The 121896-nt window shown below is 38.3% G+C and overlaps 1 non-coding gene and 3 pseudogenes across 1 annotated transcript; 1 reads left to right on the plus strand and 3 right to left on the minus strand.

Annotated features, from left to right (window-relative positions):
• The first annotated feature begins 39687 nt into the window (after positions 1-39687).
• LOC147825225 (collagen alpha-4(VI) chain-like) lies at positions 39688-68608 on the plus strand (annotated as a pseudogene).
• LOC106009388 (dehydrodolichyl diphosphate synthase complex subunit NUS1 pseudogene) lies at positions 53627-54913 on the minus strand (annotated as a pseudogene).
• An 11827-nt stretch (positions 68609-80435) lies between the features above and the next one.
• LOC147825226 (large ribosomal subunit protein uL16-like) lies at positions 80436-117213 on the minus strand (annotated as a pseudogene).
• Positions 80806-80939, minus strand: LOC147825227 (small nucleolar RNA SNORA70). Its single transcript, XR_015441186.1, has one exon. It is a non-coding gene; the product is annotated as a small nucleolar RNA SNORA70 (small nucleolar RNA).
• Positions 117214-121896: the final 4683 nt, after the last annotated feature.

Here is a 121896-nt window from a genome sequence, read left to right on the forward strand (position 1 = left end):
GGACTAGATGGTCTCTACCTCAAACTGATAGAAGCCATCTATGAAAAACCAACAGCCAATATCATACTAAATGGTCAAAAACTGAAATCCTTCACACTAAAATCAGGAACAAGACAAGGATGTCCACTATCACCACTCTTGTTCAATATAGTTCTGGAAACATTAGCCATGGCAATTAGACAAGAGAAACAAATAAAAGGAATAAAGATAGGAAATGAAGAAGTCAAATTGTCATTATTTGCAGATGACATGATACTCTATATAGAAGACCCCAAGAACTCCACCAAAAGTCTTCTAGACTTAATCACCAAATTCAATCAAGTAGCTTGTTACAAGGTTAACTCAGAAAAATCAATAGCTTTCCTCTACATGAATGACAGACTCACTGAGAGAGAAATAGGGCAAACAATTCCTTTCACAATAGCATCCAAAAAACTGAATTATCTAGGAATCAACCTAACGAAAGAAATCAAAGACCTCTTCTCTGAAAACTCTAGTACTCTGAAAAGAGAGATTGAAGATGATATCAGAAAATGCACAGACATCCCCTGCTCCTGGGTACAAAGGATTAATAGAGTGAAAATGGCCATACTTCCAAAACTGCTATATAGATTTAATGCAATTCCAATTGAGATCCCAGCAGCACACTTCATAGACCTCGAGAAAACAATCCAAAAACTCATTTGAAGCAAGAAGAGACCCAGAATAGCAAAAGCAATTCTAGGTAACAGAGACATGGCAGGGGTATCACAATCCCCAACCTGCAACCCTACTACAAAGCTACTGTGATAAAAACAGCATGGTACTGGCAAAGAAACAGACCTGAGAACCAGTGGAACAGATTAGAAGATGCAGAAACAATGCCAGACACACTCAGCCATCTCATCTTCAATAAAGGAGCCAAACACCCTCACTGGAGGAAAGATAGCCTCTTTAATAAATGGTCCTGGAAAAATTGGGTTTCAACTTGTCAAAGATTAAAACTAGACCTATATCTCTCACCATGCACTAAACTAAAATCAAAATGGATTAAAGGTCTAAATATAAAAACAGAAACGCTGAACCAGTTGGAACAGAGGTTAGGTAGACCTCTTTAAGACATCGGTGTAGGAAAGGATTTTATGAACATAACCTCAGTTGCCCGTGAACTAGCACAAACAATCAACAAGTGGGATCTCTTCTATTAAAAAGCTTCTGCACAGCAAGAGAAACTACCAGCAGTGTTAAGAGACAACCCACAATGTGGGAAAAAATGTTCAGCTGCTTTTCCTCAAACGAAGGTCTACTATCTTGAATCTATAAAGAACTTAAAAAGATCAGACCTCCCAAATTTAAAGATCCAATCCAAAAATGGGCATCTGAAATGAATAGACATTTCTCACACAAAGAAGTAGACATGGCAAATAAACATATGAAAAAATGTTCAACATCACTTGTCATTCGAGAGATGCAAATGAAAACAATGCTGAGATTCCACTTCATTCCAGAAAGAATGGCTGCTATCATGAAATCGACCCATAAGAAATGCTGGCGGGGCTGTGGGGAAAGAGGAACCCTGCTCCACTGCTGGTGGGAGTGTAGACTGGTGCAAGCACTGTGGAAATCAGTATGGCGATACCTCAACGAACTAGAACTAGAAGTCCCATTTGACCCCGCTATTCCACTGCTGGGGATCTTCCCCAAGGAGTTAATAGAATCATACCCCAGTGATATATGTGCTCCCATGTTCATAGCAGCACAGTTTGTAATAGCTAAAACTTGGAAATAGCCCAAATGCCCATCAACTGGAGACTGGATAAAGAAAATGTGGTTTTTTTATAAAATGGAGTACTACTCAGCCATAAAAAATGAGAAATTAGAGACATTTATAGCTAAATGGATGCACATTGAGGCCATACTCTTAAGTGAAATAAATAGGACACACATGTATACATTCTGAATAGTTTCTCTGGTGTGAGAAACTGAAAGTGTAAATAAGGGCTAAAATGTATAATAGGTAATGTGAAATAGGAAGATAAGGAGCAAAGGGGAAGGAAGTAGGAGGGGTCAGGGAAAGGAAAGAAGGGAATGGGATTAATATGAGAAAATGGAAAAATAGGAACAAAATCTTTGTAAATATGGAGGACTGGAGGGGTTGTAGGGAGGGCTGGGCAAGAGTGAAAAATAAGAACCAACAGAGATTATGTAAAGGTGCAGATTTCCAATGATGAATGTCATTATATTGTATAATGTAAAATGTACCAATGATTAGAATGAATAATTGATAATGTAAAATAGGAAGAAAAGGTCCAAAGGGGCAGGGGAAAGGAAAGAGGGGAAAGAAAAAATGCTGAGAAATGGAAAAAATGGAAATAAAGTCTTTGTAAATAGGGAGGGCTGGAGGGGATGAAGGGAGGGCTATGAATGGGGAAAAAATAAGAACCAAGATGCATCATGTAAAGGTGCAAGTTCCCAATGAGAAATGTAATTGTGTTGTATACCTAAAATGTACCAATAAAAGAATTAAAAACAAAAAAGAGTATTGCCTCAATGTGCTTCCATTTAGCCATAAATGTCTCTAATTTCTCATTTTTGATGGATGAGTAGTACTCCATTTTATAAAGAAACCACATTTTCTTGATCCAGTCTCCAATTAATGGGCATTTGGGCTGTTTCCAAGTTTTAGCTATTACAAACTGTGCTGCTATGAACATGGGAGCACATATATCACTGTGGTATGATTCTTTTAATTCTTTGAGGAAGATACCCTGTAGGGGAATAGCTGGATCAAATTGGACTTCCAATCCTAGTTCTTTGAGGTATTTCCATACTGATTTCCACAGTGGTTGCACCAATTGACACCCCCAGCAGTGGAGCAGGGTTCCTCTTTCCCCACAGCCCCGCCAGCATTTGTTATTGGTTGATTTCATGATAGCAGCCATTCTTTCTAGAGTGAGGTGGAATCTGAGCGTTGTTTTCATTTGCATCTCTTGAATGACCAGTGATGTTGAATATTTTTGCATATGTTTATTTGCCATGTCTATTTCTTTGTGTGCGTAATGTCTGTTCATTTCAGATTCCCATTTTTGGATTGGGTCTTCATATTCAGGAGGTCTGATTTTTTAAAGTTCTTTATAGATTCGAGATAGTAGACCTTTGTCTGAGGGACTGCTGGTGAAAATTTTTTCCCACATTGTGGGTTGTTTTATTCACACTGCTGGTGGTTTCTCTTGCTGTGCAGAAGCTTTTTAGTAAAAAGAGATCCCACTTGTTGATTGTTTGTGCTAGTTCACAGGCTACTGAGGTTTTGTTCATACAATCTTTTCCTGCCCCAGTGTCTTGAAGAGTTCTACCTAACCTCTGTTCCAGCTGGTTCAGTGTTTCTGTTTTTATATTTAGATCTTTAATCCATTTCAATTTTAGTTTAGTGCATGATGATAGATATAGGTCTAGTTTTAGTCTTTGGTAAGTTGAAACTCAATTTCTCCAGCACCATTTATTAAAGAGGCTATCTTTTCTGCAGCGAGGGTTTTTGGCTCCTTTGTCAAAGATGAGGTGGCTGAGTGTGTCTGGCATTGTTTCTGCATCTTCTAATCTGTTCCACTGGTTCTCAGGTCTTTTTCTTTGCCACTACCATGCTGTTTTTCTCACAGTAGCTTTGTCGTATAGTTTCAAGTTGCAGGTTGTAATACCGCCTACCATGTCTCTGTTACCTAGAATTGCTTTTGCTATTCTGGGTATCTTCTTGTTCCTAATGAATTTTTGGATTGTTTTCTCAAGGTCTATGAAGCTTGCTACTGGGATTTCAATTGGGACTGCATTGAATCTATATAGCAATTTTGGAAGTATAGTCATTTTCACTATGTTGATCCTTCCTACCCAGGAGCAAGGGATGTGTTTCCTTTTTCTGATATTCCCTTCAATATCTGTTTTCAAAGTGCTATAATTTTCAGAGAAGAGGGCTTTGATTTCTTTTGTTAGGTTGATTCCTAGGTATTGCAGTTTTTCGGATGCTAATCTGAAAGGAATTGTTAGTGCAACCAATATTTAGATGACTATCTGGAAGCTTTACTTAAGACTTCACTCTGCTGATAGTGAAGGAATAGTGTGATTCCAGGGATGCAACCTTTTGTGTTTTAGAATAGAAATCATGTCATTCTGTGGCTCACAAGCATTGCATGTCTCTTGGTCACTAATGACTTAGTTCTACATCTAAGGCTGTTCATTCACTTTGGGAATCTTAGTTAAGCAATGCTCAATCAAATTGTGCGACTCTTTGTTCCTGAATGTCCCTTTTGTATTTTACTTCTGAGTCTTGCTTATGCCAGGTGCCACCCCCTGCCCCCAGAATGCCTTTTCCCCAATCCCATCTTCACTGCTAATTTTAAAATAACTTTTTTCCAATGTCCTGCTCCTTTCTTCCTCATGATGGCTTCCTTGACCGTGTTAGCCTGTAGTGATCTCTTCCTTCACTACATCCTTAAAATTTACATTGTTGCACCATCAGCTTGACAGTAGTTACACATTGCCTTCTGCCCTCCTTCTACACAAAGGACAGAGGATTCCTGGGACAGGTACTATAGCCTCCTTTCCTTTCCTGTGCAGACACTTCTTATTGAGTGTGGCTTCCAGCATGGCTGAAGGATCCATCTCAACACAGACCTATGATTAGCATTTGTTGGTTGAAAGGATTAGATGGGGGCTGAAATTTATTTATTTGTCTTTCTTTGTATCCTTCTTTTTTGTGCCACTGGGGATTGAACCCAGGGCTTTCCTGCTGAGCCACATCTCTAGCCCCCACCTTTTATTTAGCCACAGGTTCTCGCTAAGTTACCAAATTGTCTAGGTGGGACTTGAACTTGTGATCCTCCTGCCTCAGCCTCCCAACCATATACCATTACTCCATGGATGCACAGTTAATGGTGTGGACTGATCTGTTGATAAGTGAAAGAGGGAGGGTCAGAAGACGTGACTCCTTACTGAGGTTAAGCTTTTAGCTAGACATTTGGGGATCAGATTTTAGAGAAGGTAGAGGTGTAACATTTAACACTAAAGAGTTTTAAGTTAGTTAAATTCAATAAATACCTGTCAAGTGCCTCCTACCTATGGGACATTTTGCTATACACCAAGAAAGGTTCAAAGATAAATTAGTCATGGCTATGGCCAACAAAGAATTTATTAATTTGTACAGTAAATAAAGTTTGTACAGGAAGAACTATCATACAAAAGAGAATGATATGGATGTGGAATGGTGCGAATAAAGCATCAATGGGAGCACAGTGACTTGGAGAGGAAGCTGCAAAGTGGCTTTTCTTTGTTTTATCAGTCATCAAAATTTATTGAATGTATGTTGTAATCCACACATGGTTTAGAATGGGGAACACAACAGGCTGGCTCTATATCTTAGGACTGGCTTCTATGGGGACAGAGACATGAAGTACTCAAGGGTAGATGTGAGATCCCCCTTGAGATAAGTATGTGGAGAGCAAAATGATGGGGGATCTGATCCAGGCTTGCAGGCAGGAAGGCTTCCTGGAGGAAGGGCAGATAAACCAAAATTTAGAGTATGAGTAACAGTTAACAGGTGAAGAGAGAGGAGGGAAAGGGGCAAAAGAACAGCAGTTCCATACTAAGGCCCTGTGGATTTGAGCAAGTGTTGAAGGGAGGAGAGGACTTGAGCATCTCAGGGAGCACAAGAAATCAAGACATATTTTGCTCAGACCTCTGAGAGAAGCAAGAGGTGGAAGATGCAGGGTATTCTAGCTTAAGGAGAGTCACAAAGAAAGGTGTAGAGTTAGGAGAACTCAAGGTAGCCAAATGAAGAACTCAAATTTAGCAAGAGTAGAGAAAGAAATAAAAGGTATAGACTAGGATGAAAATCTTAAAAGTCAACTTTGAGTCAGTTTAATGCTATTTTAAGACTTCCCCTCCTGCTAAGTGCTCAAGGACTATTGAAGGTTTTGGGGCAAGATTTGGGAGATTGCTTTGGAAACCCAGTACCTGGGTCAGAAAAAGGAGGGATTGGAAGTAGAGCAAATGATAATAGGAATTGTACACAACTCTGTACTGAATATTTTAATTTCTTGTCTATTTGTTTCCTACGACAGCCTTACAAGGTAGGTACATCTCTTTCACAAATGAGGGAATAGCATCTTAGAGAATTCAAAGAAATTTGCTTATGTAGTAAAGTATGCAAGGTCTGGAATTTGGAATTATCTCACTCCTTCACCATTATATTAGCCAGGAGGAGCCTCAAGTGAGACTGTGTGGTGGCTCCATTGGAGCTTAGAGAACGCTCCATGCTCTGTGTGTCTGAGAGTCAGAGGGGCGGTGTCTGGTTATCACTTATACCCTGCAAAACCCTGCACTGATGTCCTGGACAGAAGCACCTAGCTGGGGGCACTCTCCCCTGCTGTGGCTCTGTAGGAGCTGTTATGTGGGGACAGCACCAACAGCAGCAGGGGTTAAGGGATGCAGCTAGTACTTATGTTGCAGTCCTCTGGTGCGTTGGTTCCTAACCCTCTCTGGCTCCATGTCTGCAGCAGTCAGGATCACTGGAAATAGTCCTCTACTCTGTAATCCTGCCCACATCCAAATGGAGAAAGTTTTTTGTTTTTCTTTTGTGTGTTTCTGTGTAAAGCATCAGGAAGCAGTGGGAAGATGAAGGGATTTGATGGTAGGGAAGTCTGAAGTGAGCTTCCCAGAGCTTCAGGCCCCTCATACACAGATAAATTAATTCCCAAGAGGTGAAGGTTAAATGATGTGAGACATGCCTGAGGCCAAACATAGAAAAGATTTAGTGTGCATTAGTTGTACAGAACAGTGGGTTTCATTTTGGCATATTCATACATGTATATACTATACGTGATCATTTTTGTCCCTCTGTGCCCTCTCCCTTCCCCCAACCCCCTTCTTCGTCTTTGATAGTTTCTTTTCTACTTTCATGTCATATCTTTTTTATTTAAGAAAAAAGTTTAAATTCCATATATTAGAGAATGTGTAATATTTGACATTCTGAATCTGTTGTATTTACCTTGATATGACGATCTTCAGCTCTATCCCAAAAATATTCTTTTATATATCCCAGCCTTGCCTGTTTGACAGCAAATAATTTAATATTCAAGTACTAAGTTGCTCTTTTAATTTGATTCTTATTTTCTCTCTTAATGTTCTCTTCCTTTTAGGCAATAGGTGATTTTATGAAGTGACATGGTTTATGACACTTTTTTCTTTGTAACTTAAGGGCTCGATAGGACTGGCAGGATGACCTGGAGAGCATGGAGAGCCTGGGTTAAGGGGAGATCCTGTGAGTGATAGTTGGTTGATTTCTTGTTTTAATTTCAGGGACTTGAGAACTGTTGCTTGTGGCACAAAGGCAAAAAGTGATTTATTATTCGGTAATGAGACATCTGTTCAGCCCATCCTTACTGCATCACAACAAACAAGAGACTTGAGAGTAAAAGCCATCTTACAGAAAACCTAGGTTCATAAAGAGGTTGAAATTCAAACTTTAGTGTGTGTCTGGGATTACTGAGCAGGTCCAGTCAATGAAAAGGGTCCACCTTGCTTAAGCTTTTCTTTCTTTTTTTAAAATGATTTTTGTAACTTCTCTTCTCTTCTCTCCTCTCCTCTCCTCTCCTCTCCTCTCCTCTCTCTCTCCCTCCCTCCCTCCCTCCCTCCCTCTCTCTCTCTCTCTCTCTCTTTCTTTCTTTCTTTCTTTTCTGCTGTGTATTTGAGGTAAGTAACCTTTTATTTTCTCAGGGGGATCCTGGAACTGATAGTTACACCCAAGGCCCTAAGGGAGAAAAAGGAAGTTGTGGCTATTGGGTAAGATGGACTGTTTGCTTGGGGGACTGGAGGACAGAGGAATGGATGCTACCTAATGGAGAAGACTTGGGCATCCTGGTTGGACCAGCAATGGGAACCTGGGGAGCAAACCTATGGAGCTCCATTGTCCATGAGATAAGAGTCTTGACTGTGAATCTCCATTTACATCCTTGTCCTGCATCCTTATAGCTAAAAGTCCCATCTTCCATAATACCAGTACTACTTTACAAGTTACTTTGCCTCTTTTGTCATTGGTTTCCTCAGTACCCACAATGAAAGCATCAGATGCCTAAGACCTTTCCAGTGTTAAAACTCTCCAATTTTATAATGATGCATTGATTTAAATGATGCTCATGATCATTACACTTCTGGCCTTATTTTCATCACAGCCAGGGCTGATATGAATCAAGTACCAGACATTTTTAAAGATGAGATCCTTGTCTAATTCTGAGGACTGTGATCAAAGACATCACAGAAGGAAAAAGATTTAACTTGACAGCTGCTAATTTCTCAGGATCCATGTTTAGATTTTTATATCCCAGACATTAAAATGCATGATTCTGAGAAATGATTAAAATAACCTGAGTGCCTCAGTCCTCACATTTCATCATTTCTAATTTCCAGGATTGAGGTCTATATTGCAAAATGTTTGCAACTAAAGAGGAGCCTCTGTCTCAGTCTGCAATTTGTATCTTTTGACAAAGCTGTAGGACATCAGCTGGTCTTTCGAGATTTTGCCAGTTAGTGCCCATGTTATATATTTTCTGGCCCTGAGTTAAAATTTAGCTTATAATAAGATCATTATTATGTGGCTATGTGAGAGAACTGTTAGGATTTGCTGCAAAAATATTTCATCCCATCACTAATCACAGTTGTTTTGGACAAACCCATTGAGAATGTTCCCTTTCATGGGTTGAGCTCAGAGAGCCCTGTGAATGGCCATTCAGTTGACTACAACACTGAGGTATGGAGACAGCTGGGAAGCAAGCCTAAATCCATTTGGGATCTAGTTCATCATCTGTACAATGTGAGGAGTAGGAAAATGACCAGTTTCATGAATCAGTGGTTGTTGTGAGGAAAGGTCCTGATCTGTGTATAAACTGAGCTTGGTTCCATGGCTTGCTCAAAGTTTACTTCTGGAAAGGATTTCAGGCCTCTAGGCAAACTGTCCAGGGCTGTGTCTATTACAACAGCACAAGTACAGTGACAGCCTCCTCTTCACAGCTTTCGGAAGTTTCCATCTGGAACTGGAGGCAAGGATTAACCTTTAACATCAGATTCCTGAGTCATGTGTGCAAACTGAAACTGTAATTCTCCGAGGCAGCACCGTGTCATTTTTTTTCTTTTTTTTTTCCCCCATTAAGTTTATTGGTACATTTTTGGTGTAAAATACAGTTACATTCATCATTGGGATCTTGTACCTTTACATGAGTATTTTGGTTCTTATTTTTTTCCCCTTCCCCTGCCCTCCCTTCACCCCCTCCACCCTTCCCTATTTGCAAAGACCTTGTTTCCATTTTTTTCCTCTTCTCATATTTTTTCCTTTCCCTTTTTTCCCTTCCCCTACCCCTCCCAATTCCCCTGCTCTTTTCGACCTTTTCTTCCTGTTACACAATATCAGTTATACATTTTTTAAATTACAATATTAAGATCTAGGAGACATTACCACAGATTTTACAGAATTTAAAAGGTCATAGAAAGCATATTACAAAAATCTTTTTTGAAATAAATTTGACAACTTCTAAGAAGTACCTTGGAAGACAAATTAATGAAACTAACTCTGGAGGAAATATAAAATTTGAATAGCACCTATTAAAGAAAGTATATTCCTAGCTTGAAAACCTACCTATATGACAACAGCAGGCTCATAAACATTTTAACTGATAAATTCTATCAAACAATTAAAGCAGAAAAAAGAAGGAACACTTCTCCCCTCATTTTAGGAACTCAACATTGTGCTAATCCTAAAACTGGATAAAGATAATAGAAGAAAAAAGTATGAACATAGATAGAAATTTGTTTAGCAAAACAAACTATTGGAATTCAGATCTGGCAGGATATAGAAAGTAGTTTTGTTATAGGGATGGCAGTGTTGGTTCAGCATTGGAAGATCCACCCCCAAAAGTCATCATTTTAACAGAGGAAAGGAAAAAGCCATATGATCCTGTCACTAGTTGAGGAAAAAGTATTGGACTAAATTCTACAGCTGTTCATGGAAAAAGCTATCAGGAGCCTAGAAGTAGAACAGAAACTTCTCTACAGATTAAAGGCATGTACTCCATACTTCCAGCGAGAATGCCTTATATGAATGGAGAAGATACAATGCTTTCTCCTTAAGGTGGGGAACAAGGGCAGATATGCTTACTCTTTATCTGTCCATTAAACTTTGAAACCTAGTCCCCACCAAAATAGTCTGGCAATAAAACGACACAATTAGGATATAATTGGCATGGCAGAAGCAAAATCTTTATATATAGATGAAATGATCATCTACAGAGAAAATACTAAGAAATCTCTAGGAGCCCCTAGAACTTGTACTTGAATTTAGCAGGATTAGAAAACACAAGGTATATATAAGAATTCAGGTCTGTGTATACTTGAAATAAATGAAGAATTGGATATTGAAATTTAAAAGTTATGTAGGAGTACAAAGGACCTAGAAAAGTTAAAAACAAAAGCAAAAACAAAAACAGTGTTGGAAGACGTTTAGTACCTAATTTTAAGACTTCTTCTAAAGCTACAGTAATCAAGGCAGTGTTGGTGTAAGGAAAGACATATAGATCATTTGAATAAAACAGAGAATCTAGAAATAGAACAACACATATATGATCCACTGAGTTTTGAAAGATTATTTAACATTAGCGTTTTATAGAATATAAACTCAATTCAAGAGCTGAGGAAGAGATAGTGTTTTCAGCAAACGGCACTAGAACACCTGGTATCCGTATACAAAAAATTAACCTCAACCCTTTTTTTCCATACATGAAAATAACTTGAAGGGATCTATGAACCTAAATAAGAAAGCCTAAAAGTATAAAACTTTAAGAAGAAATTATAAGGGAAAATATTTATGAATTCAGGGTAGGCAAGAACTACCTAGGATACAAAAATCATGATGTATAAAAGAAAAAAATTGATAAATGAGATTCCATCAAAATTTAGAACTTTAAATGACATCATTAAAACGAAAAGTAGTCCTTAAACAGAACATATTTACAATGCATATAATCTATGACCAGAATATATAAAGAATTCTTAGAGCTCATTAATAGACAACCCAATTAAAAAGTAGACATAAGAAGATGATAAATGGCCAGTATAGCACAAGGAATGGTGTGCAACTCTAGAATCAGAAAAATACTAATCAGTACAATAATAAGATTGAATTATACACTCATTAGGGAGATGAAGTTAAAAGCTTTAAAAGTCTTGTCATGACTTTTTCTTTTTGTTGGATTCTTCCCCCTTGGGTTTAATTTGTCACACCCAGTGGGTTCATTCTTCTGGGTTTCCTGAGGTTGTGATCCTCATTGTCTTTTCCTAGGGTACTGTCTAAAAATTTTTGGAGTGCTGGTTTGGTATTCATGAAGTTCCTGAGGTGCTCTTTATCATGAAAGTATCTTATTTCTCCATCAATTTTGAAAGATAGTTTTTCAGGGTACATCAATCTGGGTTGGAGGCTGTTTTCCTTTAGGGCTTGAAATACATCACTCCAAGCTCTTCTTGCCTTGAGGGTTTGCACTGAGAAGCCTGCTGTGATTCTGATGGGCTTCCCTTTGTATGTGATTTGTTTCTTATCTCTCACTGCTTGTAGAATTTTGTTCTTCTGTTGGATTTCTGGAATCCTAACTATTATATGCCTATTTGTATATTTCTTTTGATTAAGGCTAGCTGGAGTCCTATATGCCTCACTCATCTGTATGTCAAGCTCTTTTCCCCTGCTTGGGAAGTTTTCTGCCATCACTTCTGTGAAGAGTTTTTTTTATGTCATCTGCACTCTCTCCTCCTTCTTCATTGACTCCAATCAATCTTATGTTATTCTTCTTTGCATCATCTAGCAACTGCTGGATTGATTTCTCATGTTCCCTTACAATTTTAAAGCAATTTTTTCTTTTCCTCCTCACTAATTGCAATCTTATCTTCTATATGTGAAATTCTATCCTCACATTGGTTCATTCTGCTGTGCAGACTTTCGATGGAGTTTTTAATCTCTTGGAAATCTGTTTGTATCTGTTTTATGGATTCCGTTTGTTTCCTATGTTGGGATTCCATCATGTTCCTCAGATCCTCTTTTTTTTTAAATCTGTGTCCTCTCTAGATTTATTAATCATGTCTTGCACCATGAGCAAAATCTTTGCTGTCATCTGAGTAATTATTTCTGATTTCATTTTTCCCAGATCCTCTTTTGTTGCCAGTTCAGAGAGTCCAGGTGGTTGAGTATCAGATTGTTCCATCTCATTTCCCTTTGGAGTTGCTGTAAGTGATCCAGAAGTCTGTTTTTGAGACTTGTTTACGTGTCTTCTCATTTCCACGGGAGGGGGTGCTTCTGGCGCCCACAGGGCTCACCTTCTCTGCCCTGGGAGCTTGGGATGGCAGCGGGGGAGCTTCCTTCCGGGTGCTGGGTCTGGCTGAGCTTCTCTGCCCTAGGAGCCTGGGATAGAGGCAGTGAGCTTCCTTCCGGGTTCTGGGACCGGCTCACCTTCACTCGCACCGTGTCATATTGAGTCTGTGTTGCCCATGGTTTATGCTTCCATGCTGGGCTCAAATAAGGGTGCTAACTAGCTATCCTTCAGCAGGGTTGATTAACAGAAGCCACTACCATCAGTTTTGGAAGCCGGAAGCTGGGGATGCCCACATTCTGGCCTGCATGCTATTGTAAGATGGACCTCTAGGGGGCAGTCTTTCATTGATATTATTTCTGAGATTACTAAAGCCGCAATTCCTATTTAAAAGTTCCCTGAAGAAGCAGTCTTTTCAAACAAGCTGAGAATACCCCTGATAGTGGGAAACAATCAGGCCAGGCAGAAGTGTGAAATTAATACTTCTGGGGAGAATGAAAAGTAGTTCAATCTTTGGGGAAGGGGGTAGGCAAATACATCTGTTACAACTGCTATTTTTTGTTTCTAATGTTTTTTAATATACAAATGACAGAAAGCCTGATTCGTGGTGTTTGATGACCCAAGTTTAGGCGATGCCCGGCGTGGCATGGCCACAGTGACACTGTTGAGTGACAGTCAGTGTCACAGCCCCTTTCATTACACACTGCTGTCCTCAGCGTGTCAGGCTTGGCAGCTCTGAGCATTTTGTCTTCACCTTTGATAAAGAGCCAGAGGGAGAGGGGCTTTCTTTTTATTAGGGTGCTCCTAGCAGTGTTCTCTTCTTCACTCATTGGCCAAAACTGGGTCTTGGGCTCCCCAGGTGCCTGTGCCCCCTTCAGGAACTCCAGAGAAAACAAACCTCTGAGGAAAGCAAACAGAATCACCAGACTTGTCTCAGATCTGTCGTATAGTTCACTCTGGGAGTTGGATATTTTTTTTACCTCAAATTGATATTTTAGTAGTAAGGAGAAGAGGGGAGGGTCTAATGTGTAGGTCAACATTGTGTCTGCCACAGCTTTAGTTCTACTTGATTCAACCCTATAAATTTACCTAAAAGCTAATCACAGAGATTTAGTGCCAAGGCCAATCATTGCAGAACCTTCAAAACAGCAAAAACTTAAAAAAGCTCAGATGTCTAATAAAAAGAGATTGCTTATATACAGAATGCTACTTCCACACAATGGAGTATTATTGGGGAATGAAACATAAAAAGAGAAGACTTTCTTGGTATAGAAAAATCCATAATGTAATAAAAAGTGAAAAAAAGCAGGTTTGTAAAATATCATATTCAATGTGAGTCTAATTTTTTTTTTTTTGGTACTGGGGATCAAACTCAGGACCTTGAAATTGTGCGGCAGGCCCTGGAACCACTGAGCTAAATCCCTGGCCGTGCTTCTAAATTTTTAGAAAATTCCTGGATGCCAAATCAGCCCGCTGCAGACAGGCAGGTCTGTGCATGCCCTACCGAGGTCCTGAGTCACGCAGAAGACACCTAATCACCCCGCTGCAGACAGGCAGCCACCTGATTCCACATTACCAAGGTGCAGAGGACACCAGACCACCAGACCAAGGTACTGAGTCCCACTGTTGCCGGCCCAGAGGTAGGGGCTTCTGAGCCATCGTCCCACTGCTTCTGGTCCAGAGGAAGGGGCTTTGCAGTCACCACCCCTCCCGCTGCTCCCAGCCCAGAGGAAAGGGCTTTTGGGCCACCTTCTGTCCCGTTGCTCCTGGCCCAGAGGAAGGGGTTTCCCGGCCACCATCCCTCCGGCTGCTCCCAGCCCACACGAAAGGGCTTTTGGGTCACCATCCCTACCGCTGCTCGTGGCCCCTGTCCCACCTCACCCACCTCAGAGGAGGTAATCCGGGCAGGTGCTGACAGCCCCCTGCCCCAGTCAAAATGAGAAAACACATAAATAAGTCTCAAAACCAGACTTCCAGATCACCTACAGCAACCCCAAACGGAAATGAGATGGAACCCTCTGATACTCAACCACCTGGACCCACTGAACTGGCAACAAAAGGGGATCTGGAAAAAATGAAATCAGAAATAATTTCTCAGATAACAGGAGAAATTGTGCCCTTAGTGCAAGACATGATTAATAAATGTAGAGAGGAGCTGAGGAACATGATGGAAGCCCAACATAAGAAACAAATGGAATCCATAAAACAGATGCAAATAGATTTCCAGGACATGAAAAACTCCACTGAAAGTCTACACAACAGAATGAGCCAGTGTGAGGACAGAATTTCAGATATAGAAGATAAGATTGCAATTAGTGACCAGGAAAAGAAAAATTGCTTCAAAATTATAAGGGAACATGAGAAATCAATCCAGCAGCTGCTAGATGATGCAAAGAAGAATAACATAAGACTGATTGGGCTCAATGAAGAAACAGGAGAGAGTGCAGATGATATAAAAAATCTCTTCACAGAAATAATGGCAGAAAACATCCCAAGGAGGGGAAAAGAGCTTGACATACAGATAAGTGAGGCATATAGGACTCCAAATAGCCTTGATAAAAAAAATCTACACATAGGAATATAATTGTTAAGATTCCAGAAACACAACAGAAGAACAAAGTTCTCCAAGCAGTCAGAGAAAAGAAACAAATCACATGCAAAGGGAAGCCCATCAGAATCACAACAGACTTCTCAACACAAACCATCAAGGCAAGAAGAGCTTGGAGTGACATATTCCAAGCCCTAAAAGAAAACAGCCTCCAACCCAGATTGATGTACCCTGTAAAACTATCTTTCAAAATGGATGGAGAAATAAGATACTTTCATGACAAAGAGCACCTTAGGAACTTCGTGAATACCAAACCAGCACTCCAAAGAATTTTACACAATATCCTAGGAACAGACATTGAGGATCACAACCCCAGGAAGCAAAGCAGAATGAACCCATCTGGCATGACAAGAAATTAAATGTAAAGGGGGAGAACACAACAAAAAGAAAAAGTCATGGCAGTGACAAGTCAATACGTTTCAGTTATAACCATCAACATTAATGGTCTCAATTCACCAATCAAAAGAAATAGACTGGCAGAATGGGTCAAGAAGCAAAATCCAACAATATGCTGCCTACAAGAAACACACTTAATTCAAAAGAAAACTCATAGACTGAAAGTTAAAGGGTAGAACACAATCCTGCATGCGACAGGAACCCGAAAAAAAGCAGGAGGAGCTATCCTCTTGGCAGATCAAGTAGATTTCAAACCAACGCTAATTAACAGAGATGAAGAAGGACACTATATCCTTGTAAAGGGAAGAATCCAAGAGGAAGAGATGACAATCATAAATATCTATGCACCAAACATTAGTGCACCAAACTATATAAAACAAATACTAACGGACATGAAAAGCCCTATATGCACTAATACAATTGTAGTGGGGGACCTCAACACCTCACTGTCACAAATAGATAGATCAACTAGACTAAAAATAAGTAATGAAATACTAGAACTCAATCGAACTCTTGAACAAATGAACTTAACAGATGTTTACAGAGTCTTCCACACCACAAAATCAGAATATACATTCTTCACAGCTGCACATGGGTCATTCTAAAAAATAGACCACATACTCACACATAGAACATGTTTAAGTAAGTGCAAAGGAATTGAAGTTATCCCCTGTATATTATCAGACCATAGTGCGATGAAATTGGAGATCCATAGCAAAAGAAACTCAAAAAATTTCATAAACATGTGGAAATTGAACAACACACTTCTGAATAACCAATGGGTCATAGAGGAAATTAAAGAAGAAATCAGACAGTTCCTTCAATTAAATGACAATGACAATACACATATCGGAATCTATGGGACACAATGAAAGCAGTCTTACGAGGGAAATTCATAGCAGTGAATACGCATATTAGGAAAACAGAATGAGCCCAATTAAACAACCTGATGCTGAACCTCAAGCTTCTAGAAAAAGAAGAGCAGGACAACCCCAAAGCTCATACAAGGGAAGAAATTATAAAGATCAGAGGAGAAATCAATGCAATGGAGACTAAGAGAATGATACAAAAAATCAATGAAGCCAAGAGTTGGTTCTTTGAAAGAATCAACAAAATTGATAAACCTTTAGTCAACCTTGTCAGAAAAAGGAAAGAAAAGGCCCAAATCCATGCAATTAGGAATGAAAAGGGTGAAATGACAACACACCCAGCAGAAATCCAGATGATCATCAATACCTACTTCCAGAACCTATACGCCAATAAGATGGACAACACAGAAGAAATGGACAGATTCCTAGATACATATGAATTACCAAAGTTGAATGAAGAAGACCTAAAAATTCTGAACAACCCAATATCAACCAATGAAATTGAAAACGTAATTAAAAACTTATCACCTAAGAAAAGCCCGGGCCCTGATGGCTTCACTGCTGAATTCTACAAGACATTTAGAGAGGAACTGCTGCTACTACTGTTTAAACTCTTCAATGAAATTGAAAGGGAAGCAATACTCCTGAATTCATTCCTGGAAGCAAGCATCACCTTGATCCCCAAAGCAGAGAAAGACCCAACTGAAAAGGAGAACTATAGGCCAATCTCACTAATGAACATAGATGCAAAAATCCTTAATAAGATACTGGCAAACAGAATGCAGAAGATCATCAAGAAGATTATACACCCTGATGAAGTGAGATTCATCCCAGGGATGCAGAGATGGTTCAATACACGAAAATCAATTAATGTAATATACTATATCAATAGAGCCAAGGACAAAAACCATATGATTATCTCCATAGATGCAGAAAAAGCATGTGACAAAATCCAACATGCATTTATGAGAAAAACCCTACAAAAAATTGGAATAGATGGTCTCTACCTCAAACTGATAGAAGCCATCTATGAAAAACCAACAGCCAATATCATACTAAATGGTCAAAAACTGAAATCCTTCACACTAAAATCAGGAACAAGACAAGGATGTCCACTATCACCACTCTTGTTCAATATAGTTCTGGAAACATTAGCCACGGCAATTAGACAAGAGAAAGAAATAAAAGGAATAAAGATAGAAAATGAAGAAGTCAAATTGTCATTATTTGCAGATGACAAGATACTCTATATAGAAGACCCCAAGAACTCCACCAAAAGTCTTCTAGACTTAATCACCAAATTCAGTCAAGTAGCTGGTTACAAGGTCGACGCACAAAAATCAATAGCTTTCCTCTACACAAATGACAGCCTCACTGAGAGAGAAATAGGGCAAATAATTCCTTTCACAATAGCATCCAAAAAACTAAAATACCTAGGAATCAACCTAACAAAAGAAATCAAAGACCTCTTCTCTGAAAACTATGGCACTCTGAAAAGAGAGATTGAAGATGATATCAGAAAATGGAAAGACATCCCCTGCCCCTGGGTGGGAAGGATTAATACAGTGAAAATGACCATACTTCCAAAACTGCTATATAGATTTAATGCAATTCCAATTGAGATCCCAGCAGCATACTTCATGGACCTTGAGAAAACAATCCAAAAATTCATTTGGAGCAAGAAGAGACCCAGAATAGCAAAAGCAATTCTAGGTAACAGAGACATGGCAGGGGGTATCACAATCCCCAACCTGCAACTATACTACAAAGCTACTGTGATAAAAACAACATGGTACTGGCAAAGAAACAGGCTTGAGGACCAGTGGAACAGATTAGAAGATGCAGAAACAATGCCAGACACACTCAGCCATCTCATCTTTGACAAAGGAGCCAAACACCCTCACTGGAGGAAAGATAACCTCTTTAATAAATGGTGCTGGAAAAATTGGGCTTCAACTTGCCAAAGATTCAAACTAGACCTGTATCTTTCACCATGCACTAAACTAAAATCAAAATGGATTAAAGATCTAAATATTAAAACAGAATCTCTGAACCAGTTGGAACAGAGCTTAGGTAGAACCCTTGAAGACATCGGTGTAGGAAAAGATTTTATGAACAAAACCTCAGTTGCCCATGAACTAGCACAAACAATCAACAAATGGGATCTCTTCTTATTAAAAAGCTTCTGCACAGCAAGAGAAACCACCAGCAGTGTGAAGAGACAATCCACAATATGGGAAAAAATCTTCACCTGCTCTTCCTCAGACAAAGGTCTACTATCTCAAATCTATAAAGAACTTAAAAAGATCAGACCTCCCAAATTTAAAGATCCAATCCAAAAATTGGCATCTGAAATGAACAGATATTTCTCAGACAAAGAAGTAGAAATAGCAAATAAATACATGAAAAAATGTTCAACATCACTGGTCGAGAGATGCAAATGAAAACAACGCTGAGATTCCACTTCACTCCAGAAAGAATGGCTGCTATCATGAAATCAACCAATAACAAATGCTAGCGGGGCTGTGGGGAAAGAGGAACCCTGCTCCACTGCTGGTGGGAGTGTAGACTGGTGCAAGCACTGTGGAAATCAGTATGGAGATACCTCAAAGAACTAGCACTGGAAGTCCCATTTGACCCCACTATTCCACTGCTGGGGATTTTCCCCAAAGAATTAAAAGAATCATACCACAGTGATATATGTGCACCCATGTTCATAGCAGTGCAGTTTGTAATAGCTAAAACTTGGAAACAGCCCAAATGCCCATCAACTGGAGACTGGATAAAGAAAATGTGGTTTTTTTATAAAATGGAGTACTACTCAGACATAAAAAATGAGAAATTAGAGACACTTATAGCTAAGTGGATGCACATCGAAGCAATACTCTTAAGTGAAATAAATAGGACACAGATGTGTAAATACCAAATAGTTTCTCTGGTGTGAGAAACTGAAAGTGTAAGTAAGGACTAAATGTATAATAGGTAATGTGAAATAGGAAGAAAAGGGGCAAAGGGGAAGGAAGTGGGAGGGCTAGGGGAAAGGATAGAAGGGAATGGGATTAGTATGAGAAAATGGAAAAATAGGAACAAAATCTTTGTAAATAGGGAGGACTGGAGGGGTTGAAGGGAGGGGTGGGCAAGGGTGAAAAACAAGAACCAAGAGAGACTATGTAAAGATGCAAATTCCCAATGATGAATGTCATTATATTGTATACCTGAAATGTACCAATTATTAGAATGAATAATCGATAATGTACAATAGGAATAAAAGGTCCAAAGGGGTAGGGGTAGTGGGAGGCACAGGGGAAAGGAAAGAAGGGAAAGGAAAAACGTTGAGAAATGGAAAAAATTTAAATAAAGTCTTTGTAAATAGGGAAGGGTGGAGGGGGTGAAGGGAGGGCTAGGAATGGGGAAAAAATAAGAACCAACATGCATTATGTAAAGGTACAATTCCCAATGAGAAATGTAATTGTGTTGTATACCTACAATGTACCAATGAAAGAATTTAATACAAAAAAAGAGAAAATTCCTGTATCACCAGAAATTATGTGTTTTTTTCCTTAACTTTATTTTCTGAATTGTTTAAATAGCTCATGCTGAACATGTATTACTTTTTACCCTAACTTTTCGTTTTGAAAAATTTTAAATCTATAGAAAAAATTGTAGGTGCAAGAATGGCACTAATTTTTACCATGTTTGCTTTATATGTCTTTATACATATGTGTTTTCATGCATGTTTTGCTGAGCCATTTGAAGATCAAAAGCATTATGCTACTTTGCCTCCATATATTCAACACATATATTTTAACAAAAGAACATTATTTTGTACTAGCACATTATAATAAGTATATCCAAGACATATAACACTTATGCAATATTATTTTCTAATACACAGTCCATATTCAAATTTCTCCCTTTGCCTCATGTCCTAATCAGTTTGGGCTATTACAGTAGAAATCAGTAGACTGGGTGAATTCAACATTTTTCCCCTCACAGATCTGGAGGTTGGGAAGGCCAAAGGCACTGACAGATTTGTTGTCTCCTGGGAGCACAATTCCTGGATCACAGCTGACCATCTTCTTGGCTATGTCAGCATGTGGCAGAAAGAGAGCTAGCACTCTCATACAGCCCTCTTTTGTAAGGACACTAATCACATTCCTGAGGGCTCCACTCTCATGACATATTACCTCCCAAAGGCCCTGCCCTAACACCTTCACATTGAGGTTAATATTTCAACATGAGAGACACAAATATTCAGCCCAACACCTTAATCATGTTCTTTATGCCCACTTTTGTTGTTCCAGGATCCAATCAAGGATTATGTAGTGCACTTAGTTGTCTTTCTTCTTTAGTATTTTTAAATTACAACAGTTGCTTAGTTTTGTTTTTTAAAGTTTACATGACTTTGATATCCCAGACCAGTTATTTTGCTAAGCTTCAATCAATTACAATTTGTCTGATTGTTTCTTGATAACTAGAGGCAGGCTAAATATTTTTGGCAGGAGATTCAATGTTATACATTTCTTAGTGACTAACTAGGAGGGACACTTTATCAGTTTGTGTTGTTACTGGTGACATTGTTTGATCACTTGATTAAGATTATGTTCACCAGTCTTCTCTACAGGAAATATACTTTAACTTCTTTCTAATGAATAATTAATCTGGGAAAGGATATTTCAAGGCTGTGTATTTTCTGTTTCACAACTATATTTTATCCAATTGTTCCAAACGCTAAAACTGCTTTATTATACCGGGTGCAAAATGCTATTTACTACTGAAAAAAAATGAGAACATTTTTTAAGAAAGAATTTTATTATATCCAGAACTATAGCAAGAGAGCTTTATCTATAGCTTTTTCCCACATACAACTTTTAAAAATACTTATAAAAATAACATTTACTACAGTAATTTGAGAATATAGAAACATCAAATGTAGAGGAAAAATTATAAATAGTTCCAGTAGACAAGAAAAAATTTAGTTTACTGATCTTTCCTAATATATGATGGCAATTATTCTCCCAGAGAAAATCAGATATGGTCCCAGGAGCTTATTTAAAAATGTTCTAGTGTCATATTTTTTAAATGAGGAATAATTATTTTTCCATATTTGGGATAAATTATCCTTTCATGGAATTTAGCATACTTCAAGAGAACAACATCATAGTCCAAGCTGTTTTCCACTTTATAAGCTTTTAAAAAAAGTTGTGAAACTCTTAAATGACATAAATAGGACACACATGTAAATACCAAATTGATTCTCTGGTGTGAGAAACTGAAAGTGTAAATGAGGACCAAAATGTATAATAGATACTGTGAAATAGGAAGAAAATGTTCGAAGGGAAAGGGAATTAGGGAGGGGAGGCAAGAGAAAGGAAAGAAGGGGAAGAAAAGAAGGAAAAAACAGAAACAAAGCTTATGTAAATAGAGAGGGGTGGAGGGGTTGAATGGAGGGAAGGGGGTTGGGAAAAATAAGAACCAAGATATATCACGTACAAGTAAAAATTCCCAATGGTGAATGTGATCATAATGTATATTTAAAATGTATCAATAAACAATAAAAAAGTTATGTAGATGCATTCATTTTCCCATTCTGACTCTATGGAGATGAGAGCTTGGGGTATTTCCTCATGTGGTTATAAAATCCTCTCTGTTGTCACCTGTACACTGTGTATTGATCTCCCCTTGTGCAAAGACACACCTTTATCTTCTGTTTCTTTCTGCAACTCAGGTCCCTACATGACATGAGTAGAAAGAGAAGTCAGTATTTTCAAATATTAAGCATGGCTTGTTGAAGAATATGTATGTCTGCTGTTCTAGCATGGTGAACCCTGAGTTGCAAAAGAGACAATCTGTAGGGAAAGATGACTATGATAATGACATTTTGAAACATCCAAATTTAATTCCATTTGCTTCTTGAGGAATGCTCAGCTCGGTGAGTTCTTGGGAATAGCCTATGTCTGTTCTGTCCAATATGGTAGCCACTGGCCACTAGGTAGTTATTGAACACCTGGAATATGGCCATTGTTGACTGAGGAGATAAATTTTTATATTACCTCATGTTAGCTCATATAAGTTTAATAGTCCCATATACGTAGTGGCTTCTGTAATGAACAGTGCAAGTATAGAGAATAAGAAGGGTGTGGCATCTCAGCTGACTTTCCCTTTGTATCTTTTAGGGAAGTCCTGGCTTCCATGGACCTCAGGGGGATATGGGAAATGTTGGCTCCCAGGTAGGTGTTGCTGGTGGGTAGCAATTTGCTCCAAATTATCTAGTTACCTTCCCTTTAAAACTTGGTTCATATTTATAAAACTAGGAATCAACTGTTGAAAAGCTGAATAGTATAATGATAATGATTAATAGAGGTACAAATTGTTTTAAAAAAACTAAGAAGCACAGATAATTTGATCCACATATTAATTCTGAGTTTGAGGTTTTGCTCTTTGCAACATGTATAAATAATCAATGGGACAGTCTGTGAGCAATATGAAAAAGAAGGCAGGAAATCCACAAAATTGCTATTATCCTCAATCTTGGAAATATATCTTCTCTATAGAAATGAAAATATTAATTTGGGAGAGAAACTAAATCAGTCATCAAATGAGTCGTTTTAACAACTCAACCTAGAGAGCCAGCTAAAGGCTAAAAGGATCTTGGGATTTTAAAATCAGGTGTCTTGTATTTTCCATGTTCTCGGTGCCTTTGTCCCACAGTGTCATGCTGTTTCAACATTCCCTGTCCTCGTGTGGGATAAGAGTCCTTAACACTAGGGGGCATTTAGCCTATATATCTTAAAGAGAGGGCTGAACTTTTAGGAAACAATTATTATATAATATATGAGTTTGGGTTTTTGCTTCTATTAACCTCTGAGAGGTTGGAGAGACTGGGAAAGGCAGCAGGAGTCTAGTCTTGTGTTTTCCCAGAATAACTGGAAACCCTCCACATGTCCTTGTCTGCTCTGTCTTTGAGCAGACAAGACTAGCCTTGCTTTAGTCCTTCCTTTGGGGCTTTCAAGTGACATCTTGGAGGGCAGGCTGCCTTCAATGGGAGTACTGAGGATGCCTGATGAACTTACTGAGTTTCATTCATTTTGACAGGGTGTGAGAGGAGAGCCCGGTGGACATGGTTATGGAGGAAAGCCTGGGTATCCCGGCTCACAGATTGTACCAAGGAACTTGGTTTTAATGTTATTTGTTTGACATGCTAATTTAGTTTTATAGGAATTTAAGTCAGAATGCTCTTGCATATCTTCCTTCTAGTGTCTCCCAAAATGACTTATGAAGCCCCTATCTGGTAAGCCTAAAGCACAACAGCTAATATTTTTTTACCTCTGTGTCCTAGACCATGCACTATGCACTTGTGTTAAGTCATTTGGTCCTTCAGTGTGTGTGTGTGGGCCTAGTTATTCCAATTTTACAGGGAAGAAATGGAGAGGGGATGGAGAAGGTAGGTAAATTGGCTAAGTTCACCCAGCTGGTAAGAAATGAAGGTGGGATTAGACTCAGGCAATTCAGTTATAAAAAAACTGTTCTTAATTACTCCTTCTGAAGCTGTGTATTTGAATTATCCAAATAGTATTGAATTCATTAAAGTTGTATTCAGTTTGTCAGGGAAAATCACTGAAGTGTTGAAACAAAGTGTCTGCTATGTACAGAGCACTCTGCCAACAGACCTGGGACATTCGGACTATTAGGGATGGACTATTAATGGACTTCAGTCCATTAAGGGGTTGTAAACTGTCCAGGGATAACTGGAAATTTGAACTTCTAATGAGTTCTTTTGGAATCCGAAAAGCATAAAACGAATCTATAATTCTGTAAGGCTTTCTGCATTATTTCCTATATCTTTTCTTTAAAAGCCAAGTTGTTTCCAAGTATCCTCAATGGAGCAGATTTAAAACAACAAATTTCACTTGAATTAATTCACTTTCCATGTTTAAAAATACTAAGAGTGTCAGATGACTATCTGAGAAGGTTTCTGGTGATTTTAGACTTGACAAAAGTACTAAAGAAAGAAGTAGGTAATCAAAGTGTAGTTGGAGATTGTATTACTTTATGGTAGAAAAATAGTATCTGAATTCAGATGGGAAACAAGTTGAAAGGTATATTTTTTTCTATTTTCCTTTTGATCATTGGCTTAATTCAAATTTGAGCCTCCTGCCAATTTTGTGTCCCTGCTTTCCCCTCTACACCGAAGTTACTGTATTTCCAGATGAAGAGGCTGCATGTCATGCTGGGAGCCATGAGCAAGATAATCAATAAAATCTCTCTTTAATTCTCACCTTCCTGCTGGAATGTGGGTGTGATAGTCTGTTTAAATAGATGACTGTCAATATTTTACCCAGGAAAAAGGAAGCCATAATCAACGCTTCTGTTAGGAAACTATTTCTAAGAAAAACTGGAGAAAAATTAAAGTGTCAAAAATCAGTATAATAAAATAGACTGGAGAGAAAATGGGCAATTAGCCAGCAATGTAATCTGTAAGATCAAGTCACTTAAGTGTACCTTTGCTTTGTGACAAAATAAAAACCCCCCACAATGTCTTGTTTTTAGTCCTTGTGTGTATAAGGAAAAGGTTGATATTCAAAAGGAGATCAATATTCTAGATTCCCCACTCATCCCCTTTTAGGGACTTAAAATTAGTTGGGTGAATTAAAATATAAAAGCAATGTTCTCAAACTTTAGTGCTAAACAGATTCAACTGGAGAGATTGCTAAAACACTGATACTGAGGACTCATGTTCTGTGCTGTTGATTCAGTGAGTTTGGAGTGGGTATGCCTTGGTGCTTAACTGTACAGATACCACCTAATTAAAGTTTGAGAAATGAGGTAGTGATGGGTCAGGGTACCTTCACTGTTGTTTCCATAGGCATCCATGATGATTTTGTGGTTATGTGGAATATAATTGCTGTGTAAAAATTGATTGAATTTTAATATCACCTTTGGTGCAGGGACCAAGAGGAAAGCAAGGACTGTCAGGAGCTTCTGGACAAATAGGGTTGTTCGGTGTTCAGGTAAGTTTGAAAGACAAAGGTACAGTTGCTAATTAACAATGATCACTGCATACCCCTGAGTGTTCCCAGATGACCAACATGAAGCTACACTGTTCTGGGATCTGTGAATATCAGGAAGTCTAGGGAAGCGAATTTAATGCAGTAGACATTGATCATCAGATATTCTTCTGGGTATATCAGGGGAATATAGTGACAGTGACCACTGAGATATGGATCTAAACCTCAAAGTTATGTCACACAAGCTTATATTTAGATATGGTGCAAGATCAAATAATAATACCCTTAAAGATGAAAAATGACTAATCTGCTCCTCAGAAAGATGTAAAGAAGCATCTCAATTTTATAGATGCAGAAGCTGAGGCTCAGTGAGATTAAATGACTTGTTATCCAGGGAGTAAGTGGCTGAACTGGTTTCTAGAGTGTATCTTTCTAGTTCCTGTCCTATTCCTTACTCATGGAAGTTCACAGAAGAAGGGTCAGAGAGACTGAGACAGAAGAGCATTTGAGAGAGCTGACAAACTTGAGCAGCAGAATTTGAGCCAGAAAGGAGAATTTCTACTACCCAGAGACTCAAAATAGTAGCTGAAGGATGCCAAATCCATAGTTTTTTTTTTTATTGCTCCCCTGGCTAGGAAAATCCTAGCTGTAACTTGCTGTGTTATTTTAAATCTCACTTAAAAACCTTTTCTATTTGGAGCAAGTAAAAGCCCGGGCTTTTGTCTTTCTGATCTTTTAATCAAAACATGATTCCCTCTGTAGTATACAGATAATTCCACCAATTCTCAGTATATGGTAATTATGACCTCTTGCACAGTATACCTTACTTCCTCATACCAAGCATCCTTTTTTTTTTTTTTTGGTACTGGGAATTGAACTCAGGACCTTGCACTTGTGAGGCAGGCGCGGTGCCACTGAGCTAAATCCCCGGCCTCCAAACATCCTATCTTAGCTACACAGAGCAACTGCAGTGTTGTTGTTTCCTCCTGTGATTGCATGGGTGACTATCCAGCATCATGAGATGGTGTCGTACCACATATTGCTAACCCAGGAAAAGATCAAAATTTGACGTGTGGATTCTACTGGACATGTGTGAGTTTTGCAACATTGTAAATTAAAAAAAAAGTTAAGGTAAACTGTTGTAAATCAGGGATCATCTGTAATGAAAGGGTCAGGTAGATAACTGTGGTCCCCAGGGGTGATTTTTACCATGGTTTTGTTGCAGGGGAGTTCTGGGCCTGCAGGGCCAAATGATTCAAAAGGAAAAGCTGGACCAAGAGGAATGAAGGTAAATGACAGAGAGTACACTCTCTTGATTGCAACTTGAGGAAGCCTATTGGTTTTGTTAATGTGAAGTTTTCCTTATCTGATAATTTCTAGCATTCATTTCTGATATGGTTGGTGATGCTATTGACTACCCTTTACCTTATAGCTGGATAGATGGATACAGATAAGGAGAGGCATGAAGAAAATATACAGAAAGGTAGGTCACATAAATCAGTCAACAAAGACAGATGAACAGTGATTCACATATCCATACATAGAAAAAGCCATAGTAATAACAAAATTCTGTAATTTGTACTGTGTACTTGGTTCTACTTATTTAAATACCAAGATCACTACTATATTTGTAAGTGAACCATATTTAACAAAACCTGAGGAAGGCTTTAGAAAGCCATTAGACTGTGTGCTAATGCTAATAGGACTTGAAATGAGGAATGGAACAATCTCTAAGGAAGATGGCACCAAAATGCATGAATTTATGGGAGAAAATTAATTCAATCTTTCCTGGTTATTATAAAAAGGTGAGCTTGGTGATGCAAGAGAGAGGCCCACAAGGTCAGCAGGGACCAAGAGGGGAGCCTGTAACTCTTGTTTCTCTGTTTTGAACTCTTGATCAAATTTCTTGTTTGTTGATTGTTCTTATTTTGCATAAAAATCTAAGAGTCTTGATGAATTAAACTTGGGGTTACAGATATGACATAATCACTAGAGCTGTTGAGAATATAACTAGTCAAAGATTCTCAAGCTTCTGTATAAATAAAGAATCCAAAGATGTCTTGGGACTTATTTTGACTTTTTACCTGTTGTTGAAGAGAGAAGTATCAATGTGCCTCTTCTGTTTGACATATATTTTGCTAGTATTTGAAGCTTTTGAGAATGCAGAGTTGCTTGGTGAAGCACATTTCCAAGGCAGCAAATAAGTCAACCAATCTGAGTTGTGAACTTTGAAGCATATGGGTTAAATTGTTCAGAATCTAGAAATAATGTTTGAAGACCAAGGATCATAAAATTTTTATTCTACAGATGGTTTCAGAGGCAAGGCTGTGCATTTTCACCTTAGTCATCACTTGGAAGACAAATACAAGTTAGTTATTTTATGACTATTTTCAATTCACCACCTTGCTGAAATTAGCTTTGTTGTAAAGACTAATGTTGACTTTCTTGAAGCTCATATTTCTGAGCTTTCTTTTACCAATAGAAAGGAAAAGCCTTCAGGGTTTTTGGTTTACCTTTCTTTTTGTTTTCCCTCACTCAGCATTGAAATTGCATTTGTTGGCAAGGAGAGAAAAAAACAGGCCTAAGAAACCTAAACGTGGAAAGAAAGAGTGGAATAGGATTACTGTCAAATGGGATATGAGGCAAATGTTTGTTCTGCATATATCCTCTGAAAATTCAGGTGGTGAAATTAACACTTTGACTGTATTAAACTCTCCTGGTTTGAAACAGTACAATGCTTGTGTCTCCTCACCTCTCTCTGGGACAGAGAAAGCTAGGAAGCGATACCTTTCCTGAAGGCAACATTTCAGGACTGTCATAGGGAGCACCCCTAAAACACATAGTCTGGGTCTGTGAAAGTGCAGATGGTGAGGGTCTGCACATCTCCAGCAGGGAGAAGATGGAGCAACTAAACATGAACCGTATTTGCTTTCCCTCTCCTAGGGAATTTATTGTTGGCAATCTTTGTTATCTTTTCTAATCTTTCAAACATTCCTAATTAGGCCATAGGCATTTTCTTGGTGGGCGTCTTCAACTTTTTCATTTTCCCTCTCAGTCAATCTACTTGACTTAGGGACAATCTTCGTTTATTTCTCAAAAAGCACCTAAAAGTTTCTGAATTCATTCCAGTTACAGGTAGCTCACTATCTATATGTATAAATGTGAACATCCCCAGTAATACTATTTTCATAAGTATCATCATCATCACTTCTACCTCTATTATCATTACTTTCAGCAATAAGACCGTCAACCACCACCAGTACTGATCACCTCCACCATCATTACTGCTATCACTGCCACCACTACCACCATCAGCATCATGACAATGTCTACCATCCCCATCACCACCACTACCATCCCCATCATCATCAGTGTTGCTACCACCATCACCATCTCCATAACTACCCTCCTGCTAGCATCATCATTACCACTGCAACTGGCAGCAGTAGCAGCTGAGTATTGACCATCTATTAAATACTTTCTACAGAGAAAGCATGAGCATTGCACTATGAACTTTCCATTCACACTCTCAATCTTCCCAAAAACCCATACATGTGGATGATATTATTATCTCTACTGCACAGATGAGGAAACTAAAGTCTAGAAGGTTGACTAACTCCCCAGGGTCACTCATGCAACTTGGTATTGAAACTGGAATAAAAATTCAAATCTGTCTGGGCAATAGCTTGAGCCCCTAATCATTAACTACATTGCTTCTATCCAAATCTTTTGCTCCAAAGTCTGTCTTTGTCCATGGAGACTTACCTATTCTGGAATTTCTTCATTTTTATTTTGTCCTACAAGGACAAAAACATTATTGCCAGGCCAATGTCAAGAAACTCCTTTTCCCTTCCCTTCCCTTCCCTTCCCTTCCCTTCCCTTCCCTTCCCTTCCCTTCCTTTCTCTCCTCTATTCACTCAAATGAGGTCTTGCTATGTTGCCTAGGCTGCCTTTGAACTTAGAATCCTCCTTTCTCAGACTCCCAAGCATCTGGGATTGTAGGCTTATGTGCCACTACACCCAACTCTTTTGTCTATTTGGGATGCCCTTCTCCATCTCCGTCCCCAGACAGAATTAGTTATCCTATGCTCTGTGTTCCTAAAGCACACTGTTCATATTTCTTCAGTAGCCTCTTTTTGGCTAGGTTGCATAATAACAATTTATTCCTGAATACATGACCACCCTTTCACCCTCAGAGTGTAACCTAGATAGAAGGATTTCATCTTACTAATTTTTGCATTGCTGGAATGGAGCCTGGCAACAGAGTAGGAGCTTAATAAGTGTATTTAAATGAATGCTTGCTACTCCCATAACAAGTTGGTATTTGAACATATAATTAATAGGTCACTAACAGGTTTTGAAACATGGAGGTGATATGAAGTTTATTGAAGAAATCATACATCAGTAGCCACTGTTACTCCTGATGCTTTAGTCTGAAAGTTACTGTCACTATCACCATCATTTATTGCCTCACAAAATAAGAAATCACTGGGATGTTTGGTGGTGTTCAGCTACTTAATGATGTCAGGACTCTGGGCTGGCTATTCTGTTATTGTTACGTTTCCTTTGTGGCTGCAAGATGGCACCATGCTATTTCATTAATTAAAAATATGTCCTAAACATAATAAGTGCTAAGTGAATATCTGTGGAATGATGGAGCTGCGGGAAACTTAGTTATCTTTAGATTGGCCTTATTGAGTTAGAAGTAATGATCATACACATCTGAGTATAAAAATGAAACTACTGAAGCCCCTTCTGGGAAAATTATGTTTTTCTTTTCTAGGGAAAATTTTATGTATCAGGGAAATTCTGGGTAAAATTCAGGTTTGCATGTTTAGAACCACATACCAACTCAGAGCTAAGTTCAGGGGCAGTCTTTCTTCATTGTTAAAATTATGGAACACATAGATTTTGTCCACATTTGTGTGAATTTTTCTTAGCAAGATCTAATGGTCTCACTTTGAATGGCTTTTACTGCTGCTTGACTAGTTGGTTATGTTTTCCTAGTCTCATTCTCACTGAGTTAATTATTTCATGCCCTCTCCTCTTTTCTCAAACCTCCAAGACCTGCTTTCTCTTCTACACTTAACACAGATGATCATGCTTCCTATTTCATTAAGAAAACAGAACTCGTGAGAAGAGGCACTCTACATATGTCACCACCAAATAGGCCTACCTGCTTGCCTCTCTACCCACATATCCTGCCTTCTCTTCTTCTATGGCTGAACATCCGTGGTTCTGTGTAAGATGCAACCCTCATCTCCTAGACTGGATTCCACTCCCTTTTGTTTCCTCATGGCTCTACTGAATGTTACACCTTTCTCTTCTGCACTGTCAAATATTCTTCCCTTTTCATCAGTCATGCCTATCAGCATACAAAGAGGGAAGAATATCTCTCAAGAAAAACAAAAAACAGTTTAACAATAACCCACAACCTTCGGACCAACTTAAACAACTCCAGACATACTCATCTACCTCATCTTTGATAAAGGAGCCAACCACCCTCATTGGAGGAAAGATAGCCTATTTAATAAATGGTGTTGGAAAAACTGGATTTCAACCTGTCAAAGATTAAAACTAGACACATACATATCCCCATGCTCTAAACTAAGATCAAAGTGGATTAAAGATCTAAATATTAAGACAGAAACACTAAACTTGCTGGAAGATAAGTTAGGTAGAACTCTTGAAGACATTGGCATAGGAAAAGACTTTATAAACAAAACCTCAGCACTGGAGCTAGCACAAAGAATCAACAACTGGGATCTCATCTTATTAAAAAGCTTCTGCACTGCAAAATAAACCACCAACAGAGCTAACAGACAACCTACAATATGGGAAAAAATTTTAGCAGCTGTACCTCAGACAAAGGACTCCTATCTAGAATATATAAAGAATTGAAAAAATTCAGACCCCCAAATTCAAAGACCCAATTCAAAAATGGGCATCTGAAATGAACAGACATTTCTCAGACAAAGAAGTAAAAGCAGCAAATAAATATTGAAAAAATGTTCAACATCACTGGTCATTCGAGAGATGCAGATGAAAATAACACTGAGATTCCACCTCACCCCAGAAAGAATGGCTGCTATTAAGAAATCAGCCAATAACAAATGCTGGTGAGGGTGAGGGGAGAAAGGAACACTTCTCCATTGCTGGTGGGAGTGTAGACTGGTGCAACCACTGTGGAAATTAGTATGGAGATACCTCAAAGAACTAGGACTAGAGGTCCCATTTGACCCAGCTATTCCCCTACTGGGTATCTTCCCAAAAGACTTAAAAGAATCATACCACAGTGATATATGTGCACCCATGTTCATAGCAGCACAGTTTGTAATAGCTAAAGCTTGGAAGCAGCCCAAGTGTCCATCAATTGGAAACTGGATAAAAAAGATGTGGTTTTTTTTTAATAGAATGGAGTACTACTCAGCCATACAGAATGAAAAACTAGTCATTTATAGCTAAATGGATGCATATTGAAGCCATACTGTAAGTGAAATAAATAGGACACACATGTGTAAATACTGAATAGTTTCTCTAGTATGAGAAACTGATAGGGTAAACAAGGGTTAAAATGATTAAAATGAATAATTGATAATCTGAAATAGGAAAAAATGTCCAAAGACAAAGGGGCGAAGGGAGGGGAAGGGGAAAGGAAAGGAAGGAAAGGAAAAACCATGAGAAAAGAAAAAAAGTGGAAATGATGTCTATGTAAATAGGGAAGGGTGGAGGGGGTAAAGGGTGCACAGGGAATGGGGGAAAAATAAGAACCAATATATATCATGTACAGGTACAAACACCCAATGATAAATGTAAATGAATTGTATACCTAAAATGTACCAATAAAAGAACTTATTAAAAAAAAAGAAAAATAAAAAACAAAACTCCCTCACTTGAATACTTACTCCCCTTACCTCATTTTCTGTTTGCAAAACTCATTGAAGGAGTCGTCTATACCAGTGGTTCTCAAGTAGAGTTGAGATTACCTGCTAGGGGACATTGACAATGTATGGAGATGTTTTGGTTGTTATGAAGGGGTGTGCAACTGATGTTCATTAAGTAGACATGAGAGATGCTGCATAACATCCTACAACAAACAGGACAGCCCCTCACAGCAGAGGACCATCAGGTCCCAAACATTACACTTTCTCCTAACTGATGACAACTGAGCCTTTAGTCCTTAACTAGGTCGCCTTTAGTCAATGTTAGTCCCATGTTGCTAAACCCAATGGTCAGTTCTTTTCTCTCATCACACCCTATCTCCCAGCAGCATTTGATAGAGATGACCATGGGCTTGTTTTTGACACTTTTTCTCATTCAACTTCCAGTGCATTCCTCCTTTCTTGTTTTTTGCTGGCTGCCTCCTTTGGTGGATCTTCTCAGTGTTTTGACTCTGAAATATTGGCAGACTCAGGGTTCTATTCTCATAATTCTCACCCTCTTCACTCACCCCTCAGGTGCCATTCCTCAGGGAATTCAGCCGCATGTTATCAAATACCATCTGTCCTGTGATCTCCAGTTTCTTTAGGCCAAAATCTTAAACTCCAAGAAAGCCTCTTCTTGGTCATCTAATAGGCGTCTTAAATTTGGAACATCCCCAAACAGATTTTTTTCTTTTCTTTTCTAACATTTTATTATAAAAAATTCAAACATATATAAAAATAGAGAGGTTAGTATAATGACATATGTACCAATCACCTAGTTCAAACAATGAAAACCTGTGAGCATTTTGTTATATTTATACTCTCACTCACTTATTCCTGTCCCATGCTGATTATTTTAAAGCAAATATCAAATATCATATATTTTATGCACAAATATTTCAGGTTATGTCTTTAAAAGATTTTTAAAAATGAATTTTATTGGTACATTTTAGGTATGCAATATGATGACATTCATCATTGGAAATTTGCACCCTTTACATAATTTTTCTACGTTCTTATTTTTGCCCCCTTCCCTTGCCCTCCCTTCAAACCCTCCACCCCTCCCTATTTACAAAAACTTTGTTTCCTTTTTTTCATTTTTTCATACTAATGCCATTCCTTTCTTTCCTTTTCTCTATCCCTCCAACTTCCCCTTCCCCTTTGCCTCCTTTCTTCCTATTTCACATTATCTATTATACCTTTTAGTCCTTATTTACACTTTCTAAGTTTCTCACACTAGAGATACTATTCAGTATTTACACATGTGTATCCTGTTTATTTCACTTAAGAGTATGGCCTTAATATCCATCCATTTAGCTATGAATGTCTCTAATTTCTCATTTTTTATGGCTGATTAGTACTCCACTTTATAAAAAAACCACATCTGCTTTATCCAGTCTCCAATTGATGGGCAACTGGGCTGCTTCCAAGTTTTAGCTATTACAAACTGTGCCGCTATAAACATGGGTGCACATATATCACTGTGGTATGATTCTTTTAATTCTTTGGGGAAGATACCCAGCAGGGAATACCTGAGTCAAATGGGACTTCCAGTCCTAGTACCTTGAGGTATCTCCATACTGATTTGCACAGTGGTTGGACCAGTCTACACTCCCACCAGCAGTGGAGCAGGGTTCCTCTTTCCACACAGCCCTGCCAGCATTTAGTTTTGGTTGATTTCATGATAGCAGCCATTCTTTTTGTGATGAGGTGGAATCTCACTATTGTTTCATTTGCATCTCTCGAATGACCATTGATGTTGAGCATTTTTTCATATGTTTATTTGCTATTTCTACTTCTTTGAGAAATGTCTGTTCATTTCAGATGCCCATTTTTGGGTTGGGTCTTTAAATTTGGGAGGTCTGATTTTTTAAAGTTCTTTATAGATTCTGGATAGTAGAACTTTGTCTGAGGAACTGCAGGTGAAAATTTTTTCCCACATTGTGGGTTGCCTCTTCACATTGTTGGTGGTTTCTCTTGCAATACAGAAGCATTTTAGTAAGAAGAGATCCCACTTGTTAATTTTTTGGGCTAGTTCACAGGCAACTGAGGTTTTGTTCATACTCTTTTCCTGCACCAGTGTCTTCAAGAGTTCTACCTAACCTCTGTTCCAGCTGGTTCAGCATTTCTGTTTTAATATTTAGATCTTTAATCCATTTTGATTTTAGTTTAGTGCATGGTGAGAGATACAGGTCTAGTTTTAATCTTTGACAAGTTGAAACCCAATTTTTCCAGTACCATTTTTTTTATTTTTAATTTTTTGCTTAAAATCTTTTATTAGTATATTTTAGGTATACAATACATTTACATTTATCATTGGGTGCTTGTACCTGTACATGATGGATCTTGGTTCTTATTTTTTCCCCATTACCATTGCGCCCTTCACCCCCTCCACCCTTCCCTATTTACATAGACGTAGTTTCCATTTTTTTCCTTTCTCATAATTTTTCCTTTCCCTTCTTTCCTTTCCCTTCTTTCCTTTCCCCTTTTCCTCCCCTTTCCCTTTGGGCCTTTTCTTCCTATTTCAAATGATCAATTATTCATTTTAATCATTATTTGCACTTTCAGTTTCTCACACATTCTCAAATGCTTTTTCTGCATCTATTGAGATGATCATATGGTTTTTGTCCTTGGCTCTATTGATATAGTGTATTACATTGATTGATTTGCATATGTTGAACCATCCCTGCATCCCTGGGATGAATCCCACTTGGTCAGGAGGTATGATCTTCTTGATGATTTTCTGCACTCTAATTGCCAGTATCTTATTAAGTACTTTTGCATCTATGTTCATTAGTGAGATTAACCTATAGTTCTCTTTTTTGGTTGGGTCTTTCTCTGCTTTGGGGATCAAGGTGATGCTTGCTTCCAGGAATGAATTTGGGAGTATTGCTTTCCTTTCAATTTCATTGAAGAGTTTAAACAGCAGTGGCAGTAGTTCCTCTCTAAATGTCTTGTAGAATTCAGCAGTGATGCCATCAGGACCTGGGCTTTTCTTAGTTGATAAGTTTTTAATTACGTTTCTAATTTCATTGATTGATATTGGGTTGTTTAGAATTTTTAGGTCTTCTTCGTTCAACTTTGGTAATTCATACATATCTAGGAAACTGTCCATTTCTTCTGTGTTTTTTATTGGCGTATAGGTTCTGGAAGTTGGTATTGATGATTCTCTGGATTTCTGCTGGGTCCATTGTAATTTCACCCTTTTCATTCCTAATTGCATGGATTTGGGCCTTTTCTTTCCTTTTTCTGATAAGATTGGCTAAACGTTTGTCAATTTTGTTTCGAAGAACCAACTCTTGGCTTCATTGAGTTTTTGTATCATTCTCTTAGTCTCCATTGCATTGATTTCTGCCCTGATCTTTATAATTTCCTCCCTTGTATGAGCTTTGGCTTTGTCCTGCTCTTATTTTTCTAGAATCTTGAGGTTCAGCATCAGGTTGTTTAATTGGGCTTGCTCTGTTTTCCTAATATGCGTATTCACTGCTATGAATTTCCCACGTAAGACTACTTTCATTGTGTCCCATAGATTCCAATATGTTGTATTGTCATTGTTATTTAATTGTAGGAACTGCCTGATTTCTTCTTTAATTTCCTCTGTGACCTATTGGTTGTTCAGAAGTGTGTTGTTCAATTTCCATGTGTTTTTGAAATTCTTGTGGTTTCTTTTGCTATTGATTTCCAATTTCATCGCACTGTTGTGTGATAATATACAGGGGATAACTTTAATTCCTTTGCACTTACTTAAACATATGAGGGAGTACTTACTTACTTACTTGAGGGATTTCTTGATAGCAGCCATTCTTTCTGGGGTGAGGTGGAATCTCAGGGTTGTTTTCATCTGCATCTCTCAAATAACGAGTGATGTTGAACGGGGTTGTGGGGAGAAAGGAACCTTTCTCCATTGTTGGTGGGAGTGCAGACTGGTGCAACCACTGTGGAAATCAGTATGGAGATACCTCAAAGAACTAGGACTGGAGGTCCCATTTGACCCAGCTATTCTTCTGCTGGGTATCTTCCCAAAAGAATTAAAAGAATCACACCAGAGTGATATATGTGCACCCATGTTCATAGAGGCACAGTTTGCAATAGCTAAAGCTTGGAAGCAGCCCAAGTGCCCATCAACTGGAAACTGGATAAATGTGTTGTTTTTTTTTATAAAATGGAGTACTACTCAGCCATACAGAATAAAAAACTAGAGTCATTTATAGCTAAATGGATGCATATTGAGGCCATACTCTTAAGTGAAATAAATAGGACACACATGTGTAAATACTGAATAGTTTCTCTAGTGTAAGAAACTGATAGTGTAAACAAGAGTTAAAATGATTAAAATGAATAATTGATAATTTATAATATGAAAAAATGTCCAAAGACAAAGGAGTGAAGGGAGGGGAAGGGGAAAGGAAGAGAGGAAAGGAAAAACTATGAGAAAAGAAAAAAAAGGAAATGAAATCTATGTAAATAGGGAAGGGTGGAGGGATGAAGAGTGATCAGGTAATGGGGAAAAAATAAGAACCAAGATACATCATGTACAGGTACAAACACCCAATGATAAATGTAAATGGATTGTATACCTAAAATGTACCAATAAAAGAACTAAAAACAAACAAACAAAAAACCCCAAACAAACAAACAGACAAAAATATTTGAGGGAGTATGTGGTCTGTTTTGGAGAATGACCCGTGTGCAGCTGAAAAGAATGTGTATTCTGATTTCGTGGGGTGGGACACTCTGTAAACATCTGTTAAGTTCATTTGTTCAAGAGTTTGATGGAGTTCTAGTGTTTTGTTGCTTATTTTTTGTCTAGTCAATCTGTCTATTTGTGACAGTGGGGTATTGACATCCCCCACTATTATTGTATTAGTGTTTATTTGATTTTCCATGTCCATTAGTGTTTGTTTTATATAGTTGGGCACACTAGTGTTTGGTGCATAGATATTTATGATTGTCATCTCTTCCTCTTGGATTGTTCCCTTTACAACTAAGTAGTGTCCTTCTTTGTCTTTCTTAATCAGTGTTGGTTTGAAATCCATTTGATCTGAAAAGAGGATAGCTACTCCTGCTTTTTTTTTGGTTCCTGTCACATACAGTATTGTTTTCTACCCTTTAACTTTCAGTCTATGAGTTTCTTTTTGAAGTAAGTGTGTTTCTTTTATGCAGCATGTTGTTGGATTTTGCTTTTTGACCCATTCTGCCAGTTTATTTCTTTTGAGGTTATTCGAGACCATTAACATCAGTGGTTATAACTGGTACATATTGACTTTTCCTTATCATGACTTTTTCTTTTTGTTGGATTCTCCCCCTTTGCATTTAATTTCTTGTCATGCTTGATAGATTCATTCTGCTGGGCTTCTTGGGAGTGTGGTCCTCATGGTCTTTTCCTAGGATATTGTCTAAAATATTTTGGAGTGCTTGTTTGGTATTCATGAAGTTCCTAAAGTGCTCTTTGTCATGAAAGTATCTTATTTCTCCATCAATTTTGAAAGATAGTTTTGCAGGGTATATTATTCTAGGTTGGAGGCCATTTTCCTTTAGGGATTAAAATATGTCACTTCAAGCCCTTCTTGCTTGAGGGTTTGCATTGAGAAGACAGCTGTGATTCTGATGGGCTTTCCTCTGTATGTGATTCTTTCTTTCCTCTAATAGTGTGTAAAATTTTGTTCTTCTGTTGGTTTTCTGGAATCTTAACTATTATATGCCTATGTGTTGATTTTTTTTTTTTTTGATCAAGACTAGTTGGAGTCCTGTATGCTTCACTTATCTGTATGTCAAGTTCTTCTCCCCTGCTTGGGAAGTTTTCTGTCATCACTTCTGTGAACAGTTTTTTTTATGTCATCTGCACTCTCTCCTGTTTCTTCATTGACTCCAGTCAGTCTCATGTTATTCTTCTTTGCATCATCTAGCAGCTGCTGGATTGATTTCTTGTGGTCCCTTAGTATTTTAAAGCAATTGTTCTTTTCCTGCTCACTAATTGCAATCTTATCTTCTGCATCTGAAATTGTGTCCTCACTTCAGTTCATTCTGCCGCATAAACTTTTAATGGAGTTTTTATTCTCCTGGAAATGTGTTTTCATGTGTTTTATGGATTCCATTTGTTTCCTATGTTGGGATTCCATCATGTTCCTTCTCTATTTTTTTTATCTGTGTCCTCTCTAGAGTTATTAATCATGTCTTGTAGTATGGGCACAATCTCTGCTGTTATCTGTGAAATTATTTCTGATTTCATTTTTTTCCATATCCTCTTTTGTTGCCAGTTCAGGGAGTGGATGTGGTTTAGTATCAGATTTTTCCATCTTGTTTCCCTTTGGGATTGCTTTACGTGATCTAGAAGTCTGGTTTTGAGACCTGTTTACATGTCTTCTCATTTCAACTCTGTGTGTGTGTGTGTGTGTGTGTGTGTGTGTTTGTCCTGCTGGCATGAATGTGGCATACCTCCTTGGCACTTGTGTGGGGGCTCTGATCATCTGTGCTAGGGGTGCTGCTAAGGCAGCCTGAAAGGCTCAGCTCCTTGGCATTGGGGGAGTCTCTGCTCCTCGGCCCTCAGGGCTGTGGTTTGGTGTCCACCATGAGGTTTTTTTTTAAAAAAGGTTCAGACTTAGCTTCTGACTGAAGCTTTCCTTCCCAATGACTGACAAAATTATCTGTGCTGTGTAAAAATTGCCTAGAGGTGATAAGGTCCATGTGATAAAGGCCACTGAGGGCACACTTGCTGTCCAACACAGTTCGATTAACTTGCTTACCAAGAGAGACCCTGCACCAGAGAGACCATGGAGTACTTCACCAGACACAGGAGGATACATGTTTGTCATGGTAGCTGGAGAGAGACAAGATTTGGGTGAAATTTAAACACAGCAGAGTGTGGTAACTCAAAGTAAACTAGGAGCACTGTGTAAAGAGATTGACATCGGTCTGGGCTGAGGTGAGAATGCAGGGTTCTCTTTCCTCAGAAACTACAAAGTTAGGATCAATATGGAATGCTTTGTGTAAAACCCTTATCTGAAGCATGCACTTGAGGTGGGAATTGGTGCTGTTTCTCTATGTTAAAATGACTTCAATCCTACAGGCAAGAATGAGGCATTCATTCTTGCTGAATGTAATTTCTAATAGTTAAATTTCTGACAGTCTGTGATTTTAGAAAACAAGTTTCCTCATGTCTTCTTGTTCATTAACATGAGCATTAAAAAAAATCACAAACAACTCCACAGGGAAGATTCTCCCCACTCTGCTCATCAGATATACATTCAATCATGGTCTTCTCTGAAATAATGCCATGGCTTTTAGAGTATGACCTCAAGAAGTGATGAAGGTGGAAAAGTCAAGTCTCTTATAAGAAGCTGGAGAAGTCTTTTGGCACTTAAGTATAATAAAGCCTTGGATTGTGAGTAATTTGTTCTGCAAGACAAACAAACATTTCTAACAAATTTTAACTTCATAAATGTGAGATGTCTTGCAATATGAGTAGTACCTGATGCCAAAGTCACATGATCACAACTGAACCACTGATCTCCCCCCCATATGATTGTGGGTGATCATTTCCCAACAGCAAGACAGCAAGAATTTATGGAGGAGATCTTGTCTGCAGAGGAGGAGGAGAAAAAGCCAGAGGAATCTCTTACTTCAAAGAAGATTAGTGATATGCATAAAATGTGGGAAACAGTGCAAATTTTTGCAGAAAATCAGCACCTGAAGAAGACTGGAGCAGTGTGAGCAGTGAATCTGTTTAATGACAGTGCAATGTCACATTTCCATGAAATCTTCAAAAGGAGGCACAAGCAAGTGTCATTGGATAGATTCCTTGTGGCACAAAAAGAAAAAGATTCTAGAGCTGGGGATTTCGCTCAGTGGTTCCACTACCTGCTTCACAAGAGCAAGGTCCCGAGTTCAATCCCTGGTACCAAAAAACCCCAACAAAAACAAAACAAAACTGAAGGGAATGGAATTAATATGAGAATATGAAAAAATGGAAACAAAGTCTTTGTAAATATGGAGGGATGGAGGGGTTGAAGGGAGAGCAGGGGAAAGGGGAAAAATAAGAACCAAGAGAGATTATGTAAAGGTGCAAATTTCCAAGGATGAATGCCATTATATTGTATAAGTAAAATGTACCAATAAAATTAAATTTAAAAATAGATATTATCAATAGAAAATATATGCAAAAAAACCCCAAAACCAAAAACAGAAAAGAGTCCACTGAGCCAATAGATAGCAGTGATTCCATTAGCGATAGTGGAAGTTGTCCTACACTATAACCCTCTTTTCTCTTATTTCCCTCACACCAGCCACAAAGATTTGCAAAGATAAGTGCAGGTTAGTTTATTTTTCTTTATATTTTGCATCTTATTTATTATTTTGTATTATGTTAAAGTATTGTAATCTTTTTGTATGAATATTTTGGTGTCGTGGAATGAATCATCTGAGTTTCCATTATTTCTTATGGGGAAATTTGCTTTGATATACAAGTGCTTTGGATTACAAGCATGTTTCCAGAACAAATTATGATCATAAACCAACATTTTATCATATATTATAGAGGTGATTATTATTATTATTTTTTCCTTAAATTTTTTTATTATTACATTTTAGGTAACAATACATTTACATTTATCATTGGGTATTTGTACCTGTATATGACGTATCTTGCTTCTTATTTTTCCCCCGTTCCCTGTCCTCCCTTCCCTATTTACAAAGACTTTGTTTCCATTTTTTCCTCTTCTCATAATTTTTCCTTTCTCTTTTTTCTTTTCCCCTTCCCATCCCACTTTCCCTACCCCTTTGGACCTTTTTTTCTTATTTCAAATTATCAATCGTTCATTTTAATCCTTATTTACACTTTCAGTTTCTCACACCAGAGAAACTATTTGGTATTTACACATGTGTGTCCTATTTATTTCACTTAAGAGTATGGCCTAGGCCAGGGATTTAGCTCAGTGGTTCTGCTGCCTGCCTCAAAAGTGGAAGGACCCGAGTTCAATCGCCGGTACTAAAAAAAAAAAAGAATATGGCCTCAATTTGCATCCACTTAGCTCTAAATGTCTCTAGTTTCTCATTCTTTATGGCTGAGTAGTACTCCATTTTATAAAAAAACCACATTTTCTTCATCCAGTCTCCAGTTGATGGGCAATTGGGCTGTTTCCAAATTTTAGCTATTACAAACCATGCTGCTATTAAAAATGGGTGTACATATATCATGGTATGATTCTTTTAATTCTTTTGGGAAGATACCCAGTAGAGGAATTGCTGGGTCAAATAGGACTCACAATCCTAGTTGTTTAAGGTATCTTCATATTGATTTCCACAGTGGTTGCACCAGTCTGCACTCTCACCAATGAAGAAGGGTTCCTTTCTTCCCACAACCCCACCAGCATTTGTTATTGGTTGATTTCTTGATAGCAGCCATTCTTTCTGGGGTGAGGTGGAATCTCATGGTTGTTTTTATCTGCATCTCTCAAATGACCAGTGATGTTGAATATTTTTTCATATATTTATTTGCTGCTTTTACTTGTTTGTGTAAGAAATGTGTGTTTATTTCAGATGCCCAGTTTTGAATTGAGTCTTTATATTTGGGGGGTCTGATCTTTTTGAGTTCTTTATATATTCTAGATAGTAGACCTTTGTCTGAGGTACAGCTGCTAAAATTTTTTTCCCACATTGTAGGTTGTCTCTTGGCTCTTTTGGAGGTTTCTCTTGCAGTGCAGAAGCTTTTTACTAAGACAAGATCCCAGTTGTTGATTCTTTGTGCTAGTTCCTGTGCTACTGAGGATTTGTTCATAAAGTTTTTCCTATGCCAATGTCTTCGAGAGTTCTACCTAACTTCTCTTCCAGCAAGTTTAGTGTGAAACCTTACTTCTGACACTAGGGAGAATGTGGATTTCCTGGCTATCCTGGTGTGCAAGTAAGGGGACATCTTCCTGGGGTGGGCATTGGGTACTTTTCTTCACTTCAAAGTTCTGCTTTTGGTTTTGTCAAGGGAGAATATGGTGACCCCTGGCCACCAAGGAGAGAAGGGAGCAAAGGGAGTCAGAGGGAAGAGAGTAAACACCAATGACCTTAAGCCTATACCATCACAAGTGCACTGGTTAATGGACCTCTTGGCCGGATGCTCACTCCTCTGCAGGCAGCACTTCTGCACTTGCCTTGAGTTACCACACTCCTTGCTCAATCCACTCTTATTCATCTTCTGAATGCAAATGTAGTTTGTTAAGCTGTAGCAATAGAAAATACATTAGTTTTGCAATATCACTCTTTTAAGAACAAGTTTGGGGGCACCTCTGTGTTTGGTAGGTCTAGACATCATTTGGAGGGGCATTGTTTTGGCTGTAGAGCAAACCTTGCTGTTTCTTTAGGATTCTTCCAAGCCCTAACTTTCTTTTAGCTCTTTTAGGACTAGATTCTTAAGAACATGGCTTCCATCTTGGTGAACTTTGTGTCCACTTTGCTTCATGAAGTCTCCCATGAAAAAGCCATTGCTGGGCCAGAGATTTAGCTCAGTGTCACTGTGCCTGCCTCGAAAGCACAAGGTCCTGAGTTTGATCCCCTGTGGGGGGTGGGGGTGGGGTGGGGGAGCCATGGCTTCAGGTTCTGATGATTCAGCATTGAAAGCTACAATCACGAGTAACTATTTTTGAAAGGAGTAACCCTTGTAGATATTAACATCAGGGTAGTGTGTAGCTGATGGAGCAAGGCCTCCTGTGAAAAGGATATGGACTAGAATTCAGTGCAGAAAAGAGGAAGGGAAATAAAATGTATATTTTCCATACACTGTGTAATTGGTTATTTTGATCCATTGGCAATGACAAAGAAAAAGTTTAACCTATGCTTATCATAGCTTGCTGCTGCCTATGGCTGCCCTGATCAGCCAACTTACCTTTCTAGTTTCAAATAAAAAAAAAAGATAAAGCATCAATTAAATCCAGGTACTTCTGTGTCATACCTAGAATATGAGCAGTGAGCCTATAGCCACTCTGCCTTTTCTGAGACACTGAAAACCAAAAGGTGGTATGGGAATTTTTCCTTTTTCCTGGTGTCAGGACCTCAATAAAGACTTATGCATTGTTTTTGTTTTATGATCTTGATCCTCAAATAAATACTGAGTTATCTTTTAAGGCTCTGTCTGGGACTGTGTGTGTGTGAATCACACATGGGCAAAGGTGGGGTTAGGTTTGTGGCTGGAGGGGAATTGGATGGTTCCTGAAAAGACATCCCCAACCCCCAGATGGAATCTCCATCTCTCTCTCTCTACAGATGCACAAATCATAAACAAAATGGTCAATCCCAGACTCATTGTCCTTAGGTATAACAATGACTTGTTATCTCAAAGTGGGTCTTTTACTTGATCTCAGGGGGAGGCTCATTCCTTTGGTGTCATTTTCAGGGTAGTGCTTGATTTCCTGGATTTGTTGGAACTCCAGGTGACCAAGGCCCACCGGGAAAAATGGTAACATGTATTCTCTCGTTTCTTTTGTTTTCAACCTTTGTATAAAAATGAATGATCTGATAGGAAGCATATCTGAAGAAGAAATGAACATTTGAGACATTCAAGAGGATCTATGGAATAGGCCAAATTTGCTTTAGAGGACATTTGCTTCAAATCCTTCCATAGTACATATATTCAATATGTATTTTCTCCTTGAATATGGAGACCATATTATAATGCATAGAGATTTATGAATATGCCTAAATACATAAAAGATATGTAAAATTCACTGGAGAGTTTGTCCTTACAAACAAGAAGAGCAAAAATATTTATGTAAAAACAAGAAGGAAATCTTAACAAATAATACATTTATATAATCTTAACTGAAATAATGTTTCACACCTACAAATATTTAAAAAAATATTTCCTGGCAAGCTATTTTGTATGAAAGGAAAGACTTTTTTCTCTTTTTATTATTGATTCTTACTTCTTTTACAAAATATTGGGTTTCAATGTGTATCTTTTTTTTTGGTACTGGGGATCGAACTCAGGTCCTTGCACTTGCAAGGCAGGCAGTGGAACCACTGAACTAAATCCCCAGCCCTTATAATATATTTTGATCATGCCCATTCCCCCTACAAAAGGGGAGACATTGAGACTCTAATTCTGCCCTTGTCCTATCCTAGGAGGCTGGGCCATTGTTCCATGATGGATGGTGCTATAGGTCAGCCATGGGTTGAACCTGGGTTGATCCTACTCCTTTGGGTTTACTGGAGAGAGGCTGCAAAGTCAGAGAGTCACAAATTATAGAGAAAAAGGGAGTATTTATGTCCATTTTACAGTTAAGGAAACAGACGGAAAAGATGGTAGCAACCTGCCCAAGGTGACAGATTCCTACCTTGTAGAGTACAAATAACACAGGAGGGCTCTAGGTTCCCGGAGGGGCTGATCCAGGAAACTATAATCTGAAGGATTTGAGAAAGACTTTTTCAGTATTAGGGCAGACAGGCTGGTGATCCATGGCCTGAAGGCAAGGGTGGACTGGGATCAAGTTTATTGTTTTTTTATTTTTATTTTTTTTGAGACAGTTTCATCATGTAGTTCAAACTGGCCTTGAACTCACTATGTAGTGCAGGCTGGCCTTGAACTTGTGATGATCCTTCTGCCTCAGGTATGCTTGGATTATAGTCCAGCTGTGGAATCTACTTTAGAACAGCCTGTGAATATACATGGGGTCTTACATGACCTTCTTCTGAATTTGATTCTGAACTGTTGGTTTCAAAATGACCTGGTCTTCTAAAAGCTTCTTTGTCACATCTATCTAGACTCACCTCTTAGATACTCCACCCTCCCTTAAGGGGTCAGGCAGAGTCCCAGGGTCAAGAGTGCAGGGCAGTCTGTGTAGGGAATTGAACTTTCTCAGAGTCTCTTATTGGGTCCAGAGAAGAATGTGAGAAACATCAGAATCTTGTATTTTAACCCAAATTTCTTTCCTTTCCAGGGCCCCAACGGCCCCAAAGGTTTATTAGATATGATGACAAGTGAAGATTTTAAATTCTAAACTTTACTCTTTTCAGAACATAAAACTTTACACTTTCACAAAACAGATATATGTTAGATTCTTTAGTTTCTCCTCTTATAAATTGTTAATACTTTAAGTTTACAGACTTTATTCTGAAATATTTTAACTGAGTCAAGTAAAAGTAGTAGAATAATATTTTAAATCCAGCATAGAGTGCGAATGTTTTGGGTAACATTAGTTGACATGAAAGTTGATTTTGAGGCTGTTACCTTCCTATAATATACCTTTCTGTAAAGCTTGAGCATTGCTTACAAAGTGTTTATAAGCCAACACATGGTATAGTACAGGTCTCTTTGTGTCTCATGTCACACCTAAAAACAGTCTCCGAAGTTATGATGAGATTCCATCTCCTAGGCACACAAAAAGTATTAGGCAGGGATGGGGGATGTGGAGGCAGCTAAGGGGCAGGAGGTGATGGAAACTGGGCTTGAGGACAGAACAGAACAGAGAGGAAAGGATCAGAGGAGAGAAGCAGATTTACTAGGGGTGGTGTTAGGGGGCCCTGTCTTGGCAATCATTCTAAAGAAATGTTATAGAAATTGCTATTGCAAAGATCCAAGCATTGAAAGCATGTCCCTGCACTCTCTGCTAAGATTCCTGGATTTGAACTTCAAAATCAGGTTTGATTCCATTACTTTCTGAGTTAGATTTTTTTGAAAAAGAGCCCCTTACTTACTATATTGTATATAAGAATTTTACTATATTGTATATAAGAATTTAAAAATGCTTAAAACATCCACTGGATCCAGAAATATATTTATTGGAGAGTTTCATCTGCTCTAGCAATATTTGGATTTCCTATTGTACATTAAAAAGCTTCAGATATGCACTGGTATGTCCACATTTTATTTTATTTTATTTTTGCGATACCAAGGATTGAACTCAGGACCTCGTGCTTGGGAGGCAGGCGCGGTGCCACAGAGCTAAATCCCCAGCCCTCCACATGACATTTTAAAGTCACAAGAGTGAAGAGAAATATGCTTCAAATTGAATTCATATTTCCTTTCCCTATCTTTTCCCATCTTTCTAACAGCCTTGTGAAATTGTTGATTTCATATGAGAAAACTGCCGTTAAGTTGCTTGGGAAAGGCTCAAAAGGAGTTGGAGGTGTGAAGTGGGGATGGATCAAGGATTGGGGCATAAGTCACTTGAGGATTTGACTGAGGCTTCAGTGGTGGCTTGTTTATCACAAAAAGCTCTTAAAATTAACATTTGAGGTTCCCCTTGGGGACATAATCTTTCCCGAAGTGGTCTCAGACATGAAGTGTTTGGAAGGTGTCCATCTTGGTAATGAAAAGCAGCCCACTGTGAAACACTAGGAACCATGAAACAGAATGATATTTGCACACTATGTGTCTGCATCTTGGTGCATACAATAGACAAAAGAGGAACCTTGCTCTTTTTATCTCACCCATTTAAATAGGTGGGATCAATGATGACCCTTTGAAAAGAAATGTATTCTATTTTATTTATCTTTTAAAAATGGAATTATAGGGCTGGGGATTTAGCTCAGTGGTTTCGTCGCCTGCTGCATAAGTGCAAGGACCCTAGTTTGATCCCTGGTACCAAATAAAAAATGGGATTATAAACTATTAAACCTTAAGTAATGTTTGCCACATTCCCTGATTAAAATTTGCTTACTCTCTTTAGTGTCTTCCAGGGCATTTACATCCTAGAGAGCATGCATTGCTCCACTTACCCGCACTAGGGAGAGAACATGGACTTAGCAAATTCCTTTGTTTGGAGGTTTACATTTTCTCTACAGTTACTCTAACCCTTCCATGTTCTGTCCATTCCCATCCAGTTGCTGTCTGGGAGACTCTGGAATCCATTTTCCTAAAAGTCACAAAGAATAATGCTATAAGCTTAACCACAAAGGAAAAGAATTGAGCATATAAAAAGTTAATGCACTGAGAAACCCCATGAAGTTAAAAACAAACAGAAAAATGGGAAAACATATTTGCAATATAAGCAATAGACCTAAGCAGAGACCTTAACTTCTTTATCATATCATATCAAAGTAAAAATTGCTGCCACTCAATCATTTTTATTGGTAGACAGAGACATTTTGTCATGGCCAAACCTGAATAAACAAAACAAACAAATAAATAAAAAACCTCCTAAATTGAAAATGGCCAAAAGACACAAATGGGAGTTTAGAAAAGAAAAACTACATACAAATAATAAACCTATGAAAATGTTCATCCTCACAAGAAGTCAAAGAATACAAATTAAAATAAGGATATACCATTTTTGGTCCTTAACTTTAGACTATTTCTAAAATGTATAAAATGTATAAAAGGGCACATTGCTGATGGGAGTAAGTGTAAAATGGTGCATCTTTTCTGAACATCAGTTGGAGCATATATATGAAAATCCATAACTGTAGAGATTTAATTAAGGCTCTGATTAGACAGATATGTACAGATACTTGCACAGATACGTTCATCACAAAGGGATATTGGCTGAAGAAATCATGGGACATCTGTGTAATTGAATAGATGATGTTGCTCTAAATTTATCGATACACCATATGCTAAGTGAAAATTGATTCAGAAAAGAACATGTCCTATGTTGCAAATTTTATAAAATAAAATGAAAAAGTGATTCATATATTTCTATTTATGTGGATACATATATGATGGATTAAGGATAATTTTAATTTTTCCAATATTTTACATGAAAATATATTGCTTGTGTATATATATTTACATGAAGTGTGCATAGTTTATATTATACTTTACATATGTCATGTGTAGTTTTTTTGTTTTTGTTTTTGTTTGGTTTTTTGAGACAGGGTCTCACTATGTAATCCAGGCTGGCCTTGAACTCACTATGTAGCCCAGGCTAGCCTCAGACTTGTGGTGATCCTCCTGCCTCAGCCTTCCAAATGCTGCGATTACAGCTATGAGCCACCACACCCAACCTGTCACATGTAGTTTTATATGCATATGTACAAATAAAGTATATAGTAAATATAATTTCATAGTAGCTTGATGGATTAGTTAGATTTAATTTCAGTTGTTTGTGACCTAACTCAATATGTCATCAATTGGCTTCATGGAAGCCCCATGGTGTTCAGGGCTATATTTTCTTGCTGTGTTGTTGTGTGTGGGTCGTTTGGCTGGGGGGAGTTTCCTATTCCCCACACCACCTCATGGTCCTAGCAGTTTATCGGGTTTAAACCATCATATCTCTTTCTCAACCAGCAGAGAAAGAAAAGGAAGAAGGAAAGCTTTCCAGTTTCACCTGTTCTTTTTCTTATTCTGTTATTTAGAGCTTAGTAAGATAGCTACCCTGCTGGAAAATGTGGTCTTTGTTCCAGGTAGTCCTTTTCCTAGTCAGGAATTGGGGGTTCTATTACTATAGCAAAAGGGTAGAATGGATATTGAGGGTCAAGTAGAGGCCTCTGCCATATTCAGGCGGGAGCCTACAAGGCCATAATTCACTTTTTAAGAGGAGAAGGTGTTTATATTGAAGCCATTGCCTGTGTAAATTAATAATGTGTTCTTATCCCTCCCAAATAATTTCCCTTCTAGCTTGTTCCACAGGTAAAGACTCCTTACTCACTTAAACCCTACCCTGTTTGGGGGCATTTACAGAACATCTCCAATCTGTGTATCCCTTGTGTCAAGGTGTTTCCTGCTGCCCAGTGCTCCCAATGAAAGTGGTCTTTGCCTTGGATATGATGAGTGATGTCTCCCAGTTCGATTTTGAAAAAATGAGAGACATTTTGCTATTCCTGTTGATGAAGTTGGAAATAAGTGACAGTACCTGCCCAGTGGGGCCTGAGTGGCCATTTTTCCCTATAATGTCAGGACAGATTATCTGGTTCACTTCTCAGTCTACAAGGGGAAGACTGCATTCCTGCAGGCCATCTAGAAAATGCCCCTGAAACCGTCATCTGGCCTCAGGAACCTTGGGCCCACCATGCACTTTGTGGCAAGACACGTATTCAAATGCATGTGTGCAGGCGACCTGCCGAGGAAGGTGGCTGTGTTCCCGCAGGCGGGCAAGGCCTCCGATGCAGTTTTCTGTCAGTATAGCCATGTTGAAGCTCAGTGCCGCGGACATCACCCCTGTGCTCATCACCTTCACCGAGGACCACAACCTTCCTGACACCCTGCTGGTGGTGAGGAGGGGGTGTTGCTGATGAGAAGGGCTCACAGGGTTGGCATGTGGTTCGAGGAAGGACTCTCCAGAAATCACTGTGTGTGCAGAGAGTGAGGGGGCTCAGTGTGGACTCTGGCCAGTGCTACTTCTAGCACCAGGTGACCATTCTTGAGCCCCTGTTCTGGGCCATGTACCTCATAGATATTATTCTACTTAATGATCCCCCGAGCTCTAGTGGGTAGGTGTTATTGTACCTCTCCATTTCAGGGACAAGAACACAGAGGCTTAGAGAGAATAAGTTTGTCATTGAAGGTCAAATGGTGAGTTAGTGGGAGCTCTGTCTTCAGAGCTTGTGCTTGACCACTATGCCAAAGCACTATGCCACGGACTGTAACTACCTTCCTCCCTCCCCCCCCCCTTTTTTTGAGTACTAGGGATTGAACCTAGGGCCTTTTCACTGAGCTATGTGTCTAGCCCTTTTAAATTTTTTATTTTGAGACAGAGTCTTGCTAAGTTAAGACAGGGTCTCATTAAGTTGTGCAGGCTGGGCTTGAGCTGCTGTGATCCTCCTGGTTTAGGCTTGCAGAATGTGGGGAGTACAGTCATGTGCCACCACTCCTGGTTCCTGGGATGTAATACATGTGCCCACGTCACAAAATGGGGAAAGTACAATGATATTAAGCACATAGACAGATAGATTATTATATCAGCTTATCCTCTGTGACCAAGATGTAGTTTAAGACATAGAGCACATTCAGCATTCCATAGATTTTTCTCAGGTCCCTTCACAAACCATGTAGTCCTGGAGAGCTGCTGTCCTAAATTCTATCACTGTAAAATAATTTTTCTTGTTCTGGACCTTCATATAAATCGAATCATACAGCATGTACTCTTTTTGTGTTGTGATGTCTTCCAGTCCAGTCAACACAGTTTCTGTTCTCCTTATTCATCCATATTGTGAGTATGAATAACTTGTTCTTTGTATTCCTATACAGTATTTCAGCATGTTTGTATTCCATAACTTATTAATTTATCTGTTTTCTGAAAATTTCTAGCTGAAACCCATGCAATACATTCTTATGGAATATCTGGGATGATTTGTCAAAATGAAGGGTGACTTTCTTCTTAAGAGATTTCAGGCTGCTTATGAATGCTATGTTGGATTCTGTGACATTGCCAATATTTGGTCAATTTTGATGGAAAAAAAATAGAAGTGTTGCATGGTTCAAGTTAATAGCTAATGAACTCATCTGTGCCAGACCATTTAATTTTCTCTTAAGATTGACTGTATGCAGAAAGGATAGATGAAAGATTTTGTTGACATAGCTGTGACTCTGCTTCTAAGAGTCAATAGATAAACTTGTGACAACTTGCAAACTATTGAAAAGGATGGACAAACTATCTTGGTTTGAGAAGCCAAGTGAAAATGCATACAGTGAGTTCCATGTTCACTGTTTTGTTTTGTTTTGTTTTTTTTTTTAGTTTTAAAAGAATTTATTAAACCTGATACAGTGGGATACATTTTTTAAATAAAAGTACAAAAAATTCTGGAAGGATTGTCAGCAAAAATGTAATCAATGAGGTTATTTTCTTTTATTTATGCTTCTCTGAATCCTCTAACATTTTTGTATAATTTTTTAAAAACCTCATGAAAATTCTTCTTGTGTTCCTCTTTTCCACCAGTTTTATCACTCTACAGCCAGTTATATAGGGTCTTGGGCAATTGCTGACACTAATCTTATTTCCTGGATTTTATTTCAAACTATCCTTAAACTTCTAAGTAATTTTGTTAAAGACATTTCCCAGAGTTAAAATGCGACCTTTGACAAACTTGATTTTAGATGAAAACCATGCCCAAAAAGCCAACTGTTTTACAACTATGTCTTCAGGTTAGACAGTGAATAGGCAGTGTAAGACAAACTACAGCTCTTATCTTTCAATTTCCTGTTTTGACAAGAACTATCAAATTCCTTTTTAAAGGAGTACACATACTTTTAATTTGGCAATTCCATATTCAGTGAAAATAGCTCAGATTTTTAGTTGCTGTGGGATTTTGAAAATCCTGGCAATTGTGAAGCTGAATTTTTATTATCTAACAAAAGGCAAATAACACTGTAAGATTTCAAATGTTTAAGTTGTTAAAAATGGGAATACATTTCAACCAAGAGCATACAATCTTAAAAAACTAGTACTGTTATCTAGTCATAGGAGTTTCTCATTACATTTCTGCAGTCCCTAAATGTTCAGAATAAATGTAACATTCACATACTACAGACCATGAAAAGAGTACATTCTTTTATTGGTTTTTGTTCATACATTTTAAGTTTCAACTTTCAATAATAAAATTTAATAAATTTGATTCCATAATCATAAAAATTTGCTGTACAATTATTTTACATGTTGCCAAAGTCTACAGTCATACAAAACATCACAAGGATTGAACTGATTCTATGCATGGCTCCATCACACAGGAGGGAGCAGATTAATATACATTCAAAGACTAAATTATTGATATGCACAGTATATTTGGCAATGTTCATTAATATTAAACATCTGCTCAGAGACAGGAATTCTTCAGCCTTTGTCACAATAGACCATACTTCACTATTCACATTAAAACCAGCCTTTCCACTTTACAGCACTAACCCATCAGTTTTAAGAAGCAAACCACAACTTGAATTGGGAATTGAATTCAAATCTTCCCTTCTTGCTCTGCTCCAGCCATGTAGAGGGCTCGATTTGGTGATTTTTCCATTGTGGGGAATGTTAAGAAGAAACAATTTAAAGACAATGCCTTTGATACACATAAAGACATATGCTTTTCTTTACAATGATCAATTCTGAGCTCTGATGATGGAGAGGTTGTGAGGATTTTGACAAGAATTTTGGAACAAGCAATGCTGTTCCAATTGTAGACTGCACTAGCAGGTGCACCATGTGAGAAAGTTCTGGAAAGGATCTACCTAAATGTGTCCCAAGTCTCTTCTTAAACTGCAGCAGATTGAGAAATGGACTACAGCTTTATTTTGATAAACATACAGTACTGTGAAAGAAGAGAAGAGTAAAAAATTCAAATACTCAAATCTTGTGGAGATCTGGGCTACAACCCAATAGGTAATATATTTAACTAATTCCATTTTAACAAATATTAACTCCCTTCTTCAATTGGGACCATTAAATTTATTAAAGCTGTGCATACTGCAAAATATTTATAAATGACATTTATATCATCTATCATACAAAAGGCTTAAGTAAAATAATATTCAGTAGGACGTGAATCACAGCACATGACAACAGAAATAGAAAATTTCTAATAGTTTAGATATGTTGTAGCTTCACACAAAACTTGGAAATAAATTAAGATTTTAAAAAATACAAAGAACTATGAAGTGCAAAGTAATGTCAATAGACCAAAATTTAGTTTAATCATTGTTATTTCAAGTGTAGTTTTAAAATCATAAATGGGGTTTTAAAATCCAAAGTCAAAACATTTATTCTTCACTGCTTTAGAATCTGACAAGCAATTCCAAACCATGCCTTCCAAATCCAGTCTTGTCTGCTACTTTTCAGACTTCTCCGTTTGTAGGCTACTCCACTCTCAGTGTGCGGTTCTGGATGACGAGAGGCTTGGGGTCAGGACAGTGATCTGAAAACAGTCCGTCCAGTATGAAGAATGTGTCTGTCCCAGGGTCAGCAGTGAGGGAAAATATACTAAACACCTACCAAGAAGTGACTGATTCATTTTTAAAGTAACAGAACCAGAGCTGTTCTCTGTCACAAAAGAGACTGTGTAAGATGAATTTAAATTATTTTTGTAGATTTTGGTAATATTTTGTTTCCCACACAAGCCTCAATCTTCCTTACTTTTCTATGCAAAATCTCAACAGGGTTTGATGAATAAACCCCAGGTGTTATTCCAAAGAGAAACAAGTTGATTTTGAGAGAAAGTGCTGTTCTGACTTCTTTTAAATGCTCAGAACAATTAATGGAAATATTCTACGGACTTTGGGTGTTATATAACATACAACTCACCAAACAAAAAAAGAAATTAAAACCTTCCTTTTTTAAGGAAAATTTTAACCTTTACTTTTAATGTTACAACTTACTCATTTTGGGTTTTGACTGCCTAATTCAATATTTAAATTTTTACAACTTTGCATTTCAGTATAGGAAGAGCTCTTTTTCAAATGTTCTTCATAACACAAAGACCCCAGAGAGACATTCTCAAGTTGCATTGTTTGACTACAGTGAAGTTCGAAATGATCATGGACGGATGTGTGAACCTGGGTGTTCCCAACCCCACTCCTTGGAAACGCCCTCAAATGAGAAGACTTCCATTTATTAAGTTCTTATACTATTCTTAAAAATTAAAGTTTGGTCACTAGGAAAGACTGAACAAAATCATTCCATTTTCCCCAAACAACAACCAAAAGAGCTTTGATTCATCCCTCTACTCCCTACAAAAACAGGGAAGTAGCAGGGCCTGAAGACTTCAGATCTGAAATCTCAGCTCCTAGAAGACGGCTGCTCTTCGCTCGAGGTTGTAGGTTTATGTACTCTGTTCGCCAATACTTCCCCCACTGATAAGTTTACTTCCTTCCACACACACGCCCTCCCCCACACACGCATATACACACTCACAATCTCAAGTAAGACACTTTGTTGTGTTTGCTGGTAAATTATGAGGAATACGAACGCCGTGTAGACAGGGTTTGCAGGTGTCTGTAAACATCAGCGTCCCCCAGGTCCTCTTCTCCCAAAGCTCGGAAGTAGCAAGCAGGGCTCACTACTTCCCCACGCGCTGCTCGCGGAGGGCAGAGAAAAAGTCCTCATAGCTGATATTTAGGTGGGAAGGCAAAGACACAATCTCAGTCAGTCTGATTTGCTAGGGAAGAAAGCCTAATGTGCTGTCCACAGGACCAAACATATTAAATCAGGATCGGGGAAATGATTGGAACTAATCAAACTGTCCAACACGTCCACGTCCAGGTCCCCGGGCCTCTGCTGCTGCCGGGCCACCAGCTGGCAGAAGTCCTGAGCGGCTGGTACGATGTCCGCTTTCCCATCCCTGGGGACAGCACCTTCGCTGCCAACTGGCAATTTAAAACTTGATCATCTTTGTCATTACTATTTGCAAACTTTGATGAGTATTTGGAACAATCTAGACCCAGAAGGTACTGCTGTCGTTTTAAAATTTCATCCATCAATCTGGAATTATTTCTTTTGAAAATACCTTGGTGGTCGTACACGCTGATGTACGAGATGCCCACCGCCATGGCCCACACCACCAAGCTCACCACATCCGACAGGCTGCGCTCGGCCAGCACCGGCAGCTTCTGCAGCGCGCGGCCGTCCGAGCGCCAGCGCAGCTGGGCCAGGCCGGCGGAGCTCGCGCAGGCCCTAACGGGGTGACGCCGGGCCTTCCCGGGAGCCGGCGGCTCGCGCTGCACGAAGCCTAGCGGCCCTAGGACCAGCGCGGCGGCAGCACTGCAGCAGCGTCTCCAGTCCAAAATCCGGGCGCCGAAGCGGGCGAGCTGCCCGGAGGACAGCGCGCGGTGCAGACCATGTTCACTGTTGTATCTATCACTCTTGCCTAGCAGAATTCTGGATAGGGGCAGGTTGGCGGGGGACATTCTCTGTCACTTCTTGAAGGGATAATAAAGGTAGATCTAAACTAACAATAATTTAAATTAAAATTGTAGTTTTTCCTTTGGCTCTTTCATAAATACCGAGGTGCGTTTGGATTAGTCTGTTCACTTGTCTGTATCTCATTTTGCTTAACTAAAAAATGGAGACAGGTTTGCAAGACAGGTTCTCTCAGCTCCCTTCCAGGTATAGTTGTTAAGGCACTGATTTCTCAGGAGAGCATCTCCCTAACGTTTGGAGAGTGGTACTGACATGGTGCAGTGACCTCTTCTTTCATACTCATCAGCACTGCTCTCTGAGGGAGGTTCTGGGCAGGCCGTGCATGGGCCACGTAGAGAGGTGGTCCTTTGCCATTTTGGTCTTGCTCCTCTAGTTGCTCTAGGTTCTGAGTGAAAGGATGTAATGGTGTGTAAGAAGAAGTTGCCAGGTTGAATATATGATCATTCCAATCACCTCTTCTGTACATTTTTTTGGACATACTCTTTCCCCAGGAAGCTAGAAGCCAACTCTGTTTTAAAATTTTAATAGTTTACAGAGGTTGTTAAATGATTCTTGCCAGCTCAGATGTAATTAATGGCTCCATTTCTGGTGGCATTGGTAAAGAGAGAAACTATAAAAATGACGGCCCCATTCTCAGGGCCTTTCAAAGCATCCTCTTTTCTTCACACTGGGCACGTTGCAGCCCTTATCTTTCCTTACATTGTGCCTTATGTTGAGAGGTATCCAGCTTAGAGTGGAAATATCTTTTGGTTTTTTTCTGAATTCTCTGCCTGAAGGCTGTCTTTGCCTAAGTGTGGGGCTTCTGTCTTTCACCTCTATTTTATTTTTTGGAACAACACCCACATGCTTCTACTGGGAAAATGATGTGGTTCAATTTGAAATGATGATACAAGCAGATGTGCTAACTTCTTAGTCCATTTAAGCATGTCTGGTAGCTGTGATACTTTTGAAAAGATTTTCTAAGCCATCCATTGACTTGTCTCAATCCTAAATAAAACCACATTCTAGCATTTGGACTAACTGTGCCTAATCCCATTGTTAAGAACTATCTCATTGTGTTGTGTCTCAAGATATAAAATTTAATTAGATCATTTTTTTAAAAAGTGAAAAGCACATGTTCCCTTGAAACAATGTCTAGGAAAATGCTCACATTTATTGATCCAGGCACTGTTCTAAGCTCTTGTTGATTCATTTAATTTTCGCCACAATCTGGTGAGATAAGTAGTACCAAGAGCCTATTTTTCAGACAATGAAACTGAGGCAAAGAACAATTCAGTAATTGCTCAAAGTCTGTAATTCCCATTAGCAATGAGATTTTGAAACCAAAAGTCAAAAAGAGAAAAAAGAATGAGAGACTTTAGAAGTTTTATATTCTGTTTATCAATGCCTTCTTATCTTTATAGTAACATTCTGAGATAAGTTTATGAACTAGCCCTATTTTTAGTGCTATGTATTTCTCTTAAGAAATATAAAGAATAAAATGCTGGCTGTCATGGGAGTTCAAAAGGAAAAAAAAATCAACTTTTGAAGGTGAAAACATTAAGAAGGCCGAAGAAATTTTGAGAGTAATGTTTTACTTTGGTATAATTTCAGAATTCAGAAAAGTTGCAGAAAGACATTCTGTTTTGAAGAAGGATAACCTAGTGGTGATATCTATGGTTGTTATGTTCTCTGTTAATAGATTCTTAATATTCTAAGGCCCAAACAGTAACTCAGGAAGGAATTAGGCGATGACACTTCAAACCCTGGCATTATCCCTTATGTAATCCGAGCACATGATTTGGCCCCAGAGCCTCAACTTATTCCCCATAAAATGGGGGTAAACTCATGTATTTTCTGTGAGAATTATGATATAGTGCTTACAGGGATATCTGACACTTTATGTATGCATGCCTTCAATGTAGGTTTTTATATTACCATCCTTAAGAGTGCCCTCCACTCAACAACTTTTTATTAAACCAAATAGTTTCCTATGTAAGCACCTATGCAGTTCCAGCCACCATGCTGCTTCCTTTCCATGCTTATCATCTTAACCCCTTTCTATTCAAACTGTAGTCTAAGAACCAGCAATAGCAGCATCACCCAGGATGTGAGAAATGTTAAATTTCAATCTTTGCTCATGCTTTGCTCAGTCGGAGCTTGTATTTATACATGATGTTTGGATGGTTTGCATGAATGTTAAGGTTTGAGGAATGCTGGTCTAGTTTTCATTATTGTCCTATGCAAGTTAATAATGATAATCTGCATTTCTCAGATTTGGTAAGTGAGGGTGAGAGAGGAAAGTGACGTGTTCTAAGCTACACAGTCCTGGAATTTGCTTCTGGTGTGACTAGTTCCCAAGTCCCACCATCCCACCTGACACCTTCAACACAGTGCTGGGCCCTAATGTTTAACAGGGGAACCCAGAAAGCGTTGGCTGCTTCCTGGCAGTCTTTGATGGCACCAGGCCAACTGGCAGGGCCAAAATGTACTCAGACTACTGCAGTCAGTCACAGGTTATGTGGCTACCCTCTCCTTTTTCCTTCCCCCTAGTTTTTCCAGTTTTCTCTCCTTGTCTTCTAAGTCTTTTCTCAGTTTGATGCCAGACAGTTTTTGACTTGCATTCTTTAGGGGCTAGTTAGCCTTTCCTCTGTCCAAAGCAAATCTCCCATCCCAGCACTATCTTCCGACCTCTCCAATTCCGTATTTCCAAGCCAAGAGCCTCCCCTAGCTCAGTCCCAGGAATGAACATGGGCCCATGGTCTCTGGCAGCTTAATAAAATAATTGAACATTGAATTAAACCCTGGAGTTCTCTCCAGGTCAAGGTTTATGAAAGTTCTTTAATAATGGGGGCTGAGGTTTGAGGGTTGAGCTTGGATCCCTTGAGAAAATGTCTTTCTGTCTATAAAACAACAACAAAAAATGTCAACGCAAATCCCTGTGTCATGTCCTTTCTCTTCCATGCACTTCTGTATTTAGGATGCAAACAGTCCCAAAAAACTGTGACTGGACATTTAAGAATGAAGTTGCTGAGGAAATTGCCTAAGGTGTTGATTCAAATGATAGTAAAGCTTTGAGCCTCCAGTAGGTCTCATAGTTTGTGTTTAAACTACTCTACTTTTGGGATTTCTGTCTCTGATGCCAATGGGAGTTTGCAATTGGAATCACAGAGGCAGTTTTCCTCTTCCCTCATGTTGGGATCTCTCCCACATTACTTCTCTGCTCAAGCTTTCTCAGGAAGTGTTTTGTCTACTTCACTGGTGACAAGGACTGTGCTGGCAAGTCCAAAGTCACAGTAATTAATTGGTACAGATGTATCTATACTGAATCACAGTAGCCCAATCCCTGTGGACTTCCATTTCATTTTCATCTACAAAATTCCCACAGTTTTGTTTGAAGGTCAGTACAAATGTTAAGCATGGTCATAAAATTATTGTTCCTGAGAAAAGTTAAAAATTCAAGTTTTATAGCTATTCAAAATTCATTGGAATTTGGTAGGATCCCACAAGCAGAACAACAGGGAGCAGTGTTATGGGCTCTAAGCCACTCAGAGAGGAAAAGGTAATATACTGACTTGGACAAGAGGCAAATACAAAAGATGTAACCTAGGAAGAGGGTGTTTCAGGGCAGGAAAAGAACTCAGTGGAATTGACTCCTACCCTAAAACTGCCACTGAGAAAACCGAATCCAGAGTCTTCACCATGATGACATCTCCAGCTATGGCACTTTGAGGAATAGGACCCATGTTCCTGACAGCTAATCCATTAGGGTTGCCTGGAACTTTCTCATGAACCATCTCTAAGACAGAGGAGTGTGCATTTGTACAGATGGTGTAGGGGGGATTGTTAAAATTTGTTTGAAGTCTTTGATACTACTTTAAAAGTCCATTCAAGTTTTGCATTGTATAATATACCCTACCCATGTTGCCTGTGATTTTAAAATAATGTACACTAACTTAACATGTTCTATAACTCTTGGGGCAAAACTGATGCTTTCAGGGTTATTTCAGCCTCCTCAGTTCTCCTGGCACATTGCCATGAATCCTGATTTTGGAAGTCTTCCAAATTGCCTCCTGTGATTTCCAGTAAAGCTAACAATATGTCACTTTCCTTTCTAAACTGTTTAATCCTTGATGATTAATTAGGTCCATTTGGGGTGGTCAGTACTCAGATCTGATGATCATGTGGAGCAGATCTGAATGCTGAATGTTGGCAGCTCTGCATTCTGTGCCAAATTCCTCCACTGGCCTTCAGGTTTCAGATATGCTTTGCAGCTGCACATTGGGATAGGTGTTCTCTAAAGTGTGGGGAGTGGGAAGGATGGGGCAGAATTTCAAAGATAACCACTGTTCACCTCTGGGCCTTTGTACATATAGCTCCCTCACACTGGAATGCTTTTCCCTGCTTCTTTGCCAGTTATGTCTCTTACCTATTCTCTCAAAAGTGTAAAGACATCATTATCTTCATCAGGCCCTCTCCATCCATTCCCTTGAAATGTATCTCCTCTTCCTGTTTTCCTAAAATGTATTATTGGAACTCATTCTTTCTTGAAAATCCTTTGTTTATCTCTCTACACAAGGTTCAATCTCTTTGAAAGTGTAGCACGTCATCTTTGAATCGCCACATGGCTTGTTAAGAGTTTCAGTGGAAGCTGTTTAATCAGGTTTGGTTAATTTCAATTCCTTTCTTTCCTCCTTCAGTGCTGGGGATCCAACCTAGGGCCTTGCACATGCTAGGCAAGTGCTCTACCACTGAATTACACCCTTAGTCCCTGAGTTTGATCTTTAAGTCAGCAAAGAGCATAATTTCAGGTTGCATTTGCCTTTTGAGGACTAAGAAAGGGTGTTTTTTGTCTTTCTTCTCAGGATATTAGCAATGTTTCTGTGGGGTTTTTTTTGTGTTACATTAGTATAAAGAAGTGTTCAACTCTTTATATTTCTTTTTCTTCTAGGATATCTCCTAAATGAGCTCATTCAGAAAGACAGTTTGGTATATAATTCAACATCAAACAGAAACAGTAAAGATCTCTGTAATATATAGTATGGAAAGTGCTTTTCCAGAGTGACCCTTGACTGTCACTCTCCCTGAGGACTATCATAACATCTCCATCCCTCGGCACCTTGCTGCCTAGCAGAGAGCCCAGCATTTGCTTGTTCCTGTTATAGGATGAAGGAGGAGGTGCAGACCCTCAGTGGAGTTCTATCCTACATGTTTTGACAGAGCAGAGAACTAGATGGGACTAACTAGGCCAAGACATCCACCTCTTTGCCAACCACACCTCAAATCCTAAAAGAATCTCAAAGCATTTCTAGTTTTGTCATGAAATTCTACAAATCATGTCAGTCAGGGCAGTTAACTATAAAACTATTCATCCTCAAGTCTTAACACCATGAAGGAGTTTTTCTACCATCTGCACAAGTAGATGTGGCATGTGTGTGTGTGTGTGTGTGTGTGTTGTGTGTGTTTGTGTGTGTGTAGGCAGAGTGGAGAGAGAGGGCATGTTTTGCTGCCTACAGCCATTTCCAGACCTGGGATCTTCTTATCAGTAACCTAGTAATTTTACTCTAGTGCCTCAAAATATTTTTCTGGATCCTCTAAATCGGGCCGGCAGATGAGGGTAAAGGGAGCAGCAGATTAAAATACATGGACTGGAAAAGACAAACATTACTTTCATCTACATTCCATTGGCCAGACCACAGTCCTGTGGGCCCGCTAACTGCAAGGAAGGCTGGGAAACATACTCTAGCTGTGGCCTAAGGAAGAGAAACAAATGGGTTCATTGATCACTTAACCAGGTGTTATTAATATTTTGTTATTAATATTTTGCTTTTAAGCCCCGTTAGTGGTTTTTAAATTAATCATAATTGGAAAGGCTAAATGAAGGAGATAAGTTATTTTCAATTTCTATGAAGCCTTCCCTAATTCCTTCTCTCTTTTTACCTTCTGGTTGCAATATGTCCCAGCTCTGAAACCAGGTCATCCAGGTTAGAGCTAGGACAATAAATGACTGTGCATAGCTGTCTGTACATATGCCAAATTATTTATATATAAATATTCATATAATGATATATTATTTAGAATATCATAGTCTTATCTGACTTGGAAGAAAACATGAACATGGCCTGAAATTTCATCTAGCTAATGTATGTATATGTTTGGATTAGATGAATGGAACCAGCAGATTTCACTTGTTTCTGTGGGAGACCAAGAGCCAGCAGGGTATGGAGCACATGGCACACTGCACTTCCTGCTATGGTGAGCCAGACAGCATTCTGACCAAACTGATGCTGCCTTCAGACCAACATGAATTAACTGGTGGCCACAGGCCAGATCTGTTCTGTAGATGGGTGTTTGCTTGGCGTGTACAGAGTTTTAAAGTCTGGCAATTTCTTACTACATCTGGATTCCCAGTTTTTCTTAGGAAATCAGAATTGTCTTGAGAAGCACAAACATTGCATTCCTGTGTAGCCACAGCTAGCAGGGCTGAGTTGTGCCCAACCACAATATCCCACATCCCACACTCACTTGTTCCAGGGAGAACTTTCTGCTGAAACCCAATGCATGCTTACATGTGCAGAGTTCCCATCCATACCCATTTTGCCCAGGGACAGACTAGGTAAACTCAAAAGGGAATTTCATTGTTCTCTCTGCTTTATCTGCACAAACACTGGCACTGCCTTGAGAGACTTGTCTGTGATAAACTGGTGAATTCAAATGCAGTAACTGCCATTTGTAGTGTATGTCACAGTGGATGAACTGCTTTCACAGCCAGCATCTCATCTGACACTTGATCTCAGTTTTCTTTCCTGTAGAAATGTAGACCCAGCTGGGATTTGTTGAGCACTTATTATGCATCCCTCTTACATATATATTAACTCATTTTTCATTGAAATATCACAAACATAAGGTAGGTGCTTTTACTATCATCATTAGCTCCATCTGACAGATGAGAAAATTTAGGCTCTTAGAACTAAGTCATTTGCCCAGGGTCACATGTTGAATGAAGGATAGACCTGGGCTGAACTAGGCAAGCAGGCTCATTTTTAGATTCCACAGGTAAAAATTATGTGGTGTTTGTCTTTCTGTTCCTGGGTTATTCTACTTACCATCATGTCCTTGAGATTAATTTGTGTTGTCAAAAATGTCAGTTTCCTGCCTTTTTATGGCCTAATAGTATTCCATTATATGTGCATTACATTTCTTAATGCATTCATCACATGCTTCTTTATTAGCGTATGAAGTGACAAGATCTAACAGAAGATGATGAGTAGAAATAATATTGAACATTTGTAACATGACATGGAATACCAGTGATTTCTACTGGTGCCTGAGTCATAATGTCATAGTGGTTTGTTGTCTTTGTACGTAATGAAAGAAAATACTAAATTTTATTTCAATAGAGGTAGTGAAAATAAAGATATAATTTTTCTTTTTCCTGGTTTACAGATCCCCCTTGGAGGACTAGGGCCCTCAGGATAAGAATTCTGCTGCCCACCAGTTCTAAGCGAAGGGTTTGTCTCCTGTGAGCATCCTTAGTGACACTGTCCTGAAAGCCTGGGTACATTTCAGTTACAGATTCTGAGCTCCATCCCAGCCCTACCAAACTAGAATCTTGGTGTGGCTAGAGCCTGAGAATCTACATTAAAAAAGAAAAGGCCTATATACCACTGTGAAGGTGAGCTGCTTGGGATGGCTCTGATCACATTATTAGTTGGTCATTTATAAATGCCAATATTAGATTTTAAAAATCCATATAAAAGGTAGTCTCACATGGTTGTTAAATTTACTCCCAGATCTAGCAATCAGTATTTTGTGTGCTACCCCAAACTTCATTATTACTGTTGATTTATTTACCTAATAAGAAACTTATCTCTAATTCTTTTTTGGAGAGGGAAAATACAGACGACACTAGAGATAAGGGAGCTATATGGCATAGTGGTGAAAACAATGTACAGTTAGTTTCAATTCTGTCTTTTCAAAAGTGGGCACATTTACTTGCTGTGTCCATCAGCTTAGCATGTTAACCCAGCGATGCAAGAATGGTCAGCAGTAGGTATTCTTACCGAGGGCCTAGAACTGTGTTTTGCATGGAAAAGAAAGGAATATGTGGTGGTGGTTTAACCCTGTCCTCTCTCTGCATTTCCTTCCTAGACAAGTGCCGGCCAGCCCTGGAATGTGGGCTGGTTGTGACTGGGCCCCAGATGGTGGACATGGACTTGGTGTTCCTGGTGGACAGTTCCTGTGGTGTCAGTGCTGAAGTATTCCTTGGAGCTTTATTTAGGTCTAGTAGATGCTGTGCTTGATGACCTGGAGGTGGTTGCAAAGCTGAACATATCCTACCATGGAATACATGTGGCCCTATTGACACACACAACTCCAGGCTTCTGGCCTGGCTCTGGTCAATCCCCTGTGCTTGAGAGCTTCCATCTGATGTCCTGTGGCCTCCAGACACAGATGCAGAAGCAGGTCCTTGAGGCTGCAGGCTGCCTGCTGCGGGGAGCTCCTGCCCTGTGTCACGCCCTAGAGTGGACACTAGAGAAGATGCTCCTGGTAGCTCCGCTGCCACGGAGGGCACAGGTCCGCTTCTCCATTGTGGGCAGTGACACAAGCAGCTGGGACAGGGAGAAACTAAGGACTCTGTCCCAGAAGGCCAAGTGGAAAGGTATCACTTTGTTTGTGCTGGCCTTGGGGTCAGGTGTGGGAGCCCAGGAGCTGGCTGAACTGGCCCTTGTGGCCAGTGCCCCTCTGAGCAGCACTTGCTACACCTAGAGTGGATTTTGGAGCCAGAGATAGTTTATGCCCGGGCATTTACATGGGCCTTCCTGAGCCTCCTAAAAAATGAGAAGCCCCAAGTACTAGGATACCCTAGGTGGGATGGAGGAGAGGAACTGACAAAGCCTGCCATTTGGGCAGGTAGACGACCACTGTATCTTCACCCTTGGCAAGTTTGTGCAGCCTAGTGGCCCTGGGGAGTCCCAGGCCCTGACATTGTGTCATACTGGGTGCTGGCACCTTCTTCTCACCTTTTCATCTCGTAGCTGAGATGCTTCAGGCTTATACATAACTTCTCAATTTTCTCATTTATCAAAAAGAGAATACACTGCTGAATTCTGCAAGACATTTAAAGAAGAACTATCGCCATTACTCTTTAAACTCATCAAGGAAATTGAAAGGGAAGCAAGCCCCCCAAATTCATTCCTGGAAGCAAGTGTTATTTTGATTCCAAAACCAGAGAAAGACCCAACCCAAAACCAGAATTATAGACCAATCTCCCTAATGAACATAGATGCAAAAATCCTCATCAAGATACTGGCAAACAGAATACAGAGGGTCATCAAGAAGATCATACATCTTGACCAAGTCAGATTTATCCCAGGGATGAAAGGATGCTTCAACGTTTGAAAATCAATAAATGTAATACACTATATTAACAGAGTCAAGGACAAAAACCATATGATCCTCTCAATAGATGGAGAAAAGGCATTTGACAAAATCCAGCACCCATTCATGACAAAAATGCAACAAAAAATTGGAATAGAAGGTCTTTATCTCAACCTGATTAAGGCTATTTAAGAAAAGCCAATAGCCAACATTGTACTAAATGGTCAAAAACTGAAAACTTTCATGCTAAAATCAGGAACAAGACAAGGATGCCCACTATCACCACTCCTGCTCAATATTGTTCTGGAAATATTAGCCATAGCAATTAGACAAGAGAAAGAAATAAAAGGAATAAAGATAGGAAAGGAAGAAGTTAAATTGTCACTATTTGCTGATGATATGATACTTTACATAGAAGGCCCAAATAATTCAGTCAAAAGTCTTCTAGACTTAATTGACAGATTCAGTAGAGTAGCTGGATACAAGGTTAACACTCAAAAAACAATAGCCTTTTTATACACAAATAGCAGACTCATTGAGAGAGAAATTAGGGAAACAATTCCTTTTATAATAGCATCCAAAAAAAAAAAAAAAAAGAAATATCTAGGAATCAACCTAAAAAAAGAAGCAAAAGACTACTACACTGAAAACTACAGCACCTTGAAAAAGGAGATCGAAGAGGATATAAGAAAATGGAAAGATATCCCTTGTTCCTGGGTAGGAAGAACCAATATAGTGAAAATGGCCATACTTCCAAAACTACTATATAGATTTAATGCAATGCTGATTGAAATTCCAACAATATACTTCACAGAACTAGAGAAAATAATCCAAAAATTCATTTGGAACAAGAGGAGACCTAGAATAGCAAAAGCAATTCTAGGCAACAGAGACATGGCAGGGGGTATCACAATCCCCAACTTGAAACTATAGTATAAAAGCTACTGTGATAAAAACAGCATGGTACTGGAAAAGAAACAGACCCGAGGATCAGTGGAATAGATTAGAAGATGCAGAAACAAATCTAAACATACTCAGCCATCTCATCTTTGACAAAGGAGCCAACCACCATCATTGGAGGAAAGATAGCCTATTTAATAAATGGTGTTGGAAAAACTGGATTTCAACCTGTCAAAGATTAAAACTAGACCCATACATATCACCATGCACTAAACTAAGATCAAAGTGGATTGAAGATCTAAATATTAAGAGAGAAACACTAAACTTGCTGGAAGATAAGTTAGGTAGAACTCTTGAAGACATTGGCATAGGAAAAGACTTTATGAACAAAACCTTAGTAGCACAGGAACTAGCACAAAGAATCAACAATGGGGATCTTATTGTATTAAAAAGCTTCTGCAGTGCAAGAGAAACCACCAACAGAGCTAAGAGACAAACTACAATGTGGGAAAAAAATTTTTAGCAGCTGTACCTCAAAGGCCTACTATCTAGAATATATAAAGAATTAAAAAAAATCAGAACCCCCAAATTCAAAGACCCAGTTCAAAAATGGGCATCTGAAATGAACAAATATTTCTCAGACAAAGAAGTAAAAGCAGCAAATAAATATATGAAAAAATGTTTAACATCACTGGTCATTCGAGAGATGCAGATGAAAACAACACTGAGATTCTACCTCACCCCAGAAAGAATGGCTGCTATCAAGAAATCAACCAATAATAAATGCTAGGGGTGTGTGTGGAGAGAAAGGAACCCTCCTTCATTGTTGGTGGGAGTGGAAACTTGTGCAACCACTGTGGAAATCAGTATGGAGACACCTCAAAGAACTAGGGCTAGAGGTCCCATTTGACCCAGCTATTCCCCTACTGGGTATCTTCCCAAAAGAATTAAAAGAATCATACCACAGTGATATATGTGCACCCATGTTTATAGCGGCACAGTTTGTAATAGCTAAAGCTTGGAAGCAGCCCAGGTGCCCATCAACTGGAAACTGGATAAAGAAGATGTTTTTTTTTTGTTTTTTTTTTTATAAAATGGAGTACTACTCAGCCATAAAGAACAAGAATCTAGAGACATTTATATCTAAATGGATGTATATTGAGGCCATACTCTTAAGTGAAATAAATAGGACACACATGTGTAAATACTAAATAGTTTCTCTAGTGTGAGAAACTGAAAGTGTAAATAAGGATTAAAATAATTAAAATGAATAATTGATAATTTGAAATAGGAAAAGGTCCAAAGGTGTACGGGTGGTAGGAGGGGAAGGGGAAAGGGAAGAAGGGAAAGCAAAAATTATGAGAAAAGGAAAAAAAAGGAAACTAAATCTATGTAAATAGGGAAGGGTGGAGGGGTGAAGGGTGCACAGGTAATGGGGAAAAAATAAGAACTAAGGTACGTCATGTACAGGTACAAGTACCCAATGATAAATGTAAATGTATTGTATACCTAAAATGTACCAATAAAAGAATTAAAAAAAAAGAGAGAGAATGGAAGTCTTTTCTCTACTTATGTAGCCATATGTGCATGGAGGGGCTTTGAAATCACCACTACTGCACAAATACAAGGCATAGTTATCATTATTACTATTCATCCCTGTTTTCTGTGGTCTATGACAGTGTTTCTCAGATTTTAACTTGCATGTAACTCTCTCAGGGATCTTGTTAAAATATCAATTCTGGTTCAGTGGGTCTGGATTGGGGACCTGAGAGCCTGCATTTCTTACAAGGTCAAGAGTGGTGCTGATGCTGTTAGTTCCACATTTTAAGTATGAGAGTATATGACATTTATTTAAAATTAGAGATTGATGTAGCAATATGAGGTTATCAGATGCCTTTAGGGACTTGCCATGAAGTAAGGGAGATAGGACAAAATCCAGGGTCTCTTTTCTGGGGTTGGTTTGATTAATCTAATAGTGAAGATTAAGGGACAAAGGCAGGACAGGGTGCTCTGGCCAGAATGCTCCCTTACCTCCCCTGATTAGCACCCTCCTTCTAATTAGAGCTAATGGAACAAAATTTACAGGTGGCCAGTACCAAACTGTATTCCTCTCATGATAATGAAGACTGAAAAATGGAGCGGGGAGGGTACTGTGCTGGCCACATTGGCAAGTGTCTGTCTTGGACTGCATCCTCCAGTGCGTAATTAGGAACAGTTGATATGTAGGGTTCACTGTAACGTGGGACCTCCTTCCTCTTCTACCTGGGAGATTCGAGTTTCCCAATTTATAAGTGGGTGTGGCATCTTTAGGGACATCTTCAAAACTAAGGGAATAAAGTGAGTCTGACGGACATCTTAGGAGTACTGACTTGGCATTTGTGTCTCCTTGGCTTGAAAGGTTCTAAGATCAATGAATTAGTTCTTGTCTTTGCTCTGCCACTAGAGAGTTGTGTGATCTTAGAAAAGTTGATGAACCCTTCTGAACCTTAGATTCCTCATCTTTGGAGGGAATAGCAGAGAGAACATTAATGATGGCTTATAGCTTAACGATTCTTTGAGGGAGAAGCAGACAGAATCACTTTTCTATCTATTTGCATTTCACTTTTTATGTTTAATTAGATTGCATTTTGTGTTTTGTTATATTCTTTTATGCTATGATATTATTTTATATTATTATATGATAGGATACATTTTGTTATTTTGTTTGCTGGTTTTTAATTTAGTCTTATTTGCATTTATTTTATATTTATTTTATGCTTCATTTGAATCTTATATGTCCTTGATTTTATGTCTTCATGTTTTTTTTTGTTCTTAATGTTCTCTTTGTCTTTATTTCTTATATATATTTTATTTGGTATCATTGTATTTTTTTTTTTTTGGTACCAGGGATCGAACTCGGGACCTTGTGCTTGCAAAGCAAGTGGTGGAACCACTGAGGTAAATCCCCGGCTCGGTTTCACTTTATTCTTTATGATTTACTTGATTTTATGTCTTTTCTTTTGTATTAGGGATTAGACTCATGGGTGTGCTTATATTGTGATGGTATGCTTTTAACTCTTTTGGGAAGATACCTAGAGGGGGAATGGCTGGGTCAAGTGAAATGTTCCTTAGTTGTAGTAGCCACTTTTCAAATGTTCAATAGCCCCGTGGTCAGGCTGGTGAGCACCGATTTTCCATCATTTCCAACATTTCTGTCATTGTAGAATATTCAGCTGGACAGTGCTGCTCTGGATGTAAAATCTAGGAAGCACAGCCCCTGCCCCACAGGATCCCAGACCAAGGGCAAGGATGAGGCTTCTGAAGACAAAGCTGCAAACATCATGGGAAATGTGACTGGTCTGTTGCAACAAGCCTTTGGTCTGTCAGTTGGGGATGGCAGAGGTGGGGCCAGCTGGTTGCTGAGCCCCAAGTCTACATGTTGAGTCTAGAGCATACAGCCCAAAGTTCACTGTTACAGTGCTTTTTTTATTGCCTCTTTTTGGGAGAAACACTTGCTCTTCCTTCTCTTGGGCCCTTGCTGCTTGTTGTCTTACACCTTCCAGAGGAGGGATCATTTGGTGGGTAAATTCAAATGTGCCTGCTCAAGGTGTAGGACAATTCTGTAGTCCATTCCTGGGTAAATTCAAATGTGCCTGCTCAAGGTGTAGGACAATTCTATAGTCCATTCTTAACTCCATTAAGAGTGTATCACATCTCCATGGGGCCAGCACATCTCATTGTGCCCCTTAGAAATCTAGTTGGTGTTGATTATCCTATGTAAGAGGAGGCTAGTAGGTCACTTCTCAGAAACAGCCCAGGCAGTTTGACTCTTGCTTTCTGAAGACAGCATCTTCACTGTTCAGGAGCATTTGTAAGGCTCAGGAGGACCTGTCTGGAGAATGCCAGAATCCTGTGCTTCAGGACTGACTTGGGACAAGAACACTTGTCAGTGACACAAAGTATACTTGAAGAAATCTGTTCTCCCTGGAAGGCAGGGGTTACATACTGAGGAAATCAGGGTCTGATCTAAAATGAAAGAGATCTCAGATCTTGATTTGTTGAGATTTGTTGCTTCTCAATGCCATTTTTCATTTTCAAGAACATCATGGTTTTCTTTTAATAGATGCCTTAACTTCTTGGGCAAGAGTCAAGGTACTGTGAATAATAAGTTGGATTTATGGATGTCATTAGAAGGCAGGACAGGTTACAGATTAGGATGGTTTAGAAAAATGAGGAAAAGAAGCAAGTGAAGAGTTCTCAGTATCAGAAAATTTTATCCAGTCACTCATTTGTACCTTGTCTGTGGTATAAGTGCCATAGGCCAGGTACTGTGAAAATATGTTACCTTATTGTACCTTTCACATGTGTTACATGACACTTTACACATTTGTGATGTAGGATTTATAAAAATATTGCTTTTATGTCTGAGGAAATTGAAGCTCAGAGAGATTTAATGTTTTGGTCCAGGTCACACAGTCAGTTGATGGGAAGGTGAGGATTCATTCCCAGCCCTGAGACTCTACACCATTGCTCTTTCCCTATCATGTGTGAGCAGGAAATATAGCTCTCTTTGCATTTGTTTTGTTGCAGGTCCCAGGATTATGTTCTGAGGTGGTACTTCAACTGGTAAAAGAGGGGCTGCCTTCGTTTCTGGTATGGTGGCTGGGGTGGCAACGTCAACCGGTTTGAGACCAAGGAGGAATGTGAGGCTTGGTGTGTCCCAAGCTAAACAGAGCCTTGTTAATGTTAGCCCTCTTTCAACAGATGATGAAATTTTCATTACTTTTGTGGAGGCTGGGCCACACAGCTCATAAGTGACAAGGCTCACTCCACAGGCTAGGACAGCATATTCCTAAGCCCCCTGAAATTTTTCATGCCAGTGAGGGCTTGAGTTAGATAATCTGTGACTTGAGAAGAATTGAATTCTATTAGTTTCTTTCCTGAAAGTCATTTAGAATTGAACTTGTACCTTTATTTTAAAAATTGGGTGCTGTGTAGCAAAAGAAAAACCAGTATAAGTAGTGAGTAAAACATAATTCAAAGATGAGTTGAAAAATTTTTTTTAACTATCAGAGAATAGGAAAGTTATTAAAGAATGAGCCAGAAAAAAGAATGTCTAATGTAAAATCCATTCTTGCCGCTTAACATAAGTAAACAAATAAAGACATTCGTTATGAACTCTGGTGTGAGACTATGTGTGAATCCTGCTATACCTTGTGATTCAACACTTCATGGAGAGGAGACAGCAACAACTTTTCTGTGGGATCAGTCCTTTGGCATCAATAATAGTGACTTCTGTTCTTTGAAGGATATTGACTCAACAGTTAAGGCTGATGCTGTCAAAGATGATGCTATCAGTGAGCTGGCAGTTTTAAATTCACCATGGATAAAATATTTTACAGTATAAGCAGTGAAGATACTATAATTGTGGGGTTTTAAAAACAAGATTTTTAATTAGTGTTTTTGTAAGATCTTCCTCTGTTTCAAGGTTGGTGTCTCCTGGCCTCTGACCTGTGCTCAGTTTCCTTGCAGAATTAAAAACTGCAGGGTGGGGACTGCCCAGTATTGAGACTCCTTGGCTCACTCAGGCCTCTTATAAGAATCATGCATTAGTCAGCTCAGGCTTCCATACAGAATACTACAGACCAAGTGGCTTATAAACATTTATTTTGCACAGTTCTGGAGGCTAGAAATACAGATCAAAGTGCTGGCCTGTTTGGTTCACAAGGAGGGCTGTCTTCCTGGTTTGCAAATGGCCACCTTGCTGTGTCCTCACATGGCCTTTCCTTGGTACTGAATGTAGAGAGAGGAGTACATGACAAGAGGAGAGGGGAGTAGAGAGGAGAGGATAGAAAAGGAGAAAAGAGGAGAGGAGGGAAAGGGAGGGGAGAGGACAGGAGAGGTGGAGAGAGAGGAGAGGAGAGGAGAAAAGCAGGGCAGGAGGGAGAGTGAGCAAACTTTCTAGGGTCTCTGATAATCACACCAATCCTATTGGATTAGGACCCTGCCCTTATAACTTCATTTAACTGTAATTACCTTCTAAAAGCCATATAGCCAAATAGCCAGATTGGGGATTTGGGTTTCCACATGTGGATTCTGAGGATACACAAGCATTCATAACAGGTGACAAACAGGTGCTGATTCCTCCACCTGCCCCAGGACGGAGCAGAGCTTCCTCTCTGGAAAGTTCCTGGTTTAGTAAATGATTTCCACAATCTGTTTTGTTCCTCTGCATAGTCTGGTGATTCTGCATGTGAGATGCGGACCAGCTTTATACTCAATATATTCAAAGGAACATCAACACTTTTATGAAAAATATTTAAATCTGATCACAGAAGGATGACTGACTCTGTGCCTGGCAGCAAATCTGCACAGCACAGAGATACATGCTGAAGTAAAGAGCATCTCTAATTTTTTCTCCCAAAGGTAGCGGTTTTGGCATAATCCAGGTTGTTTTTTAAATGCCTGGATATACCTCTTTCTGTTTCCTTCCTTAACAGAGGACATGTCCCTGATTTTGGATGCAGCATTTTCACCACAGGAAGGAAATGGCAGATGTCTGATCTGACTTTGTAGAGCCATTCACTGTGCCAGCATGTGTTGCCAGGACAAATGGGCCTCACTTATCTATCCAGAGCATGGTATTTGATTAGAGCTGTGATCATTTTCCACATGTGCCTCCTACTTTGCCCTTCCCACATTTAGAAGCTGGCAACATCAAGGCTGAGATTCAACAAGAGGGTGATTGGGAGGGGACTTTCAAGTGTGTGGTTCTCAGACTCCCAACATTTAGGAGTCCAACTGCGTTCTCCCTGTATTTCCAAGGTGGTGGTGTAGCACTTACATGAAGTTCTCTGACTCCTGCAAAAACTTCACTCCTAAATCCTGAGGTAGAATCAATTTACCCAAAGGACGGCAGGAATTTTTTGTTGCTTTAGGTACTCTTTATCTTCTCTCCTGTATATGTTAAAGTATAGGTGTTAGTCACATTTCTTATTGCTGAACAAAATATCTGACACCCAAAGTTAAAGGAGGAAAGTTTTATTTGGTGCACAGTTTGTAGAGATTTCAGTCCATAGTTGGCAGCCTCCAAGGCAGGGAGGCAAGGCAGAAAGGCATCGCAGAGGAGAAATAGTTCCATAGCAGGGAGAAGGCAGCAAAGCAGCGAAGTAGCAAGCAGCAAGCAGCAAACAGCAAGAAGTGACAACAGTGGCCTTCTTTCTGTCCCTTATATTCTATTCAGGCTACCTGCCCTTAGGATGGTTAGCAATCACACCTAGGGTGGGGCACCTTTAATCCTGGCATTGACCATGAATCAATCCCAGCATCACATGCTCTAGATCCAGCAACCTCTGAAAAGCTCCACCTATAACTGCATGAGGATTTGGGGGGACATCTATATACAAGCCATAACAAGCTGATCTTCTATATTTCCCCACTCCCACCACTAGCTCAGATGTTAGCACTATTTTCATTTCAGGGATGATGAAACTTTTCCAGGGAAGTGTTATGGCTTGACTAAGACAGAACAGAAACTGGCTTAGATTCCTTTTGATCCTGAGGTCAAGGCTCCATTTGCTGTAGCCTATTCATTCTAAACTATTAGCTGCCACCTGAAAATTGTGAAGGTTAGAGCCATGTGGGTATAGGACCCATAGGGGTAGTGTGGGCTTGATATTTTGACCTTGCTGGCTACCTCAGTCTTCCCACTATATGGTTTTGGTCTAGACAGATGACACTATAGGCCCACAGGGAGCACTGAAGGTAAAGGGCTTTTCAGAGTTCTCCAAGGTGGGCTAAAGTGGTCAGACCAGTGTCCTCTGCCTTTGTTAGCTACTAGATGTGGGCAGCATGGGAAGAGCATGCCTATAGGTGAGGCAGGTCTGTAGCCATGGCTGACCCCAAAAGGGGCCTTGCTGAAGGCTCCCTGCTAGTCACTTCTACCAGCTGAGGCCATAGGACCTTGAAAGTGGATCTGGGTGGCCCCTACCATATTCATCACAGAGCCTCTTCTTGGAATGTCCTTTTGCATTCTCTTCAAATCTCACATAGTTTTTCAAATCCAGCAGGACACACTAAAAATCATTTGTGTTGCACACCAGTCTTCAGGGGTCTGGCCTTCACATCCATCTCTAGCCTCACGGATGAAAGCAGATGTTCTGTCCTTTCAACTTTTCACTTGTTCAGGACTACATAAGCCACTGTTGGCTTCCTGGAAATGCCATTCCAGTCATACATACTATTGATACTTCTGTGGGGGAACTTCTCTATTTCATTCATTTTAAACATATTTAAAGGTACATACTGTATATCAGATCCATTATCTGTGTCAACACTCAGCTCTGCTCTCTTCACCTCTGTGAAAACCTCCTTGAGTGGCCCCCTTCAAGAGTAACTAGTTATTCCTTCCTATGGGCTTTCTTGTATAGTCTTCCTTTTTGCCCTATCCCCACCATATTCACACCATTTTTCCTTAGTCTCCTCACTGGACTGTGAGATTTTTCACCTGGGAATGCCCTGCCCACCACACAGCCCATCACATTCCTTTTAAGATCTGATCCATATTGTCACTGTTAGTCATGAAATTTGGATGCAGAATGTCCTTTAAAGGCCCATGTGTTAAAGATGTGGGCAACAGTTGGGCCACTCCTGGCACAGAGGTAGGGGCTTCTGGGCCGCCTTCTGTCCTACCTTTCCTGGGCCAGAGAAAGGGGTTTTCTGGACTGCCATCTGTCCTGCCACTCCAAGCCCAGAGGAAGGGGCTACTGAGATGCTGTCCCACAGCTCCTAGCTCAGAGGAGGTAAGCCGTGTGGGCACCAACAACACCTCCCGTCCCGGGTCAAAATGAGAAGACACATAAATAAGTCTCAAAACCAGACTTCCAGATCACCTACAGCAACCCCAAAAGGAAATGAGATGGAACACTCTGATACTCAAACACCTGGACCCCCTGAGCTGGCAATAAAAGAAGATCTGGTAAAAATGAAATCAGAAATAATTTCTCAGATAACAGGAGAAATTGTGCTCCTAGTGCAAGACATGATTAATAAATCTAGAGAGGAGCTCAGGAACATGATGGAATCCCAACATAAGAAACAAATGGAATCCATAAAACAGATGCAAATAGATTTCCAGGAAATCAAAAACTCCATTGAAAACTCCATTGTCTACACAGCAGAATGAGCCAAGGTGAGGACAGAATTGCAGATATAGAAGATAAGATTGCTATTAGTGACCAGGAAAAGAAAAATTGCTTCAAAATTGTAAGGGAACATGAGAAATCAGTCCAGCAGCTGCTGGATGATGCAAGGAAGAATAACATAAGACTGATTGGAGTCAAAGAAGAAACAGGAGAGAGTGCAGATGACATAAAAAAACTCTTCACAGAAGTAATGGCAGAAAACTTCCCAAGCAGGGGAAAAGAACTTGACATACAGATAAGTGAGACATATAGGACTCCAACTAGCCTTGATCAAAAAAAAAAAAAAGCTACACATAGACATATAATTGTTAAGATTCCAGAAACCCAACCAAAGAACAAAAGTCTATATGTAGTTAGAGAAATGAAACAAATCACATACAAAGGAAAGCCCATCAGAATCACAGCAGACTTCTCAACACAAACCTTTAAGGCAAGAAGAGTGATGTATTTCAAGCCCTAAAGGAAAACAGCCTCCATCCCAGGTTGATATACCCTGCAAAACTATCTTTCAAAATGGATGGAGAAATAAGATACTTTCATGACAAAGAGCACCTTAGGAACTTCATAAATACCAAACTAGCACTCCAAAAGATTTTAGACAATATCCTAGGAAATGACAATGAGGATCACAACCCCAGGAAGCACAGCATGAATCCATTAGGTGGGAAAAGAAATTAAATGTAAAGGGGGAGAACCCAACAAAAAGAAAAAGTCATGGCAATGACAAGACAATATGTTTCAGTTATAACCATCTATGGTAATGGTCGCAACTCACCAATCAAAAGAAATAGACTGGCAGAATGGGTCAAGAAGCAAAATGCAACAATATGCTGCATACAAGAAACACCCTTAATTCAAAAACAAACTCATAGGATGAAAGTTAAAGGGTGGAAAACAATATTCCATGTGATGGGAACCCCCCAAAAAGCAGGAGTAGCTATACTCTTGGCTGATCAAGTAGATTTCAAACTAACACTGATTTAGAGAGACAAAGAAAGACACTACATCCTTGTAAAGGGAAGAATCTAAGAGGAAGAGATGACAATCATAAATATCTATGCACCAAACACTAGTGCGCCCAACCATATAAAACAAATACTAATGGACATAAAAAGCCATATATGCACTAATACAATTGTAGTGGGGGAGCTCAATACCCTACTGTCACAAATAGATAGATCAACTAGACAAAAAATAAGTAATGAAATACTAGAACTCAATCGAATTCTTGGACAAAACAATCGAACTCTTGAACTTAACAGATGTTTACACAGTGTTCCACCCCACAAAATTAGAATACACATTCTTCTCAGCTGCACATTGGTCATTCTCTAAAATAGACCACATACTCACACATAGAACATGTTTAAGTAAGTGCAAAGGAATTGAAGTTATCCCCTGTATATTATCAGACCACAGTGCGATGAAATTGGAGATCCATAGCAAAAGAAACTGGAAAAATTTCATAAACATGTGGAAATTGAACAACACACTTTGGAATAACCAATAGGTCACAGAGGAAATTAGAGAAGAAATCAGAAATTTCCTTCAATTAAATGACAATGACAATAGAACATACTGGAATCTATGGGACAAAATGAAAGTAGTTTTATGAGGGAAATTCACAGCAGTGAATACTCATATTAGGAAAACAGAACGAGCCCAATTAAACAACCTGATGCTGAACCTCAAGATTCTAGAAAAATAAGAGCAGGACAAAGCCAAAGCTCATACAAGGGAGGAAATTATAAAGATCAGAGGAGAAATCAATGCAATGTAGACTAAGAGAATGATAGAAAAACTGAATGAAGCCAAGAGTTGGTTCTTCAAAAGAATCAATAAAATTGACAAACCTTTAGCCAATCTTGTCAGAAAAAGGAAAGAAAAGGCCCAAATCCATGCACTTAGGAATGAAAAGGGTGAAATTACAACGGACCCAGCAGAAATCCAGAGGATCATCAATACCTACTTCCAGAACCTATACGCCAATAAGATAGACAACACAGAAGAAATGGACAGATTCCTAGATACATATGAATTACCAAAGTTGAACGAAGAAGACCTAAAAATTCTGAACAACCAAATATCAACCAATGAAATTGAAAATATAATTAAAAACTTATCAACTAGGAAAAGCCCAGATCCTGATGGCTTCACTGCTGAATTCTACAAGACATTTACAGAGGAATTGCTGCCACTACTGTTTAAACTCTTCAATGAAATTGAAAGGGAAGCAATACTCCTGAATTCACTCCTGGAAGCAAGCATCACCTTGATCCCCAAAGCAGAGAAAGACCCAACAGAAAAAGAGAACTATAGGCCAATCTCACTAATGAACATAGATCCAAAAATCCTTAATAAGATGCTGGCAAACAGAATGCAGAAGATCATCAAGAAGATCATACACCCTAATCAAGTGGGATTAATCCCAGGGATGCAGGGATGGTTCAACATATGCAAATGAATCAATGTAATACATTATATCAATAGAGCCAAGGACAAAAACCATATGATTATCTCCATAGATGCAGAAAAAGCATTTGACAAAATCCAACATGCATTTATGATAAAAACCCTTCAAAAAATTGGAATAGATGGTCTCTACCTCAAACTGATAAAAGCCATCTAGGAAAAACCAACAGTCAGTATCATACTAAATGGTCAAAAGCTGAAATCCTTCACACTAAAATTAGGAACAAGACAAGGATGTGCACTATCACCACTCTTGTTCAATATAGTTTTGGAAACATTAGCCATGACAATTAGACAAGAGAAAGAAAGAAAAGGAATAAAGATAGGAAATGAAGAAGTCAAACTGTCATTATTTGCCAATGACATGATACTCTATATAGAAGACCCCAAGAACTCCACCAAAAGTCTTCTAGACTTAATCACCAAATTCAGTCAAGTAGCTGGATACAAGGTCAACACACAAAAGTCAATAGCTTTCCTCTACATGAAGAATAGACTCACTGAGAGAGAAATAGGGCAAATAATTCCTTTCACAATAGCATCCAAAAAACTGAAATACCTAGGAATCAACCTAATGAAAGAAATCAGACTTCTTCTCTGAAAACTCTAGCACTCTGAAAAGAGAGATTGAAGATGATATCAGAAAATGAACAGACATCCCCTGCTCCTGGGTAGGAAGAATTAATGTAGTGAAAATGGCCATCCTTCCAAATCTGCTATATATATTCAATGCAATTCCAATTGAGATCCCAGCAGCATACTTCATGGACCTTGAGAAAATAATCCAAAAATTCATTTGGAACAAGAAGAGACCCGGAATAGCAAAAGCAATTCTAGGTAACAGAGACATGGCAGGGGGTATCACAACCCTCAACTTGAAACTATGCTACAAAGCTACTGTGATAAAAACAGTATGGTACTGGCAAAGAAACAGGCTTGAGGGCTAGTGGAACAGATTAGAAGATGCAGAAACAACGCCAGACACACTCAGCCATCTCATCTTTGATAAAGGAGCCAAACACCCTCACTGGAGGAAAGATAGCCTCTTTAATAAATGGTGCTGGAAAAATTGGGCTTCAACTTTCCAAAGATTAAAACTAGACCTATATTTCTCACCATGCACTAAACAAAAATCGAAATGGATTAAAGATCTAAATATTAAAACAGATACACTGAACTGGCTGTAACAGAGGTTAGGTAGAACTCTTGAAGACATTGGTGTAGGAAAAGATTTTATGAACAAAACCTTAGTTGCCCCTGAACTAGCACAAACAATCAACAAGTGGGATCTCTTCTTATTAAAAGTCTTCTGCACAGCAAGAGAAACCACCAGCAGTGTGAAGAGACAATCCACAATGTGGGAAAAAATCTTCACCTGCTCTTCCTCAGACAAAGGTCTACTATCTCGAATCTACAAAGAACTGAACAAGATCAGACCTTCCAAATTTAAAGACCGAATCCAAAAATGAGTATCTGAATTGAACAGAGATTTCTTAAAGAAGTAGAAATAGCAAGTAAATACATGAAAAAGTGTTCAACATCACTCATCATTCGAGAGATGCAAATGAAAACAATGCTGAGATTCCACCTCACTCCAGAAAGAATGGCTGCTATCATGAAATCGACCCATAAGAAATGCCGGCGGGGCTGTGGGGAAAGAGGAACTCTGCTCCACTGCTGGTAGGAGTGTAGACAGGTACAACCACTGTGGAAATCAGTATGGAGATACCTCAAAGAACTAGGACTGGAAGTCCCATTTGACCAAGTTATACCCCTGGTGTATTACTCAGCCATAAAAAATGAAAAATTAGAGACATTTATAGTTAAATGGATGCACATTGAGGTGATACTCTTAAGTGAAATAAATAGGACACACATGTGTAAAAACCGAATAGTTTCTCTAGTGTGAGAAATTGAAACTGTAAATAAGGACTAAGAGATATAACAGATAATGTGAAATAGGAAGAAAAGGGGCAAAGGGGAAGGAAAAGTGGGAGGGGTAGGGGAAAGGAAAGAAGGGAATGGAGTTAATATGAGAAAATGGAAAACTGGAAACAAAGTGTTTGAAAATAGGGAAAGATGGAGTTGTTGAAGGGTGGGCAGGGGAAGGGTGAAAAATAAGAACCAAGAGAAATTATGTAAAGTTGCAAATTTCCAATGATGAATGTCATTATATTATACACCTAAAATGCACCAATGATTAGAATGAATAATTGATTATGCGAAATAGGAAGAAAAGTTCCAAAGGGGTAAGGGTAGTGGGAGGGGCAGGGGAAAGGAAAGAAGGGAAAGGAAAAATTATGAGAGAGGGAAAAAATAGAAACAAAGTCTTTATAAATAGGGAAGGGTTGAGGGGGTGAAGGGAGGGACCATCCTGTGGTGATTCCAGGAGATGGTGGAACTTTTGAGAGGCAGAATCTAGTAAATGGAAGTCAGGTCATCAGGAGTGTGTCCTTGGGGTGGAGGGGTATTGGGACTCTGGCCTCTCTTTACCTCCCAGCTGGCACAAGGTAAGCAGCTTCTTCTGCTGTGTGCCCCCACTGTGACAGCTGCCCCACCATATATGGCCCATATAAGCAGTGGGCCAACTGACTGAAAGTGGGCCAAGGACTGAAACTTCTGAAATTGTGAGCCAAAACAAACCTTTCCTTCATCAGTTGCTTTATAACAGGTATCTTTCCAGTTTTCAAAGACTCTTAGACATGTCCCCTACCATCCTTGACATTTGCTTTCCTTCCCTATGTTTGTTCTAGAAAATCTCTTTGCTTCATAAATCCTGCATTTATTTTTATTCTTGCACTTGGTTTGGACACTGAGGTATCTGTCCCCCCAGCCAAGCAGAAAGGACAAAGGTTACATATGTTTTAAAATTCTCCTTTGGATCTGTTATCATTCATTATCATCTTGCATTGCTTGGGGATATTAATTTTTCTGATGAAGGAATTAAAACCCAGAAATGTCAATTGACATTTAGTCTCATGCAAGGAAACAGTTGGTAGTCTACAATTAGAATTAAAATATGTTTTGAACTGATTGGCATGTGTTTGGTTCACTCTGCAAAGTTTAAGAGTTTTAATCATTATGTGAATGGAATGTTTTTCACTTTTAAATGTACAGAAGACTTTATGGGTCCTAGGAAACTGGAAGGTTTAGATTGCAAGGCTCAGAACATGGTTCCCAACTGTGTATTGAAGTGTTCAAAGATAGGGTTTTTCCTGAGCTCTCCTGAGTGACGGTCATGCTGACTGGGTATTATTCAGGGTATCCTTTTTCTTTGTTTGATTTTTGCCATTTTGTAATCCCTTTGGTAGATTATTCCTTCAATTTTTGAATAACTTCAAAAGTCTGGTTTTGTTTTTGTTTTGAGACAGGGTCTTGCTATGTAGTTCAGGCGGACCTAGAACTCACTGTGTAGCCCAGCTTGGCCTGGAACTTGCAGTGATCCACCTCCCTCTGCCTCCCAAGTCCTGGGATTACAGCCATGTGCCACTATGCCCAGTTTAAAGGTCTGTTTTTTTGTTTTTTTTTTCAGGGGGAGCAGAGATAAGATTTACTGATGAACTTGTTGGGGGGAGGAGTGGCACAGTGGAAGCCTTTAGGAGTGCAAGGCCCACCACTTATCCAGGGGGACCACGGTTCAGAATGTATTTCATCCTGTAGCCATCAGGGATGAGGTGCTTCTGGGCCACCATGTCTTCAAATTCATCTGCACTGAACTTGGTGAAGTCCCACTTCTTGGAGATGTGAATCCTCTGATGGCCAGGGAACTTGAACTTGATCATGCACTGGGCCTTGATCACATGTTCCTTGTTCTGCAGCTTGGTGCAGATGGACATGATGGCCTGTCCAATGTGAACCCTCTTCACCATGCCCTGGGGCTTCCTGAAGGCACCTTGAGTGCCTGTCTGGAGCCTGGATTGGGGATGGGATGATAGGAGGTCAGATAAAAAACATCCACCTGGAAGCAATGTCTTCAAGATCCCTTAAGGCAGCCCATACAAGCAACAGGCCACATACACTACCAAGGAGGTTGCTGTTCGCAGCCACTGTACACTGGGCACCTACCAGCAGAGGAACCCAGATTGCTTAACTGATGCAGTTAAAAGTCTATTTTTAATACTGCTGTGAATTCACTGTTGGCATTATGTTATAGACATAACAAGACTGGGGTGCCAGAATCCAGGATCTGGTTCACGCCCTGAATTCTCTGTTGACTTCTCATAAAATGCTCCATTTTTCTGGTTTTTATTTTTTCTGGCTCAAGAGATTGGAGATGAGACAATATTCCTTGTTTGTTTATATTCTCTCTAAATCTCTTCTCATACCCAAATGAAATTGTTCTTTCTTTAGCTCATTTCTTAGGCAGGTAAAAAAAGCAAGCTCAGCTGTGAACAAAAGAATCACACAGCTGAACTCAATCCCAAATTACCAACACAAAGAATAAAAGGTTAAATAAATGGCTATTTTAAAACACTAAGTTTTGGGGTGATCATTATTTGGCACAAGTTGTGGGTAGGCTCTCTGTGTGCCCAGAGTCAACTATCCATCTGTTGGACAGTGGTCTGGCCCAGAGTCACTTCCTGGTAATAAGAAAATAAGTAAAAAGTATATATTTGTATGCATCTAATAACAGAGGATGAAAAGGTATAAAATATTAATGTAATAAGGCTAGAGAAAACATTTTGAGGCAAAAGAATTAGAAATGAAGACCATCATTCAGCTATGCATTTGTATTTGGAGAAGGAAAAAATTCTAGGAGAACAGCAGTGTTCCAGGGAGAGCCTGCTCCATCCACCTCAAACTTGCAGGGATCATGCAACTGCTGGGTGTAGTGCAGAGCAAAGAAGACTGAGAAAGAAACCTTTGCTACTGCAAGCCAATGAGATGAGGAAGTTGTTACTGTAGTTACTGAGCCTGTCCCCAGTGATGCAGACATAGACCTACGGGGACTCCCAAACAGGGCTCTTAAAAATGAAAATTAGGGAACATTCTGGCATTTTCTAGTAGTAACTTGGACCTGTAAGTTCATTTCCAAGCACATACCCAGGCAACTCACATGTGTGATCCCCAGGAAATGGATCCATTTCTGTACAATGTTCACAGCAGCATTTATTTACTTACTTTTTTGAATTTTTTTTGTATTCAATTCTTTTATTGGTACATTGTAGGTACACAACACAATTACATTTCTCATTGAGAATTGGACCTTTACATAATGCATCTTGGTTCTTATTTTTTCCCCATTCCTAGCCCTCCCTTCACCCCCTCCACCCTTCCCTATTTACAAAGACTTTATTTCCATTTTTTCTATTTCTCATCATTTTTCCTTTCCCTTCTTTCCTTTCCCCTGCCCCTCCCACTACCCCTACCCCTTTGGACCTTTTCTTCCTATTTTACATTATCGATTATTCATTCTAATCATTGGTACATTTTAGGTATACAATATAATGACATTCATCATTGGAAATTTGCACCTTTACATAGTCTCTCTTGGCTCTTATTTTTCACCCTTGCCCAGCCCTCCCTTCAACCCCTCCAGTCCTCCCTATTTACAAAGATTTTGCTCCTATTTTTCCATTTTCTCATATTAATCCCATTCCCCTCTATCCTTTCCCCTAGCCCTCCCAGTTCCTTCCCCTTTGCCCCTTTTCTTCCTATTTCACATTACCTATTATACATTTTAGTCCTTATTTACACTTTCAGTTTCTCACACCAGAGAAACTATTCAGTATTTACACATGTGTCCTATTTATTTCACTTAAGAGTATCACCTCAATGTGCATCCACTTAGCTATAAATGTCTCTAATTTCTCATTTTTTATGGCTGAGTAGGACTCCATTTTATAAAAAAACCACATTTTCTTCATCCAGTCTCCAGTTGATGAGCATTTGGGCTGTTTCCAAGTTTTAGCTATTACAAACTGTGCTGCTATGAACATGGATGCACATATATCACTGTGGTATGATTCTTTTAATTCTTTGGGGAAGATCCCCAGCCGTGGAATAGCGGGGTCAAATGGGACTTCCAGTCCTAGTTCTCTGAGGTATCTCCATACTGATTTCCACAGTGCTTGCACCAGTCTACATTCCCACGAGCAGTGGAGCAGGGTTCCTCTTTCCCCACAGCCCCGCCAGCATTTGTTATTGGTTGATTTCATGATAGCAGCCATTCTTTCTGGAGTGAAGTGGAATCTCAGCGTTGTTTTCATTTGCATCTCTCGAATGACCAGTGATGTTGAACATTTTTTCATGTATTTATTTGATATTTCTACTTCTTTATCTGAGAAATGTCTGTTCATTTCAGATGCCCATTTTTGGATTGGGTCTTTAAATTTGGGAGGTCTGATCTTTTTAAGTTCTTTATAGATTCGAGACAGTAGACCTTTGTCTGAGGAAGAGCAGGTGAAGACTTTTTCCCACATTGTGGATTGTCTCTTCACACTGCTGGTGGTTTCTCTTGCTGTGCAGAAGCCTTTTAATAAGAAGAGATCCCACTTGTTGATTGTTTGTGCTAGTTCACGGGCAACTAAGGTTTTGTTCATAAAATCTTTTCCTACACCGATGTCTTCAAGGGTTCTACCTAAGCTCTGTTCCAACTGGTTCAGAGTTTGTATTTTAATATTTAGATCTTTAATCCATTTTGATTTTAGTTTAGTGCATGGTGAGAGATACAGGTCTAGTTTTAATCTTTGGCAAGTTGAAGCCCAGTTTTTCCAGCACCATTTATTAAAGAGGTTATCTTTCCTCCAGTGAGGGTGTTTGTCTCCTTTATTGAAGATGAGATGGCTGAGTGTGTCTGGCATTGTTTCTGCATCTTCTAATCTGTTCCACTGGTCCTCAGGTCTGTTTCTTTGCCAGTACCATGCTGTTTTTATCACAGTAGCTTTGTAGTAGAGTTGCAGGTTGGGGATTGTGATACCCCCTGCCATGTCTCTGTTACCTAGAATTGCTTTTGCTATTCTGGGTCTCTTCTTGTTCCAAATGAATTTTTGGATTGTTTTCTCAAGGTCCATGAAGTATGCTGCTGGGATCTCAATTGGAATTGCATTAAATCTATATAGCAGTTTTGGAAGTATGGCCATTTTCACTCTATTAATCCTTTGTACCCAGGAGCAGGGGATATCTGTCCATTTTCTATCATCTTCAATATCTCTTTTCAGAGTGCCATAGTTTTCAGAGAAGAGGTCTTTGATTTCTTTTGTTAGGATGATTCCTAGGTATTTCAGTTTTTTGGATGCTATAAGCCAAGTATTGTAAAGAACACAAGAGAATTAAGAAAAAAATTTCATTAAAAAAGTACCTCCAATAATATCGATATCAGCTGGAAATGAGCAGCTTCTTAGTGTGGCATTAATATAGGGCCCCAGCAACAGTCCAGCAGGTGACATTGATGAGAAAATTCTTCCTGTTCTCTAATGCCAAATTTTAGATAATGTTTTATGCTAAAACTTTAGCAAAATTATAATAATTTACAAGTTTTAGATAAAATTTAGTAAAAATTCATTTATTTTTAGCTCTGTTAAATTCATGCTAAGATGGGAATAAGTTAGGACTCAGATTTGACTATATACATGGTTTGATAAAAAATATAGTGAATATTTAAAGTAAAAATTTACTACAATAAAAGATACATTGCCATTTACCTCACTTCAAAATACTCTTCCTCATTTCAGACATCAAGTTTTGCTGCTTTCCGAAGCAACTCTGGAGTCCTCTTTTGGAATTTCTTTAATTGAACTGTCATAGCTGCTTTAATGTTCTGAATTGATTTAAAACCTTTATCTTTCATGGTCATCTTGACCTTGGGGAAGAGCCAAAGTCACATGGTGCCAGATGTAGTGAATAGTAGATGAGGTAAGGTTTTTATTTTATAGAAACTGTCATAAATGCTGGAGCAATGAGGGGTGATCATAAAATATGGTGAATGTTTACATTAAAACATGTATTAGAGTAAAGGACACATTATCATTAATTTCTCTCAAAATACTCAAAGTACTGCCTTATTTCTCAAGCACATTTATCCTATTGTTTCTGGCAATGTATGTTTTTACTATAAAAAGTTTTTTTTAAAAAAGTAAACATTCACTGGATTATTTGATCATCCTTGTATTTAAGAATCAGATAGCTGCATTCAACTAATGTACATTATGATTATTATGGCCATCCCTACTATCAGCATCCTTCAACAGTGTGATTCATTTGTTATAATCAGTGTACCTACATTGATGTATTGTCATTCAAAGTCCATAATTACATTAAGGTTCATTTTTGGTGTTACACATTCTGTGAGTTTTAATAAAGACATAATGACATCTATTCACTGTAAAAGTATCATGCTGAATAGTATCATTGCCTTGAAAATCCTGTGTTCTCTACCTATTCATTCATCCCTGCTCTCTTAACCGCTGGTAATTACCGTTCTTTTTATTGTCTCTATAGTTTTGCCTTTTCCAGAATGTAGTATGGAATGTAGGCTTTCCAGGTTGGTTTCTTTCACTTGGTAATAAAGGTTTCCTATGTCTTTCAAATTTTGTTAGTTCATTTCTTTTTAGTTCTGGATAATTCCATTATCAGGATATACCGCTTCTTCCTTTCTCCCTCTGTCCTCTGTCCTCTCTCCTCTCCCCTTTCCTCTCTCCCCTTCCCCCTCCTCTTTCTACCAGCATTTCTTTATCCATTCATCTGCTGAAAGACATCTTGGTTGTGTCCACATTTTGCCAATTATCAATAAGCCATTAAAAAGATATGTATTTAGCTCAGTGGTTCTGGCGCCTGCCTCGCAAGCGCAAGGTCCCAAGTTCAATCCCCAGTACCAAAAAAAAAAAAAAAAAAGATATGTATGAAAGTTTCTGTGGACATAAGTTTTCAATTTATTTTAATAAATACCACAGAGTTCAGTGCTGGTACAAATAGCCAATAAGTAAATGGAGAAATGCTCAATGTCATGGGCCATTAGAGAAGTACAAATTAAAATAACATTGAGATTCTATCTTATCTGGGAAAGGTGGCCATCATGAAGAAAGCAAATATTAACAAATGCTGGATAGGCTGCAGGGGAAAAAGGAACTCTTCTACATTGTGGGTGAAAATGTAAACTAATATGTTTGTGTTGGAAATCAGTATGGAGATTCTCAAAAAACTAAAACTAGGAATTCCATTCAATCCAGCTATCCCTCATCTAGGGATTTTACCAAAAGAGTTAAAGACATTATATTACAATGATACATGCATACCTATGTTTATAGCAGCACAATAATAGCTAAATCTTGGAAGCAGCCTGTATGTCCATCAACAGATGAACAAATAAAATAAATGTAGTATTTATACACAATGGAGTACTATTCCATAAAGAATGATAAACTTGAGTCATTTGTAGGAAAATGGATCCACCTTGAGACCATAATGATAAGTGAAATAAACTAGACACACAAGCTTAAATATCACATGGTTTGTCTTCTATGAGAAACCAAAATTATAAATAAACAACAAAATAAAAGGTAGATAATAGGAATAGGGAGATAGATCTTTCTCAAATGGAAAGGGGATTAAGAGATGGAGGGAGGGAGACAGGAGGAGAGGAAAAGGGGATGAAAAAAGGAATTAAGATGTGTCATGTACACGTACCAACTCCACATAAGGAATGCAAACATGTACTGCAAACATGTATTAATAAAAAAGAAAATTTAATTTTGTTAGAAACTTCCAATTGTCTCCCAAAAGCCGCACTTCCTTTTTGAATTTACATCAGCAATGAATGAGAGTTGCTGGTATTCCACATCCTTGCTAATATTTGTTATTTTAGATTTTTACCATTTTAATAATTGTGTAATAGTATCACACTGTTTTAATTTGCAATTCCCTGATGACTTATAGTGTTGAGTATTTTTTCATGTGCTTATTGCTGTCTATATGCTGTCCTTTGGTGAAATGTCTTATTGTTTTCTTATTAAGAATTGAAAGAGTCCTTTATCAGATATGTCTCTTGCAAACATTTTTTCCCCCAGACTGTGGCTTGTCTTCTCATTCTCTTAATAAAGTCTTTTGCAGAGCAGAAATGTTTAATTTTATGGAAGTTCAGCTTATCAATTATTTCTTTCATGGATCTTGTATTTTGCCTTTATCTAAAACATCACTACCAAATCCAAGATCCTCTGGATTTTCTTCTATGTTACTTCTAGAACATATGTTATTTCTAGAACATCATTGGAAAATCCAAGATCATTTAGATTTTCATCTGTTATTTCTAGTACATATTTTCTTCTATGTTATTTCTAGTTTTGCATTTTACATTTATGTCTGTGATCCATTTTGAGGTAATTTTTTTGTTAAAGTTACAAGATCTATTGTTTAAGATTATTATTACTAATTTTGTATATGGATATTCACTTGTTCTAACACTTTAAAAAACCTCTTTTCTCATTATTTTGCCTATATTCCTTGTCAAATATCAGTTACCTACATTTGTGTGGGTCTATTTCTGGGCTCTCCTGTTTGATGAATCTACTTTCCTATTCTTTTACCTATTCTGTGCTGTCTTGATTACTTAGCTATATTGAAGATATTGAAGTTGGATAGTGTCTGTCTATCTTCATTATTCTCTTTCAAAATTGTATTGGCTATTCTGAGTCTTTTGCTTTTCCATATAAACTTTAGAATCCGTTTGTTGAGGTTAAAAAAAAGCTTATTGATACTCATTGGGTTTGCATTGAATCTGCCAAATTGAGAAGAATTAAAAATTTAACAACATTGAATCTTCCTGTTCATGAACATGGAATATCTCTCCACTTATTTAGTTTTTTGACTTCATTATCAGAGTTTTGTAGTTTTCATTATATAGATTTTATGTTCCTAGATTTGTAGCTCTATAGTTATTTTTATAGGTTGCAAATGTAAATAGTGTTGCATTTTAAATTTCAAATTCTAATTGCTCATTGTTACAGGAAAGTGATTGAATTTTATACAGTTTTGTTACTGTAAGTGCTATATTTATGATAATGTGATTAGAATAAAATATTTTTGATATTCATTATTTTTATTATCTTTTTATCAGTACATGTTTGCAGTACATAATATTTACATTCCTTGTGAGAAATTGGTACATTTACATAGCCCATATTAATTACTTTTTTATCCTCTTTTCCTTCCATTCCTCCCTTCTCCATCCATCTCTTGAGTCCCTTCTTTTTTATTTTTGGTATATATTTGCAATACATAATGTTTACATTTCCTGTGTGGAGTTGATACATGTATGTAACAAATCCTAATTCTGTTTTTCATCATCTTCCCCTTTCCCTCCCTCCTTCCATTGTTTGATCCATTTCCTCTTTTAGAAATATCTACTTCCCTACTTCCTATCATTTATTGTTTATCTTGCTATTTATTTATAATTTGGGTTTCTCATGTAAGAGAAACCACACAATATTTAACTTGTGTGTCTGATTTCACTCAACATTATGATCTCAAGGTGCATCCATTTTTCTATAAATGACCCAAGTTTATCTTTCCTTATTGGTACTCCATTGTGTATAAATACTACATTTTCTTTATCCATTCATCTGTTGATGGACATATAGGCTGCTTCTAAGATTTAGCTATTATGAATTGTGCTGCTATAAATATGGGTACACATGTATCACTGTAATATGTCTTTAACTCTTTCAGAAAGATACCTAGCAAGGAATAGCTAAATTGTTTGGAATTTTTAGTCTCAGTTTTTTGAGGAAACATTATATGGATTTCCAACATGATTGTACTAATTTACATTCCTGTCAACAGTGTGGAATGGTTCCTCTCCACAACCTATCTAGCATTTATTACTATTTGCTTTCTTGATGATGGCCATTCTTTCTGGGAATCTGAGTGTTGTTTTAATTTTCATTTTTCTAATGGCAAGTGATGCTGAGCATTTCTTCATATATTTATTGGCCTTTTATATTTCTTCTGTGAAATGTCTATTCATTTCATTTGCCCATTATTTGACTTGGTCTTTTGGGCGATGTACTTTTTTTTTAGTTCTTTATGTATTCTAGATATTAATCTTCTCCTTCAGAAATAGCTGGCAAATTATTTTCCAATTCTGTAGGATGTTTCTTCACTATTTTAGTTGTTTGCTTTGCAGTGCTGAAGCTTTTTAATTTGATACAATCCTATTTGTTGTTTCTCATTCTATTTCCTGTGCAATTGAGGTTTTGTTCAGAAAGTCTTGCCTACTATATTTATGACTTCAAGAGTTTTGCCTATTTTGTCTTCTGGCAGGTTAAATATTTCTGTTTTAACACCTAGATTTTTGATCTCTTGATTTTAGTTTAGTACATGTGGAAAGATATAGTTCTACATTTAATCTTCTGCATGTGCAGCCAGTTTTTCTTCTATTAAAGAGACTATCTTTGCTGTATATTTTGCACCCCTTTGTTAAAGATCAAATAGTTGAATGTTGGGGTTGTTTCTGCACCCTCTCTTCTGTTCCATTGCTCATCATTTCTGTTTCTGTGCCAGTACCATGCTGTTTTTATCACTGTAGCTTTGTAATATAACTTCAAATCTGGGATTGTGATGGCTCCCTCTTTGCTCTTTTTACCTAGGATTGCTTTTGGTATTCCAGGTCTCTTCTGGCTCCAAATGAATTATAGGATTATTTTCTCCAGTTCTGTGAAGAATGCTGTTGGAATTTTGATTTGGATTGCATTAAGTCTGTATATCATTTTTGGAAATGTGGCCATTTTGACTACATTTATTCTGCCTATTCAGGAACAGGGGATATCTTTCCATTTTCTGATGTCTTCTTCAATTTCCTTTTTCTGAGTGATGTAGTCTTCATTTTAGAGGACTTCCATCCCATAGGTAGGTTAATTCCTAAATATTTAACTTTTTTGGTGCCATTGTGAATGGTGTTTTTTCCTAATTTATTTTTCATTGGGTTCATTATTAGTGTACAGGAATACTATTGATTTTTGTATATTGATTTTGCATCCTGAAACATTACTCAGTTAGTTTATTAATTTTAAGAGTCTTTTAGTGAAATTTTTGGGTCTTCTATGTAGAGGATCATGTTATCTGCAAATAAGGATAATTTGACTTATTTCTTTCCTCTCCATATCCCTTTTATTTCTTTTTCATGCCTAAATGCTCTTGCTAATGTTTCAAGTAGATGTTGAAGAGGAGTGATGATAGTGGATGATAGAACATTCTTGTCTTGTTCCTGATGTTAGAGGGAACACTTTCAGTTTTTTCCCTTCTAATAAGAAGTTGGCAATAGGTTTGTTATAAATACCTTTTGTCAGATTGAGCTAAGACCCTTCTATACCTATTTTCTTCACTGTTTTTATCATGAAGAATGGTGAATTTTGTTAAAGGCTTTTGCTGTGTCTATTGGGACGTTTATATAATCTGTCCTTGCTTCTGATTATATAATCTATTATACTTATTTATTTGCATATGTTAAACTATCCTTGAATCCCTGGGATGAAGCCTATGTACTCATTATGTACGATCTTTTTGATGGTTAATTGCATTCTGTTTCTAGTATCCTGTTGAGGATTTTTGCATCTATGTTCATTCCAGAGATTGGTCTATAGCTCTCTTTTTTAGTTTCTTTGTTTAGTTTTGGAATCAGAGTAATGCTACCTTCCACGAATGACTTTCTGAGTATTTCTTCCCATTCAATTTCATTCAAGAGCTTGAGGTAATGGGGTTAGAACTTCTTTGAAGTTTTTGTAGAGAACCCATCTAGACCTGGCTTTTTCTCAGTTGGTAGGTTTTTTTTTAAATTACTGCCTCTATTTTATTGCTTGTTATTGGATTATTCAGGTTTTTTAATCTTCTTGGTTCAATTTTGGTAATTCATATATATCTAGGAATCTATTCATTTCTTCTGAATTGTCCAATTTATTGGTGTACACATTTGCAAAGTAGTTGTTAATAATGATTTTGATTTCAGCAGTGTCCATGTGATTTTACCTTTTTTACTTTTTAAATTTTTTTTTGCTTAAATTCTTTTATTGGTACATTTTAGGTATACAACACATTTATATTTATCATTGGGTGCTTGTACCTGTATATGATTATCTTGGTTCTTATTTTTTCGCCATTACCTGTGCACCCTTCACCCCCTCCACCCTTCCCTATTTACAAAGACTTTGTTTAAATTGTTTTTCTTTTCTCATAAGTTTTCTTTTCCCTTCTTTCCTTTCCCTCCCACTTCCCCTACCCTTTTGGACCTTTTCTTCCTATTTCAAATAATCAATTATTCATTTTAATCATTTTAATCCTTATTTGCACTTTCAGTTTCTCATACTAGAGAAACTATTTGGTATTTACACATATGTGCCTTATTTATTTCACTTAAGAGTATGTCCTCAATATGCATCCATTTAGCTATAAATGTCTCTGGTTTCTCATTCTTTATGGCTGAGTAGTACTCCATTTTATAAAAAAACCACATCTTCTTTATCCAATTTCCAGTTGATGGGCACTTGGGCTGTTTCCAAGCTTTAGCTATTACAAACTGTACCACTATACACATGGGTACATATATATTGCTATGGTATGATTCTTTTAACTCTTTTGGGAAGATACTGAGTAGGGGAATAGCTGAGTCAAATGGGACTTCTAGCCCTAGTTCTTTGAGGTATCTCTATACTGATTTCCTCAGTGGTTGCACCAGTATGCACTCCCACCAACAATGGAGAAGTGTTCCTTTCTCCCCACATCCCCGCCAGCATTTGTTATTGGTTGATTTCTTGATAGCAGCCATTCTTTCTGGGGTGAGGTGAAATCTCAGTGTTGTTTTCATCTGCATCTCTTGAATGACCAGTGATGTTAAACATTTTTTCATATATTTATTTGCTGCGTTTATTTCTTTGTCTGAGAAATGTCTGTTCATTCAGATGCTCATTTTTAAATTGGGTGTTTGAATTTGGGGGGGTCTGATTTTTTTCAGTTCTTTATATATATTCTAGATAATAGTCCTTTGTCTAAGGTACAGGTGCTAAAATTTTTTTTCCCACATTGTAGGCTGTCTGTTAGCTCTGTTTATAGTTTCTCTTGTGGTGCAGAAGCTTTTTAATATGATGAGGTCTGGTTGTTGATTCTTTGTGCTAGTTCCTGTGCTACTAAGGTTTTGTTCATAAAGTCTTTTTCTATGCCAATGTCTTCAAGAATTCTACCTAACTTATCTTCCAGCGAGTTTAGTGCTTCTGTTTTAATATTTAGATCTTTAATCCACTTTGATCTTAGTTTAGTGCATGGTGATAAGTATGGGTCTAGTTTTAATCTTTGGTAAGTTGAAATCCAGTTTTTCCAACACCATTTATTAAATATTCTATCTTTCCTCCAATGAGGATGGTTGGCACCTTTGTCAAAGATGAGGTGGCTGAGTATGTCTGGAGTTGTTTCTGCATCTTCTAATCTATTCCACTGATCCTCGGGTCTGTTTCTTTTCCAGTACCATGCTGTTTTTATCACAGTAGCTTTGTAGTATAGTTTCAAGTTGAGAATTGTGATACCTCCTGCCATGTCTCTGTTGCTTGGAATTGCTTTTGCTGTTCTAGGTCTCTTCTGGTTCCAAATGAATTTTTAAATTGTTTTCTCTAGCTGTGAAGTATATTGTTGGAATTTCAATCAACATTGCATTAAATCTATATAGTAATTTTGGAAGTATGGCCATTTTCACTATATTGGCTCCTCCTACCCAGGAGCAAGGGATATCTTTCCAATTTCTTATATCCTCTTCAATCTCTTTTTTCAGAGTGCTGTAGTTTTTACTGTAGAGGTCTTTTGTTTCCTTTGTTAGATTGATTCTTAGATATTTCATTTTTTTGGATGCTATTGTAAAAGGAATTGTTTCCCAAATTTTGCTCTCAGTGAATCCATTATTTGTGTTCAAGAAGGCTATTGATTTTTGAGTGTTGACCTTGTATCCAGCTACTCTACTGAATCTGTCAATTAAGTCTAGAAGTCTTTTGGCGGAATTTTTTGGGTCTTCTATGTAAAGTATCATATCATCAGCAAACAATGACAGTTTAACTTCTTCCTTTCCTATCTTTATTCCTTTTATTTCTTTCTCTTTTCTAATTGCTGTGGCTAATGTTTCCAGAACTATATTGAACAGGAGTGGTGATAGTGGGCATCCTTGTCTTGTTCCTGATTTTAGCATGAAGGTTTTCAGTTTTTGACCATTTAGTATGATGTTGGCTGTTGGTTTTTCATAGATAGCCTTAATCAGGTTGAGATAAAGACCTTCTATGGCAATTTTCTGTAGGGTTTTTATGATGAATGGGTGTTGGATTTTGTCAAATGCTTTTTCTGCATCAATTGGGATGCTCATATGGTTTTTGTCCTTGGCTCTATTAGTGCAGTGTATTACATTTATTGATTTATGTATGTTGAACCATCCTTTCATCCCTGTGATAAATCCTACTTGGTCATGGTGTATGATCTTCTTGATGATCTTCTGTATTCTGTTTGCCAGTATCTTGTTGAGGATTTTTCATCTATGTTCATTAGGGCGATTGGCCTGTAGTTCTGTTTTTGGGTTGGGTCTTTCTTCCAGGAATGAATTTGGAAGCCTTACTTCCCTTTCAATTTCCTTGATGAATTTAAAGAGTAATGGCAATAGTTCTTTAAACGTCTTGTAGAATTCAGCTGTGAAGCCAACAGGACCTGGGCTTTTCTTTGGTGGTAAATTTTTTATTACATTTTCAATTTCACTCATTGTAATTGGAGTGTTTAGAATTTCTATATCTTCTTCATTTAACTTTGGCAATTTGTATGTATCTAGGAATCTGTCCATTTCTTCTGTGTTTTCCATTTTCTTAGAGTACAGATTCTTGAAGTAGGTATTGATGATCCTCTGGATTTCTGCTGGGTCTGTTTTGACTTCACTTTTTTTGTTCTTAATTGAATGGATTTGAGTCTTTTCTTTCTGTATTTTGACAAGGTTGGCTAAAGGTTTATCGATTTTATTTATTCTTTCAACAAACCAACTCTTTGATTCATTAATTTTTTTCTGTCATTCTCTTAGTCTCCACTCCACTGATTTCTGCTCTGCTCTTCATAATTTCCTCTCTTGTACAAGCTTTGGGTTTCTTATGCTAGTCTTTTTCTAGGAGCTTGAGATTCTGCATTAAGTTATTTATTTCAGTTCTCTTTGTTTTCCTAATATAGGCATTCTCTGCTATGAATTTCCCTAGCAGAACTGCTTTCATTTTGTACCATAGATTCCTGTATGTTGTCCTGGCATTATCATTTACTTGTAGAAACTGTCTAATTTCTTCTTTAATTTCCTCTGTTGCCCATTGGTTGCTCAGGAGGGTGTTATTCAATTTCCATGTGTTTGTGGGAGTTTTGCAGTTTCTTGTGTTATTGATATCCAATTTTATTGAACTATGGTCTGATAATATACAGGGGGTAACTTCAATTTTTTTACATTCACTTAAACATGTCCTATGAGCTAGAATGTCATCTAGTTTGGAGAATGTCTTGTGTGCAGCTGAAAAGGATGTGTATTCTGATTTTGTGGGGTGGAACACTCTGTAAACAACCATTAAGTCCATTTGTTCAATAGCTTGGTTCAGTTCTAGAATTTTGTTGTTAATTTTTTGTCTAGATGATCTGTCTATTGGTGATAGTGGGTTATTGAGTTCCCCCACTACAATTGTATTAGTACTTGTTTGGTTTTTCATGTCCCTCAACATTTGTTTTCTATATTTGGGGGCATTTGTATTTGGTGCATATATATTTAGGATTGTCATCTCTTCCTCTTGGACTGTTCCCTTCACAAGGATGTAGTGACCATCTTTGTCTCTCTTAATTAGTTTTGGTTTGAAATCTACTTTGTCTGAAAATAAGATTTCTACCCCTGCTTTTTTTTTGGTTCCTGTCATGTGGGGAAGTGTTTTCCATCCTTTTACTTTCAGTCCATGAATTTCTTTTTGGGTTAGGTGTGTTTCTTGTATACAGTGTATTGTTGGATTTTGCTTCTTAATCCATTCTGCAAGTCTATTTCTTTTGATTGGTGAATTGAGTCCATTAACATTGATGGTTATAATTGATAGATATTGACTCATCCTTGTCATGATGTTTTACTCTTATTGGCTCTTTTATTTCTTATTTTCCCCCTTTTCCTTTACTTTCTTACCTTGCTTGGTGGCTTCCCTCTGTTGGGCCTCATGGAGTTGTGACCTTCATGGTCTTTTTCTAGGTTATTGTTTAGAATTGTTTGGAATGCTGGTTTGGTGTTCATGAAATTTCTAAGGTGTTCTTTGTCATGGAAGTATCTAATTTCCCCATTGATTTTGAAAGATAATTTTGTAGGATTCAACAGTCTAGGTTAGAAGTTATTTTCTTTTTTTAAAATTTTTTTACAGTTTTATTTTATTTTATTTTTTTCATTAAGTTTATTGGTACATTTTAGGTATAAAATACAGTTACATTCATCATTGGGATCTTGTGTCTTTACATGAGTATCTTGGTTCTTATTTTTTCACCTTTCCCTGCCCTTGGTTCACCCCCTCCACCTTTCCCTATTTGCAAAGACTTTGTTTTGATTTTTTTCCTTTTCTCATATTTTTTTTCTTTTCCCTACTTTCCTTTCCTCTACGCCTCCCACTTTCCCTACTCCTTTAGACCTTTTCTCCCTATTACACAATATCAATTATACATTTTTAAAATTACAATATCAACATCTAGAAGATATTACCACAGATTTTACAGCATTTAAAAGGATTTAGAGAGTATATCACAAAAATCTTTTTTGAAATAAATTTGACAACTTCTAAGAAGTACCTTTGAAGACAAGTTAATGAAACTAACTCTGGAGGAATTATAAAATTTGAATAGCACCTATTAAAGAAAGTACATTCCTAGCTTGAAAACCTACCTATATAACAACAGCAGTCTCATATACATTTTAACTAATAAATTATATCAAATATTTAAAGCAGAAAAAAAGGAACACTTCCGCCTTCATTTTAGGAAATCAACATTCTGTTAAAACTAAAACTGGATAAAGATAATAGAAGAGAAAAGTATGAAGATAGATAAAAATTTGTTTAACAAAACAAACTATTAGAAGTCAGATATAGCAGTATGTAGAAAGTGGTTTTATTATAGGGATGGGAGTGTAGGTTCAGCATTGGAAGATCCACCCCCAAAAGTCATTGTTTTAACAGAGGAAAGGAAAAAGCCATATGATACTGTCAGTAGTTGGAGGGAAAGTATTGGGCTAAATTCTACAGCTTTTCATGGTAAAAGATTTCAGGAGACTAGAAGTAGAACAGAACCTTCTCAACAGATAAGCCATGTACTCTATACTTCCAGCAAAAATGCCTTATATGATTGGAGAAGATAAAATGCTTTCTCCCTAAGGTGGGGAACAAGGGCAGATATGCTTACTCTTAATCTGTCCATTAAACTTTGAAACATAGGCCCAAACAAAATAGTCTGGCAATAAAATGATGCAATTAGGATAGGATTAGCAAGGTAGAAGTAAAATCTTTATATGTAGATGAAATGATCATCTACAGAGAAAATACTAAGAAATCTCTAGGAGCCCCTAGAACTTGCATGTGAATTTATCAGGATTAGAAAACACAAGGTATATATAAAATTTCAGGTCTATGTATACTTGCTATAAATGAAGAATTGGATATTGAAATTTAAAAGTTATGTAGGAGTACAAAGGACCTAGAAAAGTAAAAATAAAAGTTAAAAACAGTGTTGGAAGACGTTTAGTACCTAATTTTAAGACTTCCTCTAATGCTACAGGAATCAAGGCAGTGTTGGTATAGGGAAAGACATATAGATCATTGGAATAAAGCAAAGAATCTAGAAATAGAACCACACATATGTGGTCTCCTGAGTTTTGAAAGATTATTTAACATTATCATTTTATAGAACATAAACTCAATTCAAGAGCAGAGGAAAAGATAGTGTTTTCAGCTAATGACAGTAGAACACCTGGTATCTGCATGTAAAAAATTAACCTCAACCCTTTATTTCCATACATGAAAATAACTTGAAAGGGTCCATGAACCCAAATATGAAAGACTAAAAGTATAAAACTTTAAGAAGAAATTATAAGGGAAAATGTTTATGAATTTAGTGTAGGCAAGAATTTCCTAGGATATAAAAAACATGATGTATAAAAGAAAAAAAATTGATAGATGAGATTCTATGAAAATTTAGAACTTTAAATGACATTGTTAAGAAAATGAAAAGTAGTCCTTAAACAGGCCATATTTATAATCCATATAACCTATTACCAGAATATATAAAGAACTCTTACAGCTTATTAATAGACAACCCAATTAAAAAGTAGACACAAGAAGATGATAAAGAGCCAGTACAGAACAAGGAAAGGCATGCAACACTAGAATCAGAAAAATACTAATCAGTACAATAAAAAGATTGAATTATACAGTCATTAGGGAGACAAAGTTAAAAGTTTTAAAAGAGCAAATGTCAGCTTAGGTGTGATCCAGTTAGAACTTTCTAATACTGCTAATGTGAATGTAAAATGATAAAACCATTTTGGAAAACAATATAGAAATTTCTTGTATACTGTTAAGAACCAACAGTTCTGTTCTTAAGTTTTTAATTAAGAGGAATGAAAACACATGTTCACAATAGATTTGTACATACAAGTTGACTATCCCTTATCTGAAATTCTTGGGCCCAGAGTGTTTCAGATTTTTATTTGAAATCCACTTGATCTGCAAAGAGGATACCTACTCCTGCTTTTTTTTTTTTTGGTTCCTGTCACATGGAGTATTGTTTTCCACCCTTTAACTTTCAGTCTATGAGTTTCTTTTGAATTGAATGTGTTTCTTGTATGCAGCATATTGTTGGATCTTGCTTCTTGATCCATTCTGCCAGTCTATTTCTTTTGATTGGTGAATTGAGACCATTAACATTGATGGTTATAACTGATACATATTGACTTATCATTGTCATGACTTTTTCTGTTTGCTGGATTCTCCCCCTTTGCATTTAATTTCTTGTTGCACCCAATGGATTCATTCTGCTGTGCTTCCTGGGGTTGTGATCCTCATTGTCTTTTCCTAGGGTATTCTCTAAAATTTTTTGGAGTGCTGATTTGGTATTCATGAAGTTCCTAGGGTGCTCTGTTTCATGAAAGTATCTTATTTCTCCATCAATTTTGAAAGATAGTTTTGCAGAGTATATCAATCTGGGTTGTATGCTGTTTTCCTTTAGGGCTTGAAATACATCACTCCAAGCTCTTCTTGCCTTGAGGGTTTGCACTGAGAAGTCTGCTGTGATTCTGATGGGCTTTCCTTTGTAATGCAATTTATTTCTTTTCTCTAAGTGAATATAGAATTTTGTTCTTCTGTTGGGTTCCTTGAATCTTAACAATTATATGCCTATGTGTAGATTTTTTTTTTTGATCACAGCTAGTTGGAGTCCTTTATGCCTAACTTATCTGTATGTCAAGTTCTTTTCCCCTGCTTGGGAAGTTTTCTGCCATTGCTTCTGTGAACAGTTTTTTTAATGTCATCTGGACTCTCCCCTGTTTCTTCATTGACTCCATAAAAATCTGTCTCATGTTATTCTTCTTTGCATGGTGTAGCAGCTGCTGGATTGATTTCTCATGGTCCCTTACAATTTTAAAGCAATTTTTCTTTTCCTGATCACTAATTGCAATCTTATCTTCTATATCTGAAATTCTATCCATACATTGGTTCTTTCTGCTGCATAGACTTTCAATGGAGTTTTTAATCTCCTGGAAATCTGTTTGCATCTGTTTTATGAATTCCATTTGTTTCCTATGTTGGGATTCTATTATGTTCCTCAGCTCCTCTATTTTTTTTATCTGTGTCCTCTCTAGATTTATTAATCATGTCTTGCACTATGGTCACAATCTCTACTGTGATCTGAGAAATTATTTCTGATATCATTTTTTTCCAGATCCTGTTTTGTTGTCAGTTCAGGGAGTCCAGGTGATAGTGTATCACAGTGTTCCATCTCGTTTCCCTTTGTTGTTGTTTTAGGTGATCTGGAAGTCTGGTTTTGAAACTTGTTTATGTGTCTTCTCATTTCTGTGGTGGTGGGGTTCTGCTGGCGCCCATGTGGCTCACCTCCTCTGTGCTGGTGGGGGTGGTAAGGCGACCTGGAAGCCTCTGCCTGTGTGCTGGGAGCAGCTCACCTCCTCTGTGTCAGAAGTTAATTTCTTTTAGGGCTTGAAATACTTCACCCCAGGCTTTCCTTGACTTGAAGTTTTGTGTTAAGAAGTCTGCTGTGATTCTGATGGGATTTCCCTTGAGGGTGATTTGTTTCTTTTCTCTAACTTTAGCATTTTGTTCTTCTGTTGGGTTTCTGGGATCTTGACTATTATATTTCTAGGTGTAGATTTTTTTGATCATGGCTAGTTGGAGTTCTAGGTACCTCACTTATCTGTATGTCAAATTCTCTACCTCTGTCTGGGAAATTTTCTACTATTACTTTTGTGAAGAGTTTTTTTATGTTATTTGCATTGCCTCTTGATTTTTCATGGACTCCTATGAGTCTTATGTTATTTTTCTTTGCATCATCTAGCAGCTGCTGGATTGATTTCTCATGGTCCCTTACTATTTTTAAGAAATTTCTGTTTTCATTGTCACTAATTGTAATCCTGTCTTCTATATCTGATAGTCTATCTTCACATGTTCTCAATCTGCTGTGAATACTTTCAATGAAGTTTTTCATCTCCTGGATATCTGTTTGAATCTGTTTCATGGATTCCATTTCTTTCTTATGCTAGGCTATCATGGTTTCCATTTTTTCTTATGCCGGGCATTCATGGCTTCCAGGATGGTTCTGAGCTCATCTATTTTTTAAAATCTGTTTCTATTTTAGAGCCTCTAATCATGTCTTTCACTCTGCTCACCATCTCTGTAGTTATCTAGGAGACTATTTCTGCTTTGAATTTTTCTAGCGCCTCATTCATCTGTTTTGTTACTTCCTGTGCTATCAGTTCAGGGTGTCCAGGTGGTTGATTATCAGGCTTTTCCACCTCGTTTCCCCTAGGATTTGCCTTTTGTGGGGTGGAAGTCTGAGTTTGTGCCTTACTTAAATGCCTTCTCATTTTTGTTTTTGGTATTGTCCTTGGTTTAACTCCTGGGTTGATACTTCAAAGTGGCTTATTGTATTTTTGTTGCCTGTGGTTAGAACCCTTATGGAATGATTGCTTCTCAGAGGTATCATCCAGATATAGTTGTTCTTTAGGTTTTGAGTCTCTAATGGCTCTGAGGCTATCTCATTTTCATTATACTGGAAAGGACAGCTGATTAGATCAATCACAACAGCTTAGCCCAAGTGATATAATCAGCAACACCATAGCATCAAGTACATCTTAGAAAATGACAATTTGTGGTAGTTATTAACCTTTCACCTTTAACAGTGTGAATTAAATCAAAATCGAGGACCAACCCAACATATGTTTATAGTTAATAAACTCTTCAATATAGCAACTTTACCCAAGTATGTTGGTCTGGTGTGCCTTTATTGCAGAGGTTCTCTTCACTTTTCCCTTGGGCTGCAGTTTTCATCAAGGAGCCTGAGAGATGCTCTTCATCTGTTGTTCATTTCTGCAGCTCAGGACAGTGGCTTCTATGCCTCCATGTGCCTCTGAAATGTGGAATCAGGTAGCTGCACAGCAGGAGGCCAGGGAGGGGTAAGTGTTGCAGGTGCCCATGTGGCTAAGCTGCTCTGGTGGACAGGTCAAGTGGTCCTCACTATCTCACTGGTTATAGGTGGACATGGTGAGTTAGATGAAGTGGGGCTCCAGAAGGCCAGGGGCCTCTCAGCCTGTGCACTTAAGCTGCTCTGGTGGGCATCTACTGTGCTCTTAATTGGAAGGTCTTAACATCTCTGTAGGTCTTGGAAGGTGAGAAGCCTCTGAGGTGATATGGGGTGGTGGAGGAGACAGTGTGGAAAGCAGAGGGACTGGGGAGAAGTGAGTACTGGGGCAGGGGTGGGGAAACCGTTGGGATCCTTGAGCTGGAGCCCTGGTTGCCTCAGGAGCACCCTGAATCCCTTTTTATTTTTAAATGCATTGATTTGGGTCTATTCTCTCCTTCTTTCAGTTAGATTGGCCAAAGTTTTTTCTGTTTTGTTTATTGTTTTTGAAGAATCAGCTTTCAGATTCACTAATTCTCATTAATTCATTTTTGGGTGTCTCAATTTCATTGATTTCTGCTCTGATCTTTATAATTTTCTTCCTTATACTAGCTTTGAGTTTGGATTTTTCTAGAATCTTGAGTCATATTATTAGATTAATTTTGGGGCCTTGTTTTATTTTTGTGATGTGGGCATTCATAGCTATAAACTTCCCTTTTAGGACTACTTTCAGTGTGTCCCATAAGTTCTGGAGTGTTGTACTGGCATTATCGTGGAGTTGTAGAAACTGTCTTATTTCTTCCTTGATTTTTTTCTGTAACCCCTTGCTTAGTTAGCAGTATATTGTTTAGTTTCCACACATCTGCATAATTTCTGTGTTTTCTTTTCTTATTGATTTCTAACTTCACTGTGCTATGGTCTGATAATATGCATGGTATAATTTGAAGTATTTTACATTTACTTAAAACTGATTTGTTAACTAGTATTTGCTGCAAAAATCATGTGTATTCTGTTGTTATTGGGTCAAATGCTGTGTAGATATCTATTAAGTCCATTTGCTTGAAAGTTTTGTTCAACTCTGATATTTTTGTTGATTATTTTTGTCTAGTTGATCTATTTGTCATAATGGGATATTGAGGTTCCGTACTGTAATTGTGTTTATGTTTGTCTGCTCTTTTATATATCCAGTAGTGCTTGTTTTATGAAATTGGGTTCACCATTGTTTGGTGTATATATACTAATAATTGTTACCTCTTCCTGTTGAATTGTTTCCTTAATGAATATGAAATGACCTCTTTTGATCAGTTTTGGTTTAAAGTCCACTTTTTCTGAATATAGAAATATATATACCTGCTTTTTTTTCCAGATCCCTGTTGCACGGAACACTGTTTTCCATCCTTTGATTTTTAGTCTATGAGTTTAACTTTGGATTAAATATGTTTCTTGCATACAGCATATCTTTAGATTTTTTTTGTTGATCTATTCTGCCAGTGTGTGTCTTTTGACTGAGGAATTGAGCCTATTCATATTGAAAATTCTTACTGAGAAGTATTGACTTATTCTTGTCATTATATTATTTTCCTGTTGCTGATTCCCTATCTTTGCCTTCTACTTAAGAGCTCCCCCTGCCTGGTGTCTACCTCTACCGAGGATCTACTAGACCTTTGGTAAAGACAGTTTTACTGTCTTTTTCTAGGGTATCCTTGAGAAGTTTTTTGAATGCTGGTTTGGTGGTCATAAATTTCTTTAGGTGCTCTTTATCATGAAAGTTTCTTATTTCTCCATCAATTTGAAAGAGTTTCACAAAATATGTCAGCCTGGGTTGGAAATTGTTCTCTTTTAGAGCTTGAAACACTTCACTACAAGGTCTTCTGGACTTTCAGGTCTATGTTGATAAGTCTGCTGCAATTTTAATGAATTTTCCTTTATAAGTGATTTGTTACTTTTCTGTACCCATTTTTTTTTTTTGGTACCAGGGATCGAGCTCTAGTCCTTGCGCTTGCGCAGCAGGCAGTGAAACCACTGAGCTAAATCCCCGGCCCCTCTCTACCCACTTTCAAGATTCTATTCTTGTGTTGAACTTCCAGGATGTGTTGTGGGGTAATTTTTTTCTGATCATGGCTATTTGGGGTTCCATATGCCTCACTTATCTCTATGTTAAATTCTTTTACCTTATTTGAAAAGTTTTCAGCTATTATTTCAGTGAACAGGTTTTTTTTAATGCCATTTATTTTATCTTCCGATTTTTTTCTAATTCTTATTACTCTTATATAAATCTTCTTTGAATCATCTAACAGCTGATGGATCCATTTTTCATGTTCTCTTGTTTTTAAGATATCTCTCATTAATTAGTCACCAACAACAGCTTTGTATTCTATTTCTGAGACTCTATCCTCACATTGGCCAATTCAGCTGCCCTTACTTTCAATAGAATTTTTGATCTCCTGAATTTCTAATTGGAGCCCCTTTGTGGTCTCTAATTCTTTTCTACGTTGGTCATGCATGTTTTACATCATTTTGTTTAACTCTTCTATCTTTTCATAAGTGTTTCCTTTAGACTGCTGATGATTTTGTTTAATTGGCCCAACATTTTTCTACTCATATTTTCTGTGCCATTTCAAATAATCTGGGTGTGAAGCTTTTGGTTTCTCCATTTCGATGCTGCATGGATCTACACTGGGAGAGTTGGGAGTTTTGGAAGGCATTTTTGGCTTGTCTTCTCATGTTTCTATTTTTTGTTTATTTGTTTTATGTTAAATCTTATTTGATTTTAGTTGAAAATTCTGTTTCTAGTATAGAGACCTCTTTAGTTAATGTCTACTTTTCAGTGGTATCCTCTGGGCATGGATAAGTACTGGCCTTTGCCTCTCTCCCAGGATCCAACCACATCTGTTTACTTGAGATGGGAGGTTGCAGCATATTTGGTCTAGTACTCAGTCTCCTGGAATAGGACACAGTTTTGTTTATGATCCCAAGGCAATCTAGATATTGGCATCTCAATAAGACCAATTATAGCAACAATTATGTCACATTGGCTATAGTAATAAAATCAGCATCTATTATGGCATTAAATACAAACTGAATATTGACAAACCATATGAACCAATAAAGTACCATACTTTTCCATAGAAAAGAGACATATAATTATAGTATGAACACTAAGACAAACCAAATGTTGACCTACGGTAAATATCTGCTAAATGGGACTTTACCTCTATTAACAATGACACAATATGGAACAGCAATAGTGTGACATTAACTGTTCAAAGATTCATAAAGCTTAATGGTTGTACTAGTAAAGGTGGGGGAGTGGGGAAGTGGAGAATGAGAAAAGCTCTTCTGGAGTGGTGGGCTCTCTGATGTGGGTGTGGGGCACCACTCCTCCAGTGCAGCTGGGCTCCCTCTGATGCTGTGACTTTCTGCTGTGTTCAGTCTATGGGCTTTTGAGGTGTCCTTCCTGTACCAGAGGCCCCTCCATCTGTTCCTTCCCAATTATTGTTACTGTCCAAGACAAAGAATGTCCCTGCTCTAGTTGACAGATGGGGAATGCAATCAACACTCTGGTCTCTGTTGGATGTAAGTTATATGTGAGGGGTTTGAGTGTGGTGTTGGACTTAATGTCCTCATTTGTGGGGTCCAGTTGCTTCCTTTTCTTCTTGGCATTGTCTTCATTCAGGATTAGGTCAGTGGTTAGTTCTCACCTCTGCTGTGCAAAAGCCATGGGGAAACAAAAGGTAGGGCTGACTTGGAGTTGGTGGGTGGTCATGCCCTTGCATAAGGGGGTGCTGTGTCCTTGCATCGGGGACCTGATTGCTTGTGTTAGGGAGGGGTGCTGCTCCTCCCATGTAGGTCTCTCGTTTTTGTGAATTTCTGGGATGAAAGGCAGAAGACTTCAGAGTTTTCACTTCTTTCCAAAGGCATTGGCCTCATCCATGATCAGATTGGTCGGTTGGCAGGCTCCTCTGTTGCCCTGTGTTGAGTGGAAACAAAATGCAGCGCTAGCCAGGGTGAGTGGTCATGGCCAGGACATGGAATCTACCACATGTGGCTGCTGGCACTTCCCATCATGTGGCTTCAGGTTGCTGGCACTTCTAAATTTTATATGTATTTTATATGTATTTTGCTCCTTTGTTTATTAGTTTCAGGGGTTTTGTTGTTGTTTCTTTGGGATTTTCTAAAACTGCGTCATTTGCAAACAAAAACAGTTTTATTTCTTTTTCCCAAGTAGTATATATTTTATTTCCTTTCCTTATCTTTTGTATTAATGAGAGCTTCCAGTATGACGTTGAAAGAAGTAATGAGAAAGGACATCCCTACTTTGTTCCTTATCTTAGAAGGAAAGCTTCTAGTTTCTCAAAGTTAAAGTATCATATTATCTCTAGAGTGTTTTTGTGGATTTTTTTTGTACTGGAAATTTAACTCATGGCCTTAACACTGGGCTACATTTCCAGCTGTTTTTAAACATTTAAAAAAATGTTTGAGATCAGGTCTCACTAACTTGTTCAAGTGGGGCTAAAACTTGGTAACCCTCCTGCCTCAGCCTCCCAAGTGTTGGGATTATAGGTGTGTGCTACCATATTGGGCCAAGGATGTTCTTTATCAGATTGAGAGTGTTCATCTCTACTTGCTAAGAGTTTGTATTATTAGTGGGTATTTGTTTTTGTCAAATGGTTTATCTGTTTCTGTTTGTATACTAATGTGACTTTTCTTCTTTAACCTGTTAATATGACATTACACAAATTGATTTTTTAATGTTGAACCAAACTTGTATAACAGGAATAACTCCAGTTGGTCATGGTATATAATTGTTTTTCTGCATTGTTTGATTTGCTTTGCTATTACTTTCTTGACTATTTTTTTGCATTTATGTTTATGAGTGATATTAGCCCATAGTTTTCTTTTCTTGTAATATCTTTATATGTGTTTGATATTAAAGTAATACTGACTTCACAGAATAAGGAAATAGTCTCTGCTTTTATCTTCTGGAAAGAGAGGAGAGAATTGGGATAATTTCTTCTTAAATGTTTGGAAGAACTCAGTGAATGTATGTGGGCACAGTGCTTTCTATGTTGTAAGCTTATTAATTACTGATTTGATTTCTTCTTTTTCAAGTTTTTGCAGACTCTAAGCTTCAAGGAATTGTCCTGTTTCATCTAGGTTATTGTTATGTAGATATAGATGTCCCCTAAATGTCTCCTGAATTTGGAGGTGACTGGATCATGGGGGTGTTGAACTCATCAGTGAATTTATCCTTTGATGAATTCAGTAGCCGAATGTATGGTTAGAAGGTGTTACCAGGAAGAGTGTATTCTTGCCTCCTGTTCTTCTTTATTTTTCTGTTTGCTGGTTGCCATGAGTTGAGCACCTTTCCTCCACCATGCCGTTTCTGCCTTGGAGTCAGCCAATCATGGACTGTCACCATGAGCCAAAATAAACCTTTTTTCCTTTAAGTTATGGATGTTCGGCATTTTGTCCAAACAGTGAGAAACTTACTAATATAGTTATCAAATCTGTGGACATAGAGTTGTTCATAACATTCCTTTATTATTATTTTAATGTCCCTTGGCCTTGTAATAATGTCTTCTCTTTCAATTCTAATATTAGTAATTCGTGTTCACTTTTTTTTTCTTAGTTTGGCTAGAGGCTAACTGATGTTATTGATGTTTTCAAAGAAATATCTTTCAGTTTCATAGCTTTTCTGTGTTGATTTTTAATTTTTAATTTCATTGATTTCTGCTCTAATTTTTTTACTGCTTCTTTTCTTCTGCTTACTTGGAATTTCCTTGTTTCTTAAGATGGAAACTCAGATGATTGATTTTATATGTTTCTTCTTTTTCAAGAAAGATATATGTATTCAATGCTGTAAACTTTAAGTGCTGCTTTTGCTACCTCACAAATTTCAGTAAGTTGTGTTAACATAATTGAAAATATTTTAAAATTCTTCTTTAGATTTCTTTGATCCATGAGTTGTTTAGAAGAGTATTGTTTAATCTCCACATATTTTGAGATTTTCCAGCTATCTTTCTAGTATTAATTTCTAGTTTAATTTTATTGTGATCTGTGAGCAGATACTGAATGAGTGATATTCTTTCAAATTTATTAAGTTATGTTTTATGGCTCAGAATACAGTCTATCAGTGAATGTTCCATGTAAGCTTGAGAAAAAATGTGTATTCTTCTCTCTTTGGATGAAGTTGTTGGTATATGTCTGTTTTATCAAGCTGAGATATGGTGTTATTGAGTTCAGTTATGTCCTTATTGATTTTCTGTCTGCTGGGTCTGTTTGTTTCTGATAGAGGTTGAACTCCAGTTATAATAGAGAATTCATGTTTTTATCCTTGAAATTTGATCAGTTTTTGTGTCACATAGTTTGATACTGTTGTTAGGCATGTACTTATTAAGGATTGTTTGTATTCTTTGAGATTTGACCCCTTTTAGATTGTGTGATGCTGTTCTTATCTCTGATAAGTTGCCTTGCTTTGAAGTCTTCCCTGTCTAAGATTAATGTAACTACTATCACTTTCCTTTGATTGATGTTAGTATAGTGTAAATTTCTCTGATCATTAATTTTTAGCTTATATATATGTTTATATTTGAAGTGGGTCACTTGTAGACCACATATAGTTTGTCTTATTTTTTGGCCCACTCTGATTGTATGTCTTTTAATTGTACATTTAGATGATTGATGTGATTATTGATAGGGTTGAATTAATATTTGCCATACATATTACTGTTTTCTCTTTTTGACTGCTTTTTGTTCCAATTTTTGTCCGGAGTGGGACCAGGCTTCAGTATAGTTTTTATAGCTCTTTCCAGTGTACAGGCAAGGGTGGGAATCACCAGCCAAGAGCTTGTTCCCTCTTAAGAAAGCTGTTGTGAGAAGAAAGAACAGCACTATGTTCTGTCTTTTTAGCAGCAGCTCCAATCATGAGCCACACACTCAATCCTCACGGAACACACAGCCACAGGAAAGCACCAGGAACTGGGAATGTGCACATGGTGCTGATCTGCAGGCTCCATGATTTAGTGGCAGCAGGGTCCAGTGTCATTTATTTCCATGTGGCTGTAACAGATCTTGTGAACCTTTGTCAAATGGAGGTATTAGAAATAAGCTAGTCTTCTTTCCAGGTACATTGATTTTTAAAAATATGCTGTCTAAGGAGCTTATGGGTTAGGTGGTTGAATTTCAATGAATAAGACTTAAGAAATAAAAAGAAAACTCTGCTGCTGGGCCCTCTGACAGAGGAGTTTTCCAAATGCATCATTGTGGTTTCTGCCAATGTTCTGACAAGAAAAGTGACTGCATGCCTTTGTGAGAGGTCCTCAACCAGAAGGGCCTGGCCCTTGGAAGGATGGACCCACTCATTTTATGCTTTTGGTAGAACTCATGGTCCCAGAAGACCTGGTCTCTAATTCACAAAATAAGAGCATTTTAGGGAGGGGTGGAGGGGTTGAAGGGAGGGCAGAGGAATGGGGAAAAAATAAGAACCAAGACAGGTTATATAAAGGTACAAATTTCCAATGATGAATGTCATTACATTGTATACCTAAAATGTACCTATAAAATTAATAAAAAATAAGAGCATTTCATAGCTCATATCTAATCCTCTTGTTTTATAGATTACAGAATCAGATCTCAGAAAAGGATGTATGATTTGCATTATGAGTTCTGATTCCTTGGTATTCTTTCTGCTGTCCTTGATCAAAGTTGTAGAAGCTTTTAGAGTATATCACATTTTTGTTTTCTTTTGATACATTTTCATGCAATAGATTCTGGAGTGTTATATTTTACTGTATACACTGCATTCTAATTCAGTTATTTTCAATTTATCCCAAAATACCATGTTCCTTAATACTTTCAACAAATAATTACTGTACATCTAGTATGTACCTGGCAGTGTATAGCAGGTACCATGGATGTATGATGGGGCTTGCTGTGATGTTTTAGACCAAACCAATAGAGTTCTGACTTTTCCTGAGTTTACAAGGTAAACCCCTTAGCACTGGTGCTTTCTGTATTCCAACTTCTCAAAATTGTCCTGGATCCCTAAGTAGGCTGTAATGCTCTTGGAGAGAATATTTTATGTATTTTATTCTTTGTGTCCAAAAGCCTATGATAGTTGCATGAATATCTATAAATGGCAAGGTTTGATGTCTGGACAGTTGATAATTATTGATTTGTTAATTAATTAAGCTGTAGTCCATGTTTCTCTTATGCCTTAGTTGTCTTGGTTTTAGAAGACAGGGGCATAAACATTCCTGACTTCAGTTCTAATCTGATTTGTTCTGATGAATATGTTTTAGGATATCAGACATTCATAAAAAAAGAAAAAAACTGGGGCTGTTTTGTTATACTGTTGTGCTATGTAATCTAGGTGTAGGCACTTCTGTCTTGGATCCTTGATCTCGCCTGTTCCCATTTGTGCACAGGATAACGGGGGTTTTGGAAAGTCTCCAGTCAAAGCCCACCAGACACAACGAATGTATCCTTTTATAATATTACCAGGACCTCTCAATCCTCCCTTTTCTTTCAGTCAAGAACCACCATTGACTCACAGTTGCCAGCAGGACAAGGTTTAATTCCTTCAGTGCTCCCTGGAGTATCTGAAGGCTCATTAGGCTGTCATCTCTGCCACGTCATTCCTACCTTGCCTGCTACCCTCCCTATTTCACACCCTGGGCCATAGCCAAAATGGAAGCCGTCAGCCTCCAGAATGCAGTGCTCTCTCCTATCCAAAGCTTTTGCTGTCTCTCCTCTAGCAACCACCAGAAGTGTTTCCTCCCCATCATGCCTGGCTTTTATACTCAATGTGCCTTTCAAGTCTAATCCAAATGCCACCTCTTCCCCATAGTCTTTCCCAAATTCTACTCTTTCCATGATGTTTTGTTCATTCCCTCAATTGAGATGAGGCATTATTCTGTCTTGCTTCATGAGCATTCGCGTAAGTATTTGCTTTCTATTTTTTCTCATTTCCTTCTCTCCTTTCTTACAGAGTACTCTGTGTTAAGCACTGGTGATATAAAGATGTATCAAATGTGCTTGGTCTCCTTTCCAGTGAAGCTTGGCAGGCAGAGAGGAGGCAGATATGAACACAAAGAAACTGAAAGCTTCACACAGCTTCCTGTCTGTTTTGTCTACTATTAAATCCAAACTGCCTGCAACAGTGTTGAGAACACATTTGGTACCCAAGAAAAGTTAGTTGAGTGCATAAATAATCTATCAAAATTGTGCATGCACACATGTGTACATGTGTACATACACATGTATACATATGTACATAACTAGATGTAAACTACCTGAAGTCCAGTGATACCACAGAGGAAGAAAGAGTGCTGAATCAGGTTCTAAATCATGAGTTGAATGTGTCCTGGCAAAAATTCTACTCTTGTTTTAGGCCAGGACTGGATCTTCACCTTCATTTCCTCATGTTGCCTGAACTGAGATTCATGAATTGTAGGTGCTTAGTAAATGTTGGTGGCATTGAACTCAACCTGTTTCTGGCCAGACCAGAATTCAGTATACTTACCTTTCAAATGCTTTGCCGGGCCTGTGTTAGGCAAACTGGTCCTAGCATTGCTGCCAAACGTCCTTGCCCCTGTCTGCTATCTCTAAGCTGACTCTGGGGTATTTAGAAGGCCTTTGCTTTTTGCAAAGGTGGAAGTAACATTATCTGCATGGCTTTCCAAGCTACAGCAGCACCCCCTCCCCTGGGACTCGTTTAGAGTAGTCCAGTACAGTAATATGGATTTACTATATAATTGCTTATACCAGTAGTGTTTGCTTCCCATGTATAGAGCATTACTTTGTCAACCTCAGGATTTCAAAATATGGCCTTTTGCTCTTGAAATGCCTGGAATAGTTGCTGAGTGCTGAGTGAGGTTTAGAAGGCAGTTGAGTGGTAATGACTGGATTGAGCTTTTTATCACCTCTTAAGTAATTAACTCAATCAACAAATGTTTCTTGAGAACTTGCTCAAAGTAGGCACTGAACTAGGCAAGTGAGAAATTCATTAATGAGAGATGAAGCATCCAGGCCTGCCTTCAACAAGCTTATAGGTGCATGTGTGTGTGTCTGTGTGTGTATGTGTGTGTCTGTGTGTGTCTGTGTGTGCGCGCTACTAGGTAGGGAAGAGAAGAAAGGGGTTAAGAAAAGTATTTCAGAAAACACAGAATAAGGCAAAATATGATGACCGACAAATGAGAAGATTGACTTGGCAGTCTAGGCAGGTAGCATGGGAGTCTGGCTGTGTTAAAGATGTGGGGGTGTGGAGGAGGTCACAGCTCCTCTTTGAGGAGTGGTGCCAAGAAACAAGAGAGTTATGAAAACTCAAGGAAGCAGAGCCATCTGACACACACAGGATGGGCAGCTAGCACAAGAAAATAAGCCTGGGCCTCATGGTTCTAAATGATAGGAAAACCCAATCAATGTGTCTTCTAGGTGCTCCCAGAAATGGGCCAAAGCACTAGAGGCTGAGACCTAGGCTTTGCTCTTTAAACCTACCATGGCTTAACTGTGTGACTTTAGATATGCCAGACAACTCCAATGGACATCAGATCCTCAAGGGGAAGCAAGCAGGTGGTATATGTTCAGCTTAAGTCTTTCACCAGCTAGAGGACATGGTTCCTAAACTCATATCCTTCTCTTTCTGCTCAAGCTCCATATTCTGATCAGAGCTCAGCCTTGGCCTGTTTGTGGTACATTTACTTAAAGTGAGGGATGGTTAACTAGGGAAAATGGAGGGTGTGAAGAAGGGAACATGGTGAAGGATAGAAGTGAGATGACCTGACCTTTGTTTTTAACTTTCAGGACCTTTTGCTGCAAAAAGAGATAGAGAAGTTGAGCTTGGTCACTTCAGAGTGTTATTTGTACTGTTTTGAGTTAGGATTTATCAGTGTGACCCTCTAGTAAGCTATTTACAATTCAGTGGACTCAAGACTTACATTAATGCATTTTCTCTGTTATTATAACTCACTACATAATTTTTTTTAATTAAATTCTTTTATTGGTACATTGTAGGTATACAACACCATTACATTTCTCATTGGGAATTGTACCTTTACATAATGCATCTTGGTTCTTATTTTTTCCCCATTCCTAGCCCTCCCTTGATCCCCTCCATGCTTCCCTATTTAAAAAGCCTTTATTTCCATTTTTTCCATTTCTCATCATTTTTCCTTTCCCTTCTTTCTTTTTCCCTCCCCTTCCCACTACCCCTACCCCTTTGGACCTTGTCTTCCTATTTTGCATTATCGATTATTCATTCTAATCAATGGTACATTTTAGGTATACAATATAAGGACATTCATCATTGGAGATTTGCAGCTTTACATAGTCTCTCTTGGTTCTTATTTCTCACCCTTGCCCAGCCCTCCCTTCAACCCCTCCATTCCTCCCTATTTACAAAGATTTTGTTCCTATTTTTCCATTTTCTCATATTAATCCCATACCCTTCTATCCTATCCCCTAGCCCTCCCACTTCCTTCCCCTTTGCCCCTTTTCTTCCTATTTCACATGACCTATTATACATTTAGTCCTTATTTACACTTTCAGTTTCTCACACCAGAGAAACTATTTGGTATTTACACATGTGTGTCCTATTTATTTCACTTAAGAGTATTGCCTCAATGTGCGTCCACTTAGCTATAAATGTCTCTAATTTCTCATTTTTTATGGCTGAGTACTCCATTTTATAAAAAACCCCACATTTTCTTTATCCAGTCTCCAGTTGATGGGCATTTGGGCTGTTTCTGAGTTTTAGCTATCACAAACAGTGCTACTATGAACATGGGCACACATATATCACTGTGGTATGATTCTTTTAATTCTTTGGGGAAGATCCCCAGCAGTGGAATAGCAGGGTCAAATGGGACTTCCAGTCCTAGTTCTTTGAGGTATCTCCATACTGATTTCCACAGTGGTTGCACCAGTCTACACTCCCACCAGCAGTGGAGCAGGGTTCCTCTTTCCCCACAGCCCTGCCAGCATTTGTTATTGGTTGATTTCATGATAGCAGCCATTCTTTCTGGAGTGAAGTGGAATCTCAGCATTGTTTTCATTAGTATCTCTCGAATGACCAGTGATGTTGTACAGTTTTTCATGTATTTTTTTGATATTTCTACTTCTTTGTCTGAGAAATGCCTGTTTATTTCAGATGCCCATTTTTGGATTGGGTCTTTAAATTTGGAAGGTCTGATCTTTTTCAGTTCTTTTTACATTCGAGATAGTAGACTTTTGTCTGAGGAAGAGCAGGTGAAGATTTTTCCCCACATTGTGGATTGTCTCTTCACACTGCTGGTGGTTTCTCTTGCTGTGCAGAAGCCTTTTAATAAGAAGAGATCCCACTTGTTGATTGTTTGTGCTAGTTCATGGGCAACTGAGGTTTTGTTCATAAAATCTTATCCTACACTGATGTCTTCAAGGGTTCTACCTAAGCTCTGTTCCAACTGGTTCAGAGTTTGTATTTTAATATTTAGATCTTTAATCCATTTTGATTTTAGTTTAGTGCATGGTGAGAGATACAGGTCTAGTTTTAATCTTTGGCAAGTTGAAGCCCAATTTTTCCAGCACCATTTATTTAAAGAAGCTATCTTTCCTCCAGTGAGGGTGTTTGGCTCCTTTATCGAAGATGAGATGGCTGAGTGTGTCTGGTGTTGTTTCTGCATCTTCTAATCTGTTCCACTGGTTCTCAGGTCTGTTTCTTTGCCAGTACCATGCTGTTTTTTTTTATCAAAGTAGCTTTGTAGTAGAGTTGCAGGTTGGGGATTGTGATACCCACTGCCATGTCTCTGTTACCTAGAAGTGCTTTTGCTATTCTGGGTCTCTTCTTGTTCCAAATGAATTTTTGGATTGTTTTCTCAAGGTCCATGAAGTATGCTGCTGGGATCTCAATTGGAATTGCATTAAATCTATATAGCAGTTTTGGAAGTATGGCCATTTTCACTCTATTAATCCTTTGTACTCAGGAGGAGGGGATGTCTGTCCATTTTCTGATATCATCTTCAATCTCTCTTTTCAGAGTGCCATAGTTTTCAGAGAAGAGGTCTTTGATTTCTTTTGTTAGGATGATTCCTAGGTATTTCAGTTTTTTGGATGATATTGTGAAAGGAATTATTTGCCCTATTTCTCTCTCAGTGAGTCTGTCATTGGTGTAGAGGAAAGCTATTGATTTTTGTGTGTTGACCTTGTAACCAGCTACTTGACTGAATTTGGTGATTAAGTCTAGAAGACTTTTGGTGGAGTTCTTGGGGTCTTCTATATAGGGTATCATGTCATCTGCAAATAATGACAATTTGACTTCTTCATTTCCTATCTTTATTCCTTTTATTTCTTTCTCTTGTCTAATTGCCATGGCTAATGTTTCCAGAACTATATTGAACAAGAGTGGTGATAGTGGACATCCTTGTCTTGTCCCCGATTTTAGTGTGAAGGATTTCAGATTTTGACCATTTAGTATGATATTGGCTGTTGGTTTTTCATAGATGGCTTTTAACAGTTTGAGGTAGAGACCATCTATTCCAATTTTTTGTAGGGTTTTTCTCATGAATGGGTGTTGGATTTTGTCAAATGCTTTTTCTGCATGTATGGAGATAATCATATGGTTTTTGTCCTTGGCTCTATTGATAAAGTGTATTACATTGATTGATTTTCGTATGTTGAACCATTCCTGCATCCCTTGGATGAATCCCACTTGGTCAGGGTGTATGATCTTCTTGATGATCTACTGCATTCTATTTGCCATTATCTTATTAAGGATTTTTGCATTTATGTTCATTAGTGAGATTGGCCTATAGTTCTCCTTTTTGGTTGGGTCTTTCTCTGCTTTGGGAATCAAGGTGATCCTTACTTCCAGGAATGAATTTGGGGGTATTGCTTCCCTTTCAATTTCACTGAAGAGTTTAAACAGCAGTGGCAGCAGTTCCTCTCTAAATGTCTTGTAGAATTCAGCAGTGAAGCCATCAGGGCCCAGGCTTTTCTTAGTTGATAAGTTTTTAATTACATTTTCAATTTCATTGGTTGATATTGGGTTGTTTAGAATATTTGGTGTTCTTCCTTCAACTTTGGTAATTCATATGTATCTAGGAATCTGTCCATTTCTTCTGTGTTGTCTATCTTATTGGCGTATAGGTTCTGGAAGTAGGTATTGATGATCCTCTGGATTTCTGCTGGGTCTGTTGTCATTTCACCCTTTTCATTCCTAATTGCATGGATTTGGGCCTTTTCTTTCCTTTTTCTGATAAGATTGGGTAAGCCTTTGTCAAATTTGTTGATTCTTTTGAAGAACCAACTCTTGGCTTCACTGATTTTTTGTATCGTTCTCTTAGTCTCCATTGCATTGATTTCTCCTCTGATCTTTATAATTTTTTCCCTTGTATGAGCTTTGGGGTTGTCCTGCTCTTCTTTTTCTAGAAGATTGAGGTTCAGCATCAGGTTGTTTAATTGGGCTCGTTCTGTTTTCCTAATATGTGTATTCACTGCTATGAATTTCCCTCGTAAGACTGCTTTCATTGTGTCCCATAGATTCCGATATGTTGTATTGTCATTGTCATTTAATTGAAGGAACTGTCTGATTTCTTCTTTAATTTTTGCTATGACCCATTGGTTATTCAGAAATGTGTTGTTCAATTTCCAAGTGTTTATGAAAGTTTTCCAGTTTCTTTTGCTATGGATCTCCAATTTCATCGCACTATGGTCTGGTAATACACAGGGGATAACTTCAATTCCTTTGCACTTACTTAAACATGTTCTATGTGTGAGTATATGGTCTATTTTGGAGAATGGCCCATGTGTAGCTGAGAAGAATGTCTATTCTGATTTTGTGGGGTGAAACATTCTGTAAACATCTGTTAAGTTCATTTGTTCAAGGGTTCAATTGAGTTCTAGTATTTCATTACTTATTTTTAGTCTAGTTGATCTATCTATTTGTGACAGTGGGGTGTTGAGGTCCCCCACTACAATTGTATTAGTGCATATATGACTTTTCATGTCCATTAGTATTTGTTTTATATAATTGGGTGCACTAGTGTTTGGTGCATAGATATTTATGATTGTCATCCCTTCCTCTTGGATTCTTCCCTTTACAAAGATGTAGTGTCCTTCTTCATCTCTCTTAATCGGTGTTGGTTTGAAGTCTACTTGATCTGCCAAGAGGCTAGCTCCTCCTGCTTTTTTTTTGGTTCCCGTTGCACAGAGTATTGTTTTCCACCCTTTAACTTTCAGTCTATGAGTTTCCTTTTGAATTAATTGTGTTTCTTGTATGCTGCATATTGTTGGATCTTTCTTCTTGACCCATTCTGCCAGTCTATTTCTTTTGATTGGTGAGTTGCGACCATTACCATAGATGGTTATAACTGAAACATATTGTCTTGTCATTGCCATGACTTTTTCTTTTTGTTGGGTTCTCCCCCTTTACATTTAATTTCTTGTCATGCCAGATGGGTTCATTCTGCTTTGTTTCCTGGGAATGTGATCCTCAACATCTCTTCCTAAGATATTGTGTAAATTTTTTGGAGTGCTGGTTTGGTATTCATGAAGTTCCTAAGGTGCTCTTTGTCATGAAAGTATCTTATTTCTCCATCCATTTTGAAAGATAGTTTTGCAGGGTACATCAATCTGTGTTGGAGGCTGTTTTCTTTTAGGGCTTGGAATATGTCACTCCAAGCTCTTCTTGCTTTGATGGTTTGTGTTGAGAAGTCTGCTGTGATTCTGATGGGCTTTCCTTTGTATGTGATTTGTTTCTTTTCTCTGACTGCTTGGAGAAGTTTGTTCTTCTGTTGAGTTTCTGGAATCTTAACAATTATATGCCTATGTGTAGGTTTTTGTTGATCCAGGCTATTTGGAGTCCTATATGCCTCACTTATCTATATGTCAAGTTCTTTTCCCCTGCTGGGGAAGTTTTCTGCCATTACTTCTGTGAAGAGATTTTTTTTATATCATCTGCACTCTCTCCTGCTTCTTCTTCGAGCCCAATCAGTCTTATATTATTCTTTTTTGTGTCATCTAGCAGCTGCTGGATTGATTTGTCATGTTCTCTTATAATTTTGAAGCAATTTTTCTTGTCCTGGTCACTAATTGCAATCTTATCTTCTATATCTGAAATTATTTCCTCACATTGGCTCATTCTGCTGTGTAGACTTTCAGTGGAGTTTTTCATGTCCTGGAAATCTATTTGCATCTGTTTTATGGATTCCATTTTTTTCTTATGTTGGGATTCCGTCATGTTCCTGAGCTCCTCTCTAGATTTATTAATCATGTCTTGCACTAGGGGCACAATTTCTCCTGTTATCTGAGAAATTATTTCTGATTTCATTTTTTCCAGATCCCCTTTTGTTGCCAGTTCAGAGAGTCCAGGTTGTTGAGTATCAGAGTGTTCCATCTCATTTCCGTTTGGGGTTTCTGTGGGTGATCTGAAAGCCTGGTTTTGAGACTTATTTACGTGTTTTCTCATTTTGACTGGTGTTGCAGGGAGGTGCTGTTGGTGCCCGCATGGCTCACCTCCTCTGAGCTGGGAAAGGTGGCACAGGGGCCAGGAGTGGCGGTAGGGATGGTTGCCCGGAAGCCCCTTCCTCTGGACTGGGAGTGGCAGGACAGAAGGGAGCCCAAAAGCCCTTTCCTCTGGGCTGGGAGCAGGGGAGTGATGGTGGCCGGGAAGCCCCTTCCTCTGGACCAGGAGCAGTGAGACGGAGTCTCAGAAGCCCCTACCTCTGGGCCTGGAGCGGTGGGAGTGTTGGTGGCCTGGAAGCCCCTTTCTCTGGTTCAGGCATGGCGGAACAGAAGGTGGCCCAAAAGCCCTTTCCTGTGGGCTGGGAGCAGTGGGCGATCAAGGTCTTATATGTGTGTGTATATATCCTCTCAGTGCTCCTGGATTCTATCTCATAGTACTTGAAAATAAACATCTAGCACCAGCCATATATGAAAAAATGAAAAGATAATTATTTTAATGACTCAGATCCACCATGAGGATTGAAAGAAGACCCAAAAGCAGGGCATGATGACACATACCTGTAATGCTAGCACTCTGGGAGGAGAACTGCATGTTCAAGTCCATCCTGTAAAATTTAGTATGATTCCATCTCACAGATTTTTTAAAATACTTGCAGCCATCCTGAAAGCCCTGTGCAGCCTTGGCAAAGCCCCACCTTGGGGAAGTGTGGAAGATGTTCTTCTGTATGACATGGATAAAGACTTTTACACATGGCTTAGTATTCTCAGGGCCTATCTCCTTATTTCTGCTAGTGCCAGAGACTGAGTCTTGTCCCCTGCTATATTTCCCCATTCTGAAATGTTCATCATATTTCAGCTATGCAATAGTTGCCCAGATAAGGGCTCTATTTTCCAGCCTTTCTTGAAATTAAAGACAGCCCTGTGTCTAAGTTTGGGCCAAGAGATTTGGGCAACAATGATTCTGCCCCATTTCAGGCTTTCCCATTGAAACTAATCATGGTGGGTGCTCTTGGTTTTTTTCACCCTTTTCATGACTGGGAGGTGATGAGAACTGGAGCTCTAACTTTGACTTATCAAGGAAGCAGCATGTTGAGAATGGAACAGCCTCTCTATTAGACCTGAACGGCTCACTCTGGGCTATTCTGTAAGGAAGAAATGATATTCTGTAGTATATAGTTTGGAGTCTTTTTTGTTAGAGAAGCTTAATTGACCCAAGTTGACACAGTGTGGCTCACTCCACCTTGAATGATCTTCAATGAATTTCTAATTCTTGTTCTAGTCATCAGATTTCAACCAAAGGTGCAAATAAAAATTTCAAGAAAACACTGATTGCTTAAGTTTATCTTCAGTATTTTCTCATTGCTGCTTTATTTCTAAAACATATTATGAGAATCATTTCCATTTTTTTAAAAATAACATACAGGATGTGAAGGCATGAAGGCTGACATCGTATTTCTGGTGGATAGTTCTGGAAGTATAGGATCTGCAAATTTTGAGATAATGAAAACCTTCATGAAAAATCTGTTGATGAAGATTGAAATTGGTGCAAACCTAAACTAAACTGGTGTGGTTCAGTTCAGTAATTAGAATAAGGAAGAGTTCTAGCTTAACAAATATTTTACGACCAAAGAAATTTCTGATGCAATAGACAGAATGTCTCCCATCGATAGTACCACTTTGACAGGAAGTGCATTAACTTTTGTAAGTCAATATTTTACTCACCTCAAGGGAGCTCGTCCCCAGGTCAGAAAGTTTCTCATCCTCATCACAGATGGTGAAGCACAGGATGATGTGAGAGCTCCTGCAATTGTTCTTCAGGATAGTGGGGTGATCATCTTCTCTGTAGGGGTGTTTGGTGCCAACACGACTCAGCTGGAAGAGATCAGTGGGGACGGAAGCCTCATTTTCCATGTTGAGAACTTTAATCTTCTGAAAGCAATAGAAAATAAACTCATCTTTCGTGTGTGTGCCCTGCATGTTAAGTGACCCTGCCATCCTTCAGAACTCAAGCATGTGATCAGCTGATCACATGTAGTGGATGAGGAGTGTTATATGCTGGGCTTGGCTTCTACCTGGATTTTGGTGTTAAGTTTTGGACTTACTTACGTTATGTTAAAATGCTCTTGACTTCCAAGAATATTCCAGGTTAGCTGTTTGACACTAAATAATCTTGCTTTTGGTGACTTCAAATATATTTCAAGAAGTTCTCAGAATTTTACACAAAACTTTCAACTCTTTAATACTCAGATACCTGAATTTTCCAGAGCCAATTTTTATTTCCAAATGATTTCTTAGAATTGCTTCTTGGCTATTAAGCAGTAAATGATTAGAAACACAAATTCATCTTCCTTTCAGTTAAATTAAGTTCATATCCTAAGCAACCTGATCCACTGAAACTTTTTTTGTATTTTAAATATATATGTTAATTTTCATTATTCCATATTCTTCTTAACTTCTATTTTATATTTGTTTATTCATGTTCTATCTTTTTGGAAATTTTGGATTTGTGATATTTTTTCTGATTGCTTGGGGTCACCATTTTTATGTCACAAATGGTAGTGCTTTTCAAATTGTATTGAACAGTTTCAGTTTGAGCCTATCAATTTTAACACCTCTTGAATAACAACTTGCTATAAATTCACACATAGACTAAAACACATATGCTTTAAAATCTACTATGTCCTATTATCTGTTTTGGATATAGCTAAGACAACAAACCATAACATTAGTAAATTTGTTGTGTGTTGTTCACCTGGCAACATAAAGACATCTGTTGGACTTAATTCTTCAAAATTGTGTGTGTGAAATTTTCACAAAGTTAACAAATAAGATTTCATTGTAAACTATGAGTTTTAGGTGAGTTCTAAGACTTATTGGTAACAGCTTCATTGGAATTTTTTCCGCCTCTAAAAGTAGCATTGATTCCAAAACTCTTGGTAGTGTAGAGTGGTGTACCCAAAGACCACAGGTTGGACTTGGAAATCTGCGAGTTTCTTCCCATTTCATTTGATAAATGTAATGTTTGTGGAGGCTTATAAGGTGAAATCTCTGCTGACTCATTTGTTAGATAGACTCATAATTATTAAGTCATCACTAGTCACCACATCTCTGTAATTATTGCCTCAGGTTTTTATGGTTATAGCGTAAGCTATCCACAGTGTCTGAGACTTGAGAATTTGAAATTTCATTGCCAGATATAAAGATTGGAGGTAATATTGGCAGGTGGAAAGTGGAGAAAATGAACCTTTGGAAGGGATATGGTTAAGTTATTTCAGGAAGGAAACAAGAGGGTTTGAAGACCTAACACTAGAGTGGTTGCTTGGCTTCTAATGTGGAGCAGGGTTTGGGACTAGGGAGGAGGAGATGGGGGTTTCAGCTCTCCCCCTGCTTGGGAACACCCCTTTAATGAATTCTAATTCAGGAAGCCAGCAGAAGGAGCAAAACTAAGTAAGTGTGGAGAGGTAGATGCACTGGAAAATTTGCCTACCAGAGGCTCAGAATACAGCTGGAGCCTGAGGGAGTTGAATGAAAATCCCAACTTATACAATGAACTCCTGAACTCTTTAAAAGGTCAGGTAGGCAAATATTAGTATGTCTCTCACCCTGCTGTTGGCATTAAACTAGCTTCTGACATTGCCTTGCAGTTGAAAGTGTGCTTAGCAAATGGTCTTAGCTCTCCCAATGAGATGCAGTGGAAGAGAATGGTATGGTATAAGGATCATCGATTGTGGCTTCACACCGATGAGGTCATCCAATGAGGTCATCAATGTCCTTGGAGTCATGCTCTGGGCATGCTGCCCTCTTTGAGTCTTCTCAAAGAATTAAGTGAGGGGGGGCTTTCAGGCACGTGATAAGTTCATGGCAAAGGTCAGATTGCTTCCTTGTCAGTGATCTGTGCAGGATGCCCTGCATAGTATTTGTGACCCCTTCTTTTTTCTTTTTTCAGATTGTAAAAGGATTGAACAGTTAGACACTGTGTTTGTGCTGGATCACTCAGGCAGCATCAGTGTAGAACAACAAGAAAGCATGGTCAACCTGACTGTCCATTTGGTGAAGAAAGCAGATGTTGGCAGGTACCGAGTTCAGTTTGGAGCTCTCAAATACTCAGACAATCCTGAGAGTCTTTTCTACCTTAACAAATACTCTACCAGTTCAGCAATCATTGAGAATCTGAGGAGACACAGGGCTACTGGAGGAAATACCTACACTGCCAAGGCTCTCAAATACTCAAACATCCTGTTCAGAGAGGAACATGGCAGCCGCATCAAGCAAAATGTGAAACAGATGCTGATCATCATCACGGATGGGGAATCCCATGATCAAAGCGAGCTCAGTGATACAGCATTGCAATTAAGAGACAAAGGCATCACCATCTTTGCAGTGGGTGTAGGGAAGGCCAACCAAGATGAACTGGAGATGATGGCAGGGCATAAAAACAATACTATTCATGTGGATAATTTTGACAAACTGAAAGATATTTACCTGCCCTTACAAGAACAAATGTGTAACAATTCAGCAGCAGGTAAGATGTTATTTTTAGTTTCTATGGGGGAGTAGTAATAAAAGTTTAAATAAAATCATAAATCATAAATCTTGACTGCCTGTTACTTGGATGTCATGGGCTGAATCTTTCTCTACTCAGGAAACCAGTTTTCTCATCTAAAAGAAATTGGGTTAGGTGATCAAGATCTCAAAGTTCTCTTCCTACCACCTTAGGCATTGAAGAGGTGATACAAGACTGTTTCAAACACAGTCCTTGCTCTGAACGCTACTCCATTGCCTTTTTCTGGCCACAGGAAGCACTTTTTGGGTTATCATTGTGTTATCTCATTTAACTGCTATTCATGCTGCTCTGTTTGCCTCATGATCTCAGTGCAGCCATTGGACATCAGTTTTAGTCCAGACTGAAGTGGAGAGTTGCATGGTTGAAACAGATTTTTGTCTTTAAAATCCAAGGCTTTCTAAATGGTATTGCAGGTACCCTATAACTCATAAGAAGTGTA

This window comes from Heterocephalus glaber, unplaced genomic scaffold, assembly GCF_053883595.1.
Source record: "Heterocephalus glaber isolate CG9 unplaced genomic scaffold, H.glaber_assembly_v1.0 deba00001504, whole genome shotgun sequence".
Lineage (NCBI taxonomy): Eukaryota > Metazoa > Chordata > Mammalia > Rodentia > Bathyergidae > Heterocephalus > Heterocephalus glaber.